Raw genomic sequence first — 144,179 nt, 5'->3', positions numbered from 1 at the left:
CTCAAGCGATGCCAATGTGCATTGGGTTGAGAACACCTGTTCTGGAATCACCTCAAGCCTCCACCTACTTCATTTAGGTTAATTATTATTTGTATCCCTGGAGTTCAGCACTGTGCCTGTAACTGTATATTGTATATATTTGTTGAATGAGTAAATAAATAAATGGGTGAATGGGTTTATTTTTAAAAAATGGATGGAAGGAAGGATAGCTGAAGGATGGACGGATACTTACTCAGGAAGAATCATAGGCTGCCTTCCACTTCTAGACTTACTCCTGGAAGGCAGGTATCAGCCTCACACCTCTAGCAAGGCACCTCCCTTACACAACACAGGTGTTGAGTAAATATTTGTATACTTCAATTGAGCAGTGGTTTCACTCAGTTGTCAAGTTATCTACTGAGAGCAGTCATTTTCCAACTCTGCCCACGAAACATTTTGACCTAGACCAAAATGGAGCATTGGAAAAATGAAGTGATAAAAGTGGATCTTTGGAATTTTGTGTTAAGTTTTCTTTCCATAATTTTTCTTAAAATTTTGCCTACCTACTACTGATTGTTTTGCTAGCAAGTATTGATGAATCAATATGATTAAGCACAAAAGCAAACCAATACAGGAAATCTATAAAATATGATTAGAAAATAACTTCTGGAGAATATTACTTCTGATTTAATTGATTTCCTTTCCTCATCTCCTTCTTTCCCTCTTACCTTCCTTCTTTCCTTTCTTTCCTTCTTTCTTCTTTTTTTTTTTATTGGTTTGTGTGTGTTTTTTGTTTTTGAAATGGCGTCTTACTTTGTCACTCAGGCTGGAGTGCAGTGGTGTGATCATGGCTCACTGCAGCCTCAACCTCCTGGGCTCAGGTGATCCTCCCGCCTCAGCCTCCGTAGTAGCTAGGACTACAGGCACATGCCACCATACCTAGCTAATCTTTGTATTTTTTGTAGAGATGGGAGTCTCGAGTTGTTGCCCAGACTGGTCTCAAATTCCTGGGTTCAAGCGATCTGCCTGCCCTGGACTCCGAAAGTGCTGTGATTACAGGGGTGAGCCACCACACCCAGTCCTTCCTTCCTTCCTTCCTTGCTTCCTTCCTTCCTTCCTTCCTTCCTTTTTTCCTTCCACAAGTATTTATTCAGCATATACTAGGTGCGAATCACTGTGCTAGGATTAAAGGCACAGTACAGACATGGTCTTTTCCCAAATGAATTTCACTGTGAATAGTTGAATGTTCCATGATTTCTACAAGGTATGCTATGAGTTATAGAAACTCCCCATCCTCCACAAGGTTAGGAATCACTAACACATTAAAATTCCATAGCCAGTGCTCATTGAAGACAACAGGTGCACTTAACCATCAGTTTAAGTGGCTTATGGTTGGTAAGTGAGCAAGCCAGGGAAGGCAGAACCAGCTAGGCTGGACTTGGACATTTCTTCTCAGGACTCTCCTTTACCTTAAGGAACCATCCATGGTACCCATGAAGGTCCCGCCAGTCTCCACAGTGAGGCCAAACCTTGCCTGTTTGCTGTCAGGCCCCCAGATCCCTAGGTCTTTCTGCGTTTTGTGCTGTGGGGCCTTCCAGCATCAAACTGCCAGGACCTCTGAGAGTTTCCATCTCCTTGTCTATACAACATCAGGTTGTGGAAGAAGACACAAATGTTAAGAGCTACAAAGGTTCATAGTCTGAATGATTTCATATGCTGAAATCCTAACCCCCACAATGTGATGGTATTAGAAGGTGGTGCCTTTGGGAGATGATTAGTCCTTGGAGGCTAAGTTCTCATGAATGGACTAGTACTTGTAATAGAACTTACAATAGACTTGTAATAGAACTTACAATAGACTTATAATAGAAGCCCTAGAGAGATGCCTCATCCCTTTTGCCATATGAGGATACAGCTAGGAGGCACCATCAATGAACTAGGAAATGTGCCCTCCCCAGACGTCAAATCTGCCAGCACCTTGATCTTAGACTTTTCAGCCTCCAAAACTGTAAGAAATAAATTTCTGTTGTTTCTAAGCCACCCAGTTTATGATATTTTGTTACAGCAGGCTGAATATGCTAAGACACAATGATAATTTTTCCCTGAAAGCAGGAAAAAACAAAACACAGAAAACAGACTCAGAAACCATGAAGCAATCAAGTGAACTGGACAGAATGGCCTGCAAGAAACCTGTTCTAAGTCCAGATGTCTCATCTATCCCTTCAGTAGAAGAGGTTGTGCTCGCTCAAATCTGGGGTGAAGCAAACCTCCCCCAAGCCTGCTTTCCATCCTAATTTGGATCCCAGTTTGTTCTTCTGGTCTCAGAAGTCTAAGCATTTCAGTGAAGCTGCTCTCCCGTCTACTCTGTCTCTGTCCCTAAAGCCCACTCATATTTTCCTTCAAAGAGCTGGGTGTTTCTGATATCCCATCGCAAAGCCTCTTTTAGTCCTCCGGAGATCTGTGTGGCATTTCCAAGCCTCAAGACAGTCTTTTCCTCTACGTGGAGCATGCAGATAATGTGTTTCATTTGTCTGAACTATGCACTGGTTTTGTCTGTTGCCAGACTCTCACTTTAAAGAAAGCTGGCCTGTGGACCTTACTGAGGCCTGGTCCCTCCCTGTAGTGTCTGGGGGAAGCACCCCTAATGGAAGCCACCTTACCTGGGGGCTCTTTGTCATTGCCTCAGGCCTCGTGAAGTCACTGCTGATCTCAAAGCCTGGACTTCATTGTGTCTCACCTAGCAAATTCCAGTGATGTTCACAAATACCACATTTAACATCCAACTATGGGAAAAGGTGGGGGGCGGGGGGGAAGAAGGCCTATCCTCTGATTACGTTATGGTCAAGTCATTTTCAGAAGCTTCATCATTCAAGTAGAAGGAGTGGAATTTTCCAGAGGCCACTTAATTGCACTCTTATAGACTATGGTATTTTAAACATTAATACTCTGTAATAAAAGAAACTAGGAGAAATTTGGATTAATCAAAGGCCAGAGCTGGAAGAGAGAAGACATTATGGAGATTGATGGCTTGGATTAGATAATCACAGAGAGATATGCATTCATTCAAGAAAGTAATTTTTAAACTCTGGCCCTAAAACACTAGGGTCCCAGGGGATGCTGCAGGTCTGAAGGATTGTACAAAAGCTTGGCTCAGAAATTCCATGTATGTAACTGTTTCTGAAAAGTCTAATAAAAACTTGCATACTCAAGGGTTACATTTTCAAATTTTTACTATTACTTGAGACCACTGGTGTTTTCATTTACAGGTTAACTGACAAACTTTATGGTAAATATGATAAATATGAATATAGAAAACAAATTTACCTGTGTCAAACACACACAGTATAGGATATCAATATGTGGTCTAAAAAATTCATTTTTTTTTTTACCATTGGCCCTGGATTCCTCTTAGGTAGAAAATTGTCTTTATTCGCCCTCCCTCTATGTTTATATTTATTTGATTGTTTTATTAACTAGTGCCCTTTTTCCTTATAGCCCATTAGTCACACAGCTGCCATTTGTCCCTCTAGACCCAATCCCCCAATACACTTCTTCACACTTTTCTGTCCAAGAGGCAGGCTTGAGTGGATATATCAATGGCTTTCCTTGCCCTTTGGCTTTCTGCTGGATTGGCCCGTGGTGAGCTCTAGCCGGACAAGGAAGAGAGGAGATGAGGTTAAGGTCCCTAACTAAGTCTCTTGACCATGAAGGCCACTACTGCTCTCCTGGGGCGAGAACTCTCTCTTCCCTTTGAATTCCTGTAGTAACTGTTCCCTCCTCCCTCCCTTCAGGCTGTGTTGAAGTAACAGTTCTACTTCCAGTAACTCCAGGTTTTTATACTACCTCTGGGAGTTTCCTTACACCCTCCCACACCTTTGTACATACACCTATCTTGAGTTATCTTCATTTGGAGGTGCCACCTGTTTCCTGCTGGAACTTTGACTGGTATACCCCACTCCTGGTTCCCTTCCAATGATGAAAACCATCCCTATGTGATTCTGCGCTTCTGTTTGTATGTATTCTTGCAAAATAGTGTTGTTTTGTATGCATGTATTTCCATTTTTTAACTGAGCTATGCATTTCTTTTGGCATTTTACCTTTCTCACTAATTACCATTTCTTAAACAGTTCATCTATGTTGCTATGGCTACAACTAATATGTGGGTTCTAAACTGCTGCACCATACTCCACTGTGCACACCCACCACATTTACCTATCCAATCTACAGAAGACAGACAGCCAGGTGGTCTCCAGCTTCCTGGCACCTCAACCAGCGCTGCGGTGAAAAACCTTGTATATGCATGTCCCTTGGGGAGCTGTGTAAGAATTTCTTCGGACTGCATAGCAAGGGATAGAAATGCTGAGTCATGCAGTGTGTATTTACTTAACTTAACTCAATTAAGAGAGCCAGCTGTACTCTACAGAATGCCCATGTACGTCTGCTCTCCTGGCAGCAGTGCTCAAGGTTTCCCCTCCCTAAGTCTCCACCAATATTTGGCATTATCCTTATTTTGTATTTGTCTTTCTTTGATTAGTAATCATTTTGAGCATTTCCTCAGATGCTTTAGACTTCCGCTTTCATAAATTATATGTCCACATCCTTTGACTATTTTTTCTATTGAGTTTGCTATTTTTCTTATTTATCTGCAAAGGGTTCCTTGTATATTTTTAGTGCACTGTTGGTTTTAGTTTGCTAATATTTTGTGTAGGGTTTTGTATCTACATTAATAAATAAAATAAGACTATACATTTCTTTTCTCCTATTGTCCTTATCTGGAGTAACTTTAATAATGTAAGAATTGATTGTTTCTTACAAGAATCTGATGACTCTGCACCGTTTACACCCTGGTCTAAGTCACTACTATCTCCCACCTGGATTACCAATGAAGGATGGTTTGGTACCGGGGTACAGAAGAACACTGGGTTTAAGAGTGGAGCAGAGCCCAGTCATGAGTCCCTGTGTATGGTGTGATAATTATTTGCTTTTTAAATCTGTCCTCTCCTCCCTATTGGAATCCATTTCCAGTACCTGGATCATGTGTGCCAAAAATAAAGTGTTTAATTTCACTGGTGAGTAGGAGACCAGTTCCCCTGTTTTCTAGCTATATGATTTGGGAAGAGTCAAGTAACCTCAGTGTTGTATTTTCTATCAACAGGATAATAAAGATAAAACCATACCCCATACTTGTGATGAGGGTTAAATAGAACAATGTACCTAGGGAGCCCATTCCCACTGACTGCCACAGGATGGTGGGCCTGTATGGGTCGAGGCTAGTTCAGGGGTAATCCTCAGCCTTCTTCAAAACAGGGCTCAGGACATCAACTGGCTGGAAGCAGGGCTGATGTTTCAGGCTGCAGGAAATCCACAAGGTTGAACGTGTCTGGGTAGAGGAGCAGGAACTCAACGGGGCAGTGCTCTCCCTAACTTCCAGGGATCCCATGCTGATTAGCATGCCAACAGGGCCCTCATTAAAGAGGAGCCCAGAAGGAAGGAGAGGAGATTCCTCTGGTCCCTGGGCCTGCTCTCTCCACCCATATGTCCCCTCTGATGAGCGCATGCATGGGGCACTGATTACTAGACCACACTGTGGTGCAGTCTCTCCATGGAATGGCTCCATGCAGGGATCTATTAGTAATTAAGCCTTGAATAAATATTTTGCAAACAGGATCTCTCCTGATGACTAGGAAGGGCTTTGGGAGGTGAGAACCCCTTAGTTCTGGACCTTCAGGGCCTGCAGTATGGGCTTTCACATCCACATCATTATATGCTTGGCCACTTCAAGGTTGCCAGGGCCTCAGCTGGCTGATAACAACCAGTTACAAATGCAGCTCTGCCCTCTGGGTTGTGTCCTTTCCTAGAAGACATGGGAACATCTCTGGATTGTTGATCTTGCCTGGTGTGAGTCTGGTGGCTCCCTCATGGCACACATGCTTCCTTCCTGGAAGTCTGCAGGATACAGTCCGAAGACAGGATTTATGGGGAAATTTCACAGTGTTGGGGAGAGCACCACATCTCCAGGAAGCCGTGGAGTTAACTCACATGGACTCATGTGAGTTACTCACAGTGACTTATGGAGTTAACTTCACATAGGGTTTGTTCTGGCCAGCAGTTCTCACAGGGTGGGTTACTCTCAGCCCTTAGCAGGGTTATCAGCCCCAGCACTATTGACATTTTGGGCCAGCGCATTCTTTGTTTGTGGGGAGTGGGGGTAGCCTATGCACTGTGAGGTATTTAGCAGCATCCACAACCTCTGCCCACTAGAGGTCAATAGTATGCCTCTCACTCCCAGATGTAACAACCAAATATGTCTGCAGACATCACCAAATATCCCTAGAGGATAGAGCTGCCCCTGGTTGAGAACTACTATTAGAAAGGGTTTCCAGCTGATTTCAGCAAAAATACTGGGACTTCTTGGGGAAAAAAGTGTAGATCAATAAGTTTTAAAATGATAAAGGGAAAGTTTGTTCAGAAAAATCCATTTATGCCTTTGTCCATTAATCAGCTCTCAGTTAGGCTCCTCCCATGCACCAGGTACTGTTACAAGAGGAAAGAATTTAGCAGGAACAGGACACATAGGACCCCTGCCCTCCTAAGGCTTGCCTGCTAGTTGAGAGGGACAGATGAGCACTAAACAAGTCAAAAAACAAATAAGATTATTTCAGGTTCAGGTAAGTACTCCAGGATTGGTATGATCAATCTGAATTCTGAATGAGGGGTGGTGGGGGGTCAGGAAAGACTTGAATAATGAGAAGGATGCAGCCACTGGACTATTTGGGGGAAGAGCTTTTCAGGTATATGGAATAGGGATGGAAAAAGGAGGAGAGGGAGTTTGAGCATGTTCAAGGAAGAGAAAAGAGGCCAGTGTGGCTGAGCTAAGGACTAAGGTGGAATGTGGGATGAGGTGGAGAAGAGCTGGAAGATGCATTATGGTCTGGATTGTATTTTAAGTGCAATCACCATCTCCCCATCATTATTCCTTGTAGTATTAATCCCAACCATTCCTTAACCCCACAAAGACTACTCCAGCCCATGGAACCTAACTCTAACTCTAACTCTAACTCTCTCTTTCTCTCCCTCCCTCCCTCCCTCTTTCTCTTTTTCTGAGACAGGGTCTCACTCTGTTGCCCAGGCTGGAGTGCAGTGGCATGATCACAGCTCACTACATCCTTGACCTCCTGGCCTGGAGCAATCCTCCCTACTCAGCCTCCTGAGTAGCTGGGACCACATGCATGTGTCACCACACCTGGCTAATTTTTGTACTTTTTGTAGAGAAGGGGTCTCACTGTGTTGCCCAGCTGGTCTCAAACTCCTAGGTTCAGGCAATCTGCTTACCTCAGCCTCCCAAAGTGTTGGGATTACAGGCATGAGTCACTGCACCCAGTCAGCAACATGCTTTTATCATCCATCGCTCCCTCAAGTTCTCATTCTCCTTCTTTCTCAACTTAAATCCATATCCCATCACAATAAACTCTTTCTTTTTATAGCTTCAACTTCTTCCCCTCTTTCTGCCATTGCACTTGTCTAACAAAATCCCAAACTTGCAAAAATACTCGATTTGCCTTGAAGGAGCTGGATGTAGCTGGAGAGAGCTTGTTCGGCATTAAATTTATGCACACAACCTCAAGGGTTGTCCTGGCAACTCTACCCTAGTCCCCTAGTCAACTTGTCCTCATCTCCAAAACAACCCTCCTATACCTTCTCCTCTTGCCTTAAACCACCTAAACGTTTTCCCTCCACCTCATTTTCAGCTGATGACCTTGATTTTTATTTCTCTGCTCTGTTGAGCAGTTGTTCGTGAGCCTCTGTATGTGCACCTATAAGAAAGGGAATGCCTTTATATTGCTGTATCCCCAGTGTGTAGGAAGAGTGCCTTGTACTTAATAATTTATCTGTAAAAATGTGGTAGTGAATGAATGAATGGATTTTAAGCAGGAGATTGACAAGATATACTTCCTGATTTTAAAAGATCACTCTGGATGTTGTGCAGAGAACAGGTGTAGAAAGATAGGCATAAAAGCAAAGAGTGAAATTAGGAGGCAATTGCATTGCCCCTGGCCTGGATTAGGGTGGTTGTGCTGGAGATGCAGATTAGTGAATAGCCTTTATTCTGTTTGGAAACAGAACCGATTTGTTGATGAAATAGACATGGGGAAAGATCCAGGAAGATCTCTAGGTTTTAGCTTAAACAATTGGGAGGGTGACGGTACCGCATGATGAAGTGGGTAAGGCTGTGGAGAGTAGTCCTGAGAAGAGAGGGAAGTAAGAATTTGGTTTGGGCATATTCAGTTTGAAATGTCACTCAGAGGTGTGCAATTGGAGCAGTCACTTACGCTGATAGATGTCAGTCTGGTGCTCAGAGAACTCCCTAGTGCCACATGTCTATGTGGCCACTGCAGGTCGGCAGGGAGTTCTGCCCATCACAGTCACTCCTGGGTCCAGGCCAAGAAAGGCTTCACTTGGCATGTGCTCCTACTACTGAGGAGTCAAGGGAAAGAAAGCACGACACACTGCACACTCCTGTTGCCTAATCCAAGCTAGGGCTGTACAATGGTACCAAGGACTTGTCCCTGATTTTTTTATCCGTTGGATGATCAAAAGATGACAAATGTTCCCAAAATGGATTTGTATTGGCCCTTGTGGCATTCATTCATGTGGATGATTACCATGGCCCTTCCACAGACAAGTAGATAATAACACCCACTGATTAAATGATCAGTATGTGGCAGGCTACAGGCTAGCCCCTTTACACATATCTTATTCCGTCTTCAACGTATCTTATGAAGATTGTTTTATTATCCATTTTACAGATGAAACATTGCCTAAAAGTATTATTTAACTAGCCCCAGAGCTAGTTATTCTTTAGCTAGCACTCCCAAAGCTGGAGTGTTGTATCTAAGGTTTGGACCCAGGTTACCTTTTGTAACCTGAAAGTCCATGCTTTTAACCATCTTACCACACCAAGTTACAGAGACTTAAAATGACATCCTCAAAGGTTTTATGGTGAATGGTTTAGAAGGGTCCAACCTGAGAAGGTTATTTTGTATAAAACACAATTATGTTTTCTAACGCTTTCTTTGGAAGTGGGAACCACCCTTGGCTACCAAGGCCACAAAAGCTCAGATTCACTTTCTCAAGTAACTGGAATGCAGAATAACTCTGCAAACTGGTGACATGGTCTTGCTCCCCACTGCAATCCCCTTATGCTTTATGTATTAATATATCTACACCAAGTCATCAAAATGCCAAATAAAAAAATGACAGACATACAAGAAACTACTCATCATAAGATCAGGAGTCAATTCAGGGTTGACTTCTATGTTGGTTTCCTATTGTTCCTGTAAAAAAGCACCACTAAAACAGCAACTCAAAATAACACAAGTTATCTCCCTTACAGTTCTAAAGATCAGAAGTCTGCAGTCAGTCTCACTGGACTAAAATCAAGGCATCACTAGGGCTGGTTGCTGATGGAGGCTCTGAGGGGAGAAGAATCTGCTCCTTGCTTCCTTCAGCATCTAGTGGCCGCCTGTATTCCTTGGATCATGACCCTTCATCCATCTTCAAAACTCACCACTCTCATTTCTGCTTCCAAGGTCACATCTCCTTCTCCTCCGACTCCTCCTGCCACCCTTTTATAAGGACCATTGTGACTGTATCAAACCGCCTGGAAAATCCAGAATAATCTCCCCATCCCAGAAGACTTAACTTAATCACATCTGCGAAGTCCCTTTTGCTATATAAGGTAACATTCAGAGGTTCCGCGGAGTAGGGCATGGATGTATTTGAAGGACCATTACTCAGCCTACAGCAACATCTGTTCAGAGAGCACCTAAACTCAAGAATATTTCTCCAATACTTTCCTTGTCTCCTTCTTCAGATCCTGTCACATTCAAAACACCATGTAACCATATCACAGTCATCTGTCAGAAATCCATTACATGGTCATTTGTAACTTGTGTGGGTTTCATCTTTCACTGGTGAGACATTGCATTCGAGATTTGATTTTTTTCCCTTGCATCTTTGAAACTGAAAACTGTAAATGTCATTTCCTTAGCAGGGTCTCACTCTAAATTAGAGAACATTTGTTCTAAGTCCAAAGCTTAAATTAGGCCTTAACTTCCTGAACACTTACATTTTTATCACCTCTTTTCCTAATCTGCCCTGGCCACCCTGGCAATGATGAGAATGACAGTGAAGACCAGCGCTGCATGCACCTTCACACTCAGGCTCACCAGCTCAGTTCACAGTGCCTACTTCTGCACCAGGGCCCGCAACAGAGAAATCCCCTGAAATCAACAACATTGAACATGTCAGGACTGGCAATTCTCTAAGGTTGACACTCTCAAGCCATGGGGGTAACTATTCCTTTATCTTCTGGGTAGGGTAGGGACAGAGAAGAAATGAAGCCTAAGCCAGAGTTAATTAGTTTACAACCTACTGGATCCAGGGACAGAGAATTCACTCATTCATTCATTCATTATTAATTACAAGCCTCATAGCACCTATTACTGTGCTGGTGCTCAAGATATAAGAGGCAACAAAGTAGACTTGGCTTTATGTCCTTATGAGACTTGCAACCCTTTATTTAGAACTTGCTATAGGCCAGTCAACAGAAAATGTATTTGAAATGCAGCTCTTGTACTTATAGTCCTCTAACCATTACCCCAGAGAATTTATACCAATCTGCTGATTCAGGAGGAACTGATGGGTACAACGAGTAGGAAGAAGATTTGAGTTAAGAACAAGTTAAATGAAACATGGGTCCCTACACTGCAGATTCTGCCAACCCTGGGAACCTGTTTGGAGACTTCAGAATATGTAGATTACATCATACTCCACTGGGTTCGTGTGTGTTGATTCAAATTACTTACTCAAAGGATTAAAATGCAGAACCAGAGTGGTCTCATTTTCAGTGTGTTTTGTGCAACTGTTTCAGCAGAGCCCCAGTCCCAGCCATCCAGGGACAGGCCATCATCTGAGGATGGCCATTATCACAGGTCAAAATTCATGTTTCAGAAAATGCAGTGCTATCTCTTGGGGGAAGGAGGTGACATACATTTTGCTCTCATCACAGGGACAGGAAAATTCCCTTTCAGAGAAGGCACTGCCAGGAGCTGGCATGCAAGGAGCACAGGGCTGGCCCTTGTTGATTGTGAAGAAAGGAAGGAAGACAGGACTGGCCATTCTGAGCAGTAAAGTGTAGTTATTTCCATTCATGGCCATTGACAGCACTAACCTGGACAAGCAAAATGCTTTGTGATGACTAGCAGGATTGTACCTCTCATGTGAAAAGAATTCTAAAGTTGAGATCTAAAAATCTAGAAGACCGACTACGATGCATGCCACACTTGGAGATTCAACGTTTGAGGACATGGAGTATACAGGAGATGTGGTGCCCTTTAGTTAACGGCACCAAGTTTCTCATTTGGAATTGTGTGTGCAGCCTCAATCGATGTCACTCCTGCCAAGGGAGGAAACTAAGCCTGGCCCACCTGCAGCTCTGACCTAGGGATGGAGGCTCAGCAGATCCATCTGGAGCAACTCAAAAGGTTGCATGAAATGAAGAAAAGCAAAAAGACTTAGACACATATAAAAAAAAACTATGAGTGACAGGGGTGACAGAAAGCCTTTTTGAATCAATCATTCAGCATTTCATAAACATATATCTAGTACTCACTTCAGCACCAGCTCTATGATGATGATGGGAAATCAACGGTGAACAAAACACAGACCCTGCCTGTAAGCTCTTCTGGGCCACTGTAGACATAGTTCGGGATTGCCCCTTCAGCATCCATTCTCATGTCATTCCTTCCTAAACATACTCCACTTTACTCAGGTCTGGGGTTCAAGTCTGTGATGATACTTTCAGGTCTGGGAAAAGCCATCTGCTGAGGCTCACTCTATCCAGAACCACAATTAGGCAACATAGCCCCTACCCTGGGCCCCTCTTTAAGGGGCTCAGCTCTGACTCTTCTTCATCCATTATTTCCCTACAAGGTAAGAGTCTGAGGGGACTAAGGGGACAGGCCCACCAGGAGCCTGCACCTCCTTTTGCAGGCCATTTTGCAGACCATGGCCAAGGAGTTCAGGCTATCCTGTTAGGGCACCCACTGGCCTCTTCTCCAGTTCTGTCCTCCCAAAGCCAGATTGTGCTGCCAGTGGGACACCCCTAGGCCAGATGTGGAGTTTGCACTTAGGGTGGGGGTGTCCCCATATGTGGAATGGAATCAGGCGGTGGATGAGAAAAGGGACAGGCTATTGCCTGGAAACCTCTATTGGCACACTTGCCTGAAAGCTGCAAATGTGTATCCCATTGTCATCAACCCTGCAAATGATTCAGGAGTAGGCAAGGAAGCTAAATTGGTTCAACAAGAGTGAAATCCAGTGATATTACTGATTGTAGAGGAAGGTGCCTTCTAGGACTACACTTGCCTAAATCCAGCCTACCTCTGGAGGTTTTGGGTTTTATAATAAGCCAATCATTTCCCTTTATCATTTAAGACAGTTTAAATTGGATTTTCTGTTTCTTACAACCAGAAACATCCCAAACCCCACTTCTATCAGCTACCAGCTGTGCTGTGATAAGCCAACAGGTCATTTTTATCTCACTCAAGCTCAGAGTTCTCAAATGTACCATGAAGATACTCCAAATGTTTCTGGGTGCCTGAGAGAAAGGAATGAAATCATGAGTGGGAAAAGATGCCTAACATGGTACATGGCATACAATAGGTGCTGAGTAAATGCCACTTTCCTTTTGAACGGTTCTAGGGTAAACCCACCTGATAGCAATAACTTAAGCAGACCCTAAGAATGACCCTTTATGGCAGATGCACCTGAGTGTGTGTTCTGAGCTAGGGAGTCCAGGAGTGGCTAACCCAGAGAGTCATTCCTTGTCTATGAGAAACACCTGAGCCCCCGGCCCATCCCGTGGAGCACAGGCTGGAGACTGCAGTGAGACCCTGAGCCTAAACAAAGGCTGCCTGATGGAGGCCATTAAGAGGAGGGTGTTAAGTGAAAATTCTGCATGGGCTGTATGCTGTTTGCAAGTGGTTGTGGTTTTCCCACCCTTCCTACCACCACTGGACCGTGCAGTTATCTGGCCAGCCCACACCACCGGACTGTATGTAAGGCAGGTACTTTGTCCAATCCGCTGCCATTGGACTCTCTCCCCTGTATGTAAGCCCCTAATAAAACCCCATGTCTTGTTTGCTGGCTCTGGGTCTATTCTTCAGCCTCTTGAACCTGGTGCCTTCCCTATGGAGGTTAACAGGGTTTGGCAAAACAGTGTGGACATAAGAACTCAGGCACAGATACCAGGGGAACCCCTAGGCTTTGTCTCCCTCAGATTCCTGCTTAGTATCTGAAGATACAAAGATGAATGAGTCTGAGCCCCTGCCCTAAAAGAGCAGGCACAGCCCTGCAGACTGGCAGGGGAGAAAGTCTATGCCATGACAACCTATGATGATGCTGTGTTAAATGATCTGTAAAGTAAATAAGACATGAAACAAACTGGGCCTTGAACAGCAGGTTGAATATGTACAAATGAAGAGAGGCTTGGAAACTATTTGAAGTTAAATTGCTTTGGGTGCTATTAATAGCAGATTTCTGTGGCTTGTACATATGAGGACTTCTCTCTTTCCTTTCAAGCCCAGAGGTCAGATGTTCATGACTACTATGGTGGTGTCATGATCATCAGGGACATAAACTTTTTCCTTCTTTCTGCTTGCCTGTGTGTAGCTTCCCTGTTGAGGCTACCCCAAAGTTCTAAAAGTCTGTTAGGGTTCCAGCATTATATTCATATTGCAGGCAGCAGTCATGAGGAAGAATGACAAGTAAAAAGGCAAAAAGGGGCTCATCCCAGCCATCTGTCCTTCCTTCTCAGAGGTTCCTCCCAACAACTTCCATTTAAAATTATTAGTGAGGCCAGGCACAGTGGCTCACACCTGTGATTCCAGCACTTTGGGAGGCCAAGGCAGGTGGATCACCTGAGGTCAGGAGTTTGAGTCTGAGACACCCTGGCCAACATGGGGAAACCCCGTCTCTACTAAATATACAAAAATTAGCTGGGCAAGGTGGCGCATGTCTATAATCCCAGGTACTCGGAGGGGCTGAGGCATGAGAATCGCTTGAAACTGGGAGATGGAGGTTGCAGTGAAAGGAGATCACGTCACTGCACTCTAGGTTGGGTGACAGAGCGAGACTCTGTCTCAAAAAAAAAAAAAAATCATTAGCTAGAATTGAATCATGTGACCATACCTAGTTTCAAAGGAAATGTAGAGGTCAACTAGGTACAATAGTGTCTTCATGATACAGATATGTTAATAAAGAAGCAGAAGGTGGAGGCATCTAGCTGCTTCTGTCACTTGGGGGATATCACAGAAGCAGATGTGATATAGCTCATGACCAGGAGCTATATCTCCTGGTCTCCATGACCAGGAGAGCCAGGAGAAGTTGGAGTAAAAGGTAACAAAGAGATGGCAAGTCCAAATATAGAACAGACCAGAACTTAGGATAGGCCAAACTTCAGCAAGAATTGGGAAGTACTTGGCTTGTACTAACACAGAATGCTGGACCTCACCCCCAGAGTTTCTGATTCAGCAGGTCTGGAGGGCAGCCCTAAACTTTCACATTTCTAACAAGTTCCCAGGTGATGCTGATGCTGCTGGCCTGGGGACCACACTTTGAGAATCACTTTGGATAAAGTTAGGACTTTATCCTCTAATTAACCCCCTGAAGGCTTCTGAGTTGGGAAGAAAAAATGATGAGCTGATTCATGAAGGCTTATCTGCCAGAGGTTTGTCAGATGGGCTGGGGAGGGTGAAGACAGAGGCAGAGGCAGGGGCGAGGCACTAAGGAGACAGCAGTAAAGCTATCAATTGGGATGTGTTTGGCTGGGCTTAACTGTATTATTTACAGCAATTTCTTGAAGGTTCTGACCTCCAAGAGCTAACTTTATTATAGGTAAGCAAACCAATCAAGCTATCTGCCTTATGGCCAGAAAAACTCAAGTTTTGAAAGAGTGTTGGTTATTGATGACAGATTAAAAAAAAAAAAAAAAAGGCAAAAGGATGTCTCCATCTTCCTGCTCTATCTAATTGCAGCCCAAAGTTTTTATTGAAAAATGAGAAGCAGCCAGAGGACTCACAAGCAAAGAATCAAGCCATGATTAGAAGAAATAAAATGTCAGGGGAAAACCAGGTCAATGGATCCTGTTCTTTCCACCACTGAGTCCCTCCCACTTTCTATTTCATTTGCTGTGACCTGAGTTTAGACCTCCTTTGGATTTGCAATTAAGGCTGAAATACACAGGGGAGCAGGACTGAGGATGTGGACCAACATGATTTGAATCCTGGTTCCAGCTGTGAAGCAGGGTGGTAGCTGGTCTCTGGAGAACTTTGTAAATTAGAAAACGTGTCCCCTCCAGGTGCAGCTTGGCAACTCAAGAATGTGGGCTGCATTATAGCCCTCATTTGCCAGCTTGGGCAAGGGCCCTATTGCGGAGCACAGCCTGCAGGACAGTAAGACGTGGCCCTGCTGTAAGCAGGAACTTAACCTCAGGAGCCCAGGGTTTTTCCTCTGTCAGATGGGTTGACAGGCAGAGACCACAGAGTTGTCAAGCAGACTCAGTGAGGTAACCACATAAAGTGCCTGGCACATAGTGGGTGCTCAAGGAACATCAGTTTCCTTCCAGATTTCCTTTTGAATCAGTAGCCGGATGGGTTAAGCCTCGTGGGCTGCCAGGGAATCATCTGTTCCTCCTCCAAATCTTGGCACGGCTGCCCCTGCCTGGCATTTGCAGTGGCATGCCTGCTGCCTCTCCACCAGCATCTCATTGTCTGGCATGAGAAAAAAGTGCCCGGCTCCTGCTGTGAAGCGGAGCGCAGCAAACAGAGACCAGCTGAGCTCCTGCGGTCAGCAGATTAGCTCCCTTAACACTGCCAGCTTCGGGGGTCGCAGAGCCCCTGATTGCAAATCTAAAATCCCAGCGACTTCCCTCCCTTTTCATTAATTTCCTAAGCTCCAGCGCTGCCTAGATAATATGCTACCAGGTGCAGGGACTCCTCTAAGCCACTTTGCTCACCAATCCAACCCAGTGCAGGGCTCCTGGCCAGCCTGCTCAGGTGCTAGAGGGGTGAGGAGGGGCAGAGGCATCATTTCAGCAAGCCCTGTAGGTGTGAGGCAACATGAAGAGCTTTTCTTGCTGATGACTCTCCTCCTAAAGGGGCCAGCCAAGAGGCTGAAGTGCCAAATCCCAATTAAATCACAAAAGAAGTGGGAGTAGTGGAAGGACAAGTGAGGAGGGAGAGAAGCCTCTGCCACTGATTCTCCCAGGGGCACTTACTCCTCTTGCCTGAGGTTGTTCTAGGCTTGCTAAATGGGATCTTTTCTCTTTGGGGTCCGTGCTTTATTGTAACAAAAGTTATGCTGAGCACCAATTATCTGCAGGGCTTTGGGCTTGTCATAGACAATCAGAGATGAATGAGACCTACTGAGCAAGTTCATGTTTTAATCAGGGAGACAGACCTGTGAACAGACCATAGCCATGCAATTTGGCAAATGCTCTAATGAAGATTAGTATGGAGTGTCGTGAATGCACACAGGAGGGGATGCCTGACTCTGTTGTGGCAATAGGGAAGTTTCAGAAAACAAGGAGCATTTCCTAGAAGAATGGGTAAAAGGTCACAAGGCAGAGATGAGGAATGGCATTGCAAGGAGAGGAACAGCACACGGCAAGCACACAGTTCTGAAACGTGGTGTAGGGAAATGTGGCCAGTGAAGTAAGGGAGTGAGGCTGAGGATGGTCTTACAAGCTGGCAGTCTTGGTCAGGGGGCAGATGAGGAAGGCCTATAGACCAATAAACAAGGAAAATCACGAAACTGCACTGACATACATACAGGCGCACCCCCAGCCATGCACATGCTTTGCCCACGCCCACTTTGTGGGGCAAGGGGTGGGCAGGCTGGCTAGATGATGAAGTTCTAGTAGTTGGGTGCTTGATACAATAATCAACTAGCAAGAGGCAGAGAGTAAGTACCACATTCTGAAATCAATGCTGAAAGCAAGGGGCTGTGAACTGGAGATGAAGTCATAAGATCTGGACACAGAAAGTAAAGAGGAAGGAATGCCGGTCAGTTGGACTAGGGCTGAGAGAGGGCCTGGGACTCCCACCATGCCTGGGACTCTATCTGCATTCTTGTTTTGTGCTGTGTCCATGAGACAGCCTGATCCCCTTTTGCTTACACTAACTGAGATTCATTTGTTATCAAACGCCATCTGACCTGTGCCCCTTCCCTGCCTGTATGCAGGGCTTAGCTTTGGGAAAGGCAGCAGGCAGGGAGGCCCCGGGGGCATAGGACTGAATTTTGTAGGTGTAATGTCTGAGTTTAGGGTTACAGGTTCTGTAGCATCTGGCCTTGCTCAAGGACTTGGAATGGTAAGCGTGGGAACTAGGGCCAGGGCTTAGAATCAATGCAGGATCAGTCTCCAGCCAAGCAGAAAAAAAACAACATCATGCTGACTGGGCTTCTTGCAAAGCCATTGATGGAGGGAGAGAGTACACAGGTGTGCTCCAGTGATGTGAAGAAACATGCACCTGGGGCCCCTGCGACTAGGAACTGAGTTTTCATTGTGTACTAGTGATATCTAAATAGTCCAAATGGTGTCCTGGACCCTGCAGGGCAATGGGCTAAAGGAAGGACAATGACAACCCAATAAGTATTGCTTCATGTCTACTCTGAGGCAGGCAGTACTGTGAAATTGTGATATAATATGAAATATGTATATTGGTCTCTGTGTCTAGTTCCTGACACAGAGCTCTTAAAACCCTTGTAGACAGGGGTACTAGGAAAATCTTTTGTTCTAATATTTGATCTTTGACCCCAGTTTCTGACACAGAGCTCCTAAGACTTTGTGATTTCCTGAGTGATAGAAGCATCTGACACAGAACTCTTAAATCCCTTGGAATTTCCAGAGTGGCAGGAACGTCTTTTGTTTTAATGAGGTGACTCTTGCTGGATTTCAGGATAGCACCAGGATGGGGGCTGGTTGTCAGGGAAACCAACCATGTGACCAGACAGTTGGAACTTTGAGCCCCAGCCCTGAACCTCCAGGGAGGGGAGAGGGGCTGAAGGTTGAATTGATCACCAATGGCCAATGATGTAATTAGTCATGACTTTATAATGAAGCCTCCATAAAAACCCAAAAGGACTGGGTTGGAGAGCTCCTGGTTGCTGAACATGTGGGAGGGGAGTGTGGCTAGAGAGGACATGGAAGCTCTGTGCACCTTCCCACATGTCTAGCCTTTGCGTCTCCTCCTCTGGCTGTCCATCTTTGCCCTTTGTAACATCCTTTATAATAAATGGGTAAACACAAGTATGTCCCTAAGTCCTGTGAACCATCCTAGTGTAACTGCCCAATGGGTTCACCTTGCCCACTGCCTACACAGAGCCGATTTATCAAGACAGGAGAATTACAATGGAGAAAGAGTAATTCACGCAGAGCCAGCTGTGTGGGAGACTGGAGTTTCATTATTACTCAAATCAGTCTCCCTGAGAATTTCGGGATCAGAGTTTTTAAAGATAATTTGGCAGGTAGGGGCTTGGGGAGTGGGGAGTGCTGATTGGCCAGGTTGGAGATGCAATCATAGGGGGTCCAAGTGAGTTTTTCTTGCTGCCTTCCGTTCCTGGGTGTGATGGCAGAACTGGTTGAGCCAGATTACTGGTCGGGGTGGTGTCAGCTGATCTATCCAGTTCAGGGTCTGCAAAATATCTCAAGCACTGATCTTAGGTTTTACAATAGTGATGTTACCCCCAGGAGCAATATGGAGAGGTTCAGACTCTTGGAGCCAGAGGCTGCATGACCCCTAAACTGTGATTTCTAATCCTGTAGCTAATTTGTTAGTCTTGCAAAGGTAGACTGGACCCCAGGCAAGAAGGGGGTCTTTTTGGGAACGGGCTATTATCAATTTTGTTTCAAAGTCAAACCATTAACTGAATTCCTTCCCAAAGTTAGTTCAACCTACACCCAGGAATGAAAACGGATAGGTTACAGGTCAGAAGCAAGATGGAGTCGGTTAGGTCTGATTTCTTTCACTGTCATAATTTCTTCAGTTATAATTTTGCAAAGCCAGTTGCACTAGCAGATTAATCAAACCCGAGATAATGGGAACCCTAATTTATAGCCAGTCAGTCAGAAGTGTAGGTGACAACCAACTACTTGTGATTGGTGTGTCTGAAGGTGGGCGGTCTTCTGGGACTGAGCCTTTAACCTGTGGGATTTGACTCTACCACCAGGTAGATGGTGTCAGAATTGAGTTAAATTAAGGAATACTCAGTCAGTGACCACTGGAAAATCGATTGGTTGGTCATGGGAAGAAATTCCCACATACATTTTGGTGACCAGAGGTGAAGCGTTCTGTGTTGTGAGCATGAGAATAGAGAGAAAAAAACTAATTTGGGTTTTTTCCTTCAAATAAAAACACAAACCTTCCCCCACCTTCCAAGCTTATGGTCTAGTTGGGAAACAGAAAATTAAACCTCAGTTACAATTGACCTATGCCCCAGTGTGTGATGTAGGAGGCAGAGGTAGCCATGGAAACCTATGCCAGTGACCTGGTGAGGGCTGGGAGGGTGCGAAGGCTGCTCCGGGCAGAAGGGAGTATGTGTGCCAGGGCAGTGAGGTCACGGAGACTGGCACACCTGAGCAGTGAAAGAGATGTGCTATGGCAGGAGGCGGCGGTCACGGGGCCCCACAGCCAGAAGCAGGAGGGTGGGCTTTCTGTAGAGGGAAGGCAAGACATGTGAGAAGGGGCACAGAGCTTCCATGCCCTCTCCAGGCATGCTCCCTTCCCATGTCCCCAGCAATCCAGGAGCTCTCTGAACCCAGTCCTTTTGGGTTTTTATGGAGGCTTCATTACCTAGGCATGATTAATGGCATCATGATGAGCAGCCCCCCACAGCGGGTAAAGCAGGAGAACAGCAACACTGTTTGGGGTAAATTACTCTGCCTATGGCAAAAAGTGGAGGGTAGCAATGGAGGAGGCCAAGACATCAGTTACAGAATTACTGGGTGCTTCAGGTGAGATGATGGAACATGGATTTGAATGTAGCAATGGAGATGGAGGGAAGGGCAGAGACTTAAGAGACATTTGGGCAGTAGAAAAGGCAAGATTCAGATATTAGTTGAAGATGGAGAAATGAGGGTGAGGGAGCTTGTGGAGGACTTCTTAACAATATCTTCAAGGTTATCTGGTCTTAACCCCATTTATGCCCAGTGTTCCATTATTGGAACACTAAGCCTGTGGGAATTATGTATATCCTACTGCTCAAGGTCATCGCCAAGGTCTAATTTTTCACACACACAAAAATTGTCAACCTCTGGCATAAATGGGTTAATCCTTGCAGGCTGTAAATGTTCCCTTAAATGGCAGACAAAGACTTTGCAGATGTGATTAAGTTAATAATCTAGAGATGGGAAATATTATCCTAGATTTTTTGGGTGGACTGAAAATACACTCACATGTATCCTTGGAGAGAGGCAGAGGAAGATCTGATCACACACAGGTGCAGAAGGCAATGCAGCCACAGAGGCAGAGACTGGAGTTGATGTGGCTACAAGTCAAGAGATGCTGGCTGGAGGTTGAAAGAGGCCAGCAAGATTCTCTCCTTTAAAGTCTCCAGAGGGCATGTGGCTGCTACTGACACCTTGGTTTCAACCCAATGAAGCTGATTTTGGATTTCTGGCCTCTGGAACTGTGAGAAAACACATTTCTATTGTTTTAAGCTATCGATTTGTGGAAATTTGTTACAGCATCCACACAGGAAATTAATACAAAGCTGAAGAGTAAAATCTAACTGCCAATTTTCTAGTCTAGGCAACTAGGTGGAGGGTGGTCACCTTCATGGAGATGGAAACCGTGGAGGATCGGGTAGGAAACAATGGGCTCCAGCATGGCCATGCTGAATGTGAGTTCTCCGGAACGTAGATTCCAGCAGTCAGTTAGATGTGCAGGCTTGAAGCTCAGAAAAATACCCAGGCTAATGTTTGAAGTTTGCAAGTCACCACCAGCATGTAGAGAGTAATTGAAGCCATTTTAGCGCACAAATTCACCTGTGAAAAAAGTGTAGCGCAGTGGTTCTCAGCCCCACCAGCATCTGAGAATCTCTGGGGCAGCTTTTATAAATGACAGTGCCCGAGTCCCATCCCCAGAGAGTTTAATTAACTTGCTCTTTGTGGCACCCAGACCTTCATGTCCTTCTAAAAGCTGCCCAGGTTATACTGAGGTGTAACCAAGGTCACGAACCACTGGTGTAGAGAAGAGGAGTGAGCCTAACACAAACACTTCAGGCCACCAGTAGCTATAGCCATGGCTTTCAAAGTGTGGTCCCTGAACCAACACATCAGCATCACCTGGGAACTGGATGGAGATGTACATTCTCAGGCCTCATTCCAGACCTAAGAGTAAGAAACTCTAGAGACGTGGGCCCAGGAGTTCCTGGTTTAACAAGCCCTCCAGGTGATTTGGATGCATTTAATTACCAGTGGGTTAAAGGACGGGTTTCAAGGACAAAGAAGCCCTCCCTTGAAAAAGGGATTGAGTAGAAGTAGCCAGCAATGTACATGCAGATCCTAGAAAGTGTAATGAATTGGCATCAAAAGGGGGTGGTATGGTTTTTTTAAGGGAGTCATCCTCCCAAAATGTCAAACTAGATAAGATCTGAAAAGACTCATGGGACTTAGTGACCAGCTGAGAGTCCAAAGGGAATAGAAGGGTGTTGAGTCCGAGGCACTGGAGGTGGCCTGGTCTGTGGTGCAGAGGGAAAGGAGAAACAGCTAAGCTCAGGTGCACGTCAGGCAGCTGGAGGAAGTCTTGAGGATGTTTGCTCTGGTGGTGGTCCTTTTCTCTGGTGGTAAAGTCATATCACCTGCTGAGACTGAGTGGGCACAGGAGTGATCGGATTAAAGCCATCATGAAGAATGGGACCAAGAGCTGGCTGGTGAAAACAGAAGTGCTCCTGGGCAGTGGCCCAGCTTCATTTAGGGTGGAATGTTGGGAATGTGCATCCATCCCAGTGTGGGTGGGTGCGTGCTTGCTTCATCCTGTGCCACCTACCAGGGGAGGGCTGGGAGTTGAATGGTACAGAGTTGGAACTTTGGTAAGAGGGTGAGATGAAGGGGTTGGAGGCAAGGATGCTGGCAAGAGAGTAGCTGAAACTATGGGTAGGTCCTGGACTTCAAGCTGTGACAGCTGTCAGAGCAAGGAAGAAGGTAACTAGGGACCATATTCGAGGAGACAGGGCTGTGATCAGAGAATGAGATGATTTCATAGATGAGTTCTGATACCTGCCAACTGGAGAAGCATGTGGTCAGGTCCAGGAAGAAAAGTGTGAATTCAGGCCATGAATACAAACAGGCCCAGCAAAGGGATGAAGAGAAGAGAAGATGTTGAAAGACAGGAGGAGCTTGGGGTGTGGCCCTGAGATTTTGTGTGGGAGCGGCTTCCTGGCCTGCTGGGCTCTCCTTGGAGGGGTGTGATGGGCTGCTCTTGGGTGGGAAGTATCAAGAGCTCCCTGGTGCTGTGCTATTCTTGCCTCACATGTAACCATTGCCAGGCACGGTATTGGAGCCAATGAAGTCATTTGCTTCATCTCATTGCTACTAATAATAGCTAATGCGACTGATCCAAACATACCTACGAAAAAGTCAATGTCTGAAACTGGCTTCATGTGAGCCCCATTTTGGAGGACAGTAGAATGGTGCTGAGAAAAAGAAAAATGTATCATTATCTATTGAAGGTAGCAGTTTCTCAGTTCTTTCTTGATTCAAATTCCACACTATCTGGTTCGTTTTTCTTCCTTTAAGAGATCTCTTCCCTCCCTTCTTCCCAAGCTGGTACTCAAGAGCAGAAGGGAGCAGAACCGCTGGTCTACTCTATTCCCGGGTCCTCAGGCCCCACTGCTACGTGGTCCCTCTTCTCACTTCATTGCTGGCTTTCCCGTGCTGGTATTCACTGGGAGTAACTGTTATCACCTGTTTCCTGGGTATTTTGCTGAGGTCCAAGGGGAAGTGTGGAGTCCCTACCATGCACCTCCACTTAGGAGGTCCTCGCTTGCTGGAGCTATTTTTCCATTGCATTCTGGACACCAGAATCTCTCAGTACTTTGTGTCCCCCCAACTGGGACATGCAGGAACTTCTGGGTCCCCAGATGCCAGGGGTGGGTATAGGGGAACGGGGCACTATCTCAGGACCAGAAATCCTCAGCCCCTGTCCTCTACCTCTTGGGCTTCACCCTTCTGTCCTGGTGCCAAGCTGAGTTTTCCTGGGCTGCATTTTTGGAAACAAGGAGCAAGCTGTCTTACTCTGGAATTCACCTAAATTCCTTAGATATTTCTTTAAAAAATCCTCCTCAGCTTCCCAGAAGAATTGGAGCAGGAATAAAGCAAGAACACTCTGACTCTCTGCCCTTCTCCCTCTTGCTATTCCTCATCCTCTCACTCTTCCTCACCCTTCCCAACTATAGAAGGACTTTCTACTTCCTCCTATGGTCTGATAGGAGCTGTGCCTCTTACATATCCTCTTCTTTTCTAGATACATTTGTCCTTTCTTTCCCTCAGGCAATGAAGACAAAAAAATCAAGGGGGGAAAAAGAAAAAAACAAGATTACTCAAAAGAAAAGAAACTGGGAAAGGTGTTTTAAAAATATTATTCCAATTATATGAACAAGCAGTAGAGTGTTAAGTGACTTACATACCTTGTTTCATAAAATTGCATTAAAAGCCTATGAGGTAGTACTGTTGTCACCATTTCAGAAACAGAAAAACTTGGAGATTCAACAAGCCAATAACAAAGGCAGTAAGAGATGGAGAGAGGCCATCTGATCCAATATCTGGGCTCTTAACCCCTGGGCTGCATGCCCTCAACTAGCCCACCTGCTTCTGCCTGTCTGAAATCCCAGAGGCCGCAGATCTGGCTTTCATTCTCTACCTCTGGCAGCCCAAGGGCAGCATTTTCCCTAACAGCAACTAACGTATGTAAAGAAATATTTCATCACCATTCCAGTGTCTGAACCATTAAAGAAGAGGTTTGGGTTGATATTAACACAGGTCACCTAGCTCAGCTATATCAATTGTTAAAATATTAAAAATTGAACTATTAAAATGTTTCCATTCTGGTGGTTAAATAGCTGCTGTCCCCAAAACTCCCAAGTGCCATCCCTCAATGCCTCATCCCAATTGATTGGTATCCAAGCCCTACTCACTGGAAAATATTTTGAATATCACCCTACAAGAGAGAAAGAGGAGTTTCACCCTACTGGATTGGACATACATATATAAGCACTCCCTTGAGCTATCAATGGTACCATAAAGTAATAGTCATTTTTTCTAGCATTAGTGAGACAACAGAGCATAATGTCTAGCACACAGCAGGTGTTCACTAGGCATTAGTTGTACTATTATCCAAGCCATGTTGCTGAAAGTCTTCCTTGAGGGGGAGCTTGGAGCCCAGCAATTTCCAGAGTTAAGAGAACTGACAGACATTCTTTTAGAAGGCAACAGTAGAGCAATTTTCATTTAAATCCCCAAGGTGGAAATATGAATCAGATATGGCTAGAATCAGAGCATCTGGATAAGTTAGCAGAGGCAACTGCCTGGGCATCAGAATGCTGGACCTGAATGGGCAATAAATGATAGCAAAAGCAAAGTGAAATGAGAAAGAGATTTGGGTTGATGGCAGAAGCCGATTGTGCTCACCACCAAGTCCTCCCTGTGGGCAGATGTGGGGCACTAACATTTACTGAGCATTTTAGCCTCTTTGACTTCTCATCTGACATAAAAAGAGCACCAGCATTCCCATTTGTTTATGTTTGAAAACTGGAGTTTAGGGAGGGTTAGGAAACTGTCCAAGGCCACACAGGCAGCAAGACATGTGGTTGGGAATCCCATCTATCCTATCTGGTTCTAAGGCAGTTATGCTGCCTCCTCCACCACACACTTTTGCACTTGGGTAGGAGTATGGGACAGTTTACCCAGATGTGCCCTTTATGCACTGCTTTGGTTTGTTTTAACAGATCCTTTACAAGTAAATAACAAAAGCCATAGTCAAAATACTCATGTGTTCCAAAGTAGACATTTTAACAGAACCCACTCACAATCCAGAGAAGCCTGTGATGATGGTAAGAAAAAGTAATTAGATTCAAAGAACAGAACAAAACACACACAGCTGTGCCTGGCAAGGGAAATAAGAAATGAAGGTATCAGTTGATGAGGTGAGTGGGAAACAAAGGCACTCACAGCCTCAAGTGTTTCCATTGCAGTGGAGCACTGGGTGTTGCAGAGGATGCACTTCGCCAATCTATGGCCTTCCTGGATGAGCTAGCTTGGCCTTGGTGTGGACAGGAACTGTGAACCATAAGGCAAATGACTGTCGGCAGTGTGCCCAGAGGCTGGCTCCATGGAATGGGAGCCAACAGCTGAACCGTGCACGCTTATAGCTGACATCAAAGCAGAGGCAATGGGCCAGGTGTACAGACCGAGGAGGAACTGCAGCTAGAGTATGTCTATATCCTCACATGGTGTCTCTAAGGTCTAGCCTTTGCTAATCTTCATTCTTGGATATCTCTTCATGGTTTTCAGAGTGCTCTTTTGTAGGCACAATGGCCTTATCTGAGCCTCAAACCAATCTGTGATGAAAAACATTTGTATCCACATCCCCACTCACAACCCACATCTTTTTTTTTTCTGCTTTTTTAATCAGTGAAGAAACTGCCTCAGAGAGAAGAGAAAGTAACAGACCTGGGAGGGTACCCGGGTCTTCTGACTCGGGGAACAGCATGGAATAAGAGGCAGAGAGAGAGTTTTGAGATCTGGTTCATCTAGATTCAAACCTGGCCTCTCACGAGCTGGGGCAACTTCAGCAAGTTATTTGACCTTTGCAAGCTCCCATTTCTTCATCTGTAAAATAGAGATAATAGTATCTAATTCAGAGTGTAGAAATTAAATAAATTAATATATGTAAAGTGCCTAGGTGTCCATAAATGTTATTTTTCTTTTTCCTTCTAGACCAGTAGTTTTTCCATTGTACTGGATAAGTTTCCGAGATTTGTGATATGGGGTGAAAAAGGAAATTGTTTCTGGCATTCTCAGCCTTGTGCCCTCCACATTTCCATTGTGATCATGGAAACTCAAACCAAGGCTGCGCCATAGTGGGATGTCTGGGGCATGTTCTAGATGACCCTCTGCCAGGTTTAGACAGTTCTCCCAGCTCTAACGCTGTTTAATTCAGTAAGAAAACATCCATACCTTTGATTAATAAATCCTCTGTAAGAGTAACATCAGTATGTAGCCATCCCATACGGTTTTGACAAAATTTTCATGAAAATGTGGGACTCTCTAAATGTGGGACTCTTTATTGAGTATGATCAGAGTCAGCTCCACGGTTCCCAGTGGGCAGCTGTGCTCGTAACCTCACAGCACAACACCTTCTTCTGCACTTGGCTCTCCTTAGCCCACACCTTTGAAAGAGCTAGAGGGTCAGGTTCAGGAAAAGTTGTGAGAATTTGGCATGCTCCCATTTCTCATACCGGAAGATCTTGCCTCATCTCAGAGAGACGCTGGCTCCCTTGTTCTCAAACTCACATAAAATACGTTTCCATAATTGGGGTTTCTATGTAGCAATGTGCTGGTAAATGTTTAACTATGGGCTCTCTAGAAAAAAAAAATCTGATTTGTAGCATTTGCCAATTTCACGATGTAAACACTCTCATCATGGCTGATTTCAAGCTACTGTCATGAGGCGATTGAACATGGAGTTATGAAATAGGTACCCAGTTCTCACGGGCTGGGAAGAGCTGGCTCTATTCTGCTAAATTTACTTACATTATCTCATTTAATCTTATCAAAAATCCTAGGAGTTAGGCATTATTGTTTCCATTTTATAGAACAGGAAATTGAGGCATAGAAAAGGAAAGTAACCTGGTAGGGTTACAGAGCTCTTAAGTGGAGCTGGGATTTGAAGCAAGGTCTGTTTGATCCCAGTGGCATCCCTATCAAACACTACACTATATCCAATCTCCTTGTTTACAATGCCTGCTTTTCCACTGCACCCCCACCCCCAATCAAACCAGAAAGAATCTAATACATTATTTACATTTGTCTGCTGTCTTCCCACACTTTTTTCTCTCTCCATGAACCCCTGCCCCCAAGCCAGACACCCAAACTTTAATCTGTCTTTATCCCATCTCAGAATTTCATGTGCATGTTTTCAGTCTGCTGATGTTAATGAGTCTTTGTTACCACGAACATGATCCTTGTGGGGTTCTAGATTCCCTATTCCTATTATAAGACCACTTCGCAACCCTAAGCACTGTGCTTTGTCCTAAGAGATGGCTCAATACTTTCTTAATTGGATGAGAATCTTGAAGATACTCTGGTAATCTGAGTTCCTGGAGCCCAGAATTATCATTAGCAGATGGATGAGTGAGATTACTTCCATCTCTCCCTCTCCCTCTCCCTCTCCCCTTAATAAAATTAGCTACTTTCTGACTGGTCTCCTTGTCTTGAGGTTTGGCACCACTGTGTCCATCCTCAAATCCACTGCCCGAGATGCCTTCATAAACACAAACCTGACATGTTTGCAGTCCACTACTCAGAAACTGAGGGTCTCTACTGCCTACTGCACTTAGTCCCTGGATGATTTTCTGAGCAAGAAAATGTGGACAAATAAGTTTGGGAAATGCTGCAAACCAGATCCCCTCTTTCCAGCTCACAGTGCATGTTAGCCTATTAGAGGGAGTACAAAGACTTGTTTTCCTGTGTTCCTTGGGTCTTCTCAATGAATTGGATTACAGAAATGCATGCCCTTTGCCCTCTGAAACATCTGCTAAAATCTAAAGACTAGAGCTTGTAAAACAAACTTCAGAAAAGGCCTGCCTAAAAGGTGCCCAAACTCCTTAACTTCACATTCAAAAGCTTCCAGAACCTTGACCTAATATTCCTCTCCAATATAGGAACTTAAGCCTAAGAATGAGACAGATCCAGGTCCAAACCCCAGCACTGGCATTTAATTGTATGTCAACTTAAGCTATTTACTCTCTCATTCTGTGCCACAGTTTCCTTATCTATAAGTGACAATAACTGTACCTACCTTCAAGGGTTATTATTAAAAGATTGCATGAGAGAATGAATGTAAAGCTCACAGAAGAATATCTAGCTGATATGGTTCAGTTCTGTGTCTTCCCCCTCTGTTTTCTCTCTCTCCTGCTACCTTGTGAAGAAGGTGCTTCCTTTCCCCTTTGCCTTCTGCCATAATTCTAAGTTTCCTGAGGCCTCCTAGGCATGCAGAACTGGGAGTCAATTAAACCTCTTTCCTTTATAAATTATCCAGTCTCAGGAAAGTTCTTTATAGCAGTGTGAAAATGAACTAATATGTAAATTGGCACTAAGTTAGTGGGATCTTGCTATAAAGATACTTGAAAATGTGGAAGCGACTTTGGAACTGGGTAATAGGCAGAGAGGCTGGAACAGTTCAGAGGGCTCATCAGAAGACAGGAAGATGTGGGAAAGTTGGGAACTTGCTTGAGACTTGTTGAATGGTTTTGACCAAAATGCTGATAGTGATATAGACAATGAAGACCAGGCTGAGACGGTCTCAGATGGAGATGAGGAACTTCTTGGGAACTGGAACAAAGGTGACTCTTGCTTTGTTTTAGCAAAGAGACTGGAAGCATTTTGCCCTGGCCCTAGAGATCTGTGGAACTTTGAACTTGAGAGAGATGATCTGAAATTGGAGCTTATGTTTAAAAGGGAAGCAGAGCATAAAAGTTTGAAAAAGTTGCAGCCTGATGATATGATAAACTAAAAAAACACCTATTTTCTGGAGAGAAATTCAATCTGGCTGCAGAAATTTGCATAAGTAACTAGGAGTCAAATGTTAATTGCCAAGACAGTAGGGAAAATATCTCCAGGGCATGTAAGAGATCTTGGCAGCAGCCTCTTCCATCACAGACCTGGAGGCCTAGGAGTAAAAAAATAGCTTTGTGGGCGGGGCCCAGGGCCCTGCTGCTCCGTGCAACCTAGGGACTTGGTACCCTGTGTCCTAGCTGCTTCAGTTCCAGTGTGGCTAAAAGGGGCCAAGGTATAGCTCAGGCCATTGCTTCAGTAGATGCAAGCCCCAAACCTTGGAGGCTTTCACATGGTATTGGACCTGCAGATGCACAGGAGTCAAGAGTTGAGGTTTGGGAACCTCTGCCTAGATTTCAGAGGGTATATGGATATGTCTTGATGTCCAGGCAGAAGTTTGCTGCAGGGGCAGAGTCCTCATGGGGAACCTCTGCCAAGGCAGTGCAGGAGGGATTTAATGACTGCCCCCACTGGATTTTGGACTTGCTTGGGGCCTGTAGCCCCTTTGTTTTGACCAATTTCTCCCATTTGGAATGCGTGTATTTACCCAACGCCTGTACCCCTACTGTATCTTGGAAGGAACTAACTTGTTTTTTATTTTATTGGCTCATAGGTGGAAGAGACTTGCCTTGTCTCAGATGAGATTTTGAGAGACATTTAATAGTGGAATGAGTTAAAACTTTGAGGGCCTCTTGGGAAGGCATGATTGGTTTTGAAATGTAAAAAGGACATGAGATAGGGGAGGGGCTAGGGGTGGAATTGTATGGTTTGGCTCTGTGTACCCATCCAAAGCTCATCTCTAATTGTAATCTCCATAATCCCCACATGTTGAGGGAGGAACCTGTTGGGAGGTGATTGGATGATAAGGGCAGTTTCCCTCATGCTGTTCTTGTGATAGTGAGTGAGTTCTCATGAGATCTGAAGGTTTTATAAGTGTTCAACCATTCCTCCTTGATGCACTCTCTCTCACCTTCACTTTGAAAAACTATTATTTTTCAGACACCTATCTTAACCAAGTGTTTAAATCATCTCTAACATATCTTTAGATTTTGTCTTCCCTAGATTGAATCTTAATTTTAAAGTAAAACAAAATAAAATGTGTAGGGAGTTTTCTATACCTATCTTTAAAAATTCCCAGTAAGCCACTGGAAAAGGCTATTACAAAATTCATTCTTGGCCGGGCGCGGTGGCTCAAGCCTGTAATCCCAGCACTTTGGGAGGCCGAGACGGGCGGATCACGAGGTCAGGAGATCGAGACCATCCTGGCTAACACGGTGAAACCCCATCTCTACTAAAAAATACAAAAAACTAGCCGGGCGAGGTGGCGGTGCCTATAGTCCCAGCTACTCGGGGGTCTGAGGCAGGAGAATGGCGGGAACCCGGGAGGTGGAGCTTGCAGTGAGCTGAGATCCGGCCACTGCACTCCAGCCTGGGCGACAGAGCGAGACTCCGTCTCAAAAAAAAAAAAAAATCGTTCTTTTACCTTTTAAAAAGAGATGCTAAAAATAATTAGGTTTGTTTGTGAGTCATGCTCTTTGACTAGACTCATGATCATAAGAAATGCATTTGAAAAGCTGTCAATTCACAAGGGCCGCTCCGCCTCCTGCAGCTGAGACAAGCCTCTGACCCTGGTAGGGAGCAACCCCTGACATGGCCCTGCCCCATGGTTTGGATAACCTTGAAAATGGCCTGGTTTCTCCCTTCTCTCTTAGAGCTTCTATGGGATGAGAGGACTTAGGAGTCCAAAGGATTTGGGGGAGGAAAGAGTTCACTGACTGAAGGGAGCACAGGGAAGAAATTTCTCTCAAATGTTTTCTCTCCTTTCTGTGTTCACAGACCCCCCAGTTTCTAGATGTTTCCTTCTCCATGTAACCATAGTGACCTTTCTAAGCCACAGAGAAGCCAAACCACTAGGATGGATGAGTGGGTGGGTAGATGGATGGATGGATGCATAGATACATAGGTAGGCTAGCAGATAGATGGAAAGTTTGTTTCACGGATTTGATCTTACACAGCTGTAAGCAGTCCCTATAACACTGTTGTCTTCGTGTCTAATGTTGGATTTGAAATCTTCAGGGCAGTATTTTGGGAAGAGAAGATAGACCTAATATGAGGGAGACCAAGGACACGCTGGAACCCACAGGATGGGCTGAAACCTTTGTCAACCCTGATGTCCTGCAGCAGCTGGCCTTGGGCCACGGGGAAAATTCAACTGTTCATGCACACCGTAAGAAAATTCATGGACTTCTCAGTTTTTTCCTATCATATTTTGGGCTACCATTTTTCTCCTAGTGTGATTTATCCCCAAATTTCTCTAGGGGTTCCATCAGGTAAGCACTTGCCAACTTGGCCTGAAGAGACAGTTCACAAGGGCCTAAACTTCGTACTTCCTCTCTGACTGTTCTCCCCTGGCATCAGCCCATGGGATTTCTATCTAGTCTGTGTTTACAAAAGAAAAACATTTACTTGGGAAACAATCTTTCAAAATTTTTCGGCCACACTACCAGGCAGTGGGTTTTTAATCTTTAAAATGAAGCATGCAAAGTCTTTTTTCCTCTGGCCCTACCACAGTCATTACCTTGGGAGAAAGTGGGCTCACCTCTGTCTGCTGGACAGAGGGCTGAAAACTGGAGGTGGGAGATGGAGAAACGGCAGACAGGCCTGGAGGAGCAAATGGGGGAAGGAGGTACTCATCAGTTAACATTTAGAGGGGAAGGAGGTACACAACAGTTAACTTTCCAGAATTCTCCCCCACCACACAAATATTCCAAAATGGAGGACTAATGGCACAGTAATTTCAACAAATATCTTACTCCTTTCTAGCAAAGAAAGAAATGAGCTGACACATTGTCCTTGACTTTGAAAGTAGTGTGTGGCCACAGTTGTTGGGAGAGGGACCAATCATGGCCCCTGAGCATCCCTGCACATTATTGCTGGCTGTGTCAGGATGCAAGGCCCTGACTGTTCTTCACTTGCGCTGCTTCTCAGGGACATGTCTCTCCCCAAAGAGTAGGCTTTCTTTCCCTCCCTATAAAAATGATAAATCCTCCAAGCTCAGGGCTCATCCCCTGTCACCCAGCCCACTGCCTGTGCAGGTACCCATCAAGGCACACCTATGTCACTTCCTCCCTTCCTCATGGGACTTCAGGTCATGGAGAACTGGCATGAACATGAAACTCTGGCTACAGATTTCCCTGTAAGTAATAAAGTTCATTGTCCCTGTCCCAGATAGGGTAGAAGGGTAAAATCTCAGACCACTGACAACTGTTTTCAATGGTGGTCTCTCAATGCCTCCTCCAAAAGGGCATGTCAATCACCTTAACCACCATATGTGTGTCTTATCCATGAATGACCTCAACTAAGACCCTGCTAAGTAACATATAGAAAAGGAGGAGATGTTGGTGATTAAAAAAAAAAAGGCAGTGTAGAAATGTATTGTCCACCAACTACTGGCTGGACTTGTCTGACACACGTACTTAGAAATTCCAAAGCACTACAGCCATGACACCAATCACCTGGCCCATGATGAGTGCCTGGCTGTGGTTTTGGTATAAGGCAGAAAGCCTCTACCAATCCAATCCTCTTTCTTAGCCCGCTGCTAGCAACTGCTCGCCATTCCCAGGCTCCTTGCAGCCTTTCCAGACAAGTTTTCAAACCTAATTAAGCTTAGCATTATCATTGTTTTTATCACATTAAGTTCCCACTTGGCCCTCAGCAGCAGAGACCACAAAGTCAGCACTGCATCTTTAAACAGAAACAACAGATTTTGGTTCAATTAAAAATTCATTAAAATGCAAATTAGTTTGTAAATTTTTTTCCCTCCTTCTGATGATTCCTCAACGTGGCTTTTTAATCATAGCTGGAGCTGAAGGAGAGGTGAAAACCTGTGGCTAGAAAGGAATACAGAGGGAGAGCCAGAACCCTGGAGCTGTGGGGCACATGCTTCTCCGAGAACCGTAATCCCTTCCTTTCCCCTCCATAACTCCATTTCCTCCCCAGAGAGGACAGTTTCAGTCTCAATCTTCCACGGTGCTTGGCTGATAACACTCAATCATTTTTTCAGATCTCAATTTCACTGAACAATGTGGTCTTAAGGGAAACACCAGGATAAAATGAATAATTAACCTTCTCCACATACATTCCCTGGCCATGCTGTAATATTCTGTTAATGCTTTCATGATGATTTCTCCACTAACAGGGCAGTGAAATTTGACTAGTGGGCTCCTGCAATGACTAAATATGACAATTAACACCCCAAGGGTTTAGCCAGGTAATCTCTTGGCCAAATCTTTCAAAATGACAGAAGCCATAGAGAAACATTCACAAACTAGTAACAGTGTTGGCCAGGCGTGGTGGCTCACGCCTGTAATCCCAGCATTTTGGGAGGCCAAGGCAGGTGGATCATTAGAGTTCAGGGGTTCGAGACCAGCCTGGCCAACATGGTAAAACCCCATCTCTACTAAAAATACAAAAATTAGCCGTTGTGGTGGTGCACGCCTGTAATCCCAGCTACTCAGGAGGCTGAGGCGTGAGAATTGCCTGAACCCGGGAGGTGGAGATCGCAGTGAGCTGAGATTGAGCTACTGCATTCCAGCCTGGGCAATAGAGCAAGACTCAGTCTCACAAAAAAAAAAAAAAAGTTTACTATACATGGAAACTGTAGGACTTTACCTTGTATTCTCTCATCGATCTACACAGCAACTTTATAGTGAGGCCAGCATTGTAATGCCTCGCATAAAAATGGGGAATCTGAGGTTTCAGGATTCTAAGATACTTGCCCAAAGTTACCACTATAGTTCGGCTAGTTTGACCCCCTCCAAATCTCATGTTGAAATTTGATTCCCAATGTTGAAGATGGGGCCTAGCGGGTGATATTTGGGTCATGGAGATAAATTCCTCATGAATAGGGTAAATCTCTTTTTGTGAGTGGAGGGTGAGTTCTCACTCCATTAGTTCCCAAGAGAGCTGGTTATTAAAAAGAGCCTGGCACCTCCCTCCCTTGTCTCTTGCTTCCTCTCTCACCACGTGATCTCTGCACATACCAGCTTCTCTTCACCTGCCACCATGAGTGGAAGCTTCCTGAGGCCTTACCAGATGCAGATGCCAATGCCATGCTTTTTGAACAGCCCTGCAGAACCATCAGCCAAATAAACCTCTTTTTATTATAAATTACCCAACCTCAGGTTTTCCTTTATTGCAACACAAATGGACTAAGACAGTCACGTAACTAGAAAGCAGTAGCCCTAGGGCTTGAACCCACATCCATTGGATTCCAAAGTCAGTGCTCTTTCCATTACATTAATCCCATGACTTTGTTCCGGTGTCACAGACCTCATTCAGCTTATTGTTTCACTGAATTGACCAGCAGTTACATTCAATTGCTTCTGAGACAGGTTGGATGTATACTCCGATGCTGACTTTCAAGAAAACAATGCCACGCTGCCTCAGACTCAAGGAGAGATGGTCTCATCTTCCTGCTTACTGTGGGAAGCCAAGCAACTCCTGCAGGTTCATTAGACGCCCCTAATTGCTGAGAACACATTCAGGAAGTATGGTAAATGCAACTTAATTGAGAACTAATTAACTTGTTATAGTTATCTCGTTATATGCCAATTAAATGTCTCAATATTCCTTTCTTCTCAGATAAGGAATTTTTAAAAAATCAGTGATGAAACTGTATCTCCAAATGAGAGAATTCAGGTGGCAGGCCCCGGATGAACACCAACTTTACAGGGGCATTGGTGGGGCCTGGTGGTCCTGAAGAGGAAGTCAAGCTCATTGACATCATTTTAAAGGAAGATGTTCAAAGGCAGAGGACAGATTTTGACTTGCAGAAGAATTCTCCATTAAATCTGGTGTGAAATGAGATTTGGCCCAGAGGCCCCAAGAGACATAACCTGGCAAGGGCTGTTCCTACTACCCGGCTTTTCTCCAGCTATTTAAGGTTGATGCTTTTTATCCCTTTGTTTGCTTTTAATCTGCCCTTTTCTGTGGAAATCCAAGGAGGCCTTTCATGTAACTACACATTGTCATCAGGAGTGTATTGCCAGGGCAGGGCTCAGTTTCAGCTCAGCTCCCAAGTAATCATTCACTTTTCATTTGTTTTCAGTGGCAATGTAGTTTAACCCCCTCCTCTGCTGAGTTTCCACAAGCTCTTTCAAAGAGAATCCCCGAAGATGGAGGGGCTGAGAGGTGCTTCCCTAGCCAACCAGGAAAGAAGGGAAGGCTGAAAGAGTAAGTCCATTCACAGGACTGCACTTTCAGCCCCGACGTTTCTTTCTAAAGAATGTCTGTTTAAATCACTGAGAAAATAAAATTCTATTCCCGTCAGAAACCTAAATCAATATCTGGTCCTGGGAGATGAAGAGAGTCGAATCCCATTCTCACCCAAACGTTGTCACTGGAACTGATGGGCCAGTGAGTTTGGGCTGCCTTGTTAAGATCACTTGGTGCTGCAGGAGGAAAGGGTGTATCTGGTTTCTCATCTTAATGACAAGCAGGCATGGCTGCTTTGAAATGTTCTGCTTGACTCCCCCAGCCTTCCAGTTTGACAACTGGTGCTCTTTTCAGATCTTTCTGACTTCCTGTCTTGTTGAAGAATGTCCCAGCTACATCATTCCCGGGGCTTTTCCATTCTTCCTTGCTTACAGTCAATGTTCATCTACTTTAGGGGCTGATGGTGCTAACATTGTTTGTTGCAATCCTAGAGAGATATTAGAATGAAGAAGTCCCGTTCCCAAAGGGGAGTTACTCACCTGCTCTGCTCCAAACTGAACACCCAACCTCTCAGTACAGATATGTTTCTGTTAAAGAAACTGATGGAATTCCTTAGCTCTGGCCTTCAAGGAGACAACAAAATAATTAATTGAAAATGATGAGTTCACCCTCTGGAATGAAAATGATAAACTACTTATTATACAGTCAGTTTAGGCTGTGTTGCATTCAGCAAACTATAAAGAAGACACAGGGAGATTCTGATACGAATTTCCAATTTCTCATCATTACAAAACGAGTGTGATCCTGCCTTCGTTACTATACCTGGAAGCTTGCCTGCCGTCTGATCCATCAGGATTTGGAAATTTATTTTCCTGCCTAGCTTCTGCTAGCTTACTCCCATTGTCCCCAACCACACTCTTGTTCCATTTCAGTCTATGCTGGGACACACAGCTTCTTTGTACCAAGCCCTTGCTTTCTTCTATTTGCAGAAAACTCTCAATCTCTGCTTATGCATTTGTTCAAAGTTCACTTTAAGTACAGAGTATTTATCAACTGTATTGCTCTGCAAAGTGCCCGCCGCCGGAGACTCATTATGGGGAATGGCTTCTCCTCCCTACTTTGCATGGCCCTGCAGCTTTCTGTCTGTGTCTCTCTCATGTGAGCGTTCTGTTTTCTTTGGCCAGCTGCCTCTGTTCTCAGCCTGCATCTTGATGATCGGTGGCATATTTCAAACTCCACTCCTTGAGGGTGGGGAAATAACTACCAGTTTGGGATTGACATTAAAAGAGCTCTTATATTGCATGGAAATGTGGTTACTATGTCGAAATCCTTTTGAGGGAAGCAGCACCCTGGCGATAGAAGTCTAACCCAGGCTTTGGGGATGAGGATGATGAGGGCTGCAGGGAAGTCTGGTTTCTTCTAGGGAATGGTTTTCAACTCTGGCTGCCCTTTGGAATCCCTTGGGTAGCATTTGCAAATTCAGACACCTCTGTCCCACCCTAGAGACTCTGATGAATTATCTGGGAGGAAGCCGGAATCAGGCTTGTTTCAAGTTCCCCAGGTGACACTGAAACCACTGGGCTAGAAGTGTGACATCAAATCAGAGTCCATAAGAAAAAACTGAGATTCACATTAAGGGGAGAGCAAGTGTCAAGCTCAAGTTCAAAGGATGAGCAATGGGATTAAAGTCCAGACTTAAAGCCAAGAGTCCAAAATGGGGCAGAAATGGAGCATGGTATAAAAGAAAAACAAATCAGACAAGAGCCACAAAAGTCCAGAATTCCCACTGCAAGGCCCATGCCCTGGTGGGCCCACAGCTCAGTCTCAAGACCAGAGGGGTTGGGGCCGCATGGCATAGTGCCTGAGGCAGGAACCACAGGGGTCTGTGACTTCCTGCTTGAGGATATTTCACACCTTTCTTCCTCCAGCAGGAGCTAAGAGTTCAATTACACCATACCAGAACTATGCTGATTATCACAACAAATACAATAATGTAAAATCATTCAGTGTTAGGGCTGAAGGAAATAATTCAGTCCAACCTCCTTCATTACATCGAAATCAGATCAGGATGTGTTTCTCCTCCCCCAGATCTTCACTATAAAGACTAAAAGACTCAAGTCAGGTATTCATAGAAGCAAGAAGAAGTGGCTTGAAATTTTAATAGGAACATTTCAATTATCATCAACTCTCTCATTGAAGGGTGGCGGGGAATGTGACATAATCTCTACATCAGCCTTTCTCAAACTTTAGTGAGCTTGGAAAGTGAGTGTGTTAGAATGCATGTTGCTTGGCCCACTCCAGAGAATCTGATTCAGTAGGTGTGGGGTGGGCCCCAGGAATCTGATTTTTAACAAGTAAGATGCCCTACAAGCCCAGGCATTCTTACATGGGTGGTTCCAAAGCCAAGGTTTTAGAAATGCTGGTTCTAAGTGATCTCATCATTTGTAAACCTTGGCTTGACTCCTGGATGGAAAAGCCATTTTCAGATTGGCAGTTATCAACCCTGGCTGCACATTAGAATCATTTGGAGAGCGTTTTTAAGAAATACTGATGCATGGGTGTCTTAGTCCATTTGCACTGCCACAACAAAGTGCTATTGGCTGGGGAGCTTACAAACAAAAGATATTTAATTCTCACAGTTCTGGAGGCTGGGAAGTCCAAGATCAAGGCACCAGCTGGCTCAGTGTCTGCTGAGGGCCCATTTCCTGGTTCATTGATGCCACCTTCTCACTGTTTTATCACCTGGTAGAAGGTAGCTCTTTGAGGCACCTTTTATAAGGACATTAACCCTATTCATGAGGGCTCCACCCTCATGACCTAATTGATTCCCAGTTGTCCCACCTCCTGATAACATCACATTAGTGATTAGGTTTCAACATATGAATTTTGGGGAGACACAAACATTCAGGCTATAGTACTGGACCTTAACCCAAGCCAACTGAATTAGAATCTCTTAGGGCTGAGGCCTTGTATCAGTTAGACATTGCTATAATAATACTGTGTGACAAATATCTCAAAACTCAGTGGCTTAAAACAATAAACATCTATTTCTCACTCATAGGTCTGTTGATGGCTAGAACACAACTGTTCTAGCCTGACTCACCTTGGTGACTGCTCCAGATTGTAGGTTGGATTCAAGTCAGCTTCATATATGTTTCACTCTCCTTGGACCAGTGGCCAACAAGGATATGTTCTTCTCGTAGTAGATCACTGGACTGCAAGAGGTAAGACAAACAGCACATTTAAAGCTTCTGCTCCTGTCATGTCCAGTAACATCCTACTGGCTGAAGCAAGTTTATGTGGCCAAGCCCAATATCAAGAGGATGGGGAAAAAAGAATACTCCACTCAATAGTCTAAACTATCACAGGCTCCACCCTAGACCAATTAAATAAAAATTCCTGGACAGGGTATAAGCAATGAGAAAGCCCCCTAAAATGTACAGCTACGATGGAAACTCATTCTTCTAAAGGGTGATTCAGGCCCCAGGCCCATAAATAAGCAGATATCCTATCTGAAGAAGTTACAGTGCTATATATTTGGAATAAAACATGAGAAGTAGCACTGTGGCAAAAGTATGACTAAATAAATGACACAGAAAATAAAGATCAAGCAAAGTACATTGTTTGTGCTTGTCAGCCCTTCAAATATTTGGACTCAGCCCTCATATTCTGCACTGCTGACCCCAGCTCCTTTTCTGATCTTTAAAGAAAGTTTCAGTTCCTCCAATCACAGTCCAGGCAGGATGTTTTCAATTCTTCTCTCCCTCTGGTCTCACTCTTCTCCAAATGCACTCTATATGTTTTGTTGTGCACCCCTTCAATAAGGGGTCCCTCGAGCACATTCCTGCTGTGTTCGTGCTGTGGCCTTAACTCGAGAGGAACAAACTCAGACAGGCTTTCCCTATGTCCTCAAGACCAAGTTCCTGTTCACACAGCCCAAGTGAAACCACTGTGAGGAGGCAGCACCTGCCCATCTGGCCCATCCAGCTCAGGAGCAGCCACCCTGGCTCCATGTCAAGGCCAATCTCTCAGCCTCTTGCCCTCCCAGATCTGCCTCTAACTTCCAGAGTGTCCCTGGACAAAGTCACTTCCTCCTCTTTTGGTCCTAATTTCTTCATCTGGAAGAAAAATGTCCACGGCTGGCCACATCCTTTCAGTTCCAACCTTGGTGAGCATGGGGCTGTGCAGGCATGAGGGTGGCCCTCAGAGAAACACTGTTACAGTCAGGGACCCAAGGAAGCCTAGAAACTTACCAGGGGTGTTTGCCAGCAGCATTCGCATTAAATGCTCAGACCTATGCAGCTTGAGAAAAATTGTTTTGTTGCTCCTACTAGAAAAATCCACTAATTGCATTCTCCCAATGACGGCGGTGGGTAAAGAAGAGCGTTAATACTGTCAGCTTTGTGGGACGGTCTAGGATGCAGTTTCCCAACTGCCGCAGCATCGGGAGAACTCGCAGGCCTCACTGTCTGTGGCGGCAGAGCCCTGCTTTTGCAGCAGCCTCTTATCACTCCCCACCTTCATCATCTCCCTGCACCTGAATACTTGGGAGTGGTTCGTGGGGATCATTCATCCATCTGCCCTTACCCTGACCAGCAGCCCTGGGTGGCCCAGCTTGGCCTCCCTTTCTGTACTCATCTCTCCTCTCTCTTCTGCTTTACCTATCACGTTGGCCTCCTGGACACCTCCGAAACACACCACATTCTTTCCCTCTCACTGGCCTTCACGCTGGCTGTTACCTCGGGCCTGGAACACTCTTACTGGGGTGACCAAGCATTCCAGTTTGCCTGAAACTGTCTTGATTTTAACATTGGAAGCACTGCTTTCTAGGAAATCCCTCAGTCTGGGCAAACAAGAGGGTTGGTCACCCTTCAGTGTTAAATGTTCACGTGGCTGGCTCTCATTTCCTTCAGGCTCTGCTCTATGATACTTCCTGAAAAAGGATACCCTGATCACCTTTATAAAATGCCCACCCCAGGGCCAGGCATGGTGGCTCACACCTGTAATCCCAACACTTTGGGAGGCCAAGGTGGGCGGATCACCTGAGGTCAGGAGTTTGAGACCAGCATGGCCAACATGGCTAAACCCTGTCTCTACTAAAAATACAAAACTTAGCCAGCCATGGTGGCGGGAACCTGTAATCCCAGCTACTCGGGAGGCTGAGGCCGGAGAATCGCTTGAACCTGGGAGGCAGAGGTTGCAGTGAGCGGAGATCATGCCATTGTACTCCAGCCTGGGTGACAGAATGAGACTCTGTTTCAGAAAATAAAATAAAATACCCACCCCAATTCCTTTCCACTTTTCATCACTTACTGAATGCTGAACTTGCATGAACTGTATTTGTTGTCTGTCTCCTCTGTATATCGAGATCAGGGACTTCATATTTTTCCCTATTTAGAGCAAAGACTGGTCTGTAGAAGGCATTCTATAAGTATCTTCTGTTGGACTGATTTTAGGCAAACCGAATTGGTGTCTTTTGCCCTGTTGCCACAGGGTGAAGTCCAGAGGCATTGGACTCAACATCATGCTCTCCTGGAACATTTTAGGAGGCCAGTTGGTTCTCAGGTTTCAAGATCTTGGACCTTTGCTCTTATCATTACCTGTTTAACAATAGCATAAGCTACCCAGAGATGCAGTGGCCAAGGCCTCAAACAGAATTGCATTTGCTCTTTATTTTTATTTTTATTTATTTATTTATTTGTTTGTTTGTTTGTTTGTTTTTGAGACAGAGTCTTGCCCTGTCACCCAGGCTGGAGTACAGTGGCACAATTTTGGCTCACTGCAACCTCCGCCTCCCAGGTTCAAGCGATTCTCCTGCCTCAGCCTCCCGAGTAGCTGGGATTACAGGCACGTGCCAACACGCCCGGCTAATTTTTTGTATTTTTAGTAGAGATGGGGTTTCACCATGTTAGCTAGGATAGTCTCAATCTCCTGACCTTGTGATCTGCCCACCTCGGCCTCCCAAAGTGCTGGGATTACAGGCTTGAGCCACTGCGCTCAAGCAGCATTTGCTCTTTAACCCTGCAACAAAGTTTCAAGGAGAAACATGAGACCCTCTAAACACAAATTTAAAGAGAACAGGTACAGTATGCCCAAGAACTAGAGAAGAGCTCAGTATTACACATCTGCTTTTTAATCATGAAACAGCAATGAAAACAGCAACTATGAAGCGCCCAGTTGATTTCTCATTTAATTCTCACATTTATGAAACTTAAATGATATTACTTCACTTTAGAATCTGGGGCACAGACAGGGTAAGTAAATCACATCCACTGCTAAGTGACTGTAGATATTTGAAGGTAAGTCTGACTCTGAAGCCCTTAGTCTTCCCTCGATACCAAATTTTCTCCTCATTTCACTAGCTGTGCTGGGAGGTAATTTTAAAATATAGTATGACTTTCCATAATAACTTGGAAAACAACATGTTGTCATGTTTTATGAAAAATTAGGATACAAACATGTATGTATGCTTTCCTAATATTTACATTTTAAATTTTACATAAGAAAAAGCATGAATTTAAACCAAAATGATATCCGGTTGCATTAAATGATCGATTTTTAAGTAACTTAAAAAATAATTTTCAAATGTCTGGTACTTCTAGATTTAAGAAAAATTATTACATTTGTTCAAAGGCAAGTTAGCAATACCTAGTTTGCCTGTGATGAGACAGGTGGAGAGCTTCCAAGATCTCGGATCTTTAACATCACTGGCTTCTTCAGTGGTAGGAGTTGGTGCAAAGAATGGAATCGGTCTTTCAAACAAAAAGGCAGAGAGCAGAGAAATGTTGATGGGATTGGGGTTGGATAGTGTCTTGGCCAGCACTGAAACTAAGATGGGGGGAGTGGTCACTGTCAAGGGCCAAAGACTCCTGTGGTTGGACTACCTTGAATTAGTGCCCATGGAGAGGCCCCCTGCAGTCAAGAACTTCAAACCAAGATTAGTCTCAGAGGAAGCTGGAGAACGAATTTGGTGCTCAGTCCCCTTTCACTTACAAGGGAAAAAGTAAGAAGCAATTTTCTTTTTTATAGCTGTTTTGGATCTAGTGTGTTCCCTGAGAAGCTCTTAATATGGCTTAGCCTTTAGATGTTTTGACAAGTGTATGATCAACCCAGAACAAGCCTTGTGTGCACTTTTAACCAAGTCTATTTTTCAAAAGCAGAAGTTGGTGAATAGTGAAAGAACAACTTCTCTGTAAGAGGAAATTCCTACTGTTTAGGACTTTTAAATCATTTCTTTGAAATAGAGTTGTATAGGACCCAGGATCGTGGTGTGATAGTGGACTTTTGGGAGTGATGGATTTATTGAGAAGGAGCTCCATCCTCTTTTTAATCCAAAGGAAGGAATTAAACCTTTCCTTTTGAGCAGCATCCTATGACAAGTTTAAACACCAAAAACAATCCCAAAAGGCGATGTAGAGTTTGCAGGGAAATTTACATGTGCTTCAGTATAAGTTGTGTTACCATTATTGTGTGATATTTTAATAGAACCGCATAATGGAATCATAGGCCATCCTGGAGAGGTGTCATGGTTCACTGGAATTAATGTGGGTGCTGCATTCAGATTGACATGGGTTGAAACCCAGTGTCTTCATCAGCTCAGCCTGCCATACAATGTTGTGTGGTATTCATAGAGCAGGTAGCTTAAATGACAGGAATCTATTTTGCACAGTTCTGGGGGCTGGAAGTTAGTGATCGGGGTGCCAGTACATTCAGATCCTGGTGAGGGCTCTCTTTCTGGCTTGCAGATTGCCACCTTCTTCAAGGTAGAAAGAGAAGAACCAAACTTTCTGATGTCTCTTCTTATAAAGGCACAAGGGCTCTACTTTATTGACCTCATCTAAACCCAATCACCACCCAAAGGGCCCATCTCCTAATATAATCACATTGAGGATTGGGGCTTCAACACAGGAATATGCAGGGGACACAAACGTCCAGTCCACAGCATCCAGCCTTGCCACTGATTAGCTGGGGCTTTGGGGAGGCCACATAAGCTTTCTGAGTCTCCATTGTGTCTAAAACTGGGAGACTTATTAGTTAACTGTCAAAGTTAAATGAGTGAAAGTACATGAAAACCAACATAGTTGATGTGGTTTGACTCTGTGTCCCCACTCAAATCTCATCTCAAATTGTAATCCTCATCATACCCACATGTCAAGGGAGGGACCTGGTGGGAGGTGATTGAATCATGGGGGCAGTTTTCCCCATACTGTTCTTGTGATAGTGAGTGAGTTCTCCTGCGATCCGATGGTTTCATAAGTGTTTGACAGTTCCTCCTTCACGTGCTCTGTATCACTTTCTGCCATGTAAGACGTGCCTATGTACCCTTTTCCCATGATTCTAAGTTTCCTGAGACTTCCCTAGCCATGCAGAACCGTAAGTCAATTAAACCTCTTTTCTCTATAAATTACCCAGTCTCTGGCAGTTCATTATAGCAGTGTGAGAGTAGACTAATACAGTAGTAGTACACATAGGAGGTGATTTAGAACTGTCCCAAATATGCTTTTGGCAGCAGAACACTTTTCTTCCTAGACAGAAGCCCAATCTAAATAGGAAGTAAGAGTAGAACTGTTCTGCAAAGGTAGCCCTTCCATTTGGATCTTACTTACCTCTGGAATCATACTCCAGGAGCCAGGACTTTAGAGAGCACCTTAATTTAAAAACCACCCACCTCGTGGGACTCCACTGCACATGCTGGGTGGTGCTCCAATTCTCGCTCCCAGGAGTCCTAAACATAAAACATACATCCAGTCACACACAAAGACATTGCCATATCTCAGGGAGGCCTGGGTTCCTCTAGCCACATCCATACCCTCAGAACAATTCCCTTTGCACCTGCACTGGCAACTTATCCCAATGCCCTGTATTCTCTCTTCATCAGCACCATGTGCACCTCTCCAAGTAAGAACTTAGAGTAATTCCTAAGTCCCCTTTCAACAGAACCTATATATAATCCCACCCTAAAAAAATCCGAAAGATTTCTTTCACACCTGAGGTTAAACATTTGGAAGAGTACAGTGTGTGTGTTGGGGCGGGCGTGTGTGATGCATGTGTGAGTGTGTGTACCTGCATGCACCATGGATCTCAGCTTAGACAAATTTAATAGACTTAGCAGTCTTATTTTCTCTTGAGGAGTTGTACAGTAGGTTAAAAGTACATGATTCATAGTTTTTGCATTCATTAGTATCATTTCTATGCTGCCAAATGCCTAATTCTGATGCATAGTTCCCACTAAACCTATAAGCAAAAGGATTTATTTTATCATTTCATTTTTATTCATTGCTTTTCCTTCCTTTTCAGTGTTTCCCTAGGACTATGCCATAAGCACAATTTCACTTGTGATTAGCCATGGGATTACAGTGGTGGAAATTGGGAATCTGGGTATAGGTCTCCGGGTGGATGGCACCTACCACCTGTGTGGAAAAGGCATGTTTCTAAGGACAGTGATGGCCTCAATCAAAATTTTTTAGCAAGGACAGAGGAAGCCTCACTTTCCAAAAAGTCACACCTGATCCCAGTGATTGAGTTCTGGCCCCAGGGTATTATGACCTTCTTAATATCTGTATTTTTGCTCAGTGGTTTGGACAAAATGCATTTCCCTTTAACCTGACTATTCTGAGATTCCTAAGTAGTCCCATCATGAATAGCCAGTTCACAGAAGCAGCACAGGAAAAGATGTGCACTCTCATGCATAACGAAATAATTTCTACCCAGCAGATGGCAGATCCACAAGTTTGATACTACATCATATTAGCAAGTGAGGACAAACATTTTGACAGAAGAGTATACTGGCATAGCTCTTTGGCAACTGCCACACCAAAACATAAAATGGACATGATCCCTGATTTAGCAATTCCCCTCCTAGGACTTTATCCCAAAGCTACCATAGCCCATGTCAGTGTTACTAAAGAAAAATCCCACAGCTGTGCACACTAGAGTCACTTGACATTGTAACCTCACATCTCACACAAGCACCCCACCCTGCTCAGCAATTGCATCACTCTTCTCAAGTCAAATGCCCTCCTCTCCTGGATGACCTTGCCATACTAGCCCTTCATTTCTTAAACTCTTAACTTCTGTCAACTGGAGACTCCTCTTCAGCCTTCATTGAGGAAAACATGCACATACAACTCATTTTCCCAATTGAAAAATGGTAAAGAATCTATCAGGGGAGAGGAAAGAAAGGACAGGATTTTATAACAGTCAGCCTCAGAGCTAAATGGGTTTAAATGCCACCTACCAGTATGAGACCTTGTGCAAGTCATAGAAACTGTCTAAAATCCCATTTCTTCATCTAGATATCCAAGATCCTGGTCATGACCATGAATGAAAGAGAGAATCAAGGATGACTCTTGGGTGTTTTGACCTAAGAAACTGCATAAATAGTGGCACCATTAACTGAGGTTTAGACTAGTGGTTCCCCAAGTGTGTCCCCCAGGGCAGCAGGATGAGAATTACCCAGCCCCGCCCCAGAACTACTGAGTCAGAAACTTGAGCGGACCCAGCAACCTGCTTTAGCATGCCTCCCATTTCTTCCATTTCCGATTCATGGTAATATTTGAAGAGCGGTGATTTAGACGATATATCAGAAGTGAAGCAATTTTAGGTATTTTAGGCAGGAAAGCATTTAAGGTAATAAGTGCTTTAAAACCCATAAAAGGAGTGGTAGGGGGAAAACACAGGTCATGGGAGGGTGCCTCTGCTAGCTTGGTTCACCTCCAGCTTTCAAAAAGGTAGGAAGTTGCAGGAAATTCAGAAAACTTCTTGCAATAATTTCAGCTTCGGAGGTAGATGATTCATAGAAAAAGGCTGGAGGCCACCCCCTCATTGCCTAAGGTCCAGGAGGAACAATTATTTGGCTTCTGCTTATTTTCCTCCCTCCAAATCTCACACAGATGCTGCTTACTGGTGGGATCTAAACTGGAAACCCATAGGCAGGGGTTCTGGGGAATATAATTGACAAATGCCCAGCCCCTGTGATCGGGGGCAGAGCACAAAAGGAAGAATGGTGTTGAGTTGCCAGCAGACCATCCAGCACAGACAGAAAATAAAAAACAAAAACGAGAGTTATGTTTGAGGTGAGGATGACACATTTTCATGGAAGTGTGAGGCAGGCAGTTGCGCACCTGAGACTGAGACTCAGGCGTGAGGTTGGAGAGGAAGGTCTCAATGTGAAAGTCTTCATCATACGGCATTGAAAGCTTTGAATTCCCAAGATAGCATTGTCAGAGAGAGCATGCAGCTACAGAAGGTATGAGGAGACTCAGAGATAGACAATGGACTCTTTGGCTGGCAAGACAAAGGCTACTGGTAAAACAAAGGAAGCCACTTTCAGAGGCGTGGTGGGGACGAAACTGTTTGGAAGCAATTGAGGGAGAATGAGCATAAAGGATGAGGAAGTAGAGACAGGGAATTGGCATCCCATTCAAGGACATTTACTATGAAAGGGGACAGAGGACTGCACCACTGCCAGGGTCTTGGCTGTTTACAGGAAGAAACTCAATCTCAGAGAGTTTCTATGACTTGACCAAGTTCTCAGACTAGTAGGGCATTGAAACCCATTTACCCTGAGGCTGACTGTCACCAAGTCCTGTGCTCTGTTTCCTCCCCCAGACGGACATTCCACAATTGTTCAAGTTCTTCTTTTCTCTGGATTTGTTTTCTGATACTTATTAGAAAAAAACTAAATTCCCGAGTTATACCGCAAAGCCTCTTTTCAGGAGGTGACTTTTCTCTTACTGGAAAAGAGATGTCATTAGGCAGAGGCAGGGGGAGGCCCCAGGCTGGTCTTTGTATCTTCAAAAGCAAACGCCTTCTGCTAATTTCCTTCCATAAGCACTTTCACAGAAAAAGAAGTTTCAACGTGATAACAGGGAGAAGGAAGATTGACACCCCTTCCCTTTGATTGCCCCAGGTTAATAAACCAGTGTTTGTGTAAAGGGATTGGCTCCAATGGCTCCATGAATCTAAGCCAGCCAAAAAAGATAACTCCAAAAATAATCACAACATGGGCAAGTGAGCACTACTCTGGGATGGGGTACCAAGCTGCCTGTCACTCACTGTCTTCCCTAAGGACATAAGATGTCACTACCTACCAGGGACCAGACCATAGATTGGCTATTAGATCTGAATCCTTCCTGCGTGACATGAGATGCACTTGATTTAATCAACCCAAGAGAGGCTGAAAGACAGCAGTGGTTTCTGCAGAGATGTTAGAATGATCTACTCATCAACTGGTTTGACTGAATTTACCATTTGTAACCTGATGCTTGGAATCCTGGTCACACGTGCTCCCACACACGCTAGAAATTACCACCAAATCAGTATTCTCACAAAGCAAATAATCAAACTAAGAAAGGGTGATCTGGGCCGGGCACAGTGGCTCACACCTACAATCCCAGCACTTTGAAAGGAGGCTGAGATGGGCAGATCTCTTGAGCTCAAAAGTTTGAGACCAGCCTAGGAAACATGGCGAAACCTTGCCTCTACAAAAAAAAAAAAAAATACAAAAATTAGTCGGGTCTAGTGGTGCACACCTGTAGTCACAGCTACTTGGCTACTTGGGAGGCTGAGGTGGGAGGATTGCCTGAGCCCAGGAGGAGTCTGCAGTGAGCTAAGATTGCACCACTATACACCAGTCTGGGTGACAGAGCAAGACTCTGTCTCAAAAAAAAGAGTGGAGGTGGGGGGTTATCTGATTTGAATTCCACCCCGAAATAAAATAATAAATTCTGTCTTATTTTCTTTCTTTACTAATTCAGTTAGAAAAGTAACACATGGACATTGTGGTGCAAAATGAGGAATTACATTTCAGCAGTGTGGTGAACATGATGATGCCCCACCCAGATTCCCATTCAAAAAAAGACTGGTTTTTCCAGTTGCTGGGGGTGCCGTGGGCTGATGGCTTCAGCTGTCAGATCTTTCAGCTCCGAGAGCTGCTCAGCAATGAGCATGACCTTCCCAGGGAAGCCTACATCCCATGACTCATCACAGATAGGCCTGGCTATTTCTGTCCAACAGGGGACAATTTGTTTGGGCCATGCATGCTCCAGAGCTCCCCGGGCTGGGCAAAGACTTTATCAAGCCTGCACTCAAGCTTTACTGCTTTCTTTGCCCAAACCTGCTGCCTCTCCCTTCCTCTCACTGGTGTTGGTACCCATAAAAATCCCATCTGCTTTCAGAGAATGCAACCTAGGATAATTGGTACTGGGGGTGGTTCAAGAAAGCAAGCTGGAGTTTCTGAGGAGGAGCCCTGGCTGCCAGCTGGCAATGAGGACCCCATCACTGGTGGTACGTGGAGCATGGACAGCCTCCGGCATGAGGTAGCAGTCCAGTTGTTAAAACTCTCAGCTTTGATGAGCTGGGATGGCACGACAATGGAAGACAATACATTTGATGGAGCAATTGACCATAAGTATGTACTGGAGTGGGACTACGGGATGGTAACTATAAGGATAATGACTTGAAAGGCTGTTGTTAAACACCACTGATATTCTAGAAAACGTTCCTGAAAAGCTACAATTGAAAGGCAAGTATGAAAGCCAGAGGACCTTCTTGGTATCTAACAAAGAGTCTTTCATCTCCTGCAGTGGGAGGACAGAGAAAGCTGAGGCCCAGGTTCAGGACTTCATAGTAAGAGCAGACAAACTCCAGAGAAGTTCAGTCCTCAACCAAGACAGCTCTGTTATGCCAAAGTCAGGGTCCTGGAAAGGGAAAAATGAGGCCCACATTTTTGGGATGAGAATACCTAGGCAGATGCCTCTGGAATTCTGAATTCCCAGATTCCTCTGAATTCTCCATGTCTGGAAAAAAAAAAAAAAAAAAGTCCTAACCCTCCCTACGAAGGTCTAAGGTTCAATGCAGAAGCTGCTTCCCCATTAGACAACATATTCCCCTTTCAGGATTTGCCCCTGCCTCCTCTCCTGGCCGTTAGGCCTGTAGCAGGGCTAAGTCACAACATAACCAGTCTGTGGACCTGATATAGGAGGAAGGGAGCTATATCCCGAACAGGCTGAAAGCTTTAGCCAGCAGGTGCTAGCAGGAGGCGGGGTGTTTAATCAGTGACCATGGGTGTTTAATCAACGGGGTGAGAACATGGCTCAGTCAGAGTATATTGATTTGGGAGCTCTCTCCCAATATATACCTTGTCAAGAAGTCTGGGAAATGATGCAAACTTGCTACTATGATGGACCCTAGAAACATGGAACAAGTGATAGTTCATGCGAAGTGAAGTTGAAATACCAGAATAGCCACGGCAGATGCTGCAGGAAGGGATTAAAAGGCTCTGCGAAGTAGGCATTCTGGAGTAAATATATCATGTACAGCCAGAAGATACAACAGATGTTCCAATGTTCAACAGACGTGCTAAGAAAGACTCAAAGGAGATACCATTTTCTAAGGCGAGGAGTTAGGGGCACTAGCATCACTAAGATGTTCAGAGGTGGCTCTCCCCTGTAAGAAAGGCTGATCTCCTTCCACTCAATGCTGCTTCTGCTCCCTCCTTTCCACAGGTGTTGATAGCTAATAAACATCTTGTAACCCATACTTCCTTCGTCTCAGTGTCTACCTCTAGAGAACCCAACCTGCGCCAAAGAAAAAGAAAAAAAAAATGAGAATTAAAGTCACCTCAAATCACAACCCCCCACTACCATCGTAAATATAGTGTGTCTTGAAGACATGATAGCTCTGTCATAAGAATATGAAATCAGCCAAATAAATTGTAAACTGTTAAGTCACCCTTCCGTTTATTCAATGACAATGTCAAAATCTCAATTTTTTTCATCAGAATAAAATATAAAAGCCTGCCAGTACCATATGTAAATGATCCATAGCCCCCATACATTTTAAGAATTCTACATTTACGTCTTCCAGACATAATGACATCCAATATTTTGTAGTATCCAGACCTCTTGACCTGGGTGTCAATTCTCTCTTACCATGTATCAAATTACCACCTACTTAGCAGCTTCAAACAACACGCACATTATCTCGTAGTGAGTGAGAAATCTGGCATTAATAAATTGGGTTATTTTCTTTACAGCCTCTTGTAAGGCTGCAATCAAAGTACTGCCCTGGGCTGAAGTCTTGTCTGAATGCTCAGTTAGGGAAGGATCCCTCTCCAAGCTCACTCAGTGATTATGAGCAGGATTCAGTTCCCCTCTGTGGGTTGTTGAACTGGAACCTCATTTTCAATGGCTGTTGGCTGCAAGCCACCCTCCTTTCCTTGCCATGAGGGCCTTTTCCATGTGGAAGCTGCTTCATCAAAGTGAGCAAGCCAAGAAGACAATAGAGGGAGTCTCAGAGCAATATGGAAGTCACCAAATCTGTAACCTTATCATGGAGTTGACATTTCCTCAATGTGGCAAAATTCTATTGGTTAGAAACAAATTATTCAAGGGAAAAAGATTACATAAAGCTGTGAATACCAGGAGGCAGATGTCATTGGGCACCATCTTAGAGGCTGCCCACCACATTAAATATGTGCATATTTATGTTTGCAAAGGTGGAATTGTGCTCTTTTATAATCTTCTTCAAATTTCTAAAATGCAAATGACTTTCTATATCCATAACAGTCATCTGTATATCATTGTTAGTGACTGCGTAGTATTCCATTGAATCACTGTCATGATTTATTCACCAAGTCCTACTACTGAGCATGAGATTTTTTTCCAGTTTTTATTTCTACAAGTGATGCTCTCATGCACATCCTTGTATCTAAACATTTCCACACTCATTTATATATTTTCTTGGGAAAGAATTCCTAGAGATGAGTGAAATTGTTGATTTGAAGACAACGCTCTTTTTAAAGACTTATTACTTTATGAAATGTTTTTAATTGATCTCCAAATAAAGAATTTGTTAGATTGGCAAGAGCCCTCCATTCCTCCCAGTGGTAAAGCATACTTCTGTTTCCAGGGCACGCCTACGTGCAGGAAAAGCCAGCCTCCTTCTGGTGGGTCTGTATATTCCATTCTTACTATCAATTCACCCTACATAATGGGAACCCCATATAACAAGGCTTCTATTATATCACCAAATTGTCCTCAAGAGAAGTTGTTCCAATTTACCATCCTGTGAACAGTGTATGGGATTTATCCGCATTTATTTTAGATCTGTTATATGAGAAGGTGCTGGTCCATCCTTTTTTTTTTTTTTTTTTTTTTTTTTTTGAGACAGAGTCTCGCTCTGTCGCCCAGCCCAGGCTGGAGTGCAGTGGCGCGATCTCGGCTCACTGCAAGCTCCACCTCCCGGGTTCACGCCATTCTCCTGCCTCAGCCTCCCGAGTAGCTGGGACTACAGGCGCCCACAACCGTGCCCGGCTAATTTTTTGTAATTTTTAGTAGAGACGGGGTTTCACCGTGGTCTCGATCTCCTGACCTTGTGATCCGCCCGCCTCGGCCTCCCAAAGTGCTGGGATTACAGGCGTGAGCCACCGCGCCCGGCCTGGTCCATCCTTAATGAAGCACATATGTGGGTTTTATGCTGATCCATTTCCAAGATGCCTCTGGAGCCAGGCAGAGATCACAAGTGTGAGGGGTCTTCAAAACATTCATGGAAAAAATGGAACTGAAAGATAAAAATAGAAGCCAGGTATAGTGGCATGCATCTGTATTCCCAGCTACTCAGGAGCCTGAAGCAGGAAGATTGCTTGAGCCCAGGAGTTTGAAACCAGCCTGGGCAACATAGCAAGACCCTGTCTCTAGAAAGAAGAAAGAATAAGAAGAGGAGAAGGAAGAAGAAGAAGGAGGAGGAGAAGGAGGAGGAGGAGGAGGAAGAAGAAGAAGAAGAAGAAGAAGAAGAAGAAGAAGAAGAAGAAGAAGAAGAAGAGGAGGAGGAGGAGGAGGAGGAGGAGGAGGAGGAGGAGGAGGAGGAGGAGGAGGAGAAGGAGATAATATACTTTATTTCTCAACATAATCTCCATGAAGGTCAAGACAATTTTGTAGGTGATAATACTAGCCATTTAGTCCATCTCTAAACAATGTAGGGTCCTTGGAATTTAACCTGTTAATGCAATATTTTCTATATTATTCACTAAAGAAAAATGGGTGCCCTTTACAGATTTTTTTTAGGATTAGGAAACAAAAAGAATTCAGAAGGAGCTAGATCAGCACTATAAAAGTGAATTCCTAATGATTTCCCATTGAAATTATCATAAAATTGCCCTTGTTTGATGAGGAGTGAGCAGGAGAATTTTTGTGGTGAAGAAAGACTCTCTGGTGAAACTTTCCCAGTGGTTTTTAGGCTAAAGCTGTGGCTAACTTTCTCAAAACACTCTCATATAAGCAGATGTTATCATTCTTTAGCTCTCCAAAGAGACAGCAAGCAAAATGACTTAAGCATCCCAAAAAACTGTTGCCAGGACCTTCACTCTTGGCTGATCCATGTTTGGCTTTAATGGGACCACTTCCTTCTCATGGTAGCCATTGCTTTGGTTGTGCTTTGTCTTCAAGATTATGCTGGTAAAGCCATGTTCCATCTCCTGCTACAATTCTTCAAAGAAATGCTTCCAGATCTTGATCCCACTTGTTTAAAATTTCCATTGAAAACTGTGCTCTGGTCTGCAGCTGATCTGGGTGCAATGATCTTGGCATCCATTGAGTAGAAAGTTAGCTCAACTTTAATTTTTCAGTCAGAATTGTGTAAGCTGAGCCAACTGAGATGTCTTTGGTGTTGGCTGTTAATCATTGGTCCACTTCAATTAGGACACGAACAAGATTGACTTTTTTCCTTAAAAATTGATGTGGATGATCTGCTGCTGCAGGCTTCATCTTCAAAACATGTTATTCATTTGTAAACTGATTTCTTTGGGGGCATCAGCTTCATAAAATCTTTGTAAAGCATCAGTTATTTTGCCATACTTCCATCCAATCTTCACTATAAATTTGATGCTTGCTCTTGCTTCAATTTTAGTAGAATTTATGTTGCTTTGAAAGGGGCTCTTTTCAAACTGAGGTCTTCTTTCTTAGCGCCTCAATCTAGATCTTGTTCAGATACGTTATAACAAGTTAGTGTGAGTTTATTTTTGTGCAACAAATTTTTGAAATCCATGCATAGTTTTTTTCATAATATGCATTTTTCATGAACATTTTGAAAACCTCTCATATGTGAGTCAGACTAGATATAAATCACCAAAAAGTGGGGACCCTGTCAAGAACTGGAATGTCTATGGCCCACTAAAGGCCTTCATACCCAAAAACATTTTTAAACACATTGCTGGGCCAACGAAATATTTTTGTGACTCAGATTACATGTGAGCTATGAATTTATAATCCATGACTTATTCTTAAGAAACAATTGGTAATTTTTAAAAAGTAGAATTGTTGCCTCTGATCATGAAGCAAAAGCATTTCCTAAGCAAAGCCAATTGGCTCATACAAGTGACCTTGTGTAGTAAAGCAGTCAGTCCTTACTACATAAAAAGTCATATAAAGTGGGCCATCAGGTACTCCAAGATGGACAAAGAACACAAAAATGAACAGACTTTCTCTTCTTGGGATGCAAAACCAGGTGTCATAAAAAGCATAACTGAATGAACAAATGATGACAGCTTCTTGCTACAGTGTTCACTTTCTCCTTACCTGCTATGGGAACAGAGCTCTCTCCTTTTGAGAACCTAGGAGTAATGGGAGATGCATTTATAAATACACCCACACTTTCTGTGAATCTCAGCAGCTTCAACTCCACATCCCTGGAGAACTGACTATAGGAATCCATTAAGTTAATGAGGGGTTAGGTGCAGCTATATCTGTGCAACATGTGACAAGCATCACCCCATAATTGAATAAGGGATCTTTTGCAAAAACTCTGAGGGAAAGTTACGGCTTCTATTTCTTAACTACCATAGTGCTGGGCACAATGCTGGGCACGTAAGGGGAAGATATTTAATAACTACCTGATGTTTGGTGCAGACTTCATGAATACAAATGCTGTGTTAATGTAACCCTCCTCCTCCTCCCCCAAGAGAGTGGATTTACTGTTTTATATACCTTCCTTTGGAGAGTAGATGGGGGGGCATTAAGAGAAAGACAGTTGGTCTAATTTTATACTATATAAGGATAATTGGGCAAAGTGGAGATAATTTATATTTTTTAACTTTTAAATGTAAACAGCTAAAAATGCACACCTACTCTGGTTGTGCCCAAATCAGGGATAGTGCAAAGTATCAATGTATTATTAATTTTCGCTGATCATGCAAGGTGTCAATCTGCTACTGATTTTCATTATTGATTATTGGAAGAACTGCTCAAATTTAATTTCTTCACCAAGGCTAGGAGCATTAATGAAAGGACCCATCTGCAGAGATTACCTGGATTTTCCAACCAATTTTTGATGATCCAGGTGCATCTCCCCTCAATTTGTTTGCCTTGAATACTGATTTCCACAGACAACATGCCCACTTTTCATCTCAGTTCCAATTACATGGTGATTGAAACTGGTTTCCAGGAGTTCGGGTTAGTCGATAAGCAAAAGGCAAGATTCTTGTCCTCCAGTCGGTTGTGACCTCTCCCAATTCCTATTCTCATTCTCTCACTTTCTCCTTTGACCCCTCCCTGCCCCAGGATTTACCTGGTACTGGCTCGGACCAAGTCCGCTATCTTTCCGGGGCCCCTCGTCTAGCACAGTGCCACCTTGTGGCCCCCCTCCGCTATTACAGCAGGACAACAACAGCAGGGGAAAACCTACCCAATCCGTGAAAATGAAGACAGCCAAGATTAACCATATAAAAGAAAGCAAATGATCGATATAGAGAAACAAAGAAAGAGAGAAAAAAAATTTTCCTTCTGTGGAACTTCCCATAGATTTAAAAGTTGCATGAAAACAGAGTAAGAAGTGATTCTGTTGAGACTATTTACAAACATCCAAACTATACTTCTATTCATATCTTTTCTCAAAATACCTTTTATATTGTATTGGTCAGGGCATGAGGAGGACTTTTGAGTGGTTAAACATTCCCTAAGGAAGCTCTCTCTTTACTGGCTTCTGAAAGCAAAACTATAAAATGTTTTTCTATTCTCTGGCAAATTATGATGAATCATCAATATTATTGATACTTAAGAGTATCCTTTCAAATGGCTGCAGCAAACCTCAGAACAACAATTCGTACCTCACACAAAGCATCTGATGTTCACAAAGGCTGGCTGGGTACTGTAATCCTGGGTCCTGGCTGGTATTTTGCCATGTAAAGAAGAAAAGAACAAAGTGGCAGTTATCTTTTTTTAAGCTATGCTTTGGAAATGACCCCAAAAATGCTTATTGGATGTGATTTTTAAATTTCTCTATTTTTAAAATGGGTGTTGCTTAGTGATTTCTGCCCTACCATTATTTGTGGTCAATTCCATTGTAGAGACTGAGAAAAAGAAGTTATTTTCCTGCCAGCTTCATCTTCCCCATTGATTTCCTCACCCAATGCATGTCCCTAATCGAGCTTGAAATGAATGCAGCTTGGCTTTTGTTTTCTTCCTTTGTTGGCACACCTCTGCCAGAGGCCAGCTGTGGTCTGAGCTGCGGGCACTCATCCTGCAGGGAGGAGTCTGTTCCTCCTAGAGGCTGGAAACCAGAGGGAAAGAAGGGAAGGAGAGGATGGGTTTCCTTTTGCTAGGCCTTGAGACACAAGTGAATATTATCTTTTGAAATGAGCTGCACTACAGAAAATAAGAACTTTATAACATACACAAGAGCCAGGAAGCTAGCAATTCAGTTGGAAAGGTAGAATGACAATGTTAGAAAATGTGGGAGGTCCTCATGCCAGATGAAGTCCCTTATACCTTAAAAACTGCAACATAAATGCAGTATTCTCAAACGTATCATTGCTGGCCCAAATGTGGATTATTCACACAGACCAAAAAAAGGGAAAGAGAAGGACTTCGGTTAAGAAAGTCCTCCAGGGTATCTGTCACCGATTCTGCATTCCTGAACTCTCCCCATACAGCCAAAAACTGATGAACTCGAGCCTGTGGGGCCCTCCAGTAAAATTGAGAGAGTTTGGTTGATCTTATGGGGATTTAGAGGGGTATGATAACCACCTCTGGAGCCTTTCCTCCTCTAAACCCCAGGACTTTTCCCTTGGGAAGAAAACTAGAAGCTCAAGCTGGCCTTCCTGATCTCCCTCCAGCCCATGCTCTGCTACACTGGGAAAGTCACATGCATTTCTCTGACTCAGTGTGTGAGTAACTTAGGGGGTTGCTGGGATGAGCCCAGTCTACCTCCCAGTGATGTCAGATAGCTTGAGGCCATGGCTTTTCCCAGGGCCACTTAGGGAAATTTACTGAACTGCTTTCAGACCGTAAGAGCAATGCATTGCCCTCTTGTCATCTCAGTGAATTTCCAGAAATCTCCAAAATGGACTGTATTTTCTCCATTGGATCAAGGATATAATGGAGGGTTCTGTTACTGCCCAAGGATTTGGAAGTGAATAAATCATAGCTATTACCATATTATAACTTGTTGACACAGAGGCAGATACACAGTTATGGATCCCTATATAGAATTGCCAAAATTATCTCCCTGTTAGTAAACATTTACTCTAAGCCTCAGTTATATCTGGGATTTCAATGTACCCTAAGGAATATTTGTAACACAAAAGTATGCAATTCTACTAGGCCATAAAGATAGTCTTTCCAAACAAATGTTAACACTAATAAATATTAAGTAGTTAGAATGCCCTCTTAGAGTTTGGAAGAGTTTGAGACCATTTGGATTTTACAAATCTCTAAGAAGCCGTCCAAGGAAACTTAAATTACTGTTGTCTTTTTTATCTCAATAAATTCTCTCCTAGCAAAGAAAAAAAGTTATTCCAAAATATGTAGTAGTCTCCACGCTGCTGCATTCAAGGTGAAGATAATTCTTCTCACAGAGAGCTGAGCAGTGCGGGATGACTGGAAGACCTCACCAAGGACTTTATTTGTTGAGATTTGGAAAGGAAAGGTCTCTTTATTATGATCCTCATACTTGTTTGCCCCTCCCCGGTGTTAATGTATCCTCTGTGCTGCTTCCTGCACAAAATCACCAGCACTGGTGTCTGAGCGATGGTGAGGTAGCCTGGGACACAGCCCCCTCTGCCTGTGTTTGCTGGTGAGACTGGGGCACCATGTGGATGTGAAGCCACTGTGCCTTTTCTTGGAATCACCCCCTCGCTCCAAAAGCTAGGGGTTTGCTGTGATTCTTAGCTATGAACAGAGATGTCCAGGTTGGGTGATGAGGAGGTCGTCACCAGGTGAAGAGGATGTAAGAAAGGAGCCCTGAAGCTTCTCCAAGGTTTTCGGCCCAGCCGGGGAATGCGTTGCAACCTGTTTTCCTCCCCTGAAAATTGCGATATGAGTATTAGGTAGATGCTTACAAAACATCAAAGAAAGGTTGAAAATTGTCTGCAAAACCAATTTTACTAAATATGTGTGCTTATGTTTGTTTATTGAGAAAGAATATTAAGCTCTGGCAAAAAAAAAACAAAACCTCAGTGCAGAGAAAACAGGCATAACAAATTTTAATAACTTTTTCCTGATTACAGAGTAATTTATGATCATTGTAGAAAATTTATAAAAGAGAAAAGTATGAAGAAAAATCAAGATCAATGCAAATTTTACTACCTCGAGATAATTGCTGTTTTATAAATAAATATATATTTGTCTTTCTATTTTTGCATTATCATAAATAATAAAGTTATCTATGAAATGAGCACTTACTTTATGCTAACATTCTACTAAGTGCTTTAGACACATTAACTTAGTTTATTCTTACTAAAATCTGTGAATTAAGTATTATTATTGTCCCCATTTAACATCAAGGAACTAAAACAGACCAGGATCACACAAATAGCGAAAGATAAAGATGAATTCTGAGCCCTGATAGGTGTGATCTCAAAATCAACTCTAAACCAGAACTACTCAAGTGTGGTCCAGGGACCAGTACTGATCCATGAACTGTACATTACTGGTCAATGCTGAGATAATTATAGGAATTGAGGACAAGCATTTAGACGCCTTTGTGGCAGCTTCACATTGTGATGCACATAATTGCTGACTCTTAGTGATGAAGGGTATGGGGGCATACAACTTGCATGGTTGGCGAGGGGCAACTAGTGTGAACTGAATACCAGTCAGGCAGTAGGATACTCGCTCTGAAATCAATTGGAGATTTAAGGAGAAAAAAATTCAGTCCTTTGCCACAAATAGTTTCCGAAGCATTGCTCTAAACCATTATATTGCCTCCCCGGAGTGAAAACAAAGAAATCAATGTAGCCGAGTAAGATGCTAAGAAATAGGAAGATGCAGCGTTATGAAGCTCAGCTCCAGAAACAGCTTTGTTGCTCACAAACTCGGTCATTAATGGTGAGTGACTTTTGGCAAGTCCTTGCTCCACCCAAGCATAAGACAGGGCCGTGAGGACTTGCCTGTAGAGCTGAAGATGGGAGAGAAAAATCCTATGATGGGCTTTTCCATTCTTACTGTGGCAGATGCTACTGGCTGTCCCAAACCCTGCACCCCCGCCCGCCCCCTTCCCTCCCTTCTTCCAAAACTGAGTCTCAGCTGAGCACACAGAAGCTCAGAATAAGGATTTGTTCCCTGTGTCCCTTGCAGCTAGGGGGGACACAGGACAGGGTCCTGACAGAGGGGTGTAAATGGGAGCATCCGCTGGAGGTGTCAGGAACTTTCCTGTTTCTTCCTTTTTATCTCTGCTTCTATTCTATTGCTTGGAACCTGGATTTGATGGGCCAGGAGGAAAGAGTCTCATCTTGGAGATGGTGGAAAGGAAGCTGAAAGGATCAGAAGCCCTGGGGACTTTGCAGACTAACCACAGCAAAACCAGTGTTGGCTGCCTGCTGGACGACTGGCACATGAAGAAGAAATAAACTTCTGTTTCAAATAAGTCACTGGCATTTGGGGTTTATTGTCCCTTGCAGCCAAATCCAATCCAAACTAGTATACTCATGCAGCCAAACTGGTCTCTTGATCACCCTCCCGCTCCCAGTTTTCCCTAGTCTGCTCTGTCAAATCTGATCTGAGGACTGGGAAGAGAGGACGTATAACCACACAGACTGCATTTGAGGCAGGGGAGAAGTGGAAGAGGATTCCCAGAGGAACATTTTACAAGAAACTGACTTGGCACCAAGAGTCTCCTTCCTCTGTCCAGTGTTTGGTGCCAACATCCCAGCAGGTCGACATCCTGATGAATGCTGCCATGCCTTTGGGGACTATCCCGCTTGGAGTTTACTTTAGCAACAGTATTTCACCCGGCATGCTCACAAAGGTATTGTGACTGCGGTGACCTCCTGTTGCCACTGGTCCCTAGTTTTGTCCTGGAGGTGGCTCGTGCTGGCTGTTCAATACAGTCATTATTAAAAATGGAAATATATCAACTTGAAGTTCAATAAATCATATCAAAAACAAAGGCAATAAATACTCAGAACTCATCACTTCCTAATTTCATTTTCCACCCTTGACCATGATCTATGTTATTGAAGTTATCTTGTTTCTTGTATGAATATGGTAGGAATACTGTGTCATGCTGGGCGGTTCACATCTTTTCCTAACTCTGCCTTCAGTGACGTGACGATGATGGTTTGAAATTGACCATTATGGGAACAGGTATTGACTGGGGTTCTTTCCTCCTAGATAATGTGGGGCCAGAGAGGAATAAAAGTCCCCATCCCTTCGCAGTTTCCAATCTCATTGAAGTATCACAAACATGAAATAAAATATTATGTATGAAGGAGAACTAGAACTGAACTCAGCTAGGAGGCAGGAGAGCTAGAATCTGTTCTCAGCTCTGAAACAAGTGGTGGGACTATGGGCAAGTCTCTTGGTCTCTCAGTCACAGCATTCTTCATCTGGAAAATACCACTGGACTCCAAGCTCTACCAGGGGAGGAGCTGCGTCTACCCCATTTGCTGCCACATCCCAGCCCTCCAGCATAATTCCAGACATGTAAGAGGCAACGAAGCAATGCTTGTCAAGTGAATGAATGAGTGGGAAAGCACCATCTCCACCAACCCTTCCAGCTCTGAGAATGCAGAGGTTCGTGATCCAAACTAAGGTTAACAGAAGTAGCACAAGACTGAGAGCCAGGGATGGACAACACGGGCCAGTTTCCTCAGATGCCTACAAGGAAGGGGCCATGCTGGACTCTGGGCAAAGGTGGGCAAGCCAAGAAGTTGGGCAAGCCAGGAAGTCTGACTCGAGATCACAGTGATCATTCCTCGAAGCCCTGGTGACAATCGTGAGTCGACATTCCTTTTTGTTCTTCTCTGCCGTCTGGTACCTGACTTCATGCTTTGGTTCAATACTGCCTTGAATCCCAACTGAAGAGTTTGTTAAAATCCCAGAAAAAAAAAAAAAATTTGAACCATCCCCCTGCCTGTTACCACTTCTAGCTCACTGTGGAGCTCATTCTCACACCCCTCCCAAGATCGCTTGCTGATAATCTTGGAAATATTTACAGCAATTGCCTGAGTACATTTCTTTTCTTTCCTTGGCTAAACTATAATTTTGCTATTTTAAAAAAGTTACAAATGGAATGCAAATGTGCCCGTTAACTTTTCAATATTCTTACCACTCTGAGTCTGATTTTAAAGGGGAAAATGTTGCATTTGTGAGAATACTCAAATTTAATGTAAATTTCTCAAGATAAGGCAAGTTCTCTCATTTATTAGCAGTGCAGAAACACAATAGTCAATGAATCTATCCCGACTATGATATTCTACCTGTTGACATCACCCTCCCATCCTACCCAGCCCCAACACACACACAGTTCCTCCTTCAGAGATGATGAGAAAGCAAGACCATTACCACTTTGTAGTTATTTCACATTCTAAATTGCTCTTGGAGCGAGTTCAAAGGTGTTAGGTCAGAATTTTGAATGAGATTGTTGTTATTTATTCTTAAAGTTTTTTTTAATCTGAATTGATTGAAAGAACTAGTTTTTTTCCATGTGGAAAGATGAAAACAGAGATTTATGATTATAGTCTCACAAATGATGAAGGGTGTGCAGTGAGTGAAGACAGATTTGTTCCCAGAATCCTGACATACCAGAACTAAGGGCACACAGTCAGAATTAAAGAAGATGCCTGTTTACGAATCTATTTAGAATTGCCCCAAGTGCAGAAGAGGATATTGGCCATCCCACAGTCCCACATGTTGCAGGGGTCAGGGTAGGAATTCAGCTTCTTTGAGTCTCAGTTTCCTCAAATGTAAAAGGGAGATAATGATATCTATATGAAAGGATTGCCAGGATTAAATAAGAGAAATAGCCCAGGTCAGTGCCTTGAACTTGTGTGCGCTCACAAATGTTAGCTCCACTCCCCCTTATTCCCTCCCCCATCTGACTTGCCCCCATTTCCAGCCAGTCACTTGGACAAGTTATTATCAATACTGACCTTACCACTCCCAAGAAGTGGCTCAGGTGAAAACTCTGCATAGCTGGGGTGGAGAGGGGGAGTTTTGCCCTATGTGTAAATGGTAGATACAGTTTTAGAGTTTCCACGAATTCAGGCTTCGGGCGGTTCCCCATTCTCAAGATTGCAGCTAGAAGGACAAACATGCCCTCAGCCAGTGTCAGACACAAGGAAGGGGTGTCCACGTGTGACCCTGTTGGGCTCCTTTGAGCTTCTGAAAAGCCTCTTGGCCCTCTGTCCCTCATTACTACAAATGGCCCAGGGCCTTACCAGTTGCCTGAATAGCTTATATACTCAATCAATTTGAGTTAAAATGTTAATGGGTGGTAATGGCTTTTAATTTGCCACCACTCCCTCATTTTAACCCAAACATTCAATGACTTAGTCTACAGAAGTGATGACTATGGGACCTTCTGGCTTCTTGGAAAATCCAAGGCAGGAAAAGAGACTTACTTAAACAGAGGGGCAGGCAGGAGGGGAGGGGTCAGGGTGGCCAAGCCAAGCATGTGCCCATGTGGCAGTTCACATCACCAGTCTGACATTCTCTGCCAATCTCATCAGTCTTCCTCTTTCCAGATTCCAGGAACAAACTCATTTTGCAGAGGCAGCAATGGGTGGTGGATATACACAGATCACTTGTTAAAGGAGCTGGCCCAACAAGACCCAAACCTAAGTGATCACAGACAGCAGGTATTCTATAGTCAATGATCACAAGGGTCCCCCATCACCCTTCAAGAAAAATCCCTCTTCAGAGACTCTCATTGCAAGGACAGCATCTACGTGAGGAAGCTAGCTCTACTTCTGAGCAGGTATACTTGCGAGACATTGCTCTGTGGGTCTGATTACAGGGATTTCTCTATATGGAATCAAACCATTCAACAAAGGTTCCACTGTTTCCTGTCCACTCATATGACTCTTCTCTGGTGGGTGAAAAGGAGGAAAACTGAGCCTGGGATGAGAACATGGGCCATCTAACAGGAAACAGAAATAGATTCTGCTGTAATCGTGGATCACCTAACAGGAAATGGAAATAGACTCTGTTGTAATCATGCTTGCAGCAATGAGGTTGACCTGACCTGGTGAATTTAGGATCACGGCAACACTTCCATGATGTTCTGCATGGTAAGAGTGTAGTAGGTAGAGAAGCAGAGAACATAGGAGAGAGAGGTCAGTCAGCTTCTTCTTGCTCTTTTGGGGGATCTTATTAATCAATTATAAGTGAGCCAGGAGACCTTAGCTCTACTGTAGCTCAAATCCCCTATCATAATTAGACACTTGAATGTCTGTCTTCCTTTTGAACAGTGAGCCACTAGAGGGCAGGAAACCCGAGGCGTCTCTCTCCACTTGGTGTCTCTAGTCCCTAGCACAGAGCCTGGTACAAGGTAGGTTAAATATTGCTGCAAGTTGGAGTGAATAGAGGAGCAATTCAAATATTGAGCAGCACACCACGAGCATCCTGTACTTTCCTCTCCCTATTCAGGTATCCCAACCATTCCCTTCAGAAAAACAAGGCAAAATGGTGACAAAAACCACTCCACACCTCCTAAACCACCCTTCCAGCAAGACAAAGGGAAAGATCTTGGCTTTCTGAAAACTTGAAATAAGGAAGGTTAGACCCCGTGCCAGTCACACTGATGGGAAACCCTCCTTTGACATCTCATCCCTGCCTCCAACAGACAGGGAGAGTGACGTCCAACCTTGTTCTCGACATCAGAAAAACCTTACCCCAAGAAAAATACGTGGTATTTTCGAAGTGCTTACTGTAAAAGGAGCAGGGGTGCACTGACTTTGCCAAGGGATGGGAAGGAAATGAAGCGCTGAGGCGGGAATTAGTCCACTCTTCCTCTGGATAAAAGACATCTGCTTCTGGCACTCCTCAAAGGAGGTGATGCAGAGCTCTCCCTTGCCGCTGTGCTGCTTCCCTAATCTGCTCTCCAGGCTGGGTGATGGGAGCTCCTCCTGCAGGGGAGAGCCTGTCCTGGCTCCCAGGGTCAACAAGTGCAGTAGCCCCTGGCTTGGAAGCCTCCCTCCTGCTCCTCCGTACACACGAAGAGGCAGAAGTGCTCTGGGCACAAGCGGTGCTTTGGTGGGAAATCAGAAGGCCCTCTTACATCCCCGGGGGCGCCATGAAGGGACTTGGCTGCTGCCAGCTCCTCCCCAAACTCCTCTGAGTGGTCCAGGGAACAAGGCCAACCCGCCCCTCCCATTCACTGGGTTGTGGTTTCCAGCACTTAGGACATTCCATATAGCTTCTCCAACAGGACTCCTCCTCCCCACACTGAAACCCCAAGGACCCTTTCATAAACCAGATGATCATTTCTGGAAAGTTACATTTCTTAATTTCAGGAATTGTTCCAATTAGTGCAAAGAAAATAAAAGGTAATTATCTAATTCCAGTAAAACTTAATGGGTCCCTTCCCATCCCTGGCTAATGGTTGGTGTGAAATGTAATTTGACTTAAACTGTCTAAGGCTGTGAAAGTGTAAAATATTTAGGAAGAGTGGGGGACATTACCCCTTGTGAGAGCCATATTTTTCTAGAAGGCATTTTGATCAAGATAGGACTCCCAGGGTTATTGATTTTGGGGTTATTGAGAGTCCAAGAACTGAGGAGATGAAGGCCACCCGGCGTCAGTACCGCGAGGGCGGAGGGAAGACAGGAGCTAAGTCTCCCACTGGGGTTCTAGCCGAGGGTTCCAGCCAGGATTTCGTGACCTAGGGGCAGCTCGGAGAGCTCTCCGGACCTAGCATCGGGTCTATAAATGGAGACCAAGATAAGCACCTGGAGGGAGTGGTTTCTCGAGAGAGCCTCGCCCACAAACTGTAGTCAGCATCTTCACCGAAGTTGGCCTGTCTTGGATATTTCTTCTCTCCTCCCCTTCCTCCACCTCCCCTCCTAATTCATCAACTGCTGAAACATCTGCCTGGCTGAAACCGCCTTCCCGCCGCGCGCTGGAGGCTGTCCTCAGGTGTTAGTCTTTGTGTTGAGAAAACTTTGCGAGGAGGCGAGGGAGCTGGACAAAGAGCGGGCGAAGGGGGGCGTTTGCCAGCCTGAGGGGTGCGCCGGGCGGTGCGCGCACTTCCCTGGGCTCAGCTCAGTACCCGGTCGTTCGCGGTGGCCAGAGCCCAGCCTCTCTAGGCCAGGAGTGGCAGCCTCCGGCTGCATCCCTGCGCCCTCGGGAGCTGAATAAAGCCAGGCGGGAGAAGCAAAGGCTAGCAGGTCTGGACGCTGGAGTTGGTGGGAGGAGGCGAGCAGAGGCGCGGAGCAAAGCTGTCAAACTGCGCGCGGAGCCGGGCGCGGGGCGGGGGAAGGGAGAGGAGGGAGGGAGGGGCAGGCGGGAGCCGAAAGGGAGCGAGCGGGCTCGCCGCGCCTGAGCAACCCCTGCCTGTCGCTGCCGCTGCCGCTGCCGCTGCCGCCGCCGGCCCGGACTCGCCCCGAGCGCAGGGTATCTGCCCAGCTGCGCGCGGCGCGCGGAGGCTCCGGCGTCCGCCGCTGCGCCCTCCCGCCCCTGCTCCTCGCGCCGGCCCGCGTGGGTCCCGGCGGACGCGAACCCACCATGCAGCTGCAGTTCCGGAGCTGGATGCTGGCCGCGCTCACGCTGCTCGTGGTCTTCCTCATCTTCGCAGACATCTCAGAGATCGAAGAAGAAATCGGGTAAATAGCTGCGCCCAGGCCCGTGCCACGAGACCTGGCGGGATCTCTCCCTCCTTCCCTACTCTCCACCCTCCGACCCCCTTTGTGTGCGCCGCGCCCCCACCCCACTCCGTAGCTCCGCTGGAGAGAGAGAGACGGCTTGGCAGAAGGTAGCGGTGACAGGGGCCCGGGACGGTTTGGGGAGAGGAGGGTGGGGGCGCGGCTGCCGTGGGGTGTCCCCGGGCGGGGCTCACGGGAAGCCCCCAGCTGGCCCGCGTCGGGAAGCGGGCTCGCCCACCCTGCCCCCCTGCCTGGCGTGTCCAAGCGCAGTGTCGCCGGGGTCGAGGGAGGGCGCCGGGGAGTGTCTCCGGCGGGCGGAGGGGCCGAGAGTGGAGGGAGGCAGGAGTTTCTTTGTCTCCGGCACGGCCGCTTTCTCGCCTTGGCAAAGTGGGCAGGGGGCGCGCAGGGATCTCTGAGCTGGGGGAGGGGTTCCCGGGCCGGAGCGGAGGGCGGGGGCTCTGCATGGGCTACAGGGAAGCCGAATGTCCCCTGCACACACAGACAGGCACACGCGCCTCCCGCCGGCCCGGGAGCCCGGCGTAGGAGCTGGCACCACTAGAGAAGGGCTCGCATAGCTGGACTGAGACCCCCGCCCTCGCCTGGCTTTGGACGTTCAGCCAAGCCACGGCGACCCCGGCGACCCTGGGTTCCTGCGCGCTCGCAGCGCGGAGACAGAGACATTTCGGGAAAGTCTGTACTGCCGCCCGGTGGGCTTCTGGGCCCTCAGGCGGACGATCTGACCCTTTTTTCTCCCGACCTCGCCAGACGTAGGGCGGGACCGCGAGCCCGGATCCTCCCGGCTCCGGACTTCCTGGAGCGCGCACTTGAGGCGCGGGACGCACCAGCTGTGTGTCCCAGAGGCTGAGACTCGCGCCCCGCCCCGCAGCCTTCGGCTCGTCGGGGCGGGCCGTTCTCCAGAACCTCCAAAGGGCGGTAGACGACAGGTGGGGAGGCACCCAGCATTCTGAGGAGGCCCGAGGAGACCTTCCTGCCCCTGGGTAAGGGGAAGGTGAGGTCTCAGAGAGCGCAGAAGGTCTCTTCCTCTGTGGGATTTGTGCCCTGCCAGGCGCTCTTCTCGAGTCCAGCGCCGCGTGCGCCCCTCCTTTGTCCCATTTGTTACTTCATTTGTTATCTGTGCTAGTTGAGGGTCCGCCACGCTGTCAGTCCCTCAAATGGGAGATGCCAGTGTTGGGCCCAAGCAGGATGCCGAGGCCCCAAGGACCAAAACTTGGGACAAGTGCCGCTTCCTGCTCTCATTTTCTCCCCGCCCCTGCCCTGCTCCCCGCCCTTGCCCATCTCCCGGGAATTCCTTCTGTGAACTCCACTGGGCTTCAGGAGCCCCTCTCCCTGCTTCTGTCTCCTCTCATTCTCGGTTTCCCCAAGAGCTCTGAAAACTTTCACAAATGCTGTGCAGTTAATACACAACGTGCCACCATCTCCCACGCAAAGATAAACATGCTACTTTTCATAGCTGTTCACCTCAGAAACGTGGATCGGAAAGGAAATCGGGCAAGACACGTCTTGGGGTAATGGAAGATGCGGTGAGAGGGGCCTTCCTCTGGGCTCTTCGGCTTCTTATTCCTGATGTGGGCACTGCCTGGCCCAGATCACTTGCTGATCTTTGCCCATGTGAGAGGGAAGGCACGGCGCTGCCCATTGTTCTGCTATAAAAACACAAGTGCCGTGGTCATCCAGGCACCCCTAGGTCAACCATTCACTGAATTCTTAGCAAATACCTTCCACATGCTGGGAACTTTTAATTTTTTTTTTCTACTAAAAGCATTCAAATTTCCTTTTATTTATTTATTTATTGTTTAATTTATTTATTATTATTATACTTTAAGTTGTAGGGTACATGTGCATAACGTGCAGGTTTGTTACATATGTATACTTGTGCCATGTTGGTGTGCTGCACCCATCAACTCGTCATTTACATCAGGTATAACTCCCAATGCAATCCCTCCCCCCGCCCCCCTCCCCATGATAGGCCCCGGTGTGTGATGTTCCCCTTCCTGCGTCCAAGTGATCTCATTGTTCAGTTCCCACCTATGAGTGAGAACATGCGGTGTTTGGTTTTCTGTTCTTGTGATAGTTTGCTAAGAATGGTGGTTTCCAGCTGCATCCATGTCCCTACAAAGGACACAAACTCATCCTTTTTGATGGCTGCATAGTATTCCATGGTGTATATGTGCCACATTTTCTTAATCCAATCTGTCACTGATGGATATTTGGGTTGATTCCAAGTCTTTGCTATTGTGAATAGTGCTGCAATAAATATTCACAATAGGAACTTTTAATTTTTAAAACGCAATCAGGAGATCACTTTGCACATAATGTTGAACTTTCTTGCCAAATTCACGGTGAAGCCTGCGCTCCCCACATCAGGTTGTTCCCATATATGTACACACCCCTGGGACTTGTTTCACTTGAGGGCTCTCTACTTCTTTTTATCCTGTCTCTGTTGGGCCAATCCTAGGAAACAACTGTCAAACAAGTCTGATGCGTCACCTCCTGTGGCATCTTCCTTCCCTCTCGTCCCAGGCTGACCACTGGCTTGACCAGTCCTGACCAGGCCTGAGACACCCCCTCTCCCAGGCTGATGTAGCTGCCTTAGAACAACACTACACATGCCTTTCGACTGGGACAGGCACTCTAGCCTCACTCACCGTCAGCCCCACACGTGTTTAATCCAGAGGAATGGAGGCATATTTTGGGATTCACCATGGCTGGAGAAGGAAAGACACGGGCAGAGCATGGGAATCCCAACAGCACCTTCTGCCTGCTTACAAGTGAGGGTTTTTTTTGTTTTGTTTTGTTTTGTTGTTTTTTGTTTTGTTTTGTTTTGTTTTGTTTTTTTTGAGACAGAGTCTCACTCTGTTGCCCAGGCTGGAGTGCAGTGGCGCGATCTTGGCTCACTGCAACCTCTCCCTCCCGGGTTCAAGCAGTTCTCCTGTTTCAGCCTCCCGAGTAGCTGGGATTACAGGCACGTGCCACCACACCAGGCTAATTTTTGTATTTTTATTAGAGATGGGGTTTCACCATGTTGAAAATCTCAGGTGATCTGCCCACCTCAGCCTCCCAAAGTGCTGGGATTACAGGCATGAGCCACCCCTCCCGGCACAAGTGAGGTTTTATCACTAAATTCATTCTTGGAATTACCTCAACTTTGAGCAGCTGGGCTCAGCGCCCAATAAGAGCCTTGGCACAGTGGCCAGTGAGGGGCGTCAAGAGGGCTCCGCCTTCCTCACCATATGTCTTCCTGGAGACCTGGAATCATAGTTAGGAACACCAGTCTGCTGCACCAGCCCAGCCCCTCCATCCCCAACTTGCTCTGGACCTGTGCTAGGGAGGATTACAGATGATCTGCCCGTGTTGGCCCCTGGGAGAAAGCGATGGCTCTGTAAAAGGATGGCTGTTTCTGGGAAGTAATGAACAGTGGGACCCTGTGATCTGTTAGGAAGGAAGGAAAAATAGAAGGAACCACTTTTGGGGGTAACTTTTTCAAGGATTAGGGAACTTTAAAAAGTGAAAGAAGAAAGTAAATCACATGTGTATTATCTGGAGGAATAAAACTGAGATTTAGTTTTCTGAAGCTCTTGATTCTTTTTTATAAAATGAGGCTTTTAATGTGGTGGTCTCAGAGGTCCTGTCCTGCCTGAAAAATTATGTGCCATGAATTGAGGGGCAGGACTTTCTTTGAGGGGAGTTTTCTGAGACACACATCTCTTTTCCTTAGTGATTATTTTCAAAAGTTCCATTTGTGACTCTCTTGCTCTCATTCAGCTGGAGCTGAATAAGAAAACAAAATGTAGAAAGATAAGTTCTCTACAAAGCACCTAGAGAGTCCTGCCTGGTAGCCAAGGAGTGAATTCAAATTCTAAGTCAGAAATTGGGTGGAGCTTTCGTAAAACAGCCCCTGATCAACTCATGCACGCTCCCAAGTTTTAGATCCAATTTGACCAAGTTGTAAGCTAAAATCTTCTGCTTGTTTCTTGGGCTTTAATCTTGATGTAAGTTCCACTAGGGGACTGTGAGGCATCGCTGTCTTGCTCATCATGGTGTCCATGGAACTGGGGACACAAGGCATTCAATAAACATCTGTTGGATGAATATTTTCCTGAGTCTGGCACAATGATGGGCACACACGGCATCCTTGGGCAAAGTTGCAACTCAGAGCTGGCCAGGAACGGTGGCTTATGCCTGTAATCCCAACACTTTGGGAGGCTGAGGCAGGTGGATCACCTGAGGTCAGGAGTTCAAGACCAGACTGGCCAACATGGTGAAACTCCATCTCTACTAAAAATACAAAAATTAGCCAGATGTGGTGGCAGGTGCCTGTAATCCCAGCTACTCGGGAGGCTGAGACAGGAGAATGGCTTAAAACCTGGGAAGTAGAGGTTGCAGTGAGCCGAGATCACGCCACCGCACTCCAGCCTGGGCAACAGAGTGAGACTCCATCTCAAAAAAAGAAAAAAAAAATTAAAAAAAAAAAAGAAAGAAACTCACTGAGCCTTGGGACAGGAAGAGAGCATAAGCTCTCCCTGTAGAAACCTTTCCTTTTTATCAATTAGGGTAAATTTGACATTGAGAAGTAACATCACTAATCTGAGATCACAGCCTGGCTGGTTTAGGGCAGGGCAGGCTTGCACAGGTCTCCTCTTTTGTAACCCAATGCACTAATCCTCATACTAGTTCCTCTACTCATAAAGGAATTACAGAAATCTTGTTAAAGAGAAGTTGAGTAACTAGTAATGATAACAATAGCAATTATGACAATGGTGAAGATGATGATCATGGTTAGCATTTACTGAGTGCTTCCTAAGAGTCAAGAGCTATTCCAAGTGCTTTATAGGTGTTAACACATTCCAGCCTCATGGTAATCCAGTGGTCACCTACCAGTGGCACTGTTTGTAGAGCTCTGTGAGCCAGATGCTATGCTAACTGCTTTCAAACATGTTTGCTGGATCCTCACCAGAACCCTCTAAGGTAGGTACCATTTCTATCCCCATTTATTGATGAAGAAACTGAGGCCTGGAGAGGTTGTATACCCTGCTGATAAACTTGTGATAAAGCAGCTGTATGGAAGGCCAAAACCCATGCATGCTCTTGACCATCATGCTAGACTGCCCTGTCCTCTGAGTTATTTTTTTCACCCTGAGCTAATATTAGGGAATACATCTGAAGACTAACTCATCCCTGGTGGTTCTTCCAAAGGCCCAGAGTTTTCCTGAGAGCCTGGTCTGGCCTTAGTAGTTGCTCCATCAGACATTTAGAAAGAGAGAAGGTGAATGAGGAGGACCAGAGGAGGACTCTGAGCACATCTCCCCAAAATGTCCCTCTAGTCCAGCTAAGTTCAGTGCCATGCTGGAGGACAGAATGGCATTAACCCCAGCTTGTTACACAAGGTCACCTGCCATGGGTATGAGCATTCCAGACTCTCAGGTGGAGCCTGGGGCTAAAGTGACAGGAGGAGGGAAAGCTCCTATTCCATTGCAAACCTGATTCTGATGTCAATGGAAGGGGCCTGCCTCGATACTACATACTGTATGTTTGGGCATCTAGGTGTCTGGAGCAGGGGAGATAGTAAAGATGTTTAACAACTGGTACCTCTCCACCACCAACCTGTTAGAATGGACATCTGACCCATCAGAACTGATGCCATCCAGTACACCACGACCAGGGGTCCTAGTGCACACCAGCCAAACACCAGGCCCTGTCTGGGAAAACACTAGACAAGGAGAGGCTAGCTCTGATCATCAGCCATGATGAGATCTGTGAGCAGGCAGCAACTACTGCCAAGAGCGGAGAGTGAGGTGAGGTGCATCATTTAGTGGATGAGTGCACGTGGATGGGAAAGAAAATGACCTTGAGCAGTCACAGTCCAGGCACTCTATAAGAAGTGCATATGTTTGCTCAAGACAATGCAATTTTTTTTAAAGCCCATTCTTCTCCCTAGTCCTGGTGTAATTCACTGAAATATAAGCATGATTGGAAGATAAAATAGGAGAGAAAGAAGGTCTGGTTTTAACTCACTTGCTCCAAGTCCTTGTTGCCAACTGTTCCAAACATCACATTTAAATTGTAAATAGATATCCATCTTAGAAACCAATTCACCACTCAGTGCCTCTTTCCTCCTGTAAGGCAGGGTTGCTAGGTTTTAAACATGTTTTAGGTTTTACAAATTGGAAATGTTGTAGATTGCAAATTATAAATACTTCTTCGAGAGAGGGGATTCTAGAAAGGCTCTCATTGCTTTTCGCAGGGCATACAAAGCAATGCATCATCTGACCTTTGCCTCTTTCTGTAGCCGGCCTGGGCTGCAGCCATTTTGTATTGCTTACAGGTTCCCCAAAGTGTCCTAGGATTTCATACCTCTGTGCCTTCGTACATCCCGCTCCTGCTCTTTGTCTCACTGCTCTGTCTTCTTCGAGGCTAAGGTCTGGTATCTCCTAGATCCCGTCCCCTCCCGAGACATCTACATTGGTTGCGCCTCCTGTATGCACCCTTAGCACCCCATCATGCAGCACCCCATGGAGATACATTTCACAATTATGTTTTATTTATCCTTTATCCCCAGCCCCTGGTGATACGTACATGATTTAGTAAATGAAGCCCATAAAATATTTTTTGAATGAACAAACTCTGACCAAGGATATGGCAAAAATAAGCATTCAGCCTCTCTGCTCCCAAAAGTACATACTATTCTAACAATTAAACACCCTCCACTTGATCTGGAAGCCCCTGCTTTTCCTATGTATCTAGCATGGAAGTGCAGCCCGGTGAAGAGCACAGTCTGGCTATGACATTATTCACCATTGTGGAATGTTTCGGGCCAATGGAAATAAAAGCCCCTTTCTAATTTGTAAAAACACCCAGTGGTGTTTGCCCCCTGCCAGTTTAGATAAAAACCAAAGATCTAGAGCCCAGATGCCAAGCCTCTGCCGGCTGTTGGTTCTCCAGAGAGCCCTTTCCAGACCTCCACTGCCCACGGTGCTGCTGAGGCTGTCCCCTCCTGCCTGGAAGGACAGCCGGTCCTGTCTATTTTAATCCCCTTCAGGGCTTCCGTAGTGGCGTTGAGAGCAGACCAGGAACGCAGGGCCAGCTGTTTCCTTGCAAGGGCTGGTCCCCAGGTAGGATGCTGGAAGCTGAGTGTTAGAGACGTTGACAGAGTAAGAAATGTGAGGTCAGGTCGGGATGTGTCGTCTCAAAGATTTTCCTTATGAAGCACCTTCTAGTGGTGTTTTTATTTGAAAACACTGGTCAAACCAGCGAATCCTGCTGATGGGTCAAGACTTGGGGCAGCTGTGTGGATCCTAGATGAGGTCAGGAGCCTCATCTCTCTCAGCTGTCTCAAGCAGAAATGAGTTAGAGACAGATGGGAGGACACGGTGAAAACGGCCAGGGGAGGGACAGGAACATGAAAGCCACTAGCTGAGCGAGTCAGGTGGCTGTCTTCTGCCAGGGCATGGGGACAGGCTCATCTTCCGGAGAGGCGCTGCGGGGTGAGACACTGTCCCCTGTGGCCGACTGGCTGACTGCCCCTGGGCTTGCTCACCATCTCTCCAGAGCTGAGGCTGGTCCTTAAGCGTTGAGATTAGTCACTCTCCTAGGTGGCATCTGGGCTGGTTTTAAATTCTTCCCAGTCTCCTGCAATTCATCACCCGGCTAGGAGGCTGCCCAGTGTCCTGACGGGACCTGTGTGTCCCCGTGTTTTCTCAGCTTTGGCTGTCACTGACTTCGCGACAATGGCCATGAGGGAATGGCTCCAACTGGGGAGAGCAGTGGCCCTGACACGACATGTGTCTATATTACACATCGGCAGTCAAGGTTCCTCCTGACACCTTCGAGAACTTGGGATCCCGATTCACTCCCCTGGGAAATCCAGCATCCCGCCTTGCTGTGTGGGCGTGCCTTTGACTTCCCAAACTGCTTTGCAAGCATGAAGCTCTCAGCTCTGTCACAGGGTTTCCCAGAGCCTTTTTGTTATCATCGGAGGAATGCGGAGGGACTAAGCTCTGCTTCCTGGGCCTTTTTTAAGGTTCAGGGCAACAATTCCTCCTCTCCCTCCTCCAGCTTCTTAGTTGATGGCCGAAGGATGAAAGGACCCCTGGGTCAGTGGTTCCCAAATAGTGAGCCACAGATGAGTGGTGATCTGAAAGGAGACAGGAAAAAAAAAAAAAAAAAAAAAAAAGCACAACGTAGCCATGATTATTAATAGTTTCAAGTTGCCAGCTGCCATTGCCTGGAAAGAACTCTTCTATATTCTGAGATAATGTTCCTTTTTCCTTTGGGATACTAAGATGTCCTTTCTTTTATGAAAGGGGGTGATGGTAGCTATGACATTCTCCCTTGGCTGAAAAGGGTGGTAACCTCATGAGTCCCCAACCCCAGTGTTTTGGAAATACTATGGGTCCTTGAAATCTGATAGTCTAGGGTCTGGATCCACAAGGTACGCTGAAAAGCTCACTTCAGGAAATAGCCTCACTCCTCACATATTTTCTTCCCCATGGAGATGATGCCAGCAGAGAATAATAACAAAGTCATTTTTTGTCTGTGTCTGCTGGGGTCCCAATGATTTTCTAAACACTTTAGTTATCTAAACACCTATAATCCTCCCAACAGTCTGAGGAGGTCTATCTATGTTATTATTATCTCCCTTTTACAGATTAGTGGACTGAGGCCCGGAACAGTCAAATAACACAGCTAGTAAAGTGCAGAGCTGGGATTCAAACCCAGGCTCCAGGGAACAAGGAGAATTCTCCAAAAACGATGTCTTAAATGGCATCCAGTGGGGAAGAGATACGTGCTTGTATTTTCAAGGAATAAGCCTTGGGAACACAAAGGTCTGTGGGAATGAGAACCCTGGGATGTAGTGATACTGAAGGAACCTTAGGGGACAGCATGCTGGAGCCCAGGCCATAATGGGACATGGCAGCCAAAAAGATCAATACAATTTAGGGTTGCCAGCTCCAAAACACCTTAATGCGGAATGAGGGCCAGAGGCACACTGCTCTGCCTCTGCCTCTGCCTCCCCTCTTTTCCTCTCCTCTCACACCCGCTTCCCCCCACGGAATCTCATCAGAATGGCTCCAGAGCATGGCATTTGTTTGACCATCTCATTACCAGAGAGAGAGAGAGAGAGAGACACTGAGAGAGAAGAGAAAAACAACACAAATGATTAAGGCCTGGAGAAATTTTCTTCTAGGGGAAAACAGAAGGGTTGGTGCTGTCAGCTTTCCCAGGTCAGTGGAGCCTGACAAGGAAGGGAGGGAGGGAAGGAGTGAGGGAGGGAGCCCTTCGGGGAGGGGCCAGGTTCATGCAAGGAGGTAGCACATCCCAGGGAGCCCCCTTTCCTACGGTAACCGCATTCTGCTGAGAACTCACATGGATCACCTCACTCAACCTTCCCAAGCACCCTGTTAGCCCATTTGCAGATGAGGAAATGGAGACTCAGAGAGGTCTTGGGACTTGCTAAGGTCACACAGCTAGTAAACATGGAGCTGGGATTCCACCCAGGTTTGCCTGACTCCATGGTCCATCTGGTCTTAGCCACTTTTTTATACTGCGGTTACTTGGCTGCTCGCCCCCATTCCTCATGCCTCCTGCCCTGGGCCTCCTACACTTTGTTCCTTTTTCTGTACCATGCAGAGAGTTTGCACAGAGATGCTGGAAACTTTTGAGACAGTAGAATAGACTCATCATTGTCAGATAACTTCGCAAACACAATGGCATCTGTCACCATTGGGCACCACACTTCAGCGGAGGCTGTGGAAGAGGCAGACATACCTGGACTCTACCCAGAGAGGTGTGAGCACTTGTTATTGAGCTTCGCCAGTTCTAATTTTGAAAACCGGCTGCACGTGGAGGAGCGATACCCAGGGTTAATTCACACCTTCTTGGTAAATGCCAGAGTAGCTTAAATAATGAAGGCGGGAGGCATATGATGTCTGGAGAAAATGAATTAGTAAATTGATAGGGCAGGTGACTTTAGTTCGCTATTTTCCTGTAAGCAGTAAAGGCCCTCCCTCTGTATCTCTTGAGGTTCCCACAGTTTGGGATTTGACTTTAGGTGGACTCAGGATGATGCCCAAATTATACGCTAATCAAAACATTTAGTTCCCAGGAGAAGCAAAGAGAAGGGCAAGAGAGAAACTCCCCGTGGTGTCCTGTCTTGGCCCGGGCAGGGAACCTCTTAGGCCAGCTGGACACAAAGGCAGCAACGTGCTGACAGACGGCATCCCAAAGAAAGACCCGTGATGGCCCAGCCTTGGTGGTAAAGCCAGTTAGGGCTCCACGGGCCCTCCCCCAACCTGCCAAAACTGCCCACGATAGCTCTAACCTCCAGCAGAATGCCAGAATGACTCACGCATTCATCATACATCTCTCCCTGCCACCAACCGGGGGCTTTACTTTTATCTGTAAGGACTGACAAGTTCTTGCCAGAGCTGGATTCATGGCATATGATTCAGGACATTGGGCCATACCTTTGGAGAAACTGAGAGCTACTCTTGGAAGGTTAAGGCTCTAGTCTTCAGTGGAACACTCATTACCTGTGTGACTTCAGGCAAGTGACCTCACCTTTCTGAGTCTCAGTTTCCTAATCTGTATAATGGGGTTAATAATACCCAACTTCCAGTGTTCTGAGGATTAAATAAAACACAAATGGTGGGAATGTAAAATGGTACAGCTGCTATGGAAAACAGCATGACAGTTCCTCAAAATATTTAACATAGAATTACCATGTGATCCAACAATTCCACTTCTGGGTATATATTCAAAAGAATTGAAAGCAGGGGCCAGGTGTGGTGCTCATGCCTGTAATCCCAACACTTTGGAAGGCCGAGGTGGGTGAATCACCTGAAGTCAGGAGTTTGAGACCAGCCTGACCAACGTGGTGAAATCCTGTCTTTACTAAAAATACAAAAAAAAAAAAAAAAAAAAAGCCAGGTGTCGTGCTGCATGCCTGTAGTCCAGCTACTCAGAGGCTGAGACAGGAGAATCGCTTGAACCCGGGACGCAGAGGTTGCAGTGAGCCTAGATCACACCACTGCACTCCAGCCTGGGCAACAGAGCAAGACTCCATCTCAAAAAAAAAAAAGAAATTGAAAACAGGGACTTAAACAGGTATTTGTACACCCATGTTCATAGTAACCTTATTCACCGTAGCTAAAAGGTGGAAGCACCCAGGTGTCCATCAATGAGTAAACGGATAAACAAAATATGGTAGATGCCGGGCATGATGGCTCACACCTGTAATCCCAGCTCTTGGGGAGGCAGAGGCGGGAGGATATCTTGAGCCCAGGAGTTTGGAGCTGCCTGGGCAATATAGCGAGACCCTGTTCTTAAAAATTAAAAAAAAAAAAAAGCTATATACATCCAATGGAATATTATTTAGTCTTAAAAAGGAAGGACATTCTGACACAAACTATATGATGGGCAAACCTTGAGAACATTATGCTAAGTGGAATAAGCCAGCAGTCAAAGGACAAATACTGTATGGTTCCACTTATATGAGGCATCTAGAGTGGTCACATTGATCGAGACAGAAAGTAGAATGACAGTTGCCAGGATCTGGGGAAGGGGAATTTGTTTAATGGGTATAAAGTTTCAGTTTTGAAAGATGAAAAGAGTTTAGCAGACGGATGGTAATGATAGCTGCAGAATAATATAAATGTCTTAATGCCACCGAACCGTACACTTAAAAATAGTTAAGATGGTAAATTGTATGTTATGTGTATTTTACCACAATTGAAACACACACAAGCACAAGCAGCCAGAACAGTGCCTGGCAGGTGCTCAGGACACACTGACTTACTTTAAGAGCACAGTTGTGATTTTAAACAAAGCAGCATCAATGTGGGTATTATTTAATTTTAAAAATAATACGGTGCTGAAAAGCAGATACAGAGGAAAAGGAGGGAGTAAAGGGGGGAGGTGTGGCTATAGACACAGAAGTAGAAAAATACAAATCATTACTTTGTTGTATATTTGGACACACAAGCTGGAGGCGGCCCACATCCCCAACATCTGGGATTTAGGATTGTGGAAAGTGCAGGCATACTTTTACGTGGCCACTCTGAATTCTTGTTGGCTGGCCTGCCCATGTAAGTTTAGTGGAGGGGCCCATAAGGTTTTGCCAAAACCTAAGTTGCAAGGAGGGCTCAGAGTGATGGGGGAGGGAGGCCAAGACAGTCCAGAGCCCCCTCCCTCCCAGACGCAGCTTTGGGAAGTCTCTTTCTTTATCACTTGCCTAGGGGTGGCCTCTAAACTGTTTTTGGCTCAAGGGTGAACCTGAAAAGAAATGAGTCCAAGATACCGATCCCAAGATTTGGCTCCTGCTGAGCTGGGAAGAGGTAGGGCACAGCTGTCTCTTCCCTTTTAGGCTCAAGCCGCACAATCTCTATAATACCGCAGGAAGGAGCAAGTGAGGTGGATTCCAGGAGGCTTGAGATGCCAAAGCCAATTCTCAGACTTGAGAGAGCATCACAGTCACCTCAAGGACTTGTTGAAAACAGAACGCTGGACACCTCCTGGAGTTTCTGTTTCCACAGGCCTGGGGCAGGGCCTGAGAATTTGCATCTTTAACAGGTTCCAGGCGATCCTGACAGTGCTGGCCCATTTCAGGATCACACCTTGAGAACCACTGGGCTAGAGCCTTGTCACTCGGTGTGGTCCTCAGACCAGCAACATGGACATCATCTGGATGTTTGGTAGAAATGTAGTGTCTCAGGCCCTACTCCAGACCCTAGACCTGCGGAATCTGAATCTGCTCAGTAACAAGCTCCCAGGTGAAATGTATGCACACTCTGCTGGGGGAATGATTGGTTTCCCAGCCTTCTACAGAGCCTCTGCCCTAAGCAGTGACCTTGGCCCATCACACCAGGGGTAGCCTGTCAGTGTGGCTCCACTGCCCATCACAGAGTCAGCCTAGAGTGACCTCCAAATGGATATCAGAAAAATGAATAATGATTCTTGGCCAGGCACAGTGGCTCGTGCCTGTAATCCCAGAACTTTGGGAGGCAGAGGTGAGTAGATCACTTGAGCCCAGCAGTTCAAGACCAGTCTGGGCAACATGGCGAAACCCCATCTCTACAAAAATACAAAAATTAGCTGGGCGTGGTGGTGTGTGCCTGTAATCTCAGCTACTCAGGAGGCTGAAGCAGGTGGTGTGTGCCTGTAATCTCAGCTGCTCAGATCACTTGAACCCAGGAGGCAGAGGTTGCAGTGAGTCGAGATGTCACCATTGCACTCCAGCCTGGGCATCAAGAATGAAACCCTATCTCAAAAAAAAAAAAAAAAAAAAAAAAAAAAAAAAACTACAAATAAAAATGAATAATGATTCTTACTACAGCCACTCGTTGGATTCCTGAGTGTATGCCCTGAGCTTTTTATACATTGTTTCACACATTTATTATAAAACCCCTTCAAAACCCATTTTATGGACAAGTGAACTGAGACTCGGATAGAGTGACTGCTTAGGAAACAGAAAAAGAACTTAAACTATTTGGCGATCTAGCTGGCTCTGTTCCTAGATGCCAGGGGTTTAGCCTTTAGCCATTAGCCTACTTCTCTTCCTGTGTCCTCCCAAATGAGGCCCAAGGTGTAAGATGAGGAGAGCAGAAATCTCAACCAAGGGTTGAAGTGATTTATTACATGAGTCCAAGGAGGATACAGTGTGTCCAGAAACAAGCTTGACCTGGTGCTGGAGCACTTGAAGGAAATTTCTAGAGAAGCTGGACAGCAAAGCGCTCATCAGCTGTGTCATTAAGCCCTCTAATGAGCTTGGCTAGGATGTGATCATTCACACAGCACAGGGCCCCACTTCACAGTTGGCGTACGTAGTCACAGTTCCCTAGAGTTCTGGGGGTTCCTGAGTGGATCTGGTGGCCTGCCCAGCCTGCAGTCCAATTCCAAACTCCACTCTCAGTTATAAAAAGCAGGGGAATGGAGAGGGGAGGCCTCTAGGGGTGACGGAAGGCAAGTCTAGGGGAGCCTTTTAAAACCAATCTGCTCTTCCAGATAAAGAAAGCCTCCAAGCAGGCTGGAAGCCAAGAATTTAACTGTATTTATTTTTGCTATTACCTTCTATTTAGGGCAAGGGATATTGGTATTCTATTTATGGTAGTAGTATAAAGATTCCTTTTGTGATAAATTCATTTAAGTTTTTAAGTGAGTCAATTTAAAGGAAAGTATTAAGTCAATAATGTCTAGTTAGCAAAACGCATGAAGGTAGACCCGGAAAATGTTTGAAGATTATGCAATGACGTCCCAGCCTTTCTTCTTCCCCATAGTCATTATCTGCCCTGGATGGCAGCAAACTCGTGACAACTCCTTGCAGAACTTCTCTCCAGAGTGAGTGAGTTAATCCTTCAGAAAGTACCTACTTACGGAAGCCATTTATAACAGTGTCTGGAAACGGCCCAACACACAACAAAAGAATCCTTGAATAAAACAGCCTTATGAATGATTGAAACAGTGTACACCAACCCTCCTCCAAGAGACCTTGGTGGTCCCACCAAGAGGAGAGGATGCCTTAGGCCCAAGAAGACCTATCACCCCTGCAACACCACTAGATTAGACCCTCATCTCACCGTCCTCTGAAGCTCCCTGCCTCTCTCTGGCACATCTCCCCACACCATGTTTGTTGCATGGTTTCTTTCCTGCTTGTTAGCTTGTAGCTCCTTGAAGGCTAGGACTGTTTCAGATGTGTGCCCCGTTGTACTTCCAGCTCCTGCTACAGTGCCTGGTAGAGAGTAGGTGCTCTTTTGGAGAAAGAAGGGAAGGAAGGAGGGAAGGGATGAAGGAGAGGGAGTAAGTTCCTTGAGGGAGGCTGAGATAGGCCCCAGTTACTGATATTCTGGGATCACTTACATATTTCTCTCTATGGCCAAAAGAGAAAAAAATGTGGTAGGGTCTATATTAGCTCCCTGTGCAATTGTCTGATTTGAAATTCACTGAGTTCCATATTTATTTATTTATTTATTTATTTATTTATTTATTTATTGAGATGGAGTCTCGCTCTGTCACCCAGCCTGGAGTGCAGGGGCGCGATCTCAGCTTACTGCAACCTCCACCTCCTGGGTTCAAGCGATTCTCCTGCCTCAGCCTCCTGAATAGCTGGGGTTACAGGTGTGCGCCACTGTGCCCAGCTAATTTTTTTATTTTTGGTAGACATGGAGTTTCACCACGTTGGTCAGGCTGGTCTTGAATTCTTGACCTCGTGATCTGCCCGCCCTGGCCTCCCAAAGTGTTGGGATTACAGGCATTTCATTTTTGCCCCTCATTTCATGAAGAAAGACCAGCCCACAGTTTAAGTAAGTATTCCTAACAGGCTAATCCACAGTTCTATATGGGCTCTGAGGTCTTGTGCACAGAAGCCAGAGGATTGGAGGGATGTGTCCAGAATTGGGAATCAGGTGAGCTGGCTCCAGGCAGGCTGAGATCAAGCTGATAACAAGGAGATTAATAAGGGCCTGCAACCTCCTCAGTCTTGTATTAGGGAGGAGGGTTTTCAAATCAATGCTGGTCTGGCTGGCTTAATCATACCTAATCTTACCTTTTGAAGCTCATGCGTTTGGGAGTTGAGATCAATTGAGATAAAATAAAGTAAAATGTGTTGACTTTGGGATTTTTAGTCTTCATCAGAGTCCCATTGTGTGGTGTTGTTTTTATTTTCTGTCTTGGAAATAGGCAGAGATTAGCTGCTGGAGAGGGTTGTTCTGTCTGGACTAGGTGGTCTGTTTACTTTTGTTCTGCTTTTTTCCATTTTCCACTCGATGATTCTTCATGAGGGAAAGGCCCATTTCTTTCCTGTTCATCTCTATATAGTCAGTGCATGATACCTGGCAAATGCTCAGTAACTATTTCTCAAATGCAGCATTGCAGCGTCACCAGCGCAGACTGTGTGCCGTGAGCCACCCTGCTGGAAAAGCCAATCTTCTCCTGATTAGGTGCAAAAACAGCAGCCTTATAAGGCACTCACAGTGCCCCTGGAGAAAGGCATCAGGACGGGCTCCTGGTGCTTGGTTTCTGTGACGGTTACCGTGAGCTTTGTGCAGTCATTGCAAACTGTGTTTGAGCAAAATGCATCCAATCCATTTTACAGGTGCTTCCAAGCCCTGTGCTGGGTGCTGACAACTGAAAAGATGAGTACAGCATAGGGAAGGTGCTCATGAGCCTGTGATCTGGTGGGGGAGCGAGTTGTTGTATGATGATGAGGAATGTGTCTGGAGGTAAGAGTTTGGGTGTCTGGGCTTTGGTTGTGGATTTGCCACCACCAGGCCATTGCCCTAAGGGCCGGCCCTAACCTCTTTGGGCCTCAGTTTTCCCATTTATAAAAAGTGGACTCAATGAACCCACAGGTCTTCACTTGCTCTAGAGCAACAAAACTGGACAGCTGCCTCAAGGCGTTTTCCTGTGGAGTGGAGTTCAGCCTCACTGGAAATAGCAAATCCATTTGCTGCTATGCCTCTAAATTCCTTGCCCTGAAATTTTAGAGCAGGGTAATAAATAGGTGTTGGTCTATTTTCACCTACCACCTGCTCTACATTAAAAAGAAAAGAAAGCTGCTATATGGCAAGAGGAAGACAAGCTAATATACTGGGTATCTACTGTTTGCCAGGCACTGCATTTGACATTTTCACATCTCAATGGAATGTCCTGATAAACTTGCAGGACGGGGAGTAATAGCATCATCATTGCTGCACCCCTCAGTTCCACTTAGAGGACAATTGCATCACAGCAGGATTGGTGTTCCTGTCAAATGATGTCCTGTATACCATTTTAGAAAAGCACATGAGTGCATGTAACGGGATGTAGAAAAGCTCTTTTCAAGCATAGTTAAATGTGGTGATTTTGGAAGTCTTTTTCACTTACCTATCAGGAAAATTCATTATCACCAACAAACATCTTATGAGTGTAGTATATCAGCCTAAATGCCATCCCTGACCTCCCATGGTGAGCTCTGACAGGTAATAAAAACAAAAATAACAATAGCGTGCTCATAGTACTGATGATTCATACCGTAGGAGCTCCAAAGCGGGGGTTCCCCACCAAGGACTGGGAATGAGAGGAAGGCAGGATTTGGGGCCTTGAAGGAAGGGCCCAAGGACTTGAGCTGGGAAAAGAATGACATTGGTGACCTAGATGGAGAGAATGGCCAGAACCAAGGAAGTTTCCCGTGTACAAGGAGGAGCCGTTCTCACGTTTGTGATGTGGCTGCCACAGACTCTGGCAGTGCCTAGAGGTGGAGGAAAGTGGGGGAGGACGGAGGGCTTGGAGCCAGGCTGTCAAGGGCCAAAGAACTCAGACTTGATTCTTTGAGGGTTTCTTTGGTTCAACATGGGGCCCAGAGACCTCTGAAGAATCTGTGATGGGGTTCAGGAGATCCACGAACCCCCTGAAATTGTAGGCATTTTTCTGAGTAGATGGTTCAGACATTTCGAAGGATTCCCAAAGGGACCCACAAAAGCTAAGAGGAGCCACTGTGGACAGTTGGGGTCCTTGAAGTGCTTTGACCAAAGGTACGTGCAGACGATGCGTCAGTTGCTTGGAGGGGGCAGGTGCCGGGAAGACCACCCAGGGCAGTAGCATTGAGGGCTGGGCTGGGGTGTTGAAAAGGAAGAGGGACTTAGGAAGCCATGATTATGAAGAAGACATGACAGCTCTCCAACACTCTCGGGACAGTCAGTAACGCTGTGTGAACAACTGAGCCCACTGTGGGTGCAGGACATCAGAGGGGAAGCTGTGTGTTATGGTCCTGTAGTGAGTTTGGTTTTAAACATGATGATTTTAAGAAGCCAAGTTTATCTATGTGGAAGTGAAGAAATTTAAAAATTATGAAGCCACCACTTGCAGGAGCAACTAGGGGATGAGAGAGCAGCAGAACCACCCCTCTTTCATTCTATAGGTACAGCCACTGAGGCCCTGAAACAGGAAGTGACTTCTCCACAGTCAACTCGATGGTGGGCAGCTGGGGACCAATTCATAAGAGAGTAACAGGAGAAGTTAGGCTGGAGGTGGAGATCTTAAGCCATGTGGGGGAGATGGCAATTGAAACTCTTAGTGTAGATAAAATCTCTAAAGTAGAAAAGACCCCAGGATTAAGCTTGGGTCTTTGCTCTGATTTAGAGAATTGGAAACGGAAAACCAAGGTAGCAAAGGCCATGCAGAAGGGCAGTGAGAGAAGTACGAGACAACCAAGAGGAAGAAGCAAGGCAAGACAGGCGGGTGCTCCCGGCAGGAGGGTCCTTACAGAGGAGGGCCTCAGGCCAGGTTGTCAGCAGATCCCCAGTGGCATTTGAGAGACCTCCTTTCTTGGAATTGTGGGGTGAAGCGAGATTCCAAAGAGAGGTCCCTGATAAAGGGGCCAGTGAGGGCAGACTGGCCTTGTCAGAGGTGTGAAAAGGAAGTAGAAGCAGGCGAGGGGTGGAGGCAGGCAGGAGAAGAATGTTTTACAAATAAAATAGTTCATCTGTAAAAATAAAGAAATGAGAGGAGGGAAGGAAAGGGGGAGAGGTTCAATGATACGGTCACAGTCAGGTGAAAATGAGACCAAATGGCAGAAGTAGGGAGGGGAAGAGGAGGGATGAAGGTTCAGAGACCATCTGCCGGGGTGAGCAGGGCCTGGAAACATGGTGAATTTTAAAGGGAAGATTCTCTAACCCATTAGGCTCTTCTTGCCTTTCAATCTGTGGCTCATGCAGACCTCTCTGCCTGATATTCTTCCCACAGCCCTTTGCAAGGCTGGCTCCCTGTCTTCCTTCAGAGTTCTGACAAATGCCATCTCTTGGAACAGCCCTTCCTGTCCGCTCTCAAGTATCCATGCAGTCTGGTATCCACCACCACTTGCCTCTGTGTTTTTGGTTTGTTTGGTTGGTTGGTTGGTTTGTTTGTTTGTTTTGAGACAGGGTCTTGCTCTGTCTCCCAGGCTGGAGTGCAGTGGTGTGATCTTGGCTCACTGCAACCACTGCCTCCCAGGTTCAAGCAAGTCTCATGCCTCAGCCTCCCAAGCAGCTGGGATTACAGGCGTATGCCACCACACCCAGCTAATTTTTTGTATTTTTAGTAGGAACGGTGTTTCACCGTGTCAGTCAGGCTAGTCTTGAACTCTTGGCCTCAAGTGATTCGCCCGCCTTGGCCTCCCAAAGTGCTGGCATTACAGGTGTGAGCCACCACACCCAGCCCTTGCCTCTGTTTCTTAGCATTGCCCAGTAATGGGTAGGTGTTTATAGCTCTGTTCCTTTGCTGTCTGGTGTGGGGTGGGTGGGGGGCAGGGGAGGCAGTGAGTGTGTGTTTGTTTCATGTCCCCAAATTTCTGTTTTAAGCACCTTCAAACTGGAGACTATCTGTCTCCATTCCCACTGTGACCCCAGAGCCCCGCTCACTGCCTGTTGCAGAGTAGGTGCTCCGTAATGCTCAATAAAGAAAGGCATGTTAATTGAAACAAAAAGAAGGGAAGGTAGAACTCAGCCATAACCTATCCTCCTCTCAAAAAACTTTTAATCAGAACAATAATTACATTAAAATGAAAATAGCATCTGCCAGCTGTTGATATGTTTTCATTACCTCTTTTACTCTTCACAGTTCACCCTTTTGAAGGAGTGAGGAAACTCAATCTTGGATATTCTGTGTGGAGAATATGTGATTAAGGTGGAGCTAGGGACCACACTGAAGCCTGTGTTCTCATTTGCCACCTCATTTTATTTTTATAGTATTGTATCAAAGAGGCATGTTTGTCAAGAAAACAGGGAGGCCATATCCCGTTTCCCTCCTCCTCTTGGCCAGGGGGTGGGTAGTTTCTGTGCATCCTCACTGCACACTTACTGAAGTACTGCCCTGTTCCAGATGTGCCCCAGGAAGCCCTTTGTGTGCCAGGGTGCTTCACACATGCATGTGATCTGCCCAGGACAAAAGGGTTAAATCTGTCCACTTGTCCGGCCCCTGTGGTCATGTTGAGAAGTCAGCAGGGAAGAATTCTCTCTGCCTTTGGATTCTTCTAATCCCTAGAGAACAGCAGACAATGCCCTTTCACTCCGGCCTTCTTTCCTGAAGTTTTCTATAAGAAATTGATGGCAGGAGTGTGGGGAGAGGGTGAGGCTCTGAGGCAGCCCTGAATGTGACGCCCTCAATGACACCTTCGGCCATTGCCCTCAGGGCACCATCTACAGCCACCAGCCCAGACCCTGGGGGCTAATAGGCTGTGACTTTCATGCCCCCTCCAGGCCCAGCCCAAAGTGACAGTCTGTGCTGGCACTCAGGGCAACGGGAAAAGCAAAGGAGGGAAGGACCCATTGATTCTTCTTTGTACCTCTCTTCTATGGGTGTTCAGAACAGAAGCCAGCCTCCCTGCCTTCTGCACAGCCTGAATGTCCTGATGGAATTTGCTGGAAATATTAAAAGCAAAGGGCCAGAACTGCCAAGAAGGAAGACATAGGAATAAAATCACAGGGGACAACCCAGGTCCCTGCACACGCTCCCCTTGCCATGACCTGGCTTCGTACCTCTGCCTCTCGGATCTGGCTGGGTGAAGCTCTGGCGTCTGTCTGGAGTCAGGTGTAGTGACCCAGGTACATTGGCTGCCTGGCCCTGTCCTCTGGCTTCCCTTGTCAGTTTGTTCCTGTGACACTACATTCCAGTTTTGACTCAGCTCAGGTTCTGACAAGCCCCCACCCCAACCTCAACTTTGTACCTACTTTCCAATTTGGAGACAATCTGTCAGACAGAGCTGTATTCAAATTCCACCTAGAGCTCCCTCCTCACTGTCAATCTTGGCATATGATGCTTAACATCTCTAAGTAAATTGGAGGAAGAAAAATGCCCAATTCATAGGGTTGGGACGCGGATGAAAGGAGTAAATCCACAGCAGGGACTGCCATGTGGCAAGGGCCCAGGCAGCATTAACTCTGGTAATAAGTACTGTTCTCAACATCCATCCATCCGAGCAAGGTTCTTCTCATGTTTGCATCCAGACACCTGATTCTAGCATCAAGCTGGTCACATCCCTGGGGCCACCATCCTCTCTATGACATCACCCACCACAAGCTATTGTGGCATTAGTTGGATGCAGCCATTTCCCATGCCCTAAATCAACATGGCTGGAGTTAATTTATTCCACCCTGAACCCATCTTTGGGCTTTCCCCAAGCCAATCAGGAAGTGGCTCACAGGGAGGACCCAAGAGGCAGAACCTCTCCTCCACCCCCTTTCCTCCCCAGAGCCCTGGGCTCCTAAAAGTTCTTGGGCTGGGAAAGGTGGGGACAGACGTCACCGCTGATGCCAGAAGACACCTGGGACTATTACTCTTCCAGAGGCCAGGGCTGGCTTCCTCTTCCTATTCTATCTGTTGGTCATCAGCAAGCTCAAGAAGCAGCCTCATCAAGCATCTTAGGAAGCATGTAGCTCCTGAATTTCCTTCTCCTAAGCATTTGTTTCTGAACATCACAGAGGGAAAAGGACCATGCCCCTAGGTGTTCCTCCTCCTGCTTCTGCTTGATTTTATCAATAAGCATCTGGTCAGCTGAGACTGAGAAAGGGCAAGAAACTAGCACCTCTGCCACTTCCTTAGGGCCTGTAGTCCTAATGAATCTGGTACAGGAGGGGCTTTTGAGTCAGGGAAGTTTGTGGAGAAAGTGACATGAGCTGAATTTTGTAATTGATAGGAGGATGAGTCTAGGGATCTTAAATTCAAATGCCTTTAGGGTCCAGGCAAGTCACAGACATAAGTAATGATGCTCGGAGTGAGACAATAGGGAGTAGTGCGGACTGTAGAAAAATGTAGCATATGCACCCCTCCCCTGCCCCCCTAACAAGAGGACACTGATACTTCCCAACTCCACCAATGACTATAGCTCAGTGTGACCAGATCTTTTGACTGTTTAGAAGGAGCCAGAAATGAGGATATTTTATAACGACTAGTCTCTTGAGTTTTAAACAGTAGCCTCTGATTTTAAAAACGTTGAACATGCAAGCGCCTGAACACATATTTAGGCCAGATATGACCCAGGGCTGGCAGTTTATAAACTCTGAGATCAGCAAATGAAAAATAGAACAAGGGATTCCAGAGAGAGGGCACGATATTTAAAGACACAGCCTTGTGAACTGAGTCACACATTCCAGAAACTGCCCCTTGCCTTGTTGGGGTAGGAGGTGGATGTGTGGAAAAGAAGATGAGGCTGAAGGGGCAGTTCAGAAAGGGTCTCTGTGCCATGCTAAGGAATCTGAACCTGATTCTGAAAGCTGCAGGGGTCGGTAAGAGACCCTGAAGAGTTTAAAGGAGAGAGAGGCACATGGCACACTGCATTTCGGAAAGCTGTGTCTGTGTAGGAGGGGCTGGTAGATAAGCAGTCTCTGCACATGGGCAGATTAGACAGAGGCACAGGAGAGATTCAGGGCAGAGGGACGAGGACACTGGCACTCACCCTCCTCAGGTGGGAGAGCTCAAATCTGGAGGCTGGGGGACTCTTGAAGGTGGGGGTGTGGTGAGGGAGAGTGGGGAGTGTGGACATCACCCTGATTCTGAATGAACTAGGGGCAGCTGCCATTCCCTGAGAGGACACCGGGAGAGGCAGGTGGAAGGCGTGGAGGTGGGTGGGAGGTGTGTGGAGGCAGCCAGGATGTGCTGTGACTGGAACCAGGAGTGAGGTGTCCAGAGGCAGATCAGACACAGAGGGACAATGGAAGCAGGGTTTGGAAAAGCGGCATGCTCACACCAACCCCAGCATCCTGAGAGGCTGGGAAAGAGAAGTTCAAAGAAAACCTGGAGAAAGTGTTGCCAGAGGATGAAGGAGGCAGGAGTCTATGGCCTAAGGGGTACTTCGGGGTCGTGCTTAGGTCACTGGTAGAGCAGAGAGAACGTCCCGTTGGACCCGCTCCAGGAGAGATAGGGACATGCTGCAAGGGTCTCCATGCCAGGGACCCGCCGGGGTTCAGTCCTGCACAGCCCCGTGGATTGTGGGCAGGCCTCGCCCACCTCCTGGCCACGTGATCTTCAGATGTGCCTCTTTTGCTGAGGAAAAGAAAATGCACATGTCCAGTCCCCAGCAGGCCCACCTCTGAACGGGCCCCCAGCACTCCATCCATGAAAACTACAGGGGCAACAGCAGGCAGTGAGATTCTACCATGCTAGCACACTCCACTTTCTCTCCTCCATTGCTTCTTATTTCTCCCTAATGGACTGCATTGTTCAAAATCAACTTCCCCAAGGACAGCTCTTCCAAGGGGACTTGTCAAACTCCACAGGCAGCAACTGGTTTGTTCCTTTCCAAAGGGCAGTAGCCATCACCTTCAACAATACTGCAACTAACATCCACATCTGTCCAGTCCTTCTTATTTTAATCCTACAGCAGGATCCCAGTTAAGAGAGGAGAACATTAAGACTGAGAGAGGTCTAGGGCTACAAAACTAGAACCCATCAGGAACCAGAATTCCAGTCCCCTCCTGGTGGTCCCATCCATCCTCCTTCCATCTGACACCAAGGCTTCCTGAATGGTAACCACCATGGCCGCTGGAGCAGAGGGAGTGGCCATTGCCTTAGAACCGGGCAGGTGGGGAGGGGGACACATCAAATACCCAGAAGAAAAGTGACTTCAAAGTCCTCCCCAAACTGAGTGCCCCCCAGAAATTCTCTTATGAAGAGGCTGCAGCTGACATTCACAGGGATGCTGTGTCTGAATGCAGGTACATCAGGAAGGGAACAAAAGAGAGGGAAGAAAGCCAGGTTGAAGGCAGAAGTCTTTCAAGTCCCCTCGTGGCAGGCTCAGGAGCAAAGCATGGCATCCTGGATGGGCATTCTGCTTCTCTTTAAAGAGCATGGATTTATCCATACCATGCGACATGAATGAAATGAGGAGTTTGCAGTGCTGCCAACCTCTTGGTTAAGGTTCTGTGTAGTATATTTCTCCTATAATAAAAAAGGAAAAATAACATCTGAGGTTAACAATGTATCTGCAGTGCAAGGCCCAGTGACTGTCAATAATGGACGCTGAATAACTGAGCAATGGAGGATTGCATGAATTTTCATATAAAACTGCTCCTATGCATCGCTTTGAATGGCTGGGTCACATCTTATCCTTATAGTGTAATGTGAGTGGAGAGTCTAGCTTGAATATTTTCCCACTTAGCTAACTTGCCATCTCACAACTATTTGCTGAGTAACCCTTGCTTCCTCTTAATTCTCTGGGGCCTCCTTGACATATATTAAATCCTCCTGGGCAGGAGGTGAAGGGCAGGATGCAGGGGCCCACTTTCTGCAGGCATAGGAGTTTGGGCTTCATGCAGATCACGATCAAAGCTTTGCTGCTTTGCTTGCTGGGTGACCCTGGGCAAATCACTTAACCTTTTTGAGCCTGGTGTCCTATTTCTAAAATCAAGTCAGAAATAAGAAAGTTACTATGGGCCAGGCGTGGTGGCTCATGCCTATAATCCCAGCACTTTGGGAGGCTGAGCCCGGCAGATCACTTGAGCCCAGGAGTTCAACACCAACCTGGGCAACATGGCAAAACTCAATCTCTACTAAAAATAACAACAAAAAAAAAATGTGGGATGTGGTGGCACATACCTGTAGTCTCAGCTACTTGGGAGACTGAGGTGGGAGAATCAGCTGAGCCCAGGAAGTCGAGGCTGCAGTGAGCCGTGATCACGCCACTACATTCTAGTCTGGGCAACGGGAGTGAGACCCTGCCTCAAAAAAAAAATAAAATAAAATAAAATAAAAAGCCTTTGGTAGAGTGCCTGGCACATGGAGGGGCTCAAGGGAATGAAGTTCTTACTATTTTTAATTGATGTCTTGGAATCTGCATCCCTGTCTAAGGAAGAGACAGGCAAGAGAATTTTTGTCCTGTCTGGAACAAGAATGGTCACTTGGGATGGTGGAGGTATCACTCTTACAGGGTGAACTTAGGTTGAAGGGGAGAGAAGCTGTTTTGAAAATATATATGTATATATTCAAATGGTGTTTTGTATTTGGAAATTTTACAAAACTTTCATTTAGTAAGAAAAACTGTAGAAAGAAATGCTGAACAAAATCTTGTTGGGTATAAATATAGAGAAAAATCACAATTTTTAATTGTGGCACCTCTGCCAGGGGAACAGTAGGATCAAGGAGGAATTTTATGCCATTTTAAATGAAGTCTTAAATATTGCAAGGGGATGACGTAAAATAATGGATTTTCTGGGCCAGAAGGCTCTTAAAGATGCCCTGGGGACTCTAAGCCATCCCTTCACTTGGGATCCTTTGTCATGTCTCTCAGCCACCTCATGTTTCCTCCAGGGGGCGTCCAAGGGAACATTTGCCTCCCCACTCCCAGAGACAAGGTCTCTCCAGGGCTACGTGTGAGCTGGGCAGAAGCTGGGAACCAGACCCAGGGAGCCCCAGTTCACCTCTCCAGGAAGGAGGGAGTGACCACCCTTATCCAACACCGATGCGGTTCGAGCCATCTGGGGGCTGAAGAATGTCATTGCAAGGTGGCCATATCAGAGCTCTCTTGGTACAGTGACAGGAACACAAACCAGCCAGGCTGGGAAGAAGCAGGGGTGGAGTGAGGAAACAGAGACAGCTCGTATAGACGAACCTGCGAAAGTTTGCAAAGAGCTAGCGAGATAGAAGTCGCTGAGGGGAATATGGGCGTCTCTGAATCCTCTTTTTTACAGAAGAGGGTCATCTTCAGTGATTTGGGCTCATCTCTTCATTCAGTGGTCCTCTCTAGAACACACTGGATGTGCAGGAAATACGCCCTCCCACAGCAACGCAGAGATGAGCAGGACGGGGGTCCTGTGCCTGGCCATGATCTGGGGAAAGGGTGCTGAAGCCGAATGCATAGAGATAATAGTGGCTGAATATAGGGGGCACCCTTCTGCAGGTATGTCCCGGACGTCGAGGCATGGTGAGAGGCCCAGGCTCATTGTATAGCAGGGAGCTCCAAAATCGGCATGGGGGAACTCAGCAAAGGCTCTATAGCCATGAGCACCATAGAGAAGTAGTCCTCTCTGCCCACAGCTTTTCACTAGGTCCAGTTCAACCAACAGCATACATGTGTATATTGTCCTGGGTTTTAATTGCTTTAGTTTCTGGGGTTTTGAGTGTTAAGGATTTCAGAATGCAGCACTATCTTAGAAATCTGTTTTTGGTTTTGTTTTTGTTTTGGTTTTCGGTTTTGATTTTTTTTTTTTTTTTTTTTTTTTTTTTTTTTTTTTGAGATGGAGTCTTGCTCTGTCGCCAGGCTGGAGTGCAGTGGCGCGATCTCAGCTCACTGCAACCTCCGTCTCCTGAGTTCAAGTGATTCTCCTGCCTCAGCCTCTGGGGTAGGTAGGATTACAGGCATGGACCACTACGTCCAGCTAATTTTTTATATTTTTGTTAGAGACGGGGTTTCACCATGTTGGCCAGGATGGTCTCGATCTCCTGACCTTGTGATCCACCCACCTCGGCCTCCCAAAGTGCTGGGATTACAGGTGTGAGCCACTGCACACAGCCAGAAGTCTGTATTTTAAAGTCTGTCTCCTTTATAAGATGGGTGCAGATCAGAGGACGAGTCCTGCTTCAGTTGGTAGTCCCCGTGTATGAATCCTCTCTGGTTGGCATTTCTGTTCACTCCAAAAGTGTTCTGGTTTGGATGATAAGTTATATTGTCTCCCGCTGGTTATAGGTGACCCACAGTTTCATTATGAGAAAGAGGAAGGATCAGGAACAATTGCAGTGAGAAATGCTTGGCATCCAAGTGACTTGTTTACTTGCATTTTGATGTGCAGATGCCTCTAAGTACTTTTATGTAAAGACTAGGGAAATTGACTGGAACATAATCAAAGCCCAGAGTTCTTAGGGATGTTTTCTGAAGTTGAGCAAAGGAGAGAGCCAAGAGTGAGCTGGTACCTTTTGTACACCAATAAAAGCTGATTAACAAGCAAAAGTTTGCTGGAATCAAAGCAAAAGGATGAATCCAATCAAGTTAATATTTAAATTGAAGGCAGAAGGGATGGCAAGAAAATAACTGAGCAGTCAATAAGGAGAGCTCAGGGGTCATCATAAAAAGAGAGACACCCAAAATTCTCCCCAATTGGCCCCTGCAACACCCTAAGAAGCCAAATACCAGACATGGCAACTGTTGTGGAAACAACACTATCAAGGTTGATACCAACATAGATCTCCAGAGCTGCTGTGCCCAGCGGTGTCTCAGTATCTATGAGGTTCAAGAGCTTCAGTACAAGGCTAAGACTTGCTATATAGGAAAAGTATCTCAAAGTCTGTTGAGCACCTCACTAAAGCTATTCTGCCCGTCTTGGGGAGCAAGAGCTGTGTGTGTGAAATTGGGGGAGAGTAACAAACTGGAAGAAGGCATGAGTTTAAATCTAACTTGGAACACATCTAAATTGGGTGCAAAGACCTTACTGGAAGTACTGCTTGCTGTCTGTAATGTTGAAGCTGCTGCAAGGAGCCACCTGTACTGTCACAATGGGTCCTGGCTGGCAATCCAAAAGTAGCCAATGCCAGCTTTCAGCAAGATCCATGGTAGTTTTCACACTGGTAATGAGCTGGCAGTGCAGGAGTTCATGATTCTCCCTGCTGGAACCGTAACCTCAGGAAAGTCGTGCTTTACCAGAAGGATGTCATCAGGCAGAAATATGGCAAAGATTCCTCCTAGTGAGGACAAGGGGTGTTTTGCTTTTCACGTCCTAGAGCAGGAATCAGCAAACATTGGCTCACAGCTGAAATCCAGCCAGCTCCTTGTTATTACATGGCTTGTCCTCCAGTCAAAAATAGAAAAATTCAAAAGAAGAATAACATTAGTATCAAATGATTTACAATACATCGAACACTGTTTGAACTCTTTGCATTCATTAACTCATGTGATCTTTACAACGAACCCGTGAAGTAGATACTATTTATTACTCTATAGATGAGAAAACAGATGGAAGCTTCTAGATAGGTTAAGTAATACTCAAAGATCATACAGATAATGATTTGTTCAGCTATAATTACAGACCCAGGGAGCATTAACTCAGAGCTTACTCTCTTAACCTGCTTCCTTGTATGAAAAGTTCCCCAATGCTTTAAAGGTAGAGGGTAAGTTCCTAAAGAGAGATTCAGGTATCACATTCTGGTGTGTTCACAAGAGGGAAGATAACAGTGTCTCAGAGAAGCAAGGAACAAAGCAAGCTTTGTAGAAGAACAAGGCTACCTTTCCATCATGATGGCTGGATACTAACTTTGAATCCCAATAAGCAAAATCATATGCCCTCCCTGCAAAATTACATTATTCTCATTAGCAGTCCTAATGAAGTTTTTTATGACAAAAACATGGTCTCAATTATTATTATAGCTTAAATTTTGTCAATAAATAATGGTGGAAACTTATTTTCTCTCTTGTTACTTAAGTACCTGCATAGTACCGTCTGTTTTTCCTCTTGGCCCATAAAGCCTAAAAAATTTACATTTGGCCTCCTTGGAAAAGTTTGCTGACTCATGTCCTAGAGAATACAGAACCCTGGAGCCGCTATGGAATGTGATTAGAAAGGCTGACTGTATTATAAGTAGTGAGTGGCATGGACAATAGCCTCTAGTTCTTACAGTTTGGGAAATATGACCTTGAAGTTCAAGCCTCCAGATGTCCTTAGCAGTTACATCACTTCTGACCAGCTGGTAGGCAGGTACAAGTCCTTCATCAAGGGCTACTCAATGGTGTCTACTGAAGATGCCTTGGACCAGGATAACTGAGAAACTTGGCAGCAGCTCTCTGCTAGTGCAGGTTATATCCATGTGACAGGGAATCGTCTCCCTGTGCCCAGCCGGAAAGGAACTACCAATACTACAGACAAGGACTCAGGCAACTGCCTCCTACTCAAGGTGAATCAGAGAAACCCCATGATGGAATCTCTTCAGGAGTGCAAAGTGGCCCAGGCCGAAGGATAGGGCACTGTTTCCCACTGTGTTGGGGTGACTGAAGATTTTTGCATTGCCAAACTCATGGTGAGGATCTGTACTAGGTCAACCAAGGCTGGGGCCCCTTGCCCATCTGAGCACTTGGCCAAGTACAGCCAGCTCCTCAGGTGGAAAAGAAGATGGGTAACACCTTTGGTTGTTCTGCAGACAACAAATTCAAAAAGCTCCTAGCCAAGTAAGTTCTGCGGCAGGTGAATACCTGAGCCAGTCAAGCACTTGTCAGCTCGTAGGACCTCTACTGCTATTCTAATTATCTGTGCTCAAGACTTTAGACACTACCACTTTGGAGGGGTCTTTCCCTGCTCATCTCTGTGATGTTCTGCCTCCTTAGAACTGCCGTATCAACTTTTGCATCAAATGCCACATCCTCTGATACATGCTATGTGTCAGATGAGACCTTGAAAACATATGCTAAGTGACAGAAGCCAGACACAAAAGAACAAATAGTGTGTGGTTCTACTTACATAAAATAGCTAAAATAGGCAAATTCATAAAGATAGGAAAGTAGATAGTAGTTATGGGGAAAAGATATAAAGAGGGAGAGTTTTTGCTCAACGAGTGCAGAGTTTCTCTTTAGATGATGCAGAAGTTCTGGAGACAGGTGATGGTTGCACATTATGAATGTATTTAACAACACTGAACTGTACACTTAAAAATGGTTAAGATGGGCCAGGCACAGGGGCTCATGTAATCCCAGGTACTCAGGAGGCTGAGACAGGAGAATCACTTGAACCCAGGAAGTGGAGGGTGCAGTGAGCCGAGATGGCACCTCTATACTCCAGCCTGGGCTATGGAGCAAGACTCCATCTTAAAATAAAATGGTTAAGATGTTGTCTTAGTCCATTTTGTGTTACTATAACAGAACACCACGGGCTAGATAACTTAGAAAGAACAAATTTATTTATCATAGTTCTGGAGGCTGAGAAGTCCAAGAGCAAGGCACCAGCAGGGCAGGGCCAAGTCTCTTTGCTTGCAAGATGGCATATTGAGCACTGTCTCCTCCAAAGGGGAGGACTACTGTGTCCTCACATGACAGAATGGTAGAAAAAAGTGAACCCACTCCCAAAAGTCCTCTTTATAGTGGCATTAATCTGTTTATGAGGGCAGAGCCCTTAGACCTAAACACATGCCATTAGGCCCCACCTCCTAACACTGTTGCATTGGAGGTTAAGTTTCCTATTCGACCATAAATTTTGAAGGGAACAAAACATTCAAGCATAGCAGATGGTAAATTTCATGTTATATGGATTTTACCACAATTTTAAAAGTTGGGATTCGGGGGAAGAATTCTTTTTTTTTTTTTAATTTATTTATTTTTTATTATTATTATACTTTAAGTTCTAGGGTACATGTGCATAACGTGCGGGTTTGTTACATATGTATACTTGTGCCATGTTGCTGTGCTGCACCCATCAACTCGTCAGCACCCATCAACTCGTCATTTACATCAGGTATGACTCCCAATGCAATCCCTCCCCCCTCCCCCCTCCCCATGATAGGCCCCGGTGTGTGATGTTCCCCTTCCCGAGTCCAAGTGATCTCATTGTTCAGTTCCCACCTATGAGTGAGAACATGCGGTGTTTGGTTTTCTGTTCTTGTGATAGTTTGCTAAGAATGATGGTTTCCAGATGCATCCATGTCCCTACAAAGGACACAAACTTATCCTTTTTTATGGCTGCATAGTATTCCATGGTGTGTATGTGCCACATTTCCTTAATCCAGTCTGTCACTGATGGACATCTGGGTTGATTCCAAGTCTTTGCTATTGTGAATAGTGCCACAATAAACATACGTGTGCATGTGTCTTTATAGCAGCATGATTTATAATCCTTTGGGTATATACCCAGTAATGGGATGGCTGGGTCATATGGTACATCTAGTTCTAGATCCTTGAGGAATTGCCATACTGTTTTCCATAATGGTTGAACTAGTTTACAATCCCACCAACAGTGTAAAAGTGTTCCTATTTCTCCATATCCTCTCCAGCACCTGTTGTTTCCTGACTTTTTAATGATCGCCATTCTAACTGGTGTGAGATGGTATCTCATTGTGGTTTTGATTTGCATTTCTCTGATGGCCAGTGATGATGAGCATTTTTTCATGTGTCTGTTGGCTGTATGAATGTCTTCTTTTGAGAAATGTCTGTTCTCGGGGGAAGAATTCTTAAAACAAAATCCTTCGACCACTGTTGACAGCCCTGGCTCTAGTCATGTGACCGACCCCAAGTCATCCTGTTCCTCGCTTTTCTCCTGTCCATGTGTCCTTGGAGTTTGTTCCTGGGCATAAACCCCCGTGGTTTTAAGGTGCACATTGAAAGAAAGCATTCAGTAGTCTCCCAAAAATGTGAAGGAAGAACCATCTGCAAATTCATGCATTGTGCTTTAGTTTCATCTTCTATTCTCAATACTAATCACCTGTTTAAGTTGGGTCTAGACTCAGTTAAAATTGTCAGCTCCTAAAAGTTCATTCTGAGCCTGACTCTCCCATGAGAAACTGTAAACGTGGGAAATTCTAACACAGCTAGGAGGTTCCAGCACACTGGACCTTACCTTACCTATAAACAACTGGGCTTGGTGTATGTACCAGAACATCATGATGTACCCCATAAATATACACAGTTATGAATTTTCAATTAAAAAATTATTTAAAATAAAAATAAAATAAAAATAAACGATTGGGCTTGATTGAAGAGGCTAAGCAAAAATGCAGTTTTCAGGTTTTGCTACTTGCTTTTCACTAGAATAGATCCAGCTGTGTGTGGTGCGATTTTGTTTTACATTTTTTTAACATACCATTTTTATTTACTATCATAGTTTACTGTATACATTCTACTAGGAGAGAATATAATGTCCATAGTATGAACAAAAATTGACATCCTTTTTTTTTTGGAGACAGAGTCTCGCTCTGTCACCCAGGCTGGAGTGCAGTGGTGATCTCGGCTCACTGCAACCTCCGCCTCCTGGGTTCAAGCGATTCTCCTGCCTCAGCCTCCTGAGTAGCTGGGACCACAGGTGCGCACCACCACGCCCGGCTAATTTTTGTATTTTTAATAGAGACGGGGTTTCGCCATGTTGGCCAGGATGGTCTCGATTTCCTGACCTTGTGATCTATCCACCTCGGCCTCCCAAAGTGAAAACTGGCATTCTAAAATGTAGACCTTTAAAGTCGTCAACCTCTACCCTTACAATGGTTGAGAATATTGTAGCAGGGTCAAACGGACAGTTGTTATTACTAGTATTATACCTTATTTTATAGAGTTCTTTATAGTGTGCAAAGTGTATCCCCACATATTTTCTCATTTGGATGATCTAAGCATCTCTGTTTCTACAATTTCAGCACTCTGTGAATTATCTTTAGCAAATGTTTCTTACCCGATCGTCTTCTATCAATCAACCCGGCAGGTATCAGCAGTTCCCCATCACAAGGAATATAAGCTTATTTTAATAACATTTGAGGCAAAACCTAATTAGAAAAAACAAATCCCTCATCAATTCCTGTGATTTATTCTAGAGCCAAACATCTGCAGCCCAGTTTCTTTGAATGATAGTCTCCCCTGTCCTATGAACAACTGAGAGGTGAAGCGGTGTCTTGTACAGGTGTAAACAATATGCGGGAACACAGCACAAAAACTGCAGGGACGACTTTAGAAGAAAAGCCCCCGCTTAACTCTTGATTTGCCTCTTGAGTCCCAATGGGGCAAAGCACTGTGCAAGGCTAAGAAAGTGAACAAGACAGGCTTCTATCCTGTTTTACTATAGGTCCTGTTATTATTTACATATGTCACGGCCAACAGATGAAGCGATGACTGCCAGGAAGAAGACAGTTTGTTATACTCACATCATGGGGCTCTACATAAGGAGTTACTGCGGTTGGTCTGGAGGCAGGAGGAGGGGGAAACTGGCAAGAGCCTTTATTGTGGTTTGCACAGGAAAGAATGGGCAAGGTGGGGTCAGAGCAGGTTTAGGATTGGCTAGTTTGAATAATTTCAGCAGGCTCTGCAGGGTAGGAGCTGTCGCTAGTTGCATGGTACCTAGCCAGGGGTAATTAGGGTAGGAGAATACTGGCCCCCAGTAAATGAGACAGTAGGGGCGTGGATTCAAGATTGCAATTTGACAGAAGCATTCCCAGGACAGTTGTTTGCTGTCTCTAGAAACTGGCTAACCCTGGGAGGGGCAGTTTCTCCAGGGTCAGAAAAGCCCCAGATGTCAAAGCATTGGAATACAGAAAATAAAAGACATGGTTAACACGCCCCCGCCCCACCCAAGGACTTACACTTTATTGTGGCCCGCAGGAGGAAGCTGAACCTGACACACAAATCCCCAGGCCTTGGTCTCTTCGATTGTATGAGGAGGAGTTCAGATTGTGTAAATGACAAGATTTCTGTAAAGTCTCCCATCCGCAATTCCATGAAGTAATTAAATACGAGAAGAAGATGGCAAATGCTGTAATAGAATTGAGTGCTCTGGGAAAAAAAGGAAATGGTGGCTGAGAATTGAAAATTGGGATGGTTTGGAAGGGAGGCACCGATGCTGGGTTAGGGAGTTGGCATGGAAAGGTGATGTGGATGGGCGGGCTGGTGGGGCCGGGGTTGAGGCATGGGGGATTCCTCTTCTGAGAGTCACCAAGCAGAAAACAAGAGTTCACCAGCAAAGAAGTATCTCCACCAAAATGTCCAGTGCCGAGGTCAAGAACCCCTGAGTTTGAGTAAGAACTGGCATGGAAAAAGTGCATGGATTTGTAGTATCCCAAGTCAGCAGGACTCGATGTTCTCCAGGACCTGGCTGGAAGCAGGAGAAGAGAAAGGCTGGAACCAGCTATTTCAAGGCATTTGGTCTCCTCTAAGCCTGGCTCTCAGGGACTGGGGCTGTGAGGAGGGGAGGTATTGGGCAAAGGGTACAAAGTTTCAGACAGGAGGAGTAAGTTCTAGAGGTCTGTTCAGCATGGTAACTACAGTTAATAATACTGTGTTGTATAATTGAAATTGCCAAGAAAGTAGATCTTATTTGTTCTTAACACGCACACACAAAATGGTAAGTATGGGCCAGGCACGATGGCCCACGCTTGTAATCCCAGCACTTTGGGAAGTCGAGGCAGGCAGATCATCTGAGATCAGGGGGTCAGGAGTTGACCAACCTGGCCAACATGGTGAAACCCTGTCTCTACTAAAAATACAAAAATTAGCTGGGCATGATGGCAGGCGCCTGTAATTCCAACTACTTGGGAGGCTGAGGCAGGAGAATTGCTTGAACCCAGGAGGTAGAGGTTGTAGTGAGCCGAGATCAGGCTACTGCACTCCAGCCTGGGTGACAGAGCGAGACACCATCTCAAAAAGAAAAAGTAAGTGTGCGAGGCGATGCATATGTTAGTTACCTTCATTTAATTATTTCACAATGTATACAGATATCAAAACATCATGTTACACATAGTATATATACACAATTTGTCTAATTTGTTTGTCTATTATGTCTTAATAAAGCTGGGGGGAGGTTGGGCACTTGGCAAAAAAAAAAAAATTAATGCATCCCTACTGTCTCCTAAGCTATACTCTACGAGCATGGAGACTATATATATCTAGCTTGGCCAAAGCCTGAAATATTATATTACTCAAAATATTTTTGTTTAATGAATAAGAAAATAAATTATTTAGATATGTTGCTATCCTCATCCAGAGCCACCTTAGATTTCATGACAGAAACTGGGTTTGGTTAGTTGAGGTTTGCTTTTAGTATAAGCCAAATTTTGGATTTTTATAAGTTAAATCTGTTGACTTTTTTTTTTTTTTGGTAATTTCTTCTCATTCTTCTAAATTTACAAAGTCCCTCCCATACACTCCTCAGCCCTCATCAAAGATTTGATGAATATCCTCTTCTCTGTTCTTACTAGTTTCTTGTGGGTTTCCTTCTTTAAATATTCAACTGTTTTGGCCAGGATGGCTGGGTGCAGTAGCTCACACCTGTAATCCCAGCACTTTGGGAGGCCGAGGTGGGGAGATCATCTGAAGCTGAGAGTTTGAGACCAGCCTGGCCAACATGGCAAAACCCTGTCTCTACTAAAAATACAAAAATTACCTGGGCATGGTGGCAGGTGCCTGTAATCCCAGCTATTTGGGGGACTGAGGCACAAGAATCACTTGAACCCAGGGGGCAGAGGTTGCAGTGACCCCAGATCACGCCACTGCACTCCAGCCTGGGCGACGAAGGTAGACTCGGTCTCAGAAAAAAAAAAAAAAATAACTTTCATTCTATCTTTCTCAGAGGGTGGTGCAGATACCCATGGTACTCCTTGTGATAATGTAAGATGATTTAAGGAATTCTATTGATAAATATTCTTGTGGTAATGGTTGTGTAGGGTTTTTGTTAATAACTTTGTAATCAAGACATCAAACCTGTATTTCACAGACGATATTGCTTAGGGTAAGGGTAAGTTTTTAAAGATGGGTCCGTTTTAAAATTTAAGTGGATAATAGTGGATAATAGTGCGTGCAGTTGATAAATATGAAAAACTGGTGATAGGGATCTGAAAATTACTAAAGTTTGGGAAACATTTGTTAAATCCATTTTTTTCTATCTAGAGTAAGGTAACGCTCAACTGTTTTTCTCCCAACTCACCACCAGATCATTAACCAACCATTCCAAACCATTTATTGAATTACTGTGCTTGACTTAATGTCTGGCCTAGCAAGTCTCACCTCCCCACAAGGAGTTCTAGGGTCCAGCTGGGGGCATGCGAGCAGACAGTGACCCATGGGCCATAGCACATCCAGCAATGCCCTTGGGACCTGACCCAGATGAATGCGGGTTACAGGACCGGAGCTGACCCGACATTCCCAGACCCCAACGTGGAAGTACAAGAATGCTGTTATCCCAAGGAGATATTTCCAAGGGGAAATGAGGAGGGACAAAAATAAATATTAGGCATCAAATTAAAATGAGAAGACCCAATGATACTCTTTGTAATTGAGAACTAGATTTGTAGTGATGAAATTTGGAACCTTAAGTAAAGGAGAACTAAAGTGAGAAACTGGGTAGATCATCATACCCTTTCTGTTGTCTGGTTATCTGCCTATGAAATGGGTGAATATAGCCTGTTGCCAAATAATGTGGAAAAGACAATTTATCTGGAAAAGACATGAACATATAAGCATGCACACACATGTGTGTGCACACAAAATGTGATATATACAAGTATGCGAATCCGAAGGAAATCAGATACAAAACTCCAGACTTAAAACCAGTGTGTGGATAGGTACTAACTCCCCCTGCAGTGTTCTCATTTAATGACAAGGTTTCCTTTCAATACACAGCTTCCCCAGTGATTTTAATTATTTCTTTGGAGTCGGCCAACACCTTGACTGAAAGGCTAAATGGAACTTTAAAAATGAGAAGAGCACCCAGTACCTCCCCAAACCGCATACCCCGTCATTTTTTAATTAATAAAAATAATGAATCTCACATACAACTTTTCTAAAACATGCAGGGCAAAAAGTGGGGGGTTCTCAAGGCACATGTATTTATCCATTCCCCACGCCTAATGTGTCAGTGAAGTGGGATGAAACCATGTGGCCAGACAGAATGGGATTTGGCAGAACCGAATAGAGAGTAGGGCTGGAAAGGGCCTTAGAGTGCTTTTACTTCAAAAGCCTATCCTACAGAGGAAGAAACAAGGGATCTCATGACCCACATACACCCTTCTCACTTCCTAGCAGAGTGACACCACTTAATACTATTTCTTTTGCCACCAAAGAGCAAATTGCGATCACTTTTGAATGGAGGCACTGTTGAGTTAACCTTGCTGCCTCTGTTGAATTTCTGGAGTCTCAAAGTTGGAGAGAATGCAATGGACAACAGCTCACTACATGTGAGTGAAAGCAAGAGAAGACAGCCAGTGGGTGCTGAGTCATGCTAGAACAGATGCTGAGTCATGTTGAATCTTGCTATCCTGTGGGATTCACCAGGGGAGACTAATCCCCAGGGAGTTTATTTGCTGTCTTGAATGTGGGTCTCAAATGAGAACCTGGGTACTAATTGGAAGAATATTCAAGTGGGGAGGGAGGCAGGGGAGGATCCAGGAGGTCCACACCCTATAAAATGTTTGGGCTGTGTCTGGGGCCAGGACTTTGCCCATTCTGGAGAGTCCAGAATGAGGTCTCTTCCTCCCTCTGTAGTTTTCCTGGTGGGCTGTGGGATCTCCTGGCAATTGAAGAGGGCTTTGCAAAGATGCGCTGGGTTTATAAATAATGCATTTCCTTTGTCTTGCAGGAATTCGGGAGGCAGAGGTACAATCAGATCAGCTGTGAACAGCTTACATAGCAAATCTAATAGGTTTGTAAATTAGATTTTGTGTTCATTTGTTTTTGCTGTAAGGCAGCTATTAATCTGCTTCTCTTCTTTGCTGGATGGTGCCCTTCTTACTTAGCAAATAGATCTGTTTCGTTTCACTTTGGCTTTGCATTTCCCTAATCACTTTTGGGGGGAGCTGTCAATGGAAGATCACATGAAATGGCCCAAGGTCTAGAGGCTGCAGAGATGGAAAATGCAGATGGGTAAGAGTCACTTTCTGGAAAAGAGCCCACCCACTTTGCAATGCCTAGGACGCCAATGAGCTTACTCAAACTTGCATGTTTGCTAAGCAATGGAGACCCTGAAGGGAACCAGGATTTTCACTCAATTTCATTGCGGTAAATGGTTTGTCCAGGAGGTTAAGATGGAAAATAAAGCATTCAGAAACTTTGCTGAGACCTCTTAAAATATTTAGAGAGTCAACACAGTAATGTTAACCCCGATTATTGAACGTATGCTCCAAATTCTGAGTGTTTCTACTTCATGTAATGGTGCAGAACAGTCATTGCCAGGGGACAGCTGGATGCAGGAGAGCATGCAAAGCCAGGATTGCCCCTGGCTGTGGCTGCACCATGCTTCTGAGTCCCCATTCTCCATCAATGACAAGTGCCCCATAGCTATGACCTGTAGTCTTGTAAGCCTGAGCTTAAGGAGCAGTGGAAGGAAGTGCCGAGTTATATGATGTAAACAAAGGCTACTCCACAAAATCAGGGGCTCGTTTTGCTTTCTAAATACCTTATTTTGGTCATTGTAGGAATAAGAGGTCCATATGATGCAGAGGATAGTCTTATTATTTGCTCTTCCGTATTTTTTTAGATCTCTTTTCTGTATGAGACCTGTGAAGTACATCTGTCCCTGACCCTGCATGACTGACTCGAGAAACTGTTCCCTCTTTCCCTGACATCATTGCTTCTAGCTCTCTAATTACCTCTTAGCCACCTTGGAGCTAACAATGAAGCCTGTGTTATGCCAGGTGAAATGCAAATATGACAGAAAGAAAGAAGGCCATGTGCTCCTAAGTCCCTCTCTGTTCTATTAGGAAATGATGGCCCTGTTTTGGAGAAAGAAGATCCTGCCCCTGAAGCCCAAGTCCTCGTGGTAGCTTGAGGGGCCACAGTCTCATATTAATCAAGTATGAGAAGTGGAAAAAACAGTCCTGGGATCCAGGCAGCCCTAGCTTCACCCCTGGTGTCTGTTAGCCAGGGCCTTAGGCAAGTGATTTTACCCCTCTGAGCCTTGGCTCACCCATTTAATTCGTTTCACTGCAGTGTCTTTGAGGAGTGTTTCAGGATTAGAACCACCAAATATAAGGATCTATCTAGCCCAGCACCTGATATGTTAAAGGTAGTTATTTGATGCTTGTTACTACCACTGTGGATATATCTGTGGCATCATAGGAAGGTCACTGGGGGTGAAGTTCAGGAGTTGGGAGGTGAAGCAACTTAAGCCTGAGATGTACCTCTAGTGTCATTTTGGAAATGGGGGAAGGGACTGGAAACAGGAGGACATATTCATTGAAGAGGAATACCTCAACTCACCAATCCAGCATGTTTGTGCAGCACAGAGCGTGTAAAACCTGTGAACCGAGGTGGACCCTGGAGTTATTTAATCCATCCCCTTTATTTTACAGATAAGAAGGCTGGAAATCTGAAGTGACTTTTCCAAGTCCACCAAGGTAGACTGCAACTGGGCCAGGGTTAAAATCCCTTAAGACCATAATGGGCTATGCAGGATGCCATCCAAATTCACCCTGGAAGGTGGAGACAGAAACGAAATTTTACCATTATCCACACCAGCATTTATCTCTCTCCCTTTCCAACCTTTACCATCTTGTGTCCTGGAGAAGTCTGGAAACCTTTCCTGGAGGTTTCCAAGCAGGTGCCCTCTCCAAGTATCCATAATAGAATTCCTCTGCAGCTCCTTCTTTCCTGAGAGCCTGGTGCCATCCAGTGTGCCCCAGTCTCTGAGAAGCATCGCCCTAGACTGAACCCACTTTAAGCCATAAGATGCCAGGGCCCAATCACTGATTTCTGATGAGCACATCAGCTAGCCTCTTAGGACGATAAGTCCTCATCACCAACGTTAAAGCATTTCTGTTGTGCATGCCTACGCACTTACCTACTGAGGTAGGCTTCAACGAAGCTTGGGCAAAGCCGCTAATTCTGTGTCCCTGAGGTCAGTGCCCCTGCCTGTGGTCTGCATAGAAGTTGGTGGTACCAAAAGGATGCAGCAATGCCAGCTCCTGCTAGAGCCTCATGAGGTGGCAGCCAGTGGGTCATGCCAGAAACATCGGTGCTCCTTTGAAAATTCCAGAACCTCACGAGATGGATATCTGTCTCTTCTACACCCTGTTTCTATAAATGGGCAATCTGTGGCTCAGAGAGGTAAAATGATTGACCCACAGTCACACAGTTTATGAAATCTTTCCACTGTACCCTCTGTTTCTCGCATGAAAACAGTAAAAATTCCAAAGGGTTAGGTCTTGTGTACCCTCTCAGAAGCTCCCTTAAGCCTGCATACTAGGAAGAGTTCCTCTGCCTTACTCAAAACTCATCAATTCTCTATCCTCTGCAAAGTTACAGATATTTGAGTTCGAGACAAGTGATATCAGCCAGGAGTCAGAAATACTGAGGAATGGAGGTGGGTAGGTGAAGGGAACATGTGAGACAACATGCACCCCTAAACGAATTCCTTCTCTACCTACAAAAGTCAAAGTAGGTCTAGGCATGGTGGCTCATGCCTGTAATCCCAGCACTTTGGGAGGCTGAGGCAGGCAAATCTCCTAAGGTCAGGAGTTCGAGACCAGCCTGGACAACAGGGTGAAACCCCATCTCTACTGAAATACAAAACTTAGCCAGGTGTGGTGGCATTCACCTGTAATCCCAGCTACTCAGGAGGCTGAGGCAGGAGAACTGCTTGAGCCTGGGTGGGGGAGGTTGCAGTGAGCTGAGATCGTGCCGCTGCACTCCAGCCTAGGCGATAGAGTGAGACTCTGTCTCCAAAAAAAAAAAAAAAAAAAAAAAAAAAAAAAAAAAAAAAAAAAAAAAAAAAGAGAGCGTCGGGTTTAGAACTCACTAACAGGATTTCATCTTTTTTTAACTTGGCTGTTTCAAGATAAATGGAGAGGACATAGATGTTTGGTTTGAACTCTTTAAAGCTTCAGAATTTGTCATCACAAATCCACTTATTCTAACTGGGAGAATCTGCTGTCAGCACAGACAAAAAGAACTTTGGATGTGACCCACATACATCTGTGTGCATCCGGCAGCAAGCCGGCTGACTCTTACACTGCCTTCAAAGATAGAATTGTAACCTAGTTTATAGAAACCTACTAGCATAGATTTCAAGCCTCTGAATTCAAGCCAGTCCTATAATACCTGGTGTTCCTGAGTCAGATGGAAAGGGGGTGTTTACCCAGAATCATGATCCACCCAGGGAATATGAAGCCAGCCAGTTCTTTCATTCACCCGAGGCTCCCCCAGGATCGATTTCAACCTAAATTCAACAATACTTATTTATTGGGCACCCGCTATGTGAGACCACTAGGGAATATAAAATGAATGCTGGAGATCCCTTGCTTACAGTCTCCTATGAGGGACAGCACAGATGACTGTGTAACAAGGTCCATGTTTCAAGGAGCATCTCAGAGTTACCCTCAAGAGAGTGATGGGGCCGCCAGGGAGGAGGGGGAAGCCACAGGCTACAATTACATTGTCCTGGTATGAGTTCTTGTTTTCTCTTTAAGTTTGGAAGCCCTTGATTTGATACTTTGTGGTTCATATACCTGCTCCTTGTAGAGTTTCTTATCAATAGCTTGAATAAGAAATATTACTCTTCTGACAGAGACTGCCAGGTTTTACCAGGAAAAAAAAAATCACTGGGGGCGGAGGAAGAAAAATAGGTTTATCACCCTCCTTCCTGTCTCCAAGAATGTATGTAGGTTATACCTGAGGGACAGAGTTTGTGCATTACTGGAAGATAAATAGACTTCCTTCTCTTCTCAGGTAATAACTGCAATTTTGCTCTTCTGGAGAAGTTTACATTCAAGCCCGTGCAAAAACAAAACTATTAGACTTGTCATCGGCTTGCTAACACATCATGTCTACCCCCTTCCTTTTTTTTCTCCTTCCAGAGCTGAAGTTGTAATAAACGGCTCCTCATCACCAGCTGTTGTTGACAGAAGTAATGAAAGCATCAAGCACAACATCCAGCCAGCCTCATCCAAATGGAGACATAACCAGACACTCTCTCTGAGGATCAGGTACTGGTAATTACCTCCAGGACAAGAAGTAGACTTGGTCTTCAGCACACACCGGCAAATTGCCGCTCTTCATCGTCTAAAGAAGTCAGGATAGAAATAAAATGTTTACCTCCCGCTGAGGCAGGTTTCATCTGTAAGTGATCAATTGGAAATAAAAACCCCAGACAAGCCTAGCGGCCCAGCCTGTGCATTTGGTGACTGGGGCCAGGCGGTGGCAGGAACACCCGCAGAGGTCCTGGACTCAGAAGCAGCAAACCTTGAGTCTCGGGTCAGCAGCAGAGGGAGCCTGGGCAGTGGAAGCCACAGGTGGCTGCTTCTTCCCAGGCATAAAGAGTCCTTACTTGTTGGGGCCTGCCTGGGATTCACATCCCCTTTCAGTGACAGTCCTCCAGTTTGTTCTTGGAGAGTTGCTCCCTCCCTCAGCTTTTGTGGCTTGCGTAGGCTGCTCCTCCCCCACAACATGAAAATGAAAACCTAGAGCCATAGGGGCATCCGGAGAACCCAGGAACTGACAGGACACCCAACCAGAAAGCAGAGGTCTGTTTAGCCAGAGAGCAGCTCTCGCCCTGATCTATTTCAGAGCACTGCAGGCGTCATGGGGTAGTGGCAATGGGGAACCATAGAGAAGGAATTACAACTTCAGCATTTTGGACACTTAGTTTAGATGTAGCCATGATTGACCCAGCAAATATGTGTAAGTATAATCCAACTATTTAGTTCCAGGCATCATGCTGGGGCCCCGGGGGTGCTCACATGAATCAGACATGCTAGGTGGGGACACGAATATGAGCAAAGACAAGACAACGTGGTATGACATACACATTAGGTGGTGCTGCATCTTACATATATAGAGATGGAAATAAAGAGGCCATGCTGAGCAAAGAGTCATTCATTTTGTAAGAAGACTAAGAGGACTGGTCAGGAAAGGCTGGCCAGGAGCAGTGGGTTTTGAAGGGTAATTAGAAGTTCACCAAGCTGCTTCCCACAGGCAGAGTCTGTGATCTGGTGCTTGTGAACAGTGCTGCAGGAGCAGGAAGCAGGGGGCAGGGCATAGGAGGGTGAGGTTGGGATGGTAGCCAGGACCAGATGGGGAAGGCCTTGATGACCATCCCAGGCCATACTATTGGGAGAGAGGAGAGCAGCCACCAGCAGTGGCGCCACGCAGAGCAGGGAGTTGCCCCTGCCACAAGGCTCACTATCAAAATGGAAACGCCCCTGCACCCTAGTTCTTGAAGCTTAGTTTTGGGACCTGTGCAGGGCTGGGGAGTTGAAAGGCATGAGCTCTGGGGACCTGGCAGCTGAGAAATCATCTGAAGTAGCTGACTCCCTGCCACCCTGCACTTCTTACTCAGCGCCTCTTCAGAGGCCTCCTGGTGGCCCTCCATCCCCCTCACAAAGCCCTAACAGCTGCCCCCTTTGATCAGGGGCACCGTGGAGTCAGCAACCCCAACTGCATTGGTTCCCTAGGGCTGCTATAACAAATTACCACCGACACAGGGGCCTAAAACAACAGAAATTTATTCTTGCACCGCTCTGGATGCCAGAATTCTGAGCACCCCCTTGCAGGCTCCAAGGGAGAACCCATCCTCTTGCCCTTTCCAGCCTCTGGTGGCCGCAGAACTTCAACCCCTGCCTCCATCTTCATGTGGCCCTCTCCTCTGTGCCTCTGTCTTCTTCTCTTCTGTCTCCTGTAAGGACACCTGTCATTGAATTTAGAGCCCACCCGGGTAATCCAGGATAATCTCATCTCCAGATCCTTAAGTTAATTACATCCGCAAAGGTGCTCTTTTGAAATGTGGTCACATTCACAGGTTCCAGGGGTTAGGAGGTGGACATATATTTTAGAGGGGTCACCATTCTCCCCACTACACCACCGTGAGTGAAATCCTCCTGCCAGTATGAGCTACCCATGGTCCCCAATGTCCCTTTCTCCAACCATTGGGTAGAGAAATAGCTCCCCCACCCCTTGTGAAGACAAGACTGTGTCCTTCATAAAGACCGTGCAAACACAGTCCCCTCAGCAGCAACAACATACCTTCACCCAGAGGGAAAAAGAATTTCCTCCAGCTTCAATTAATCATCAAGAGTATTCATAATAAAAGATTCTGCAAGTGATTTGGAATGATGTTTAATAATTGATGGTAATTTCTCATAATTAGTTAGAAATTAATTCACTCACAGAGGTGTTTATTTATGGGCTTTCTAGGGGCTCTCTTTGTTTTTAAATACCTTGGGGTAAGTAATTGCAGAGGTTTCAGCAATTTCCCAACTATATTAGTTTGTCAAGTCATATAATCCTTGGTAAAGCACAGTAAATAAAAACAATGCCTCTGTTTTCCATCAACAGATACGAATTATTCTGCAAGGGTAGTTTCCCCTACATGATAGCAAGAGATGCAGGTCATTAATAAGGAAAGATAATGGATGAGAAGCATCAAGCTTACCAAGCGTTCTAGCTGCCCCCTGACTTCCCCAGAGGCGCTTGAACCTGGACACACATTAAAGTTACCTGGGGAGCTTTTGAGAGCAATGCTGAGAACTGGGCCACTCTCAGAATCAAGATTTCTCACATGTAAGCCTGGAGATTTGAAGTATTTAAAGGTTCCCCAAGTGACTGAATGTGCAGCCTGCTGGAATGTACCACAGGTTGTGAACATCTCAAATCCAGCAGGCTTTCAGCCCTCAGTGTTACTATCTGTGAGATGGGACAGCCATCCTGCAGCATCTCACATTTGCAAAGGGCATGAAAATTCTGCACCTCCAGGACTCTGAAAACAAAGAACAGCATCTTTGTATCTGTTCTAGATAGGAATTTGCAGCAGAATATGAAATTAATTTCAGCTTATCTAGGTACCCAATTTCTTTCTCTTTATGACTGGAATCATTTCTAAAAATCTCGGGTGATTTAAACAGTTCTTTAAGTAAAACCCCCAGCTAGGATTCTCAGGCTCCTTAGGGGAAGGCTGTGTGTTTCAGGTGAAGCTTTTTTGGCAAGTCCAAGAGGACACCCATCCCTTTCCTGACCCAACTCAATCTTTTCTTTGTGCTTTGCTAGATGATTCGATTCGAGAACTTTCTCTAAATCAAAGCTACCCTAGAGTCTAGAGAGCTGTCCTTTGCTCTGAAACAACACAAAGGAGCCCTTCTCTGTGGGACCAGGAAGGGGTCCATATTTATGATCCCCCCCACCCATAAACACTAGATAGCAACTAGAGGGGGGCAGCAAGCGGATATGCTCCAGCTTGCAGGATGGCAGGCCATCCTCTCAGTGTCTCAGAGGTGGAAAATGTCCATACATGTCACAGTATCCATCCCCCCAGAAAGCTCCTTTGCCCAGAGAAAGCTTCCGTGGAAGAAAATGGGCCAGTAAGGAGTGAGAGGCACCTGTCATCTGGCTTTCTGCTCCTAGACTTTAGTATCCTTTTCTCAAAATCTAGGAAGTGTGGGAATAAAAGAGAAACTTAGATTTTGTACCTAACTGTTCATTTTCATCCCTGTCACAGGGTGGCCCTAAATCCCCCTAAGAGAGTGAGGGTAATGTAAGGTCACCAAATGTCTGGGTGTGCCCCAGACTGAGGGGCTTTCAGGGACATGGGACTTTCAGTGCCTAGGCCAGGCAGTCCTGGGGAAACTGGGGTGATGGGCCACCCTTCCTTCTGGGGCCCGCTTGAGGAGCTCACCTCCAGTCCTAATGGAGTGATTTCCCCGAGCAGTTTTCACCTCGCAAAGGAAGAGGGTGTAACCCTGGCAACCCCCATATTGGCCACCACCATAGTTGCTTCTGGGCCACTTCTGGCCGTCCCTGCCTGGAGCCCATTCTCAAGGGCATCTGAACTCTCAGCATACTCTGTGTGTTGGCTGGGCTGCAGCCACCCTGCAGGGTGACCCCGGATAGGAAAGGCTGGGCTGGCAAAGGGCAGCTGGCACCATGGAGACTTTCCTCACACATGTTTGCTTTTCACAGGAAGCAAATTTTAAAGTTCTTGGATGCTGAAAAGGACATTTCTGTCCTAAAGGGAACCCTGAAGCCTGGAGACATTATTCATTACATCTTCGATCGAGACAGCACCATGAATGTGTCTCAGAACCTCTACGAGCTCCTCCCTAGGACTTCGCCACTGAAGAACAAGCACTTTGGGACTTGCGCCATCGTGGGCAACTCGGGGGTCTTGCTGAACAGCGGCTGTGGGCAGGAGATTGACGCCCACAGCTTCGTCATCAGGTAACACGCCCCAGCAGGCACTCTGGGGCCAGAGCGGTGGGCACGCTGTGTTTCAGCGGAGCATTGCCAGTTGTCCCAAGAGATTGAAACGAGGCCTTGGCGGAGTTAGCCCCTACTCTCAACCATGACTGCTCATCAGAATCATTTGGGGAGCTTCGCCTCCAATGTCCAGAATGTACCTCAAACCAATTAAATCAATGAGGGAGAGGGGAAGAGAGGCGTGGCAGGGGTGCGGGCAACCCAGGGAGCACAGGTCATTCTGATTTATAGCCAAGGTTGAGAATCACTGATCCACAGCAGAGGTGGGCAGATGCTGGCCCGCAGCCTACTTTTGTAAATAAAGTTTGGCTGGAACGCAGCCACGCCACCCATTTTCACATCATTGGTGGCTGTTGTCTCACTACAAAGAGAGTGGAGTCACTGGGCACGGTTAAGTCATTGGGTGGAATTGCAGTCACAACAGAGAGATCATATCACCTGCAAAGCAGAAAACGTTATTATCTGGCCCTTTACAGAAGAAGTTTGCTGATCCCCTGAGGTAGAGCCTGGTACAAAAGGTTGGTAAGGAAATCTCCTGGGCTGGCTAGTTGTCGGTTCAACTTTGCAAAACTCTTGTAAGTGTCTTGGAAGGGGGTGCCCTACTAGTGACTTTATTACCCTGTTCTCAAAATCTGGGAAGTGCGGGAGTAACAGAGAAACTTGGATTTTGTACCTGACCATTATTTTCTCGAAAATATCTGCTCTCCTTTTCCAGTTGCCTGGGACATTTGCACACAAGGTTGCCCTTGGCCCTGACACCTGACCCCCAACCCACTAAAGTCATGGAAACAAGGCTTTGCTGTCTCCCGGTCAAAATTAGGGCATGCAGGGCCTCGAGTTTCATTCCAGCCGGCTCCCCAGCCCTGGCAGAACTGCATACATTCTCATGTTTCTGTGGGGGCCAACTCAAGGCAAAGACAGCCTTGTCCTGGGGCTTTGGGAAGCCACCTTATCATAGAGTTCCCTAAACCTTGGGACATGGGAAGAAACCGTGTCTTTACTCTTGCTGGGATTGAAATGCTACCGCAGCCTGGCAGCCAGAGTTTTGTCATCCTCTGCCAGGTCCGTCTGGCCCTGGCACATCCTACAGCTCAGTCCCTGCTTTTCAGAGCCCATTAGTCTAAAGACTAGTGGAGGGAGGGTGAGGGGAGGGGAAAGGAAGAAGGAAGTGTGGCAGGTCTGTCTGATTGGAAGTCAGAGAAGGAGTGACGGTTGGGCGTTAAAGGTAAGGGTGTGGGGGCCAAGGCCTCCTCCCAGGGGGTCGGATCCCCTCCAGGAGTGCCCAGCAGTATCCGGTGGGGGGCTTTCTGACCTAATGCCATACACGTAAGCCATGCCTCTTCCATTGTCACAAGTCATGAGTCCCCACAGTGAGCTTCACACAGGCCATGAAGTCCTGACCCAGGAATTTTTAGAGGCAGATTTTGGCCACAGTTTCCTTTTGGAGCCCTTTCACATAGTCAGCAGTGTGCAGTTCAAAGCTGGGCCTTGGCTTTGCTACCCATTTGTCACATGACTTGGGGTATATCTCTCTGCCTTTCTGGGCCTCAGTTTTATCATCTGTAAAACGGGCTGGGTGGACTGGCTGGCCTTGAGGTTCTTTCATTATGAATACGGTCTGTGCTCTAGCCCAGGGCTTCTCAGACTTTACTGTGCACAGGAGTCTCCTGGGCTTATGGACATGCAGAGTTTTGGGGTCTAGGGTGGGGCCGGCAACTCAGCATTTCTAACAAGCACCCCAGGGGACGCCACTGCTGGTGTGTGACTGCGCGTGGAGAGGCGCAGCCGGGGTGTGCTCTGCCTCACTCCTGGGAGTCATGTCCACACCCATCCACACATACTTGGAAAATATGGATCAAAAATGCCAAGGAGCAAGCTACTTCAAAAAGTGCAGTTGTTCTTTGTCCCTTAGGCCTATGTCCATGGCTCTGAAACTCCCACGGGTCTCTGGGGTGGACCTGAGGGGTGTTTTAGGACAAGATTTTGCAGCCCTACTGTGTACAGACTAACGTTTGACATCAGGGATACGGTACCCAGTAGTGGCACTAGCTCCTCCACCCCGCTGGGACTGTTCCTCTGGATTCTTCCCATCTGGGAGTTTATTCCATGCCCTGCACTTGGAAATATGCTACAGGCCAAAGCCCCACACTAACAATAAAGAGAGCGTGATGTTGCAAGCATTAAATGAGATGGCATATGGGAATATGCCTGGGATGGTGTCTCCCACACAACAGGGACACTAAGTGTTAATTCCCTGGGGACTCTGTCTCCACTCCACCCACCTCACCCCCAAGTGGTGAGCTCCTCCAGAGCAGAGTGGCTGTGTCCATCTCCGGGCCTCCTGTCCAAGGCTGTGCCAGGCCAGAGGAGGGCCTCCGTGTGGCTTTGCTAGAATGGCAGACACTGTGAAACTCCTGATAGAGGTTTCTGTCTCTGCCAGTCCACGTCTTCAATCCATTCACCCTGCCTCTTCTGTGGGAGAAACGCACAGACACGTAAGACCTCACCCCCTCTCAGAAAACTCTGTGTGGGGAAGACAAGCTTGTAAGTCCTGGTGGGACACATGGCACACAAAATGCAATGATCTTGCAAAACCTAGTGCCTCCTAGGGAGTTCAAGGCAGGCTTCCGGCAGAAGCGGCATTGGAGTGTGAGTTGCCTTTGACCAGTGAAAATGGTGAGGAGGAGGAAACAGCATGAAGAGAGGCATGGAAGCAAGAAGGCAGATGCATGGATCGGGCAGGGCACTGCTCAAGCAAGCATCAGCTGCACAAAGTGCTGCTGGCAATGGGTGGGAAGCTGGTCCCAGGAGAGCCCCATGATCCTGCAATGCCAGGCTAAGGACACTGTGTCTATCTGGGATCCTGTGTGCAGAGTATAAGCTCCCAGATGTTTGGGGATCAGAACTTCATTGGGCACACACACAAACACATGCACACGCACGCACACACGCACTTCTTCCATAAGGAGAATCTGATGAACAAATGCTCTTCCATGGATAAACCACATTATCATCATTGTTATCCCTTACTATTTGTTGGCCACTTGGAATGTACCAGGTGCTATTCCATGCACTTCATGTTTATTAACTTATTTAATTCTCACAACTACTGTGTATGGAGTGCTCTGTTTTTATCCTGGCTTTGCAGTGAGGAAATGGAGGCAGAGAGAGGCAAGTGCCACACAGCTAGTGAGGGCTGGAGCCAGGCTGTGGACCGGGTAGTTGGCTTCCAGAGCCTGCCCAAGCTGCCTCTCTCACCCTGCAGAGTACTCCTCAATGTGTACCTGTGGGTGTGGTGGTTTCTGGAAGGGAGTGACTCCTCTCCTGCCCGGATCCAAGCCAATCTAGAAGTCACTTTGGGAGGCCTGGCCTACTGTTGGACAAAAGAGAGCCTAGATCAGATTGAACCCCTTCCTAACGCCTCCTTCTCGCCTAAATGAAGCAATTCACATCTGGTGGGGAAGGAAGACGTCTAGACAGTCCACTTAGGGCAGAGCTCCCCCACCCCAGCATTCTCACTGAGGCACAGTCATTGGAAAAGCTTGGACTTCACAGCCCCTCCCTGCCTCCCTCTTCCTGTGCCTCTGCAGGTAAGGTATGGAGCCCCTACTGTGAGCCGAGTCCTATACTGAATGAGGGCTGGGGCCTGCCTGCAAGGAGCACACAGCCCCTGTTCCCATTGCCCACAACATCTTCCAGGAGGTGGCATTCCAGACTGGCCAACATCGTAGTTGGGAGTGTGTTTCCTGCTTCACCCTTCTGGGCCACCTTGTGAGCCGCCAGGGTTAGGTGCCACATCCCCTTCATTCTCCTTGCCTCTGTCACAGCCCCTCCTGCCCCATGGTTGCTTCCAGTCCATCTGAACTGCATGGAGTCCACTTGGCCCTGCTCTCAGGACCTGGAGCTTGGCCTAGAATTGGCCCCAGACCCTCAGGAAAGCCTTGGAAGCCTGGCTCAGCCAGATTTCAAGGCAATAGGAGTAACTGAGACCTGGGCAGCCCCACACTGACTGATGTACTACAGTGACACCTCAGTCTCTGAGGCCTGTGGCAAGGGCTCCTGAAGGGGAATTGACCCAGGGCAATCCTATCCCTTTACAGTGTTTAGTCACAGTCAAAGAAAGCAAGACCTAGGGGCAGGGATGGGAAGAGGGAATATTTTAGGGCGTTCAGTCCGAAATCACAAACAGGCTCTTTGAGTCGAATATACCTGAGTTTGACTCCTGGTGTTTCGCTTTCCAGCTCCAGGCCTTTGAGCAAGTTAATCCTCACACACTGAGCCTCCATTTCCTCACTTGTAACAGGATGGTGATTAAAACTGGGTCACAATAAAATCAGTTGACCTATGTTAAAGGACCGGTCAGTGCCTGGCACACACCAGGGGCTCAAAAAATAGGAGTTTTCTTTCTGATTAACCCACTTTTTCTCCCCAGTTGTTGAAAAAGGAAAGTCCTTGCTTAAAGGGAGGGATAAATTGTGCGTTCCTGGATTTCTTCATTTGATGATGACTTGCGATCCCTTGTCTTCATGTCTCCAGCCTCTATTTTTACACTCTTAACTGGATTTCTCAGACTTCTTTTCACTGGTCAAAGGGCTTTTCCACCATTAAATCCTCTGTGCCAGACAGCAGCCAGACCTCCCCTGCAGTGCCCTCTGCTGCCATCCCAGTCCCAGGCACAGGCAGGAAACCCAGGTATGCACACCCAGGCCGGGTCTCCCATAAGGAAGTCGTCAGGTTAAATAGCAGAGGCTGCCCACCCAAGCAGCCTGACTTGTCAACATGAGTTTGCAGTGGCCTCTTAGTTTGCCCTCCAGTACCCAACTCCATCCCCTCCAATCCATACTGCAACTTCATCTCATTGCTTTCTAATTGTGGCCAAAATTTCTAAACCGACCCTGTCACTCTCCTGCTCCAGAACCCTCAGTGGCTCCCTATTGCCCTCAGAACCAAGTCCCTGGCACACAAGTCCTTTGATACCTCACTCTGCTTGCCTGCCAAACCCCATCTCCTCCACACAATATACTCCAGTCAGACCAAATCACTTGCCTTTCCCTAAACACCCATGTTGTTTCCCACCTCTCTGCCCTTGGATACCTTTCTTGTGCCCACAGTGCTATAGCATGGTATTCCTAAACTGCTTGATAACACTACCTGAAGAGGAAGGGCTTGTGAAAAATCGGTATCAATGCTTAGGCTCACCTGCTGAATCAGAATCTCCAGGTGAGGAACTGGGGAATCTGTATTTTTAATGAGTGCCTGGGGTGATTCTTCTGACTTGGCAAACTGGAGAAGCACCTTTTCATGTACCTTGTCCACTAATAGACTTCTGCTTAGTGGTCACCACCTCGGGGAAGTCCACCTGACACTCCTCCTTCCCATAAAAATGATGACAACAGTTAGCATTTATCAAGCTCTTACTATATCCAGTAGTGTTCTAAGTACTGAGCGTGTAGCAATTCTTTTAATCCTTGGGAGGGATGCTGTTGTGATCTCTATCATAGCTAAAGTAATGGATGGTCTCAGGAATCACAGAGAGGTTGAGCAAGTTTCCCAGAATCACACAGGTAGAAAGTGTCAAAGCGAGTTTAGAGCCTGGAAGTCTGCCTTCGGATCCCTCACTCTGTCACCTAATGGGCCAGGTCACTCTTGGCAACGGCGTCATCATCTTGTGGACTGAGGACTGGCTTACTTGTTTCTTTCTTCCTCTCCTAGATCCTGAACTCCAGAAGACAGGCATTTACGTCCACAGGGTCTAGCAAAGTTCTAGGTATATGGTATGATCTCGGTAAACATTTGTGGCAGAAAAAGGAGGAGAAAGGATGACGGGAGGGGCCTGTGAGTGTGGAGAGATGCCCTGGGTCTTTGTTTGAGGATGAAAAAGAAGCAAGGAGAGGCAAAGGATGGGATCAAGTTAAATAGAAGAAGGGGTCCCAGCTTTCCCAAAAGGATCATGTTGCCTTTTTCTCCGGCAGGTGCAACCTGGCCCCAGTACAGGAGTACGCCCGGGATGTGGGGCTCAAGACAGACCTGGTAACCATGAACCCCTCGGTCATCCAGCGGGCCTTTGAGGACTTGGTCAACGCCACGTGGCGGGAGAAGCTGCTGCAGCGGCTGCACAGCCTCAATGGCAGCATCCTGTGGATCCCTGCCTTCATGGCCCGGGGCGGCAAGGAGCGTGTTGAGTGGGTCAACGAGCTTATCCTGAAGCACCATGTCAATGTGCGCACTGCATACCCCTCGCTGCGCCTGCTGCACGCTGTTCGTGGGTGAGTGGCCTCCCTACAGGCCAGTAGGACCGTCATTAAGTGTGGGGGATTCTTGGTAGGCAGTATCCCTTTCCTAGGTGCATTTCCACCGCAGCTCCACCACACACTTGCTAGATGGCCTCAGCAAGTCACCTGGCCTTTCTGAGCCTCCATTCCTTGAGAGATGAGGGGGTTTGGCAAGTGAGTTTCATCTGGCATGCCAATTTTAACCAATGGGTAGTGCCTGCCTAGAGAGCTGAGTTGAGAATGATCCTGGGGGTGGGGCTGTCTCGAGGCTCAGTGGGAACAGATGCCATGAACATGGGAAGAGAGATGGTGGCTGGCAAGTCACATACCATCCCAGGTGTGTGATTTTCAAGAAAATCAGGATCAGATGCACTTGACTTGAAGTAATTCACCTTAATCTCTTTAAGCTTTAGTTGCCTCTTCAGTGAAATATGAGTGGGAATGGTAACACTGGAGGATGTGAAGACTAAATGAGATAATGGATGTGAAATGCCTAGTATATTTCGGTAGAAACACTTAATGTTATCATCAATCATCGCCATCTTTATGTCTCAGTGCAATATTTTCTAACTCTGCAGAGCACATCTTGTTGATTGGGCTGAGATCTTCAAAGGAGCGTCTCCTAGGATGTTTTTGTCCACACGCTCTTCTCTCTAAGATGGAAGGGAACTTTACCTAGGCAATATGAAAGAGACAGGGAGAGTTAAAGCAATGGAATCCACTCTCTTTAAGAAGAGTTTTGATGTAACTAATTAGCTAAGGATTCTCCTGGTTAGGCCTGGATCTCTAATTCCAGGAAAGAGATTCCAAGACTTAAGGAAAACAAATAGGAAATATTGAGGAGGGTCTGAACTATTCCTTTTTTTTTTTTTTTTTTTTTTTTTCTGAGACGGAGTCTCGCTCTGTCGCCCAGGCTGGAGTGCAGTGGCGCAATCTCGGCTCACTGCAAGCTCCGCCTCCCGGGTTCACGCCATTCTCCTGCCTCAGCCTCCCGAGTAGCTGGGACTACAGGCGCCCACAACCGCGCCCGGCTAATTTTTTGTATTTTTAGTAGAGATGGGGTTTCACCGTGGTCTCGATCTCCTGACCTTGTGATCCGCCCGCCTCGGCCTCCCAAAGTGCTGGGATGGGTCTGAACTATTCCTATCAAGAAGTCCATGTCAACCTGGATGGTATTCTTAAACAGCCCCAGCCAAACAAGTAGTAGTTCCCAATCTCCTCCTTGTTTCCTCCCATTCATGTGACCTGGCATAGATCTCCCTGGAACTTGGATCAGTAAATTGGCTAGGAATTTACTAGTGCCCATTAGAGCAGCCACAAGAAAAATAGTTTAATATTAATCATGCATTCACTCTCTTCCAGTTTTCTGTTGCAGTAAAAATCATCTCATGACTTAATGGCTTAAAAAAACAACAGCGGGCCGGGCGCGGTGGCTCAAGCCTGTAATCCCAGCACTTTGGGAGGCCGAGATGGGCGGATCACGAGGTCAGGAGATCGAGACCATCCTGGCTAACACGGTGAAACCCCGTCTCTACTAAAAAATACAAAAAACTAGCCGGGTGAGGTGGCGGGCGCCTGTAGTCCCAGCTACTCGGGAGGCTGAGGCAGGAGAATGGCGTAAACCTGGGAGGCGGAGCTTGCAGTGAGCTGAGATCCGGCCACTGCACCCCAGCCTGGGCGGCAGAGCAAGACTCCGTCTCAAAAAAAAAAAAAAAAAAAAAAAAAAAAAAAAACAGCAACATTCATTTTATATTGTTTACAATTTCTGTTGGCTAAGAATCTGAGAAGGGCTCACCCGGATGGTTCTTAGGTCAGGTGCAGTCAGATTGGCTAGAAGTAAAACAGTGGGGGGCTGAAGCAGCTGGGGTTAACCATGCGTCTCTCTCCCTCTCTTTATGTTATATTAGGGTTTCTCTAAATGATCTCTCTGCATGGGCTAAATTGGGCTTCCTCATAGCATGGTAGCCTTAGAGTAGTCAGACGTGTACATGGTGGCCCAGGCTCTAGCACAAGTGGCCCAGAGACCAAGGCAGAAGCTGCATCACATTTTAAGACCACATAGTGTCACTTCTATTATCATCTACTAGCCATCTAGTCATTAAATTAGCTTAGAATCAAGGGAAGTAGACATAGACCCTGCCTCTCAATGGGAAAGTGCCAATTTGTAGATGCGTTTTAAAACCTACACACATTCATTCCGCCTATATTTATTGAGTGCTTACTATGTGCCAGGCTCTGTTCTAGACACTAAGATATGGTACTGAATAAAATAAAGTCCCAGATCTCATTAACAATTATGTTTTCTTATAGGGAAAGATAAATTACAGGTAAACAAATAAATAAGATACTTTTAAATAGTGCTATCAGGAAAGTCTTCTCTGGAAAGAAGTTGGTTTGAGCTAAGTCTCAAGGGATGAAACAGCACCAGCCATGTGCAGATCTGGGGTAGGAACCTTCCAGGTGGAGGGAACCTTAAGCGCAAAGGCCTTGAGGTGGGAGGGTGTGCTCAAGGTTCAACCAAGAGACAAATGTGGTTGAAACAGAGTGAACAAGGGGAAAGGGGAGGAGATGATGTTAGTGAGAGAGATAGGAACTAGAATGCACATATGTTTGTGGGCCATGGTAAAGAGTTTGGATTTGATTCTAAGTTTAAGGGGCAGTGAAGGAGGTGAGGGAGAAGATCTGAGTTGTGTCTTTAAAAGATCCCTCCAGCAAGAATGAAAGCTGGAATATTTGTTGGGAAGCTGTTGCAATAGCTCTGGCAAGAAATAATGATGGCTTAGACTAGGATTATGGTGTGGGATAGCTAAGAGTTGGTCAGATTTGCTCTAAAATTTGGAGGTAAAGGCAGCAGGATTTACTGGTGGATTCTATTTAAGGACCATAATGGGGGAGAGAAAGAGAAAAATCCAGGATGACTCTTAGAATTAGAGTTTGAGCAAACAAGCCCAAGCAAACAAGCTTAATATGGCAGTGCCATATTCTGTGATAGAAGAGCTTAGAAAAGCCCACACATGTTTGGGGGCATTGTGGAAGGAAGTTCTTTCTTGAGCATATGAAGTATGAGATGCCTGTTACAAATATATACCCTACCACACTCCTGACCTCTCAGCTTGGGGTCAGGCCCTATACCCAATTGCCCATCCAACCATATGGCAGATCAGCAGGGACATGAGAGCGCCCAGTGTACAGACTCCCCACTGACTGAGGGGCATTAGGATGCTCTTCACTGGGGCCTTAGCATAACTCAGTGTGACCTTGGGAAGCCTTCTGAGCCACCCACAAAGGATTCTTGTCCTCATGAAGGTGACTGTGGTCACCCAAGCCTGTGACCAACACTGGTATCATTAAGATGGGTATCAACGGGGAAAACCCGTTGCCCCCAAGAAAGCCCTAGAGAGACATTCAATAAGGAGCAGCCACATGTGTGTCTGATGGAGCCAGAATGATACCTATATGGACACAGGGCTCAATGGGGCTACATAATTTATCCTGGAGGTTGGCCTGTCAGGACCATCTTTTCACTTCATCCCTGTCAGAGTAGGTCTGCAGTGGCAACCCTCCTCTCATGGACTGTTTAAATATTAAATATTGTTTCTTCCTAGAAGGAGGAAACTCTTGAGATGGTTCTGAAGTCCTTGGGGATAAGAGGAGAAACACTGCCTTTTGTTAAGGAGAGAAAAAGTCCCTTGAATGGGGAATGGGCAACCACCTGGAAGAAACTGATGCAGCCAGAGCTATTTCCAGCTATAATTGACTCACTTTCATCTGTCAAAATAGCATTAAGCACCAGTAATAAACCCTTTAAACAAACAGGCTGTTCATCCTGAGACTGCAGCATCTTCAGTTGCAGGAGCCCCCAGGAGGAAATACTGCAGGAGAGATGGGTGAGGTTAGCCTCTGCTTTTAGTAGGGGGAAAAGAAGGGGAGAAGGGGGTTTGGAATGGATTTCTGCCAATGATCCTCTCCCTCCGTGGGGCCATTGGACTTTGTAGGGTGCTGGGTCTAATAGGACACCAATGAAAAGGTAGGAAGCATGTGTTGTTAGCCCTTGCCTTGGTGGGACTTTACCTGGCGTTCACTGCAAGTGGAAGAATGGACTGGGGAGGGATGCAGTACAAAGTCACACAAGAAAAGACCAAGGGATTGTAGAGAGGAAGGTTGAGGAGGAATCCGGCCAAGAGGCACTGTGGCCTAGCATCAAAACCATTGGCTTTGGCAGTAGCGATACCTCCAAAAGGTCCAGACCCCAGCTCCATGACTGGCTTGGTTGTATCACCTGCCTTCCCCCTTCCCCCAGAGCCCCACAGGGTATACATGTAATCAATCAATCGTGGCTACTGTGATTGTGGCAGCTGCCACCTGCCACTTGGAGAGCTACAATGTGGGAAAGACATAAGACTTGTCCTATGGACTCAAGAGTTCCAGGGACTTTCCTCCTTGTGAGGAGGAAAGTGCAATAGGCTGAATTTAAGACAGGACTCTGTAGTAGTCAGAGCAGTAGACTAAGTCAAACCAGCCACTCATGAGTTCTTCACCTTGAAGTCCCAATAATGGACTGCAGTTTGCGAAATAATCTTTTTTGCTATGTTAAGATGTGTTGCCCAATAAACCCCCTGTCTATAGGGTATATGGGGGAGATATGAATAAACTTTTATTGTGATAAAATATACATAACATAAAATTTACTATTTTAATGATTTTTTTTTCCTTTTCAACTTTTATTTTATATTCAGGGGGTACCTCTGCAAGTTTGTTACCTGGGTATATTAAATGATGCTGAGGTTTGTGATACAAATGATCCCACCACCCAGGTACTAAGCTTAGTACCCAACAGTTTTTCAACCCTTTCCCCATTCCCTTCTTCTCCAGTGTCTATTGTTGCCATCTTTATGTCCATGAATACCCAATGTTTAGCTCCCACTTATAAGTGAGAACATGTGGCATCTGGTTTTCTATTCCTGTGTTAATTCACTTAGGATTACGGCCTCTAGCTATTAGATCATCGGGGAGGGTTTCTTGTGAATGGGTATTGTTAATATGGTGTGTATGTACCACATTTTTTTAATCCAATCCACTATTGCTGGGCACCTAGGTTGATTCCATGTCCTTGCTATTATGAATAGTGCTGCTATGAACATGCCAGTGCATGTGTCTTTTGGTAGAATGATTTGTTTTCTTTTGGATACTTATCCAGTAATGGGATTGCTGGGTGGAATGGTAGTTCTTCTTTCTTTGCAAAATCTCCAAACTGCTTTTCACAGTGGCTGAACTAATTTACAGTCCCACCAGCAATATATAAGCATGCTCTTTCTCCACATCCTCACCAACATCTGTTGTTTTTTGACGTTTTAATAGTAGCCATTCTGACTGGTATAACATGGTATCTCATTGTGGTTTTGGTTTGCATTTCTCTGATGATTCACAATGAGCAGCATTTTTTCAGGTATTTCTTAGCCACTTGTCTTCTTTTGAGAATTGGCTATTCATGTCTTTTGCCGATTTTTTAATGGGGTTGTTTTATGCTTGTTGAGTTGTTTAAGTTCCCTATAGATTCTGGATATTAGACCTTTGTCAGATGCATAGTTTGTGAATATTTTCTTCTATTCTATAGGTTGTCTGCATTTAAAGCATTGTTAATTGTACATTTCACTTAGAAGAAATTCGCTCTTAGAAGAAAACTTACAAGAAATTTTTCATCACCTTGTGTTTGGCAATGGTCTTCTAAGTATGACACCAAAAGTACAGGCAATGAAAGAAAAAAATAGATAAATTGGACTACCTAGAAATGTAAAACATTTGTGTGTCAAAGGACAGTGTATCAACACAGCTCATATAATTAGAGAAAAGATTTACAAATACTATACCTGATAAGGGATTAACATCCAGGATATGTGAAGAACTCTTACAACTCAACAATAGAAAATCCAAATAACTCAATTTGAAAATGGGCAAAAGACTTGGAATAGACATTTCTCCAAAGAAAATATTCAAATGGCCAATAACTACAGGGCAAGATGCTCCATTGATCATAAGGGAAATATAAATTAAGTACATAAATGTATTAGTACATTCTCACACTGCTGTAAAGAAATACCTGAGACTGGGTAATTTGTAAAGAAAAGAGGTTTAATTGGCTCACAGTTCTGTAGGCTCTCCAGGAATCATAGTGGCTTTGGCTTCTGGGGAGATCTTAGGAAGCTTCCAGTTCTGACAGAAGGCAAAGGGAGAGTGAGGCATCTCACATGGCAGGAGCAAGAGAGACAGGGAGGTGCTGTACACTTTTAAACAACTGGATCTTAAGAGAACTCACTCATTATCATGAGGACAGCGTCCATTGGATGGTGCTAACCCATTCCCAAGAAACTGTCCCTGATGATCTAATCACCTCCCACTGGTCCCACCTCCAACATTAGGAGTTACAAAATTCGACATGAGATTTCATGGGGACACAGATCCAAACCATATCAATGAGATATCTACCCTCTAGCATGGCTATTAGTAAACACACATATGCACACACAGAAAATAACAAGTGTTGGTGAGGATGTGGAGAAATAGGAACCCTTCTGCTTTGCTGGTGGGAATTTCAAATGAGAATTCACTTTTAGGGCAGTAACCAGGGGTCAGTATAGTCATTTCACATCTGGACATAAGTCAGCTACCTTGACAAAGCATTTCATGGGCAACTTGGACTTGAGGGACAGTTTAGGGAATCGAAGGGGACAAATGTTAACTTGTTACCTTCATTTTGTTACCTTCATTTTGCAAAAGAGGAACTTAAGCTCAGACAAGTTAGGTCATTTGTATGAGGCCACCCAGCATTTAAGTGGCACAACCGAGAACTGAACTGCACTGTCTCACTCTAATGTGGTGCACCAGGTGCAGCAGAAATTTGCACTCATTTAGTACTGGGCTAGAGACAGGGATGGCAATGAGCTGAGTGGGCCAGGAGCTGCCACACTGGAGAAGGGGTGTTAGAAGACAACAGCGGGTAGCAATGCATCAAGGCTACACGTGCACACTGCAGTTGTTCAGAGCCTGGGGCAGCGCCTTATCAGGGAGAACAAGCTGAAAGGTCAGAGGTCCTCAGCATCCCATCAAACACCAGCCAGCACCTGGGCATGACACAGTCATGCTGAAGCCCCAGTTGAGGCTCTCCATGCCACTTACCCTTGAATGTGCCTTTGGTTTCGCTCTTCTTAATTTGCTTGGCTGCCCATTCACAACAAAGGCTTTTTTTTTTTTTTTTTTTTTTTTTTTCAGAAGAAAAGCAGGCATCCTTGGGTGGTGACTCAGAAAGGCTCAGAAATGCAGTCACACCTCATGCCACTCTCAATGGCTTGCAACAGGATATGTAGGAAAACAGCTGAGGGGTACATATTGCCGTAGTGAATGCTTACATGCCGCATGCCATGCTAAGCATTATCTCGTGTCACTAGAGGACTACTGCCATTATCCCTGTTTTAAAGATAGGAAAACTGAGCCTCAAGGAGTAACTTGCACAAGGTCCCACGGCTGGTTAGGGACAGATCCAGGTCTCCTCCCTGCTCCTGATCCTCCTGATCACCATCCATTTGCCCCTATTACACATAACTAGGAAATAGTGATGGCACCCTAGAGAATCATGTCAGGAAGGCCAAAGTCAGGATGGGTTTGAGTTTATGCAAATATTAAGAAAAACAGAAAAGTCTTTTTATATTTCAAGTAAGAACCAAAGGGTTAGGAGCAGATGGCATCGGGGCTATGAAGGGCAAACGTATAATGAACTCTTCAACTCCTATATCTGATTTTTCAGCAAAGATGAGTCTTTTACTTGGATAGGAGAACAGGGCCTTTGGGTTCTTTACTGACAGTCCTACTTTCCTGCTCTAAAGCAGTGATTCTTAACATTCATGGTCCCCAGACCAGCAGCATCAGCATCACTGGGAACTTGTTAGAGATGCAAATTCTCAGGCTCACCCCAGACCTGGTGAATCAGAAACTCTAGGAGTGGGGCCCAACAATGTGTGTTTCAACTGTGCTCCAAGTAATCTGGATGCACAGCATAAGTTTGAGAACAACTGCTATCCACAGAGTCAAAACCAATGAACCTCCCAGGGGCAAACTTGCAGTCAGACCACTGAGCAAGCTGGCCATGATCTTCTCCAAATCATTCAGAATTAGAGAAGGGAATCAGGCAATCTCTGTCCCAATTTTCTAAACATGAGGAAAGGATGGACAACGGTGAGCTTAATGTCAACACCAAGCCAGAGTTTCAAATAGGTTATCAGTCTTATGGCTGATGAATGCTTAAAGATGGAGACGTAAAACTGGAAGATACCTGGGCACACTGTTCTGATGTTCCTTTGTGAGGCAGGCAGCGGACAGGTAGACCAGGGATCAGTATAGTCATTTCACATCTGGACATAAGTCAGCTACCTTGACAAAGCATTTCATGGGCAACTTGAACTTGACGGACAGTTTAGGGAATTGAATGGGACAAATGTTAACTTCTCGGAACAACCTGATAAAATAGATATTATTTTCCTCTCCTTTCTATTCATAAGGAAACTAAGGGTCAGAAATGCAAAGTAAATTGCCCAGTTGGAATTTATAGAACATCAAACATATGAGTTTGGGGGAAAGGGGAAATTCAACCCATAACAGCTGGGTTAGATGGCCTCCCTTCCCACACTGAGACTCTCTCATTCAACACATCTTAGTCTCTGCCCTCACAGTGTACTTATGAAATTTCTGCCTATCTGAGGCAGTGAGCAGGGAAAGGGGAGCATGTTTCTGAAACCAAAACAGAAGGCCTGCCCTTCTGCAAGTTGCAGATGAGAGGAAGGAAGCTGGAATTTAAATCCACATATATAGACGTCAGTGATCTCTACTATCTGCACTGTGACTTCCTTGTATCCTTGACAGATAGTTTAACCACTATCTGCTGACCATTGACACCCAAAGGATGCTAATTAATTAGATTAATGTGGACCACAGAGAGACCTCTCTGAACCAGCCACCGGGCTTGGTCTCTGTCTCCATTTTTACCAATAACTTAAATGACAGCATCAGTGGTCTGCTTAGCACATTCACTGGTGATGTGACTTTTGGGGGATTCTCCATATTTAGGGTCTCAGAATTAGAACCAAATCAACCAAAGAAGAAAAAATTTGACATGGACAAATGCAAGATTCCATACTTAGGTTCAAAACATGTGTACAAGTACAGAGAGATGAACAGCACCAACCATCGGTGGGTGTGTGGTTGCTCAAAAGGATAACGTGGTCTTGGGTCACAACAATGAATGCATAGCATCTCTAGGAGTCAGGGAGGTTGGTGATGGCCTTGCTTTTCTCTGCCTGGCCAGATCCCACTTAGAGAATCACATTTTTCTTTAGGTGCGAGGTCAGAGAGGGGCCACAGTGGCAGAGAAATTTGGAAGCTGAGAGGTTTTGAGAGAGAAGGCTCCAAGGAACAAGAGTTTCATTTGCTCGGCAAATACTCATTAAGCACCAATAGGCTCCAGGCCTGTGCTGGGGGAATAAAAACGTCAATAAAACAAGGCTCCTGTCCTCCAGTGGCTCATAGATTTGGTCTGTGAGGCTCCAGGTGTAGAACTAGGGTTGGGGGAGGAAGCCAGATTCCATCCAGACTTTGGGAAGAATATTCCAACAAATAAGATCATCTGAAATGAACTTGGCTGCCTCTTAGGAGGTGGTGAATTCAGTATCTTTGGAGATGTTCAGGCAGCAGCGAACCCCCCATTACTGGGATGGTGGAGAGGGAAATCCCTGCCATACAGAGTTGGCAGATTAGCTCGCTAATCAGGGATACCATAACAACGTCTCACAGACTGGGTGGCTTAACCAACAGAATATATTATCTCGTAGTTCTGGAGGGTGGAAGTTCAAAACTCACGGGTCAGCGTGGTTGGTCCCATCTGAGGGCTGTGAGGGAAGGATCTGCACCAGGCCTCTCACCTTGGCTTATAGATGGCCATCTTCTTGTTCCCATGGCCTTCTACCTGTATGCCTGTTTCCAAATCCCCCCTCTTTGCAAGGACGTCTGTTATATTGGATTAAGGCCCACCCGATGACCTAATTTTAACTTGATTACCTTTGTGAATACCCTCCCTCCAAATACAGTCACATTCCAAGGTACTGGGGGTTAAAATATCAACTTATGAGTTTGGGGGAAAGGAGAAATTCAACCCATAACAGCTGGGTTAGATGGCCTCCCTTCCCACGCTGAGACTCTCTCATTCAACACATCCGAGTCTCTGCCCCCACAGTGTACTCACAAAATTTCTGCCCATCTGAGGCAGTGAGCAGGAAGAGGGGGGGCATGTTTCTGAAACCCAAGCAGAATGCCTATCCTTCTGCTCTCACCAGCAGCTGGCAGGGTCCAGCCTCTGGTGCCAACAAGGCGGGCTTCAGGGGCCCCAACCTGAGCAGCTCACCCAGGGGCCCCTGGCTCTGCTTGCCTGTGGGGTGGCACGGAGCCCTGGCTGGCTGTTAGCTAGGAAGGTGAGCAATGGAGTGGAAGGACACCATGGCAATTGAGTATGGCCTCAGGCAGCTGGTGGTGAATGGCTCTAATTTAATTACAACATAGAAGGAGGCTGCAACCCACAGTGAAGGTGGCCCCTCAGGCAGGAAAGCAGCCCACTGGCCCTGGTGCAGACAAGGCCTGTGAATTGGTGCTTAATTAGGCACCAGGAGCCTAATTAAGGCTTTAGGATGGCACTGATTCAGCTTGCCTCTGGCCACGGCCAGAGGGGCCAGGTCAGCAAAGTAAGCCCTGCTGCAAAGACTTGAGGGCCCAAGGTGAGAAAAGAGTAAGCAAGGTGCAAAAAGATAGGGAGAGATCAGCACAGGTTGCTGGTGGCTCCTCCCAGACAGGACCGTGGCAATCCAGAGAGTGTGTCCCTAGGGCTGGTCCCTTCCCCGTGCTGGTCCCAGTCTCCTCCGGTTGACAGAGGGTGAGGTGAACTAGATTCACCTTTTTGGAAGTGTGCTCCATGGAAGAGAAAAGGAGGGAGGTCTGTGGTATTAAGGCATAGGTGGCTACTGGCATTTGTGTGTAATGGATCCTCTCTCTCTCCAATTTCTTTTTAAATACAGTGAAAAGAAATCCAAATTGGATTAAAAGATTTAAAGTAAAAAGCAAACTCCACTCCGCACCCCCTGTCTTCCTCCACAGAAGCAACGGGTTAAACCTGCTTTCTGTGTGTGGATCCTTCCAAAAATACCCCCTTTTTACACATACGGAACACGTTTTAAGTACTGCACCTTGTTAAATTCTGGAAAGTATTCCATATCGACACACACCACCTTGTTCTCCTTCACAGCTGCCTGGCAGTCCACTGTGTGTCCAGATCATAATTTATGTAAGCAGAAGCCATTGGTGGGCTTTGAGGGTGTTTCCAATTTTTTGCCAGTATAATCAATGCTACATTGATCACCCTTGTGCTGATATCTGCAAACATATGCACATCTATAGGTTTGCTTTTTAGAAGTCTTTGCCAATTTGCATTGTTAATTTGTATAGTTACTGCCAATTACCCTCCCTAGAGGTAGGTATTGATTCACACCCTCACCTACAATTATTGAAAATACCTGTTTTCTCTTAACCTCACCAATGGGTGTATTATCAACATTAGTTATATTTACCAATCCAGTGAAAAATGGTATCTGATTGTTGTTTGAAATTGGATTCCTTTGATTATGAATGAGATTGAATATAATTGTTTCTTTGGAGTGGCGTCAACTGAAACTCCAGAATCCAGCCAGAAGGCTTAAGCCCCCAAGAAATGGTCTTGCTGGAGCCCCTGCTGGGCCACAGGGAACAGAGGTGATACCTGGGCATGAGCAGCAGTCTCACCACTCCCGGCAGGGCCTGCCAAAAAACCCCCAGTGCCATACTTTTCTCCTTTCTTTTGGTAACTTGCTGTCTAGGATGGTGTGAGCCTGCCTTTCCCATGTGCAGTCCTGGCAGCTGCCAAGAAGGGCTTGCAGTGAAGCTGCGGTAATTTATCTCTCCTGATAATGTCCCCAGAATGAGCCTCTAGCCTCTGCTTGCTGCTTTTCATTCACTGCTTTATTAAAGATTTGTGAACCGCCCACTTTATACATGTGCCATGCTAGGATCTGGAGTTATACAGAAGCAGGAAGTCAGTCCACTTGCTTATAGAATTTAAAACTGTAGAGAAGGAAAAGACAGGTAGACAAGTAATTCCAGGGTAGCGTGATAGGTGCTGTGATAGGGGAAGAACAACATACCAGACACAAAACCATCCAGGGAGGTCCAGGAGGCTTCCTGCAGGAAGTGGCTTCAAAGCCAAGACCTTAAGAAGGGACTGCTAGCCAGGACCACATAGGAGGTGTCGTGGAAGAAACCAAGATGTTCCTCGTGGCAGTGTGGCTGTGCACACTGGGTACTGGCAGACATGTGCAGGCCCAGATCCCAAGGGCCTCACAAGCCCAATGGAGGCCATCAGGTTTTATCCTGTGGACTCCGGGAATCATTCGAGAGTTTTCAGTGGCATGTCCATATTTGAGGCTAGCCTGACTTATTTGAGCAACAGTGTTGGCTTAGGCAGGCACGGAGGCCTGGGAAACTGGAATTAGACTCAGCATCTTCATGACTTGACCAACCTTTCCCAACAGCCCCAAATTCTGAGACGAAAGCCTCAGCTCTCCAATACTGCAGAGATGGCGTCTCATTCTGAGATATCCTACAGCACACCAGAGCCCTCAACAGTGTTCCCAAGGAAAGGACAGCCGTGGGCTTAGGGCCCCTGGATCAGGGCTGAGGCTGCCAAAGCAGAGCACAGGAGACCAGGAGACCGAAAGTTCTGTTCCCCGCTTTGCTGCTGATCTTGCACAAAGCATCACTGAGTCTCCCTTGATGACCACCTGTGAGGCATTCCTGCTTCTTAGGGACATCATCAGCTTTATCCCACAGTGCTTTTAGCTTCTTGGAGAAAGCCCTCTTGGTCCCCTTTTCCAACAGTGACAGCCACTATTCTTTCCACGTACCCAGCCCAGGAACCCAGGGAAAAAGACGAATGTGCTTTGGAGATGATTTTGGCGATCCTCACTGATTGCTGTCCATGCTCATAAAATACAGTGCTTAATTGTCATGGCAATTGGGGTAGCCAATTTGAAAAATAATTACTGCCTTCTTTGAGATTACTTTGCCTTCTAATTAAAATCTCAAGACTGGGATATTAAAGGTGCATTGTCAATACAACGTCCCAGATGCACCCAGCTAACCTCATTTGGGAAGGCAAAATTAATTAGTTTGTGTTTTAACACCCAGCTGTTATCGTAAGGAAAGGAATAGTCTACAAGTCGGCCATGCACACAGTCTCTAAATTGGCCCAAGCAATGGAGGAGACAGAAAGGAAATCGAGAGTGATTTGTTCCTGTGTAACTCAGTCAGCTTCTATTACAAGCTGCTCGTTAAGTGGCGCTCCCGTGTCCCTGTCAGACATCACTCAGGAGTTCTTGTTTACCCGTGGAGGCAGAATCCGAAATAAATGGGTCCCTCTGTGCCACTGAGCTCTGGATTCATTCCGGAGCCTCATTTGCTAACACCTTTTCCAGTTAACAATTCTGGGTGAAAAGACTGGCCCCAGATCTGAGAGGTTGGGCGTTTCTATTCCCGTCCCAGCTGGCCACAGTTACTAAGCTGCATGCACTGCTGGCTTCCTCCTTTCTTCTTACCTACATCTTCCCATTTTTCAATTCCATTTGAGTCAAATGTTTGCTGAGTGCAACAGAAGTCAGGATGATCAATCCTAGGCTATGCTACAGTAACACACCCTGAAACTCCAGCACTTTAGCACAACAGAAGTTTATTTCTCACTCTCACAAACTGTGATGTGAGCTGGCAGGGGCTCTCTTCCAATCAGCGATTCAGGGACCTAGGATTCTTCCATCTTAGGCTGACATATTCTGACCCGGAGACTTTGAAGTTCTCCAAGGCAGGGGAAGAGAAAGTGGGAGGAGCCTGCTCTCGAACACCAACCAGGAAAGGACACATTGTTTTTGTCGCAGCCTATTGGGCCAGAACTAGTCACTTGACCCCAGCCCAGTCAGAGAAACCGGGAGATGTTTGTTGAGTGCTGTTGTCTCTGCAACAGTGCTTTGGACCCAGCAGGCACTGAGCAAGACGCCTTTGAATCCTACTACAAAGGGGTGTAAGCTGTGGTCCCTGTGCTTGGGGAGACCACAGTACAGTTTCATGTTCCTCTTCTGGAAAGCATCCCTTCCAACTCTAAAATGACCATTCACTTCTGCAGTCATGGTTCTCGAGGCCCTTAGCACAGAGGCAGCAGCGACGACCTTCCCAGGAGCCCACAGCTCAGCGGGAAAGGTGAGTGTGCACAATGCATAAGACTGTAGCCAGGGGAAGACACTGGTGCGCAGGTGACCACAGCTGCCCAGAGACAGGGCAAAAGTGCAAAGGAGTGTTGATCTGAGCCTTGATAGGAGGAGGTGCCATGAAATAGCACAGTAATGAATTTTCAGCCTCGGTTGCTAAGCACAATAAGAGAAGTAGAAACAAAGCTGATGGTAATCAGCTGGAGGTGGTTAACTCAGTCTGACTGGGGAGATGACGGTAGAACAAAGGGAATATTTCCAGGAAGATAGGATGCACATGCTTAGTTTCTGGAGTTGGGAAAGAGAGTTCACCACAGGGATCGGTGGGGAAAGGCATCTAGGGGAGCACCCAGCACGTGTGGAGGCCCAGCACATGCCTGAGTAACCTCAGAAGCACCTATGGGCCACTTGGACGTTTCATCGCCGATTCGATTCCTGTCTCCTCCTTTCTGGGCATAGCATTGATGGCCTGAAAAGAAATTCATTTCTGAAAGCCTTCCCCTACTAAGACCTTGCGATCAGAAAATAAACAAACCATTGTTTATCTGGCCTGTGTTAGGGCTTGAATTCACTTAGGAAGTAAACATCGGGGGGCTGTTTCATGCGGGGACACCGTGGTGGCTCCACGATCCCTGGGTAATGTCAGCCCACAGCTGCAGCCAGCTTATTCCTAGCCTGGGGAGTTGCCGTGGGGTGAAAAATGCTCAAGAATCAGGTGCCTCAGACCCCTGTGTTTTATCCAAAATGGCTGTCTAACCAGCCATTTGAGAAGCTTGTCTCTTCTCAAGCAAGTCACAGTGGACTCCCGCGTGTTCGTCTCTAAAATGACAGAAGAGGACAAGTTCAGTTTAGGAGGCCCATGCATTCACCACACAGACATGGCCTGTGGGATCACCCAGTAAGGCTTCTCATGGTGTTGTTTTGTTTTTGAGATGGAGCCTCACTCTTGTCACCCAGGCTGGAGGGCAATGGCATGTCTTGTCTCACTGCAACCTCCACCTCCCAGGTTCAAGCGATTCTCCTGCCTCAGCCTCCCAAGTAGCTGGGATTACAGGAGCGTGCCACCACGCCCAACTAATTTTTTTTTTTAGTAGAGACAGGGTTTCACCATGTTGGCCAAGCCAACTCCTGGCCCTCAGGTGATCCATCCGCCTCAGCCTTTCAAAGTAAAATTTTAATTAGTTGCCAACATTTAAAAATTTGGAGAATTTGCATAAAAATCCCAATTTCTAATACTCAAAAAAAAACCTGAAGATCTGGGACCACCATACTCAACAACAGTAAGACTGGCTACCTGTCACGATGCCCCAGTCCTCACCATTCCCTATTGCCTTCACAACACTGAGGCTGGGTGTTCGTTTTTCTTACACATGTCCCAAATCCCCGCTCACTCAGTCACATCCCCTGCAAGGCTGCTGAACTAACTGAGCTCCTCAGTCCCAATCACCTTTAAAACTCTATGGCTATAGTCCTGACACTTCTTCTTTTTCTCTAAATATATCTCATTCTTGGGTCCTTTTGGCAGAACCACCTACCAGTCATCACAGGAGTTCTTAGGCATAGCTGCACGTTTGAATTACTGGGGGAGGCTGTGAGAATCCCAGGGTCTAGGCCACACATGATAGTGAGATCCAGGCAGCTTTTAAGGCTCCAGGTGATTCCAGTGTGCAGCGTAGGTTGAGAACTTCTGCATTAGAGCTGAAAATGCAATGGGCTAGTTTAGGAGGGGGTGAGCTCCCCAATACGGGATGTAGTTTAGCCAAGGTGCATGAATACTTTGCAGGGGCGTGTGGGAGGATCCCAGCATCAACTGCTGCCCTTCTGGGATTCTTCTCCTCTTTACAGTCCCCCTGCTTTTGCCCCTCAGAGCCTCCCAAGCTTAGCTTGGGCTTCCGATTGAGCATAGATGGTGTTGAGGTGGTCTAGGCAAGGGCTCCTTATCCAGCAAACCCCAAGCTCAGCATCAAACATCCCCAAACCAGCACCATCCCTCCTGCCTCCTACATATTAGCTGATGACTAAGCAGATGGCCATGTGGGGTAGTCCCAGGACAATCACATTAGACCAACCACATTCCTAGCCACCCACCTATCTGTGGGGTCTGCTTCGTGAAGGTGAAAGAACAAGGACTTGGGGTCAGAAGGCCTGAAAGGAGGACCTGGCTCTACCCCTTGCCATCTGGGCGGGTTGCTCAGTCCTCATGCCCTATGTGGAACCTGGGTCTGAAGTGTGGGCCTGAGTCGAGGACACCCTGTAAAGTGGTAGGTGAGGGTAAGATGCTGAGAGAGGCCCATATCTCAGCTGGGTGATACAGAGGGAAGGGAGATGCTGTGGAGTGTGGTTAGGAAGGTTTGGAGAGAGAGAAAGGGGCATGAAATGGGCCTTTCAAATGAGACATTTAGCCCAGAGCTCAGAGCAAAGTGGAGACATGGGCCAGTTATCTAATAACCCTGATCGCAACACAGCCTCTTAAAAACTCCGAGACATCTTGGGAGTTCTTGAGAGTGGCACCAGTTCTGTACATAGCCGGGGGACACCCCGCCCACAGTCTGCCCCTCACATTCCCAGAACTTCTTGGAGACTGGTACCACCCCACCCCAGCCCTCTACCCACCCCATAGAAAATTGGCTGTGTTCCCCTGGAATCACAAATATAAGAGGAAAAGGCGCCAAACACACATACCTCTTCTGGGAAGCATCCTTTCCCATTCTAAAATAACCATCCACTTCTTCAGCCGTCATGAGCCTTAGCACAGAGACAGCAGGAGAGATAACTTTCCAGGACTCCGCAGCTCAGTGTGTAAGGCAGGCATGCACACCTCAACCCCTGGCACGCAGGTCTCAATGGGTGCCCAGAGGGACATACTTAGCACAACTCAGAGGTAGGCGAAAGCTCAAAGGAGTCTCGATCTGAGCCGTGGTAGCAGGAGGCACTAGGAAACAGCACAGTGCTGTGGTATCTACAGGTCAGACCTTCTGGGGAGGGTGCAAGTGTTGGTGGGAGCTGAAGCTGGCGGGTGGCAGGGGCCAGGTCTTGCAGACTTTCTGAACTATGGAACTTGGATTGTATATGGAGCAGGGAGAGATTTCAGAGAAACGCCTGGGGGGCCACTATGTGGAGGACAGATCACGGTGATGGGCTGCCCCCGCAGAGACTTCTGAGAGATAGCGCAGGGAAGAAATGATGAAGATCTCAGTGTCCACAAACACTTGCTTCTGTTATTTTTCAACTGTACTGTGTTTGCCGTTACCAGCCAGAGCCATTGCCCTGTTCTGTGTCTGCCTTTGTCCCTCCCTCGGGTTTCCAGTTGGAAAATTCAGCCGCCAGGGAGTTTCTTGGTCCAGACAGGATGAAATCAGAGAAAGTGCGAGGAAAGGGATCTTTGAAGGACAGGGTTATGAAACAACTGCGGTTGTCTAGGGGCCACCCAGGAGGCTCCTGCCATGCCCGGGAGAATCGTGTTCACTCTGATTCTGGCCACCTAGGACCACAGCCTTCATCAGCAATGTCGAAGGGGAGATTCAAGTCATGCCAGCCCCATAGTCGGGATGGGGGTGTGTGAGAATGAGGATTCTGGAAATGCATTTTATTTCATCAAATGTTACATGATTAGGTGACTCACTGAACTTACATAGATTATTGGTAATCTATAACCTCGTCTGATTCACAGGTTAACACCTCCTACAAACACACAAACAAAAAGGATTTAAGGTCGACACTCTGGGATATTTATTTGGGTTTCCTTTTATGAGCTGTAAAAGGAACAATTTTGCAAAAACAAGAAGTGTTTGGGCTTCTAGAAAACCTGTCCCTCCACCCCAACATTTCAGCTAAAAGCACTGAATCATATTAAACAGTTTCATCTTTCAGCAATATGTAAATGTTTTCTCTAACATATCTTTACTTCTGGCCTGAATTTAATGGGTGAGTTTGATAATACAGTCACATGCATCTCTGCAGAGATATCAACAGAAACCATGCTGGCCTTTGTTTTAGTTAGGGAGGGAAACCATGGAGTTTGCTTGAGGACAGAAAGATGTGAATTGTGTCTGGTCTAGAGACACAATAGTAAGAAATTTGTGGTAAAGAAAATGTCTTCCCACCAAGGCATACACATTGCCTTTTAAGGGATTCAGCCTAGGGTAAGTGGAAGCTTTTACTAGAAATAAAGACATTTGACCACACATGAGCATGTGTTCTGAGTCCCAGAGGGAGAATAACTGCGATGGCAAGTAAGACGATGACAAGTAGAATGGATGTTTTCCCACTTTGGGAGAAACTTCTAGATTTTCTTGGAATGTTGGGACCTGGAGGATATCTTAGAGATCACCTAGACTGTGCCTCATCATTGCATAAATGTGGAACATTAGGTTCAGCAGAGAGATGTGGCTTGCTCAAAGGCACATAGATAGTTGGTGGCCGAACTGTCACTAACACTCAGGTCTTGAGTTACCCTCTCCGAGCCTGTTTCCTAGTCCGTGGAATGGACGTAGTCTCTTCCTCACTGCATTCTTGGCTAAGGTGCACCCTGCACCCTGCTGTCTTCACTTCTCTGTGTTTCCTCTTATAACCCTTTGACAGAAGACTTGAGTCAGGAAGCAGGGACTCTGTGTCAGAGGTGGATACACCAAGATGTAGTGAGCGGTCTTTAGAAGAAAGAGAGTGGGCAGAACCCAGCCTTGCATGGCAAACCAGTGTCCAGGGCCCCCAGGGTTTTCACCCGCAGTCAGAGATGGGTATCAGAGAGGGAGTCCTGTGGCAGGGACAGCAAGGAAATCTGAAGACCCTCAGGAGGCAAGGACGGAGTCAGGAATGCAGATCTGCAAGGGGACACCCCATGCGACCCTCAGAAAGGCAGCAGGCACCACGCAAGAGCCAGTGTTTTCTCCGAGGTCAGCAAACTGCTGCTCGAGGGCCAAGCCTGGCCACACCCATGTGTGTTGTCTGTGGCCCTTTCATGCTACAGCTACACAATGGTCAAGTAGTATTGGGATCGTTGTGGCCCAAAAGCCAAAAATATTGATCATCTATCCCCTTACAGAAAAAGGTTGCCAACTCCTGCTTGAGCTGTCCACAGGCCTGAGTTCAAGTCAAGTGCTGCCCCTTTCTACCCAGGTAACTTGTGCAAGCCACTTTTCACCTCAGAGCCCCATTTCTGCATCTGTACCCACAACAGGTTTGTTTTGAGAATTTCATAAACTTATGTCTGTGACCGCACCCAGGCTAAGGAACAGTTCAGTTGCTTCATGTGCTTGTCAGTCCTCTGTGGAGGGAACCAGGGATGTGTGGCTGGATCGGTCCCTATGATTCCTGGAGTGGTAGAAGGCAGCCTGCTGGGCAGGATAAAATGTTTGTCTTCCTGGAAGGGATGACTCACAAACTCATGTTTCTTTTTTTTTTTTTTTTCTACTTGTTCTTTTTTCCAGATACTGGCTGACCAACAAAGTCCACATCAAAAGACCCACCACCGGCCTCTTGATGTATACCCTGGCCACACGTTTCTGCAACCAAATCTACCTCTATGGCTTCTGGCCCTTTCCGCTGGATCAGAACCAGAACCCAGTCAAGTACCACTATTATGACAGCCTCAAGTACGGCTACACCTCCCAGGCCAGCCCCCACACCATGCCCTTGGAGTTTAAGGCCCTCAAGAGCCTACATGAGCAGGGGGCTTTGAAACTGACTGTCGGCCAGTGTGATGGGGCCACGTAGGGTGGGCGCCCCATAGGACTCAGTGGCTCACATTTCCTGCCAGCTACACCACAGGCAGATGGGAGTCGGGGTGGCACAAACAATAGAACAAGCAGGCTAGTGGTTTTCTTTGTTAAAGTGTAAAACAGTGACCAGAATATATATATCTATACCTGCATATATATATTGACCTGAGTATTTATAACTGTGTGGTGTTCATCTAGCATTAGGCAGATAGGCCACAGGAAGAAGGTGTGGAGAACCCACCTGAACCAGATTGAGACTCAATCCATCTTTGGGGGTGGAAGGACTTGACATGAAAAGAAGCCAGTCCCATGACTTTGGATGACAAACTGCCTCCTGGCTTGGAGGGATCTTTGGGCTCATGGATGAATGGAGAGCCACCTGTTGTCAGCTGCCCCAAGCCTCTGGGATATGTGGATTCGGGGAGAGCCGAGGCCCAGAGGGGACACTTGACCCAGTCTAAAGTGGGTGCTATTCACGGAGGAGAGGGAGGTTGGAGAGTTCAACCAGACAAAGGAGCACAAGGAAACCAAGCAGCAGAGGCCCCATCGGCACAGAGGGCCTCGTTCCAAGAACTTAGAGTTTGACTGCCCAAGGGACAACACGACTGACTCACATGTTTCAGACAGGCCTCCATGACTACAGAGAGAAGGCTGGAGGAGACACAATGGATGGTGCATGTTCTGGCCTAGCAAGAACTACCAAGAACTTTGGGTGAAGCAAGCAGATGACACTGAAGAGGAGTAATGTTCCGAATCATGTTTTCGAAAAATCAAGACCTCCTGCTAAGGGCCCACTAGAATAAGGCAGGAGAGTGTCTAAAATCTCGTTGCTTTGGGTGTTTTTTAAAGCAATGTGAGTCCACAGAGGAGAAAGAGACCCTGGGATTTCACCCTCTGGGTTAGTCTCTGTCTCACCCTGTTAGAATGTCACGAGGGACTGTACTGTCCCCTCTGCCACCAGGGAAGCCACAATGAGAGCTTGAAAGGGTGCTGTCAAGATAAATGCCATCCTTCTTAAAATATATATGATTGCCTTTTTGGGTGCTTCACAGAGCCCCAGAGTGTGAGACCTGAAAGGATGTTCAGCATCTAGCTCCATGTCCCTGCAACCACTCTCTGTTTGCCTTCTGCATTCTGCACTCTGCAGGGCCTTTGCAGCCAGACTGCTGTGTCAATGTCACTTTCTTGTCACTTTCCTACCCTGATGGTCACATTAGCCCACACCAAGCTCCAACACTGAGGTTTTCAACTCTGCAGGGAGAGGTTCCAATGTCCACCCCACCTCTAGGCACCCCCTCTTCTCACAGAAGCAATTTTAGAATTTTGCAAAATCCTTTTCCCCCTATTGAGATTAATATTTAAGATTTTTTTAAAAAAATACCCGAAGCCAAATGCAGTTCCAAATAGTGGACATAATCTCCCAGGGAAATCTAGGCTTGATGCCTACAACTTAGGAGCTGGAATCACAGGTCTCATGTAGAGAAATAGCCGACTTGATTGTTAGTTGTATTCCTTTACCTGATGAATAACAGTGTTTTAAAACATATTTGAAAGATAAGTAAAAAACTACTATCTTGAAGGTGAAGGGAGTTAAGAAAAGTAATCAAGACCTGCTCCTAAGCATATGAGACCGGATGTAATTAATCAACAGCAATGCAGAACAGGACCTTGGCTCTAAATTAATGGTTGACGGGAAGGGAGTGGAGGCGGCAGAACCATTAACCCTACACAAGAACACTCCAGCCCAAAACCGTGAGGAAGGTGATATATCTCTGCATTTTCCCTTGTTGTTGCTTGAAGTCTGTGATTGGGGATTTGCATTATAAAATGAATATTTTAAAAAGCAACAGCCCTAATAGCCTCTGTGGGAACTGAGTGGTTTCGAACTCCTCACAGGCGGTGGAAATAATTAGTACCATATTTTATACATCTCCAGAGCCTTTCATCTTGAGGATCTCAAAGACCCTAGAAGACATTTAATTTCTAAAGCTTGAAGTGTCCCGGGGAGCAGGTAGAATTTCCAGCAGGGCCTCGGTGGATTCCAGAATGTTTCATGGTAAGCGCTGTGGGGAACCCACATGTCAGGTTCTGGAGTTGGCCCTGAGCTCTATCCACCAAGCCAGCACCCCACCATCCATTTGCAGGGGAGTCAAAGGGCCAGAACTCTTTGGGGGACCAGAACATGGTTTTCTTTCTGCCTATCTTAGTCATGGCTCCTAAAATTGATGCTGATGTGAGCTGGAGAGCAAGGAGTCCTTCCACCCTGCCTTCAGGTTCTCTCTGGAGAAAGGTTAGAGACCCCAGGACAATCAACATGTACACCGTTCCCCAACTTGGCTTGAGTCCTGCACTGCCAAAATGGCCTGGCCATGTGATGGCAGAGCTCCAGGGGCCTTGGCTTTCCCTGGCTCATTGCCCTTCTCCATCTGGGCATGCACAGTCAGGGGCCAATTGTCCTTCCCTGCCCATTCGGAGTTCAATTTGAGCCTCCACTGCAGTTCCTGGTGTGGGCCAGCTGGACTTGGGTGGCCCCAGGGAGTCACACAGCCTGTACCCGACCCCCAGATCCGCTGCTGTAACTGCAGAGTCACAGGCATCCCGGGAGAATGGGCCTCCAGCCTCAGCCGGCCCTCACTGCTGACAGGCACCCCTCTGTCACCTCCTGCCACCTGTCAGATGCCCGGTTCGCCTGCCATCAGCCACCCAAGTGGTTCTGACCTCCATTTGCCTCAAGCCCCAACGGGCCCCCATCATTCTATTCATGGAAGAGACGGAGCCTTCTGAAATGAGATCTGCCCTTAAAATCTCTTCTCTTCTCCTTCCCCTTTCTGAGACAACATCGTCCCCACCAGTTACGTTTCCTGTACACCCTCACCCTCTCTACTCCACCTTTGTCACCTCTGCCCATTAGCACACGCTCACTCCACCTGGACTGGCTCCTGCAGCCTCTTCCCTTACCTCCACCAGCCCCGGGAAGGGCCTCCAGCACCCACGGCTGCCCTTCCTCTTGATGCCTCTCAGCTTCCTCCCAGCTCCTGGCAGCAGTGTCCCAGCACCTCCACGTTGCCCCTCTCATCTCCCAGTTCTCCAGGCCACTTGGCTCTGCAGCGACCCCTCCTGGACGCTCCCTGGCCCCTTGGCACCCAGAATGCCACGTTCTTGTGTTTTCTAACTCCTTCTTTCCCAATCCCTCTCAGCCATGTATTTATTTATATATTTATTTATTTATTTATTTGTGATTTATTTATTGACACCCCTACTTTGATTGACAAAGGAATCAAGGTAGATCTGACCAGTATCCCCCTCTCTTCTCCTTGCCCCACCATGTGGACATGCCTTACACTGGCATCCTCTCCTCAGTCCCTCTGCACTCTCCATCAGCAACCTCACACCTGCCTTCAGACCGGGCTGCACCTCCCTAAGCTGCCCCTGCCCCAACCCCTCTCTGCAACCCAGCCCTCTCCTGAGCTCTAGGCTGGGATTGTACCCGCTCGGGGGACACTCACCCCATCTGCTCCCACAGCAGCACCATCAACTCAACACGTCAGAAGCCAAGTGGATCATCTGTGTCCCCTTCCCCCACAATCCCTCCATTTTCTACTAAAAGACCCGTGATCCCATCAGCCACCCAGTCTGAGATGCTGACGTTATCTTCGACTATTCTCCCATGTCCTGCCTTGCTAATTCTTCCCACTAACTCTAACCTCACCTCTTTACTTGTCACGTGGACTACTTCAGCAACAGTCTCATCTCCCAGATTACCTCTGTGCACGCTGACACATTGTCCAGTCCACCCTGAACATGCACAGTGATTTTTCTCTCCCGTTGCACACAAATCTTTAAAAGTTTCCCCGGCCCATGAACAAATGTACAATTCTCTATTCTGACATTACAGACCACCGGATAAGGCCCCACTCTTCCTTTCCACCCTCCCCTGGTCAGCCTAGGAGAGTTGTTTTTCCTGGAAAGGGTGCCTGCGTTTTACTGTCTCTGTGCCTTTGGTCTTGCTGTTCCCATCCCCTGGAATGCTCCCTTTTCTTCCCTTCAAAGCCCATGCGGAAACCACGTCCTTCATGAAGCCCTCCCTGATCTACCAACCACTGGGCTCTCTCCCTCTGCTGAACCACCGTAGCACTTTATTTGTACCTTTCTCATGGCACTTACCATATTCTGCCTTGTATTATAGTTATTTGTGCACTTGTCCTATGACTGTTCTTAGACTGTAAGCTCGCCAAGGGCAGGGACTGTGTTTTATTCATCTGTATCCATCACAGCACTAGGCGTGGTGCATAGCACACAGCAGTTGCTCAATAAATGTTTGTTGGATTAAATCCTTAATGCCTGTAGAGGGCTTTTAGTTAATGAAGTCATTGTGCATCTATAATGTCACAAGAACCTCTGAAAAATCATGTGGGTTGGACCAAAGCAGAAGTCATTATCCCCATTGTATAGGTCGTAAAACTGAGGCCAAAAACCTGCATGAAGCCTCATAGCTTCCTGGTAGAATGTCCACCCAGGTCTTCTCATCCTTACTTCAGTGCTTTTTCTGTTCATCTTTGTGGTGGGGTCGCTGTAAACTGAAAACTAGCCCTATGCAGAGGCCTAGACACAGAGACCCGGCAGACCTCAGCATGAACCCCATCAACACAGGCAAAATCTCGCTCCTTTCTGGGAAGGACAAAAGCCATTTGGGTTTTACGAGGCCTGGGAGGTGGAGCTGTAGGACCCCATCAATCATTCCCACTGCTGTTTGTTGCAGGGTAGGAAACCATCCTTCCAGATGGCAGGGAGACCAACAACTCCAAGGGGCTGCCATTTGATAAATCTCTTCATGCCTAATTAAGGCTCCCTTTCCAGAAGGAATGGAAGAGGGATGTTTACTGATGCCAGTCAGATGGGACTCCAGACAAGCATACGGCCTCATGAATGTCCTTAATGGTATCCCCAGTGACACTGACGGTCTGCCCCAGCCTCTGTCTCTCACCAACACTGCCGAATGTCATCTCTTCTCATCTTTATCTCCACTCTTTGCTTCCTGTCTTCAGGGCTCTTCCCTTGGCATTCACCAGGAGGAGAGTGAGCCCAGAGAGCTGAGTGGCATCCCTTCTTCTTGGGTCCCTGAGCCCTGACCTGGAGGAATGCTGTAAGATAGCAGGAAAGGGGGGGGAGTGGGGAGCACTCTATGCCACTCCTCATGGAAGCAGAACAAAAACAGGCTTTTGTTCTGGTGGCAGGTCATCCACAACAATGGGATGTTTCCGTGGTTACCATCTAGAAGCAATATCTTAGTTGTTTGGGGATTTATGATGGGGGTAATGTAATTTCTATTCTTAGCAATCCAGGTGATAGGGCAATTTCCATATACAGTCCACTGAGCCATCCAGCCCCAGATCGTAGTTTCTCTAGAATCATCCTAGTTGTCTGCAGCCAAAGCGCAATAGAACCACCCAACAAAGAGCACTAAAGTTCCCTTGTGGCCTTTCTCAGTCTTCCTCACCACTTCTTCAGCCACCTTTCCCTAGAACCTGGGGGATGGGAAATGGGGCTACTATGGGCTTCCAAGAACCGTGTCAACAAAGATCTCAAGTTCTCCAGCCATGACAACATTTTTAAATATTTAAGAGCGTTCTCCAAAACTGACCCAGCACCAGCTATGAGTGGCCATCCCTTAAAGAATTAATAGAAAATGAGGACCCAATGGCCAAGAAGTGGGAGGACTGCCGTGCAACCCACATGGACCCTAGCATGATGGGTCCAGGCAGTCACGGGGGGAGTGCAGCCCTCCATGCAGCATACTGAGGCAAGTCAAGTGGGATTGGTGCAGGAAAACGCCCTTTCAATTTGTTTCCAAGTGTCTTTATTATCTAAAATGAGACTGTAATGGTGGAGCTGCTGGACAAAGTCAATGAAGGGATGACTGGGCCCTCAGAATCATGAATGCTTAAGAGAAGTTGTGTGTTGCAGGGAAGACCACTCTGGGGCAAGCTGTTTTACTGCATTCTCATTCCAGTGGCCAAGGTGGGCAAAAATATAACTCACTGTAATAGCAACAGCGGGACAGGTTAACTGCATCTTTGTTCACAAGTGCCCCATCTCTGGGCAGGAGCTCTGGAAGGAGTACCAGATAATCTGAAAGCCTGCCGCACAAGAACCTAGAGGGCACAAATGAGACTTGGCTCTGGTATTTTTCCATCTGTAAAACGGAGAAGACAGCTACCGACCTCCCATATGGAGTTATTGCAAAAACGCAAATATAGGACAAGGTAGATGGAGAAATTGGGTAGAGGGAGTGGGGATACTCAGTGTTATAAAGCAAATGAAATGTGTGCAGCTATGAGTTTTCAGGATTCTGTTTGTCCACGAGTGGATGGTTTGATGCTGAAGCCAACATTTTTAACACCACCTCAGCTCAAAAGGCCTGAAGGCCACTTAATTCTATCAACCTTCAACCATCTTGTCAAAAGTGAGCCTGCACTCAGGAGTGACAGGAAGACGGAACTCAGCTTCCTGTAGCCCAGACTCATAGGCTACTGCTGCACCCTGGCTCTTCCCACTGGCAAAGCAGATACAGACCCAGAGCACACCTGTGTAGCAATGCCAATTGTTCAAATGCTTCCTTGCCAGGTGGTCAAGAGCCATGGCTCTAAGCCCTCCATGTGCCCCGTGCTCCAGCACTGTGACCAAGGTCCATTCTGATTGGTTCGGGTCCCTCTGTGTTGGTAAATACTTTGCATATCACCCATGCTCCCAGGTTCTCCAGGCAAGAAACTAGGGGCCAGGTGGCTGATTTGGGCATTTGGACCACTGGGCAGGACACCGGAGCCTCACTGCATTGGTGTTTCCATGGCAGCTACTTT

At 46.1% G+C, this 144,179-nt stretch overlaps 1 protein-coding gene, 3 long non-coding RNA genes and 1 other non-coding gene across 6 annotated transcripts; 2 read left to right on the top strand and 3 right to left on the bottom strand.

Annotated features, from left to right (window-relative positions):
• Positions 1–35,810: 35,810 nt before the first annotated feature.
• Positions 35,811–65,298, bottom strand: LOC105479347 (uncharacterized). Its single transcript, XR_011626116.1, has 4 exons — positions 65,028–65,298; positions 43,758–43,814; positions 38,193–38,304; positions 35,811–37,831 (listed from the first exon to the last, which is right to left on the bottom strand). It is a non-coding gene; the product is annotated as an uncharacterized lncRNA (long non-coding RNA).
• LOC105479346 (uncharacterized) lies at positions 49,241–60,572 on the bottom strand. Its single transcript, XR_011626115.1, has 5 exons — positions 59,182–60,572; positions 57,035–57,385; positions 55,191–55,633; positions 53,665–53,699; positions 49,241–49,668 (listed from the first exon to the last, which is right to left on the bottom strand). It is a non-coding gene; the product is annotated as an uncharacterized lncRNA (long non-coding RNA).
• Positions 64,845–141,660, top strand: LOC105479345 (ST8 alpha-N-acetyl-neuraminide alpha-2,8-sialyltransferase 2). Its single transcript, XM_011737292.2, has 6 exons — positions 64,845–65,126; positions 102,356–102,418; positions 106,569–106,697; positions 110,662–110,919; positions 116,931–117,224; positions 137,032–141,660. The coding sequence occupies exons 1-6, from the start codon at positions 65,029–65,031 to the stop codon at positions 137,315–137,317; spliced, it is 1,128 nt and encodes a 375-aa protein (XP_011735594.1). The 5' UTR covers positions 64,845–65,028; the 3' UTR covers positions 137,318–141,660.
• Positions 85,043–85,996, bottom strand: LOC139364372 (uncharacterized). Of its 2 annotated transcripts, none has more exons than XR_011626113.1 (4): positions 85,859–85,996; positions 85,667–85,790; positions 85,474–85,578; positions 85,043–85,168 (listed from the first exon to the last, which is right to left on the bottom strand). It is a non-coding gene; the product is annotated as an uncharacterized lncRNA (long non-coding RNA). The 2 variants fall into 2 exon arrangements; XR_011626114.1 differs by having other exon boundaries at positions 85,474–85,549.
• On the top strand, positions 88,941–89,071 carry LOC112426270 (small nucleolar RNA U109). Its single transcript, XR_003017545.1, has one exon. It is a non-coding gene; the product is annotated as a small nucleolar RNA U109 (small nucleolar RNA).
• Positions 141,661–144,179: the final 2,519 nt, after the last annotated feature.

This window comes from Macaca nemestrina, chromosome 7 (assembly GCF_043159975.1).
Source record: "Macaca nemestrina isolate mMacNem1 chromosome 7, mMacNem.hap1, whole genome shotgun sequence".
Taxonomy (NCBI): Eukaryota; Metazoa; Chordata; class Mammalia; order Primates; family Cercopithecidae; genus Macaca; species Macaca nemestrina.
This window is presented reverse-complemented; position numbering and strand designations above follow the sequence as displayed.

Coding starts and splice junctions, on each gene's coding strand:
- LOC105479345 (XM_011737292.2), top strand. CDS start 65,029: ATGCAGCTGCAGTTCCGGAGCTGGATGCTGGCCGCGCTCACGCTGCTC. Junction 65,127..102,355: donor GAGATCGAAGAAGAAATCGG/GTAAATAGCTGC, acceptor TTTGTCTTGCAG/GAATTCGGGAGGCAGAGGTA. Junction 106,698..110,661: donor ACACTCTCTCTGAGGATCAG/GTACTGGTAATT, acceptor TGCTTTTCACAG/GAAGCAAATTTTAAAGTTCT.